This window comes from Candoia aspera, chromosome 1 (assembly GCF_035149785.1).
Source record: "Candoia aspera isolate rCanAsp1 chromosome 1, rCanAsp1.hap2, whole genome shotgun sequence".
Classification (NCBI taxonomy): domain Eukaryota; kingdom Metazoa; phylum Chordata; class Lepidosauria; order Squamata; family Boidae; genus Candoia; species Candoia aspera.
In genome coordinates this window covers 279,096,209-279,218,104 of record NC_086153.1, presented here as the reverse complement: position 1 = coordinate 279,218,104, position 121,896 = coordinate 279,096,209, and the positions used below count along the sequence as shown (strand labels likewise).

At 39.6% G+C, this 121,896-nt stretch overlaps 2 protein-coding genes across 2 annotated transcripts; both read right to left on the bottom strand.

Annotated features, from left to right (window-relative positions):
• Window positions 1–1,314: 1,314 nt before the first annotated feature.
• Window positions 1,315–52,826, bottom strand: LOC134507582 (cytosolic phospholipase A2 epsilon-like). The gene is made up of 20 exons (XM_063318357.1): window positions 52,800–52,826; window positions 48,157–48,229; window positions 31,672–31,808; window positions 29,304–29,435; window positions 27,867–27,907; window positions 26,406–26,448; window positions 24,846–24,909; window positions 22,413–22,567; window positions 21,304–21,381; window positions 20,401–20,438; window positions 16,080–16,239; window positions 15,232–15,368; window positions 12,861–13,083; window positions 9,944–10,058; window positions 8,690–8,827; window positions 7,482–7,589; window positions 5,991–6,182; window positions 5,360–5,526; window positions 2,975–3,161; window positions 1,315–1,538 (listed from the first exon to the last, which is right to left on the bottom strand). The coding sequence occupies exons 1-20, from the start codon at window positions 52,824–52,826 to the stop codon at window positions 1,315–1,317; spliced, it is 2,439 nt and encodes an 812-aa protein (XP_063174427.1).
• Window positions 52,827–58,482: 5,656 nt separating this feature from the next.
• On the bottom strand, window positions 58,483–117,390 carry LOC134507572 (cytosolic phospholipase A2 epsilon-like). The gene is made up of 21 exons (XM_063318345.1): window positions 117,364–117,390; window positions 116,978–117,013; window positions 110,179–110,251; window positions 105,508–105,644; window positions 102,472–102,603; window positions 101,483–101,523; window positions 91,894–91,936; window positions 87,276–87,339; window positions 86,449–86,615; window positions 85,690–85,779; window positions 84,069–84,106; window positions 80,861–80,996; window positions 79,497–79,633; window positions 78,388–78,610; window positions 77,679–77,793; window positions 77,265–77,402; window positions 75,415–75,522; window positions 73,710–73,898; window positions 64,325–64,494; window positions 63,371–63,557; window positions 58,483–58,697 (listed from the first exon to the last, which is right to left on the bottom strand). The coding sequence occupies exons 1-21, from the start codon at window positions 117,388–117,390 to the stop codon at window positions 58,483–58,485; spliced, it is 2,466 nt and encodes an 821-aa protein (XP_063174415.1).
• Between the last annotated feature and the right edge of the window lie 4,506 nt (window positions 117,391–121,896).

Here is a 121,896-nt window from a genome sequence, read left to right as displayed (position 1 = left end):
GGGACACCCTTGGTAAAAGTGGAGGGGTCATTCCTGCCTTTGGGCAGTTGGCAGTCAAAGTGCTGAGATTTGCCTAGAAGTGGTTTCTGGGTGGATTTCAAGGACAATGTGGAACACATTTCAATAGTCACAATGTGATACAATTTTTTAAAAAATACTTTTTTTGTGTGCCTTCAAGTCAGTTTTTGACTCCTGGTGATTTCCTGGGCTAGTCCTTGCAGTTTTCTTGGCAAGGTTTTTCGGAACTGGTTTGCTCCCTATGGCTGAGAAAGAGTGACTGGCCCAAGGTCACCCAGCTGGTTTTATGGTTAAGCAGGTCTAGAACTCATGGTCTCCCGGTTTCTAGCCTGATGCCTTAACCACTACACCAAACTAGCTCTTGATATAACTTTACTGTTGTTTATTCATGACTTTGGCTTTGGTGTATTTCCTACTTCCATATGAATATTGATTAGATAATAATATTTCCTGATACTATATACAAAGCACCATATAGAAAGCAAGTTCTTAAAATAGAAGCTTAATGAGTAAAAGATCCTAATATGCACAGAAATAATAGCTACAGCTTTTTGAACTAGAATTAAGAGCATAGAATTCAAATTTGTGCCTTCAAGTCAGTTTTGAATCCTGGTGACTGTCCCCTACAGTTTTCTTGGCAGTATTTTTCAGAAGCAGCTTGCCATTGCCTTCTTCCTAGGGCTGAGAGAAGTGACTGACCCAAGAGCACCCATTTGGCCTTATGGCTAAGGCAGGACTACTACTCACAGTCTGCAGGTGCTTTAACTACTACACTAAACTGGTTCTCTTAAGAGCATAGGTCTGAAACCAAAACAAATCTATAAGGCACAACTGCATTATGTAATTATGATTTCTATTATGCATTTGCAACTTCGTGTACCATTAATTTTATAGTTCCCCATATCAGTTTACCTTAGCAATATTTAAATCAATGTTCAATAACTTTTTAATAATTAATTCAACAAACATATTTTGAATCACTATAGCTTGGACAAAATACAATATTGCATTTTATATTTATTTAAATGGGATTGTGTGGAATAAAGAACCACGTGCAATACAATTATATTTGTAAATAACAGACATTTTTTTAAATATCCAGAGATCAGAATAAACGGAAGACACTGAAGTGGATACATAAGACATAAGATCTAAACACATAACTATATTAAATAGCAAATTAATACAATAGTACAACTCAAATAACTTGAATTATTTTACATTAGCTGTCCTTTTTAAATCAGAGCTTGGAGTTCTTATGTGTATGTTTCCTTTTACGAGACAATGAAGGCAATTTTATGAAGATGACTGAGATAATTGAACCTGTTTCTTCCGTTCAACCACCTTGTGCAAAACACCCAAGATAGTGTTTGCATTATTCTGGACATTATAGTTAGTCAGATTTAACAGCTTGTTAAAATCTTCCTCCTGCAGTGACACCTGTCTTGTAGAATACGGAGAAAAGACACTTGAGACATCAACATTGCCCTGTGGCATTTGAGCTGCACTACGTTCTATGCCTGCAGAAGGAAAAAAAAAGAAGATATTAAGTCCTCCAACTGATTATATATAAAAATATGACATAAGACTGAAGGCTTATCTTGCAATGCGCTCCTGTATTGACCAACCTAATGCCAATTGGAAACCCATGGGAAGGACATAACAACAATCCTGCCCTTACATTCCTGTTCCCTAAGAAGGATCAAGTATTAATGGGACTTTCTAGCCCCATTGTCCATATATTGATCTAATCACTTTTTAAAGTTATTCAGTTTAGTAGTCATCACTAGAGTCTGGTTCATACATCACTCTAAGTCACTGTTTGCTTAATAATGTTTGTACTGCAAGCCAGGATTTATAGTCCACAATTACCTAGGTTCATACAATATATTAAGCAAAAACCAAAGAAAGCAGACTATGGTTTAGTGTAATGTATGAACCCAGTCTTACAGTATGTACTGATAGAGACAGCAGAAAAAACTGGACACAAAGTGGACTGAGGATGAAGAATGCCAGTGCCCTAATTGTTCTAATTACTGCTTTGAATAGCCCTTTGAATTAGAATGTATAACTAAACAGAGACAGTTGATAAGAAAGCCCTTACAAATACACAATTTGCCCTTTTGTTAAAACAGAAGACATAAAAAAAGAAGGTTTTAGACTCCCTGTGCCCAAGCTTTAAATCTACAGGCAGGGAGGAAGATAAAGGGTGAGTTATGGAATTTGGGAGTAAGTGTATTTGAGATTAGGGCTTCTTTGACCAGAAAGTAGTGACCCCAGCTCATTTGCATTTTAAAATTTACACCCCTAGGTGGAGATTTTTGGAAAACACACTACATGCTGGGGGATTATTATGGGTTAGTATGTTATATGAGTAGCTTCTGCACAGATGCTAGAGAAGTAACTAATTATAAGCTTCAATGACTAGATGGCATTTGTGATAACAGCTTTAAAGGTGTTATCTTGCTTGGCTCGAGGCTTTTTCCCTGCCTTAAAGGGGAAGCCCCCCTTTCCTTGTAGATCTACAAATAAACGGGTTTTGTTGTTGAATTCCCTGATCCTGTGTGATAATTGGGCTACATCATGCCGGATTTAACAATACCGCCCCCCCCCCATTTTGGGGACAACAGTACTGAGACAGGTTAACTGTGTGCTGTCCTTTCATATGTTCTGAATCTTCTACCATTCTGCTTAATTAGATGAGCCAGGTTCTAGTACTTCCAAACATTAAAAAAGATCTATTTGCTTTCTCCACACAATACATGGTTTTATATAATATTTTTTCTCATTTTCCTTTTTTCCTGACTAAAAAACTCAACTGCAATAACTTCTCCTGACAGGAGCTCTTTCAGTCCTTTGATCAATGAGTTTCTCCTGGATCAGGCAGCATCTAAACATGTGTAAGACAAATATCTACCAGAAATGTATTTACTTCTGTTTTGTACTATTAACTCACCAGGTGCAATATATCTTTGGAAGGTGTCATTCACTAGTGGGAAATAAAGCAGGATGGGTGCTTCAGGATTGTTTGCCTCTTCAAATACATAGCATTCTTTTAAACTTTTCTTTTCTTCATCATTTAGCAGAATCTTGGGGAATGGGATTCCTTGCGCTGAGAAATATGTGAAGGCCTGTTCCAGAGGCTAGAAAGCACAATAACAGCCAATGTTTGCAAGGGCAAAAAGGAATCCAACCAGGACTTTTTAATACAGATTATTAATTTGAAATCATAATGTAATAAGCATCAAAGTGGAACAGTAAATCTCAGAATGGAAACAGTCTTGAAAAGCCTTACTTCCTTTCTTTATGCTGGCTAATATTAGTTAGTAATAATTAGTTATTATCAGCTCTGAAGTTAAAGTCGGCCAGATTCTGATATTCAGCAACATTAGGAATATTTACCAAGCTTGCAAGGGAACGCTAATACTTTAGAAAACAGAAACCTAATTTCAAATGGTCTAGGTGGAAATAGGCTGAAAATACAACAGAATCAAAGTTAATAGCAATTTAATCTGGGAAAGAAAAACACAGGCTTGCAAGTACAGGATGCGGAATATCTGGCTTGAAAAAAAAAGGTGCGAAACAGATTTCAATTGATTGCAACCTGTTTCTGGTATTGTGTGTGGTTCACAGCATCACAATTTCAGAACAATTTAGAAAAACTGATCAAGAAGCAAAGACTGGCAGCAAGGATGATTTTGGAGGACTGAAAACTAAAGGTTATAAGAAACTGAGGGAACAGGATATGTTCAGCCTTGAGAAAAGATGAATGCGGCAATATGATAACACTTTTCAAATATCTGATAGTGTCACACCAAAGGACACCTGTTCTCTATTAGGGATGCTGTCAGCAAAGCAGCATGCCCTGCAGGGATATTCCTGTACTATGCCTTTCTTTTATGTGCCTGAATTGGAATACTGCTGTGGGGCAGGGCTTGTGTAGTAATAACACTACATGTGCTCAGACTCCCCAGAACCACATCAGGTTAGACTCCCCAGAACCACATCAGGTTTTTTGCTTGTTAGCAAAAAACAGGCCATTCAGCTTAGCCAGCTTGTTTTCTGCTAGTAATTGCCAATTAGTGGGTAAGTGGACTAGTCACAACCTGTGCAACTGGATTTTTTTTCTTTTGCCAGCAAGAAATAATTAAAGCACCATTTAAAAAAAAAAAAGGTTGCTCCCCTTTGCCTAGATTTTTTTCTAAATGTTATAGGAATCGAGTTATGTCCATTAACTTCACTGGCTACACTGTGGACATCCCCACTATTGTCCTAGAATGCACAAGATGGAATGATGGTCTTAAGTTACAGCAAGGTAGTTTCCAGAAGGTTGTTCAGAAAACATCTTAATGGTAAGATCCTGGGATGTCCACACAATATGGTAACAAAAAGATGGAGTTCCTATTTGTTCATCACAGGTCCCTGATACCTTCAGTTGTGTCTCTCAATGGGGTGGCACTGCCCCTGAAGGAGCAGGTTGGTGACTTGGGAGTCTTCCTTGACTCAAAGCTACTGCTGGATGGGCAGTAGTGGTCATGGCCAGGAGGCCTTTGCCCAGCGTACCAGTGCAGCCTTATCTGGTATAGGAGGATCTTACAATGGTGACTTGTGACCTCTACATGGATCTGCCTTGAAGACAGAGAAGTTTCAATGAATCCAGAATGCAGTGGCCTGGCTCTTGACAGGTACTTGCCAACATGAGCACATTACACCCATGTCCCAGGCCCTGCACTGGTTTCCTATTAGTTTCTATGTACAATTCAAAGTACTGATTTTGACTTCCATGACTATGTCCTCCACCCAATGCGGTGCTCCCCAGGAAATCTATTATTAGCTCCCCATTCCTGGGAGATTAAGGGGATTAAGGCCTGAAAATGTTTTTTGTATCAGTGCTGATGCTATGGAGCTTCCTGCCACCCCACATCCAATCAGCTCCTATGTTGTTATGCTTTGGGAAAGTATTCAGAACAGAATTGCTTAAAGGGGCCTTTGGGTTACAGATGTCACCTTCTATTTTTATTGCTTTTTAATTGGTTCTTCTTTATTTTATCCATGCTTCAATTACCACTTGTTATGGAAAATTACTTATATCATGGACATGATATTGTTTTATTGTTAAGACCGTAACTGATATTGTTTTATTGTTAAGACTGTAACCGATTGAGAGTTTCTCAAGTGCAATAGGTAAAAAATTGAGTAAATATTGGCTTTTAGGTATGATATTGGGTAACTGGATTGTGTTTAGAAGTATGATGTTATAGATTAGCCAATAAAATTATTTTTATACAATACGAAGAATTATTATTTTATTACAAATGACATCAGTATCATCTCTTCTAACCTTGGTTTGTGATCCTCCAGTATAATTGAAATGCAGAATGACATCCACTTTTCTCTCTGGTCTGAGAAGTGGAGGGCAACTAGTATCAAAGAAGAAGGCTGTATCTACAAGTTCCAGATGTTCTGTAGGATCTTTCAGTTGATTAGGGGATTCATCAAGCACTGTATCTATAACATACATTTCAAAAGTAAAATCAATCCCCATGGGCCATCACCAGACATTTTTTAAGGTGAAGACAAATGCTCACAGACTTCCTTCTTGTCAATGCCCATCCCAACATGGATCTATCTGCTAAATACACAGTTCATTCTCATCAGGATCCATGGCCAAATTCTTTTAATCTCCTGACCCAATATAGAGAACAGCTCCTAGGCTATAGATGAGTAGATGGAAAGAGTCTTTCTCATATTGCGGGGAGCAAGTTGACCATAATTCCCATGCATTCCATTCTAAGGACCAATCTATCTTCTAAACCATACAACAGGTACTGTAGAGTAGAGAGTCCCAGATTCAGTTATCTAGTGATCTTATATAATAATAGTAACACATTTTTAAATGAGAAAAATGCAATCAACTAGACAATTGTAGATTTTTAACAATACATAAAAGCAACTGAATGCTGTTGCAATACCTTTCCATTTAGTAAATTGTTGATGCTGCACATATTCATCATGCATTTGGAGCCCTTTTAAAAAATTGTGATACTTGGACACTGCTGGACGATCTGTTAAAATATCCCGTAGTGCATTAGAAAGACCTCCTGCAGGAGTGAACATGCGAGTTGGCATCTCATGGGGTCTCTCCGGTAAATCAGGCACTTCGTCTAAATACAAACAAAAGAAGTAAACTTCATTTAAATAATGAATAGGAGTCTTGTATTAGAATGGTGCAGTTCAGATCATACTCAAAGATGAGCAACTGAGTGGTGGCATGAATGGGTTTGTCCTTCTCTCACACATCTATACGCTGCTTTAGAAAACATCAAGTATGAGTTTAAATTTCAGTAGGCCTACAGATAAAAGCCTAGGTGGCACAATGAATTCCTGAATTTCGGTATTTATGACACAATGGCTTAAAAACCAGATTCTCTCCAGATGGTTTGCTTTACAGTTTCTGGAATCCCTTATCATTGGCAATGTTTGCTGGAACTGATAAATATAAATTTTACATTTATATGTGCTCTTGAAATTTTTCACCCATGCATGAATATTTACTGAGCAGATACTCTTCAGGACTATGAAGGCTTGAGGAGGCTTCATAAAAGAACTGAGTAGCTTTGTGAACCAGACTGAAGCCATGATGTTGAACTTGTGAGGCATAAAAAAGCAAATGGTATCTTTATATTGCAAAGATAATGATGAGTAACATTTAGAGTTTAGCTGGAGCTAGCTGCTCTGCTCTAGCTTTAGCTAAACTAGCTGGAGAAGGCGAACCTCAAGGAACAAGGTGTAGAAAAGGTATTCTTATATAAGATATAAAAACGGCTTTGCCCGTTGGAGCACCAACAAACCGTTAGCCAAAATTAAGCTTTGCCCTCTTAACTGGTAGTATATGAGCATTTTTCTTTCAGAGAAAGAAATTACTTTTAAAAAACTGTTTAAATAATCAGATTAGTGTATAATTCCAAGATAATTCAACATATGTTGCAGGTGAAAAGAAGGGAAGATATATTACACAAATAAAGTAATATGGATATAAAATTAGGGGTAAAAAAATTAAAAGCAGGTAACACAGCAAGAAGGAAGCAAATTAAAAAAAATGTTCATAGCAATCTAAGACCTGCTTGACCATTGAAGATTTACAAAGGGGTCACCTCCTTCTTCCACAATATTATTTTAGTTTGCATAAAATAAATGTATTTTTTGCTGGGATTTAGTAGTAGTCCTGATAGTATATTATATGTAACACAAGTAATGCATTATAATTAGTGAGATCAAACTATATTTCTTCCCTCTTATGTGGTCTGAATACCTACTCCTGGGTATAAAGTTGTCTAAACTATGGGACCCAATTGTCTTTCAGTTTCTATAGGCAGGACAGTTAAATGCAATAGATGAAAAAAGTGTCAGCCAATTACATTCTGGTATCCAGGTTGTAATTTGGAACAGGTTTCATAGCTTACCAATCTCTGTGATAGTATCTTGGGTCCACCTGTTCCAGAAATCTTCTGAATTGTCTGCCGTGTGCCAGGCATCTAATAGATTCTTGGAAAATACACTACTCCACATTCCTTTGAAAGGAAGAGACCAATGAGTTGAAGTGTTTTCCTTTTGAAACTTTATTTTGTTGTTGGGACAGGAACATAAACAGTGTTCTGTACATGAACAGTTCTGTACATAGAACAGGTAGTTTTGGGAAGTCCATGTCTGCACTGAAACATGCATGTTTTATATTAGGTCTGGGCATAGATCCAGAACATGCATGATTTGGTCAGAAGGTGTTTTGGGATGGATAAAGGGAGGAAAAGGTAAGGCCACTGATTGTGATGGCAGCTTAGAGGAGCTGGGGAAAGGGAAGTACTGGAAAGACCATGGAAAAGAGTGAGTAGCCCAGTTGGGTATGCCAACTTGAATTGCGGATGTGTGACAGCAGCTCTCACATGCCTCTTCCAACCTCCTTTCCCTACCTCAGCTGCCACCCCTAAAGTCAAACACTACATATCCAACCTGCCTTCCTCTCCCCTCCTGGATACTGTAGATTGTGCTTGTATTCAATTGAGACAGCAGCATGTGTTAGCAGCTAAGGGGAATAGGAACAGGAAGGAACTATGGAGATTGGCAAACAGGTCAGCCAACAAACCATGCATAGATGGCTACCCGCACCAAAAGACTTCTATGAAATTTTGTTCTCTGCATCACAGCATGACATAGGAGCCTCTCAAAAATACAGAGACAGAACTGAATCTGTATTCTAACCACAGCTATCTTCAAAGTATTTATATTTTATATTTTCCAGTTGCTTCTCTTAGAACAGCTAATGACAAATAATGAAGTGCTACCCTACTATTTTAATTTCACTGAAAATATCTTCACATTCTGGTGACAGACAGACAGACAGAGATAGATAGAGCCAATTTCTTCTTCCATTTTACATAATGCTGTATGATGGTAGAGCTTTGGGTTCTCTGAACAACGCTCCACAGTCAGGAGGCCCAAGCTACTCCAAGAAAATACTAGGTGTATTCAGCTGAGAATCTGGCTGCAAAGTGAGTCCAGTTCTAGTGAAAACCCCATAGTAATCTAATACTCACTGCAGTGTGAGTAGATATACCATTGGTATCTTCAACAAGGGAAAATCCCTCCCTTTCCACTTGAGGTAGAAAAAGGTCACCTTGCATAAAACAGATCCTTGATTCTGGGAGTTTCTTCATCATGTGCCCCATGAAAAACTCGCTTCCAAAATGTTCAGCAGGAACAAAGGCTCCATATTTCGGAAATCCTACTTCATAAGGTGTGAATTCTACCCACTCTGTAAGGAAGGTCACCAACAACACATTTAGTATCATACCTTCACTATGCAGAAAAGGAGATGCTTTCTTAGGCGAAACTGCTAAAAGAAATTATGTTCAAGGAATTATATGTCTTTTCAGTGTTGACTGGCCTGATCTCAATAATGCATGAAAATCAACAATGATCTGGCATTTCAATAATTTCCAAATCCATTGTTAGTTCTTACACCTGAAGTAAATGAAGGAAGGCAGCTTTAAGTATGCATATAAACATGTCAGAGGGTGCATTACAATATTTATTTAGCATTATCTACATTACAAAGTGTTAAAAAACAGTTATACACTATTTAGAAAAGATAAACCTACATTTTGTGCTTTTTGCCCATCTTTTTGCCCAGATATGCTTTTTATCATCTCTGGCATATGTAACAGGGATGGATATATACATACACAAACATACACAAATATGCATATACAAACCTAGTCTCTAAACCTTGATATATATAGTATTTCCAGACTGAGATTTTGAGAAGTTGTCAAAGAGAGAATAAAAACCTAAGAATCGAGCTCCTTTAGATCTCCAAGAAAATCTTTGTTGTTCTGGATCTGAGAAATTGTTTGTAGCAGGCAGCTCATACCAACAAAGTACTAACAGAATCCAAAAGTTTTCTTTCGCAATGCTACCATATAGGGGAAGTGTGACACGAAGAGGCTAACAAGGCCCCAAAATAAGCTAGTGACCTTGCACTTTAGCTGGGATTGGATCCCTCTTTTATATAAATACTGATTATCATAGTATGAATGGCTTCTTTTTAAGATTGACATTGAGGTGCTGTATGAATAAGGATAAAAAGTCCTCAACTTGTGGTGACTTTGTGGATATATCCATGGGGTGTTTGGGCACAATACTGAAGTGAGCTGCCGTTGCCTTCCTCCTGCATGTTTTTTTTCAACTTCCCAATCTAGCCTATAGTCCTAGGCTTTCCTCATGCACTCCCATCCGAAGATTGACCAGGTCCAACCCTACTTAGCTTTTCTGGAGATTGACTAAGGGTTACTACCTGTTTTGACCATATAGGTTGCAACTGTTGTAGGTTAAAATGTTTGTATATGAAAGCCATCAATAAAGGACGCACCTCTAAAATCTTTTGTGGTGATGTTGTCTTTCACGTTGAGTGCCAGGTAGATTGGCAGGGGGTTCTGACCTTTGTTCACTGCCCGTCGTTGCTCTGAGAGTTTATGATTATTATTCTGTATTTTTGTGAGAAAAATAATAATATACATGCATTATAGTTCTGATGAATTTAAGGGAAATAGAAATTGCAGCTGATTTGTTCCCCTAGGCCTCACATCCATATTCAACAAAGCAGCTGAGGATCACATTACAGTTTAAACACCAGGCATATTATTTTTCACAAAACATAGTAAAATGAATATGAAGGAAGGATAAAGACAATGGAATATTGGGGAGGGGGGAGTGAGATGGCAAATAACTGTGTGTCTGTGTTGGGTTAACTTCCAAAGTGTAGCAACATGGGCAAAGAAGATTAATCCCCTTTCCCTGAACACCTTATCCAGATTGGAGCCTCATGGGGCTGAATATAATCACAATCAGCAGTAGTAACCATAGCGGTGGTGATTATATTTCAGGTGTCTAGGAGGGAGGGGAGAGGTCAATTCAGTGGCTACAGCCGCCTGATTGAGGCACATAAGTAAAAGGTGTACAGTCCTGGCTGCAATCTTGACATTGAGGATCAGCCCCTGGATCCTCTAGTAGTAGGGGTAATTCAGGTTTACCATCTCTCTCATAATGTGCTGGACTACCATGCTGTGTGATCCCAGGAGCAGGGCCAGATTTAGACATGGTGAGGCCTTAAGCTATGGGATGCGGTAGAGGCTCTACTTGACAAGTGCTAACAGAGAATGAGGCTCTGTCATAATGAACTTGGCAAGAATGCCACCAAGATGCATAATAAGCCTGTGATGGGGTAGGGAAAGGCCTTCTTTGAACAGAAGGTATGAATGCATGCAGAAACAAAGTGTATCTTAATTACTTAATGAGCCATGCATGAGGGGCATAATTTATGGAGACTTTCATAGATGAAATGGGGGTCTGACTAACAAAAGCAAAATGATGCCACTGTGGCATCATTCAACAAGCCCTGTCCCTTTTGTCCATGCATTACAGTGCCATAGACATGTACAAAACCACATGTCTGTAGTTAAATGTCTGGACACTTCTATCATACTGATTTGGATGAAAGCAGGAAGATCTTGTGAGTGCTGTCCTTAATGCATATCCTAGTAACTAATTCTGCATGGGCTGGCTTTGAAAAGTATCTGAACATTTCAGATGGTTCCAAACAACAGGCCAAGTGGTAAAAGAGAGGCTGGTGGGATGGAGCTAATCAACAGATTTTATTATTTATCAATTCAAAATACTGGTTCTTTGAAAAGTATGGAACCTACAGGTATGGATCCAAGTAAAGGTATGACAGATATGGCAGTTTAACAAGAAGGCCCACCTGCTTTCTCTACTTTTCCTGGATGATGAAGACCAGACATTTACAAACACCTTGGGATCTTTGGTGAACAGATGCATGAAATTTATGGTGTTTTGTTCTCTTGCTCTGATCTCGTGAGGAGCAAGTATAATCTAACTAGGGGTGTTCAAAGATAAAGACCCCTTCAAGGTGAGCTTGACTTGCGGTCACTAAAATAAAAGGGTTGGCCCTGTTGTCTTTGCCAATATTTTTCAATTTCTCAGACTAATTTATAGCGCTGAGATTTGCAGATCTCTTGTCAAATTGCTAATCACAGCCAGCTCTACTTAGCTTCTGAGATCAGCTAAAGTTGGCTAGGTGCTGCCCCCTGCCAGGATAAAGCAAAGTAAGTAACTTTATTTTACATTATTTTGATGTGTTTATTTCTACAGAAGTTATTCATTAGGCAATATATTATTTACTACATAAATAAATACCAGAGGTGGTGACGGGGGAGTTCTGTTAATCATTATACATTGAGGACATAGTAGATAAGCACAACAAGAATTGTGCAGGAAGTTTTTACAAATCTAATTCAGGGGATTAATTCAGGGGATTAATTCAGGGATTAAGCAGGGATTAGCACCAGACAAACAATCAAGCAGAAAACAATACCCTAATCAAGGGACTACCAAGGAAAAAAACCACACCCTCACAAACACTGTATATTTAATTTTTGTTTGTATCGTGTTTGCAATTTGGTTTTAACTGATTTTATGATTGTTCACTGACCAGAGTCACTTGTTCGAGATGGGCGGCCATATAAATTGAATAAACAAACAAACACTGGGAGAGCAAGCTACCATATATAAACAGGGAGCAAACCCCACACTCACCAGCACTGATGATGTTACCTAGTTGGGTAATGAAACATTTGCAAGCAAACAACCAAGCTCAGGGAGCACCAAGGACTCCACAGTTCAATCCTGAGCTACATATTCTCTTCTATTGAAATCTAATTCATTTCAGTAGTCTACTATGGGTAATTGTTTTGATTTAGAAAGTTGTTTCAGTTCAGAGATTCATCATGTTGCCTTTGAATTTAATTTCCAAATCAAAGCTTTGCAGAGTTCTGCTAGACACAATGTTTTGGACTATTTCATTTTGTAATACGGTATTTAGAATTCATAAATTGCCCCTTTAATAGATACCCACGAAAGAGATATTTTCAAAATGTATCAGAAATGTCATCATTTTTTTTTTCATTCCCTCCCTCCCCCACCCCGACTTTTTCCCCCTGACTGCTTCTGATTTTCATTTGACTGTAGTTTCCTCCATGCTTCCTTACTCATCTTACAACAAAGACTTCTAGGAATAGCCCAATTATCTTTTTATAGCAGAGAACAAAGCTGAAAGGAGCAGCTATTGTTTTATCTATAGTATAAATCTTGCTGAACTAAATGAGAAAGCATGTTCATTAGAGGACACCATTCATCTCCCAGAAGCTGAAAAGCAGCAGAGGAACAACATAAAGGGAGAGGCAGAAAAAACCCTTTTGCATATAGATTACCCCTTCATGTAGCATGGCTTCAATCATGAGTCCCCAAAGATCTATAAAAGAAGTCTTATATCCTGCGATGGTTCGCTGACACAGCTCCTTATGGTAGGTCTTCAGACTTTCCAAGGAAAAGGCTTTCATCTTAGATTTGGCTGCTTGCTTCCGAGCTTGCATAATGATTTCCCCAAGATCTTTATTTGACCAGTTACTGTCTTCATACAAATCTGTCATGGTCCTGAAAAGACAAATAAATACAGTAGAAGTTTCATGTTTTGTATTTACTGTATTAAAGCTCGGTCTTCTCCAGCCTAAGGCCAGAGGCGGATAATTCCTGATGTATTGGGCTTGGCAATTCAACCATTATTAATTGTTTAGGTATGTTCACATACCTAAATGATTAAATAATGCAGACATAGTTTTTCCTATATGATTTTATTGCTGAAAATTCTCCAGGTTTATGATCTAGGGTGATAGCCCTGCCCTTCAATTTACTTCTGGAAAGGGGACATACAATATTTCATAACATAATAAAATGTTTACATAAATAGATTAAAAAACAGCAAAATTAATATATGCAGACACAAATAAATAAATATAATTGATCCTACCAAGATTAAAACAAAATTTTGTCTGCCTGAAATATCCTTCTAAGCAGTTTCACCAGATGGCCCCTGGTCCTAGAATTTTGAAAGGAGAAAAACTTTCTCCTTGCCATGCATGATTTTAAATATATTGCAGTCATGCCCTCCCTCAGTCATTCTTTCAAGCTACAGAGTCCCAAACATTCTGGCCATTTTTTATATGGAAGTTGTTTAGACCCACTAATCATTTAGGTTTCCCTGGCCTGCCCTTGTCCCACTGTGGTATACATTTTTTCACATGTGGCCACAACTGTGCATCACATTACAGATGCAGATGTACCAGTTTTTTAAAGGGCATTACAGTGTTGGCATTTTTATTTTCAATCCCTTTTCTAATAACTCCTAGCATGGAGATTGCCTTTTTCACAGCTACAACACACTGAGTCTTTATTTTATATTATGTCTGCAAGCTATTTTTTCTTGATTAGTTATACGGTAGATATCTCATACCCCACAATGTGTATGTGAAGTTAGGTTTGTTTTTTGTTTAGTCCAGAGTATTTTATACTTACCTGAATTGTATTTGGCCAATGAACCAGCTTAAAGGGGGTTTTTGTCTTTATTTATGGTTTTACCTTCCAGAATAGGTTAGTATTATTCACAAATGTGGATAGTTCAGTGCATAAACCAAAATAGTTTAAGAGAACATTATATACTAGTGGTTTCAACACAGATTCTTATGGGACTTTACTTCTTAGTTCCATCTATTGAGAAAATTCCTATACTTTGCTTTCTATTCTAACTAATTAACTGCCCATAAAAGGAAGAGCTGGTTATTCCACAGCTACAGTTTCCTTAACAGCCTTTGACTGTCAAAGACTTTTTTGAAAATCAAAGTATACAATGTTATCAGAGTCATCTCTGTCCATGTGCCCATACTCTCAAACAGTAGTGAAGCAAGATTTACCTTAAAAAAATTACCTTTACAGAATCCATGCTGCTTTTCTTTTAGCATGGCTTGTTCCTCTATATGCCTAGCTATTATTTATTTTTCTTTGATTATTGTGTCTATCAATTTGCCTGAAACAAATGTTATACTCATTGGTCTGTAATTTTCCAGATCCCTTTTTAAAAATAAACTACCTTCCAGTCCTCTGGCATTGAGTGGATTTGAGTAAGAAGTTACATATTCTGCTAGGTTGTCAGTAATTTCACATCTGAGTTCTTTGGGAACTCAGAGAGATGCCACCAGGATCTAGTAAATTGTTACAGTGTAGTCTCTTGAGATGTCCTAAATATCTTCTCTTTTTATCTGTTTGCTTTAGTTGTATACTTAATAGAATGCTATATATTTTACCTTCAGCTCCTGGAAGAAAGGTGGAATATAAATCTAAGTGATGAGAATGAAAGACTTATTAAGATTCCCTAGGGTCTACGCAAATGAAACAGTAAGGTAAAGGTAAAGGTTCCCATTTAGTCGTGTCTGACACTAGGGGGCGGTGCTCATCTCCGTTTCATGACCAAAGAGCCAGCATTGTCTGAAGACACTTCCATGGTCATGTGGCCGGCATGACAGTCTCGGAACACTGTTACCTTCCTGCCGAAATGGTACCTATTTATCTACTCACATTTGCATGCTTTTGAACTGCTAGGTTGGCAAGAGCTGGGGTGAGTGCGGGAGCTCATTCCGTCACATGACACTAGGGTCTCAAACTGCCAAACCTGCAACCTTCCTGTTGACAAGCCTGGAATCTTAACCACTGAGCCATCACAGATCCCCCCCAAAAAACACAGCCCCTTACCATGTGGTTCCAGATGACCCAGTTATATATGAAATACAGTCCAAAAGCTTCATTCTCTGGAGGCCCCAAAGGGTGCCGTAAAGAGCCGTTAATGCTCTTATACCAGTCCCTGTTGTTGTCACAGCAACCACTGGGACCTGTTCCATGAAAGAAAAGAACAGATCTCATGACCACGTTCTGAGGATAAAATAAAGTCCCCAAAGAATTCTGTCAAAACCTTTCAAATTAACATATTTGATGTGTCATGCGTTTTCATTGCTCAGCCTGTACTTCATCAGTTGCAGATATTGGATTGAGATATATATGGGGAAACAATTAGATGGATTAACATCAAAAAGACATCTTGCTTAAATTTAACAGGCAAAACTGTATGCAAACAGTTTTAAACAGGGGATATTAAAGGAAGACTCATGAGTTCAAAAATGCCTTATATACACAGCCAAATGCTATACACACTAAGGGAATAACACTGAAGTATAAAGATATGTGTCCATATTTCCCTTCTCACTGGTGAAGTGTAAACTTCCCAAGAACACAGCAATAAGGCTATTGTGATAATCCAAGGCATTTTGTAATGGGTATTCTTTCATGAAACCAGTGGTATTCAGCTGTGTAAATAAAATGATGTCCATACAAATTTCCATTGTTTCATAACGCTATTAAAGTTACTGCACTAGGCAGAGAACAGTTAATGGAAATTAATTTTTAATTAAGATTGAAGGAATCAACTAATTGTAAGCTGCCTTTCATGTCATGCAGGGACAGGGCCAGTTTCATAGCAAGCAATTTAATACATACTGTAGATTTTGGAGGGAATGGGGGTGATACTTGCATTGGGCTCCACTTACTTCATGGTCATTCAGGCCTTGCCCCAAAGGAAGAATACTTTTCAGAGCAGCAGCAACGACTTTCTTTCGTTTCTGCAGGAAATTCATTTCATCTGAGCACAGACCATATCCTAGGCGCACATCAAGAACTTTTGGCCTTTGAAACAACAGTCCCTGGGTCCTAAGGTACACAGGAAATCCATTTAAAATGTTGCTGTACCTTATTGGCTTAAATCTAGCAAAGACACATTTATTAATCTGTACAAGGATTAATCATACGCAACTCATTATATCAACCTATCAAGAGCCTTGGAATGAAAAAATAGCTCTATTATGAAACACGACAACCTGTTACCAAATAGAAACATCAGTGCCACTTTTGCAACAACCTGGGCAGACAATTAACCAGACATATACAAATGAACAGGGTGATTACCAGAAGCCAGCATGGATTTGTTAAAAATGGGTCATGCCAAACAAATCTTATTGTTTTCTTTGACAATGTGACTAGATTAGCAGATCAAGGGACCACTACAACCGCAATGTGGTTCTAATGTACTTCGATTTCACTAAGGCATTTGATAAAGTAGACCACAGCCTCTTTCTTGATAAACTGGAACAGTGTGGGATGGATTGTAGTCCTTAATCAGTCTATGTCCATATGGAGGGAGGTATGTAGTGGGGTACCTCAGGGTTCTGTCCTGGGACAAGTACTCTTCAACCTCTTCATATATGACTTAAATGAGGAAATAGAAGGGATGCTCATAACATTTGTAGATGATATAAAGCTGGGGGGATTGCTACAGGCTCAAGATTCAAAATAATCTCAATAGACCTGAACATTGGGCCCTATCCAACAAAATATTATTCAGTGGTGAGAAATGTAAGCTTCTGCACTTAGGAAAAAGCAGATGCGTAGGTACATGATAGACAGTACTTGCGAGAAGGATCTGGGGGTCTTGGTTGACCACAGACTGAGCCAGCAATGTGCCACAATTGCCAAAAGAGCCAATGCAGTTTTGAGCTGCATCAAGAGAAGTATAGTGTCAAGGTTATGGAAAGTGATAGTACCACTTTATGCTGCACTGGTCAGACCACCCGTGGAATACTATGTCCAGTTCTGGTAGCCACAATACAGAAAAGATGCTATGGAACTAGAAAGAGTCCTGAGAAGAGCAACAAGCATGATAACTTTAATTGTGTACACCACCCAGAGTCACAAGCAAGTGAGATAGGCAGCCATATATAGTAAATTAAATTAAATTAAATTAAATTAAATTAAATTAAATTAAATTAAATTAAATTAAATTAAATTAAATTAAATTAAATTAAATTAAATTAAATTATTAAATGGTTTGAAAGCTAAATCCTACAAAGAATGGTTGAAGGTATGTTTAGCCTAAAGAAGAGAAGTCTAAGGGGAAACTTGTTACCAGTCTTCCAATACATGGTGGGATGTCACCAGGAAGATGTGGATTTATTCTCCAGAGCGCCTAAGGGTAAGACAAGAACCAATGACTGGAAGCCTTACAGGAGAGATGGGTGGCTGGAAGCTTTACAGTAAGAGATCCAAACTTGAAATAAGGAGGAATTTCCTGGTTATGACTGCTATTAAGTAATGGAACAACCTATCTCCTGAAGTTGTGGGTGCTCCATCACTGGAGGTTTTCAAGAAAAGATTGGACAGCAATTTGTCCAGGATGGTATGAGGATTCCTGTGCTAGGCAAGGGGTGGACTAGAAGACCTCCAAGATATCCCCAACCCTATGATTCTATGATTCAATCAAGTTTTGTAACACTGGTTGGATGTATCTATTTTTTTTTCTTTGTTCCAATGCATCATGGCTCTTTGAAATCTTTGCCCCAGATCCTGCCAAAATGTAGGCATTAGTTATCTCCAAATATATAATTTGAAAGGGTATGGGGATAGCAGGTCCCCTCAAATACTTGCAGCTATCCTTTCTTCCTTAGTTTTCCACCACAGAATATTTGCATTTAATGCAATATTTGCATTTGCATTGCATTTGCATTGAATATTTCCATTTAAATTAACTCTTGCTATCTTAAATATGGTCTGTGCCCATTCTTTGGCACCCGTAGACTCATTCTACTGGAACAGTCCCTCGCTGTTGCTGTTTGGTTGCCTTGCTCCTACTCATTGCTTTGCTTGAAATATTAGCACATTAGCATCTTCTAGATTGGAAATGCCGATTGTATAATGGAGTGCAATGTTGCTCCTCCCCCTCCACCATCCTAAAACATTGTCACTAGGACCATAAATCACAGAACAATACAGAGCCAGAGTTTCCTACAAGTGAGGAAAACCTGTTTTGCAACAATGAATATTGCTCTGGAGCAGAAGTGCTTCACTGCCTCATGTTTGCAAGGCAGCCTGCATTGTTCCTAGATGGGACACCTTGCTTGCCCTACCTCTTGGGCATCAGGACCTCCTGACAGAAAAAAAACCCATATTTTTTGATTCAAGACACAAAATGAAAGTCTACTACTGTGCTCCCAAGATGAACCAAACCAGAAATGTATTCCTTTGATCTTATTTTATTATTATTATTTTTATAGGCAGGAGAAGGAGCTCAGTCTTGAAGATTTAGTCTGAAGTGAGAGGCAAGACATGGCAGTCAGTTTGTGGCCATAACCAATTGCTTGTCAGCTCTCTTAGCCAAAAAGTAAATGTGCTGACTGGCAGTCTCAACAAATAACCTTATTCCATTTCCACAGTGTTCCAATGTTGAAAGGATCTAGAAGGGTCAATACAGTGGGGAACAACTAAAATAAGAAGGGTTGGGGAACAGGAAAACTGATTGCTCATTTTTCTTGAGTCAGGGAACCATGGTATATAGTATTATTAATTATTAAGTATAATTAATTAATGATAATAGTATTATTATCAGAATTATATCCTGCATTTTCTCCAGTAGCTCAAGGCAGCATACACAGCAACACCTTCTCCAATTTCTCCCAGAGCTACAACTCTGTGGGCTACTTTGATCTGAGAAAGAGTGACTGGCCTTAAGTCACCCAATGAGCTTCCATGGAGAGCTCCAGTCCTCCCAGTCCTGGGGTAACACCTTAACCACTTAACAAGAATCCCTTTCTTTTCTTGTGGGAACAGCCTCCATTTCACTCTGGTATCTTCTCTGCATTTCTAGGAGCAGAATTATTCCTTCTTTTCTTAACCTGTTTGACTGCCTCTCTGTCTAGACAGATCCTTTTCCTCAAGGCTGAGTGCATTAAGAGAAAAATGTGGTGACAGAGAATTATTTCAAACATACAGTAACAAATTGCTTCTACTCAACCTTCTGTGGCACAGTGTATCTACAAGCATCGTTGATAGAGTGCTCATCTCAGGCTGATACTATATTCAAATACATCAGAAGCTAAAGTGAGTGCTCCAATTAACTTTTTCTAACAGACCAAGGGAAAACCCGCAAATGGGAGAGCGTGGATTTTGTTCGTCATGTCTGCAGAATGCCTAGGATTTTACAAATGTGCATGTGCAATTCTAGAGAGTATGAGAAATAAGGTATTAATGATGTGAACAGTAGGATGAAATACTTGACTACTATGCAATCTCACTATTCAGAAGGAATTTTTTTTTTCCCCAATGGGATTTGCTTCCAGGTAATTGTATATACAATTCTGCCCTTATTCTGGAAAGGTTGCTTCATAATATGAAGATGAAGTATTAGTCTATGATAATTAGGAACAGGTGTACTAGCAATATTCAGAACTGAAATACGAATTTATCTGCATAACAAGTTCAGACAGGAAATCAGCTACATGTTACACTATACTCTAACTGCATCACGCCAGTAGAAAGAAAACAAACTTACTTGCAAATATCTTTGATGGTACAATTACAGAAAAAGTACAATTTTACAGATGCCTGCTGAGAAGAAATACCCAGTGTATTCCCAGGGAACTCTTTATAAGACTGCAACTCTGATTTTTTTTTTTTAGGAAATTAAGAAATCTGAATTCACAGATACTTTTTATTGTTGTATTGGAATAAAGGGGTTGTCCACAGAGGTGTTAAAAAGTCAGTATGGCAGCCAGGACCATGCAGTCAAAGCCCTGCCCCTTTTCTAATGTGTCACATGATGCATTTAAAAAAAGGGATGAGGTTTATTTGTATGGTCATGGCTTCATGACTTTCTTGACTCCTGCTGTTCACTCTTCTGGGCAATCATGTTGTCAACTGGTCACATTTACCCTTCATATTAAAATCATATTAGGTTGATACTACATAAAAGCAAGAAATATTAGGACCAAAAGAATTAGTATGTGTGACATTGTAGCTCAGGGTTAATAAATGTCTCCTTACCAATCCTTTGCCTTTACGCTCAAATCAAATATTTTGTCCTAAAAAAAAAATCAGGAATAAAGCAGGTGGTTAAATGCTAGAGGATATTTATGTTTTCATTTCTTTCCATTTCAGAACACATTTTACTTCCTCAATAATCGATACCTTTGTGGCTCAGTAAGAGTTTCAGTGTGCAAAGGATTAAGAATGAGCAATTGGCATCATCCTAAAGCATTGCAAAATGGGAGCTTTCTCTCAGCATTGGATAGATTAACTCTCACATCTGTTTCACCAGATCTAAGTTTTAAAATAAAGAATTAAAGAACCAATCACATTTGCCAGATATAAATTGATGTAGACGATAGAAAAGCCATCTAGCAAGACCTTGGGTAGTCATAGTTTCATAACTATACGGTAGGTCTTTATTTGTTTCTTTTTAAAGATTTCCTTTATTTAAATTAAGGAGATGAAACAGACAGAAACCAGGGATTTATTTCAGGACTGTCTAGTGATCAAAAAGATCTCTTGAACCTAATTGTAAGGCAATAAGTAATGCTGAGCTGAAACAATAATTTATGGAGTAAAGTTCGTAATATCTGAAACTCTTTAATCAATGACATCCCCCCTCCCCTTTGGTGCTGCATAATGCTACAAATCCTAGCATACTCCAGGCTATAGCTAAATGTTAGATCGAACAACAGGAATGACAAGGAAGAATAAAATAATTTTTTTTCTTATATGGATGACAGTACAAGTTAGAAGCCACAATAATATCATGTGCATTATGATATAATCACAGGTGTGAAGTCACTGGCCCTCTTTTCCCACCCACCCCCCTTAATACCCATGACTTCATATTACCCCTTTGAGCTGAAAATATCTTTGCATATTTTTGTTCTAAAAAAGGCAACAGCTGATTCTCACCGGAGCTATCGTCACTTTCTCATTTATCGGAAGTGAGTTCAGGGGAACAGTTACTGATTCATTCCTTTCTCTGGAAACCTGCATACAAAATAAGTAAGTAAATCTCACTAGGAGAAAGTCTGACAAAACAATTTACTGGGGCTAGAATAGATGTGGTAGATCATGAAGGAATATTGGATGCCCAGGAAGTGGGATGATCACAGGTCATCTGACCACTAATTCTCTTTGAGCTGTTTAAGCAGGGACCTCAGCTACTCTGGCCTTGTTCTGACTCTCAGAGGCACTCTAGACTGACCACCCCAGCTCTGATCCCTGAAGGCTGCTCTTTGATGGCTGTCCATTGCTCAGCCCAAGTGTTTGTTCCCTCTCCCATCAATCCAATATATAACAAATGCAGAGCGGTAGGCGGCAGCATTGCAACCGAAACTCTCCCCATGACCTGGGTTCAATCCGAGTGGAAGCTGGATTCTCTCTGGGTAGCCGGCTCAGGTCGATTCAGCCTTCCACCCTTCCAGGTCGGTAAAATGAGCACCCAGCTTGCTGGGGAAGGTGACGACTGGGGAAGGCAATGGCAAACCACCCCGCTCTATAGTCTGCCAAGAAAATGTTGCGAAAGCGGCATCCCCCCAAAGGGTCAGACATGACTTGGTGCTTGCACAGGGGACCTTTCACCTTTCACAAGGCATTTCCACCCAACCCCCAAAGTCACATTTGCTCTGTCCTACAAGCATTCTCATCACGGATGCCAAGAAATTGACCAATGTGCCCTCCCTCCAATGAGGCTGTATAAAAATTGATGCTCCAACTACTACCCAACTCCCACCTCACTGATGCCATGTCAAGTTTGTTATATGGGGTGGAGCAACAATAAGCGCTGTGTGTTAAAGAGACCAACCTGTCCCCTAAATCCAGCAGGCAGCATTGGGGAACAGTAGCAAGGCACATGAGTTTATTTACAAATTTTCCCCTACAGCAGCAGTTAAGCCAGAAGCTAATTGGCTCAGCTGCTGGAGACCTCCTCTAGACCAACACTGCCATGGAGATGCAACGATGCAGTACCATTCTTAGATAGACACTGGCTATGTGCACAGAGACATGCAACTTACTGCACAGAACTGCCTTCTTGGAAGTTCAATGTCAAGGTCTGATTGGATGTATTTGATATAGTGAAATTTAGCAGGAGAAGCAGGACAAAGCCAGTTACGTAAAGTGAGATTTTGAGCTTCTTCATGGGATCCACCCACTGAAAGAGTAAATTTTCTTTCTAAATAAAAGGCAAAACAAGATTGAGATTAATTGATTAATAATCCTATGAACATATGCACAAATATTGGAAACACCATTTAGATTCTTAGATTAATGAAAATGTTATTGATCCAACTAGGCTGCCTATCATGAAAGAAAGAAGGGGAAGACATTTTTGTAAATTCCCCCTTTCATCTCCAGCCCTTTTTGCCACATTCCATACGATTTTGAAGAGCATTCAACTCTTTTCAGGAAGTGCAGAAATTAACAAGAACCAGGGAAATTCACCCCTCCCCACTTCTTTCTATGAGTAGAACTTCATTCCCTCATCACTAGATTCAACCCATAAATCAGACTCAGATTCTCCTTCTATGTGGATTCCAGCGTCACATCTTAGGAGTCCCTTTAGAATATGAAGGATATCAAACCATGAAAAATGGTTTTGAAAGGGTTTCCCTTCAAAAGAAACCTAACAGCATGCAGCAAACCAAATCTAGGAACTGAAAAAAGTGATGAATCATCAATGAATTAGTAACCATCTACACAATTAGCCACTGTCTTAAATAGAGTAAGATGACATTTATGGAAGCTGACCATTCCTTTAGAGTCCCCCCAGCCACCCAGGTGTTGAAGAATATTGCTCTGGTATTGAGGTGACAATCAATTGCCAAGAGTAAGGAGATGCCATGTGATCCTTTACCTCAGGCATCTAATTTTCATAGGCCATCCCAGATTCCCCCATTTTGTTTCCATGCCAGATTAGAATATGCAAGGAAGCTGTAACCCTGAAAAGGTAAGATGGGTATTACCCCTGTGTTGGGTAACAGAGTTCAACAGAGTTCAACAGAGCTCTGAGGTGCAACAAGAATTTTTTTTCCCCCTCAAAACATGAATTATTCAGAATGTTTGTTATATCAGGATACAATGAAATAACAGTGCACATTGTAATTACTTGGCAGTACTCATCAAAAGGGGTATTAAATTTCACTGGATGTTACATCCTTTACTGCATTTTCATGAGGGAGGGTGTGATGAAAAGGAGACAGAAATACAGATAGATCAGAACTTTTTCTATAGATTTCACAAAACCTGCACAACCATATGCAAGACCCCACCATGGGGAGTTATAGCTGACCCAGTTTTGCTAAATACTGGACACTATAAATACAAACACAAAAGTGTCTGTGAAGCTTGGGATAGGCCACTTAATAGGCTTGAAGTTATCTCGTATGTCTCTGATGGATTTCATGGGTGAGCTATGAATCTCACTTTAGATTTCTAAATCTCACCTGTACCATAAATTCAGTAGATGTCCTTAGGAGGGCCCTCTCTGTCTACTAATAGGAATAACAATACTGGCTTTCATTTCAAAGTTGTAGTGACAATTTCACTATTTAAATGGACATGATCTATAGTATTTGCAACTGTTATATAAATGCAGTATACATTTTTTTAAATGTCATTGTTTTTTAAAATCCAAATAAACCAATTTTAATAAAGCTGTCCCATTGTAGCAATGGATAAAAATTCATTGATGCATGTACTGGTACCTATTTGTGTTATAGGATTTTTGAAGGTGTATGAAGGATTGTAGTGGGAAAAATAATTGCCCTTTTTCTGATCCCACTGGATGTTCCATCAGCAAAAAAAAATAATTCTAGATTTAATCTCATCAGATGTCTTACAGAGGCCTGTAAAAAAATAACATTTCAAATTAAATTGGAAAGGGGGAGTCTAAAATAAATTGCAGAAATGATTAATTTCTGCATTAACTATGTGTTCAGATCTACAGTTACCCAAAATGCTTTGAATAATAGGGCCAAAATTGAGTTTGTCAGCACTTTATAATAAAAATCAGAATCCCTCTTTCCTAGGGTTTGTGTATGCTTTTCCCCCACTCAGTCCAAATTAATTTTGAATTTTGCTTAGAGAAGATGTACTATTGTCAAGATGACAGTTTTCTGGAATGTCCACTTCACACAATTAACATTTATGTATTTATGTATTTATTTATTTACCATGTTTATATGGCTGCCCATCTCACAAAAAATGACTCTAGGTTGCATACAACAAAGTTATAAAACAGTGAACATATAAAAAACAGTCATGATTTAAAAAAATTAAAAATCACAAGGCATAAGAGAGAATAGATATTAACAGCAATAAATAATTTTTGAATATTCCATGAGTTCATAGCAGTTCAGTACTGATTGGGAAGGGGAACAGCTTGCAGAGAGGAAGACAAAATACCAATACATTCTTCATACATAATCTAAAAATCAAAAGTTGTAATTTACCTGGTAAATCCCTTCTCGTTCTTCCCCCATTCACTTGAACGTCCAAACAGGCAACTTCACGAGACTGTATTGGATTTTTTTAAAAAAATGCAATAATAAAAAATGTGATATTGGGCAAAGTTATGTTTTCATGCTTCCATCCTATGATTCTATTATGCAGAATAGCGTGAGATTTAAATGGTGCACAAAACATCAGGCCCTAAACACTGGATTTATTTTCTGTGCTAACAATATGCACAAATGAAGCATATGAAGGAATAATCAAGCATGGTGCTCTTAATTTATGGAAATGTTTTCCCTTTCTACTCTGTAGTCAACTCCCATTTGTGTTTCCAAACTGCAGGATATTTATTATTTATTTATTTATTATTCAGTCTTGGCTTTTCTAAGTTGAGAATTTAAATTTACAAGTATTTGAGTAAATCCTCCCCCATTAGTAAGTAGCCCTGAGTAGGCATGAAATGCTAGTAGAGCCACCATTGTTTCTCCTTACCCCAGGCCAAGAAACTTTGGGAACAAGTACTACAACATCTAAAAGTATCTCCAGCTCATTTGCTTGTTTTCTGTCTCCCAAGGCACCTGCACATCTTGCTGACAATGGAGATGCCTGGATTTTATACTTTCAGAAATGGGGGGAGGGGGGAGAGGTCAACTTGTAGTTTGCTTTTCAATTATCTATTTTAATCCACTCAATTACTGAATTTCTTTCATCATTCTAGGGCAATTTGAATCATTTCAGTATTCAAGAGAGCCTAATTTATATGCCCAGCATGTATCTTCACATTCCAGTCGGACTGTAACTAAATGCTTGATTCATCTTATATTTTGTTTGGTTTTTTGTTTTTTTTTACTCTCATGTGCCTACTTTGCTCCCCACCCCTTTCTTTTTACTGTTTACCATTTTGCTTGATAAATTTGGAGAAGTACAAATTTACCTACTAGTTCTAGTTCAGCTAATCACACTATATTAATACAGATTTTAGGGGGGGGGGTTCGTAGTGACACAGTTATCTTTATATTGTTGCCATTGTTGTTATTTGCATCTTTCCTCCTAAACACAAGATCTTATAGCCAGCAGTAATGGCAACACATTGCTCAAGTTTCCAGCTAGGGATTGTTGATTGAGCAATGGAAAGAAATGCTCATCTGGTACAATTTCCTGTCCTATTTAAGTCTTAGAACAGATTTATAAGTATAATAATTTATTATTATAATGTATAAGTGCATGCAATAAGCTGAGTGGCAAAGCTTGAGCTGAGTGTAATTTCTTGATATCTGTCTCCATAACAATATCAAAAAAGAGTGCAGTACAAATATTTGCTGCTTTGTAGCATGCAGATTGGGGAAGATCTGGTGGTATATAGAAGCTTGCACTGAAACTGTCTCTTCTAGCCCAGGTTTCTTCCAGGACAAGTGTTTCAGGAAATTGTCCAAGTGAACAAGTTCAAACTAATCACACAGAAGAATGTTAGGACTGGCTGAAGCTCAGCATCCTCACTTCAACAACCTTCCCTCCACCAATTGTTCAATTCAAGACTTAGAGTAGAATAGTAAAATTACCACTAAGACTCCATTGGTAAAAATTCTTTCTGGAACATCAGGGCTGAAAAGGGAAAAAAAAATACTATTTCAGTCACTGTTTTAACAAGCAGGGACAACATTCCATCTACCGTGTTTGTAATCTTCCATGCATCAATTCCATAGCTTGGCTGGTCCAACTAGATATTCATGGACTTAGTGAGATGGAATCTGGTCTCACTGTCCCCATCCATGAGTATCTGGGCTTAGCTCAAAAGCCCTTTAACTGGTATTCTTTACAAAGAAAAAGGAAACAAGATGGGAGGGCAAAACTCAGCTCAGAGAGAAACCCAAAGCATCATCTGTAAGAGGGAGGAGAGCATGAAAAGAAGAATCATCCTCTGGGGCACAGCTGGGTGATAATACTTAAGAAATGCCAGCCTAGCAACCAGCAGGCAATCTTGCCAACTGCACGAAGACTCCAATTACAATCAGGGTCTGAAGCAATAAAATGTACAGACACATATTAGGAGGTGACATTTCCTAGCCAGGTATATAAAATCTGAGGAGAGACTTTGCCAGGGGCAGATAAATACCTCTGAGGCCATCCCCGTATGACTTTGCTCTTACTTTAACTCTTACAGACTTATTTTCAATTTGGTTGATAATAACTCTGAGGTAATTGGGGGATAATTGGCACCCAATTGTGGAGGCCAATGTGCCAGTGGATCCCTGTCTTTGTGACTCCTTGCCCCACTTGCCCTTTTGTTCTAAAACTGTGATAATTCAACTGACTCCATAAGCTTTCCCAGAAAATAAAAATGGCGACCAACTGAAATTCACTTCTTTGCTTGCCAGTTTGTCTAGAAAAAGGACAAAATTAAGGAAGGAACATCCTGCCCTAAAAGTGGTATATTCCCCCAAAGATAAGACAATTGATTCAGCCCTCTAATTTATTTCTCATATGATAGCTCCAAGGTACAGCCTTCTCCATTCACTTCAATGGAGGCAGAGGTTTCCTGTTTAAAGGTGGTACATAGACCTATCTTTCCAGTGAAGTGAATGGGAAGGCCGATTGTACAAAAATTCCATGTGTGTCACAGACAATGGCTCAGGAAGATCACACACACAAAAATAGCATATATCATGCTAGACTCCTTCTCCTAAGTATGTGCACGAATTTTTTATGAAAGATCAGGACTCTGAAATGCAATACATAATCCAGAAACAATTCTGTAATGTATTTTGTTTGTGTCTATGTGATGTACTATAAATAAACAACATTCAAATGTGCTTTAGTAAGTACATTTTAGTGAGTAGTTGGTTTGGTAACTATTTAGCTACCATGCCACTGATGAAAATGGCAGTCTGCTATTATTGCCAGATGAATTAAATCTAGATACATATTGACAGCAGTATCTAGTAGGTGCTAAGTGTGGTCTAAAGAAGCTGTCTCTGTTGGCAATTCTCTTTTATGGTTCATCTAACAATACTTGCTCTTACCTGCTCTCCATTGTGAATTCAACGTCTAGTTCCTCCTTGCCCTGAAAATATAAAATATATAAGATGTTTCACAATTTCACACATTTTCACACATTCCTTTAGGAATAAGCCCTTTTCATGATTAAATGCTTCAATAATGTTCCCTTAGCTGAAACACACAATGAAACCAGGTCTCTTCCCCCCCAGTCCTACTATCTCCAACACCCACAAGTTAAATGTGGATGATCAAGCCAGGGAAACCAATGTAACTGTAGAAGATAATACATTGTCTCTTATGTATAATATTTACTGCATATTTTTACAGATAGAGTGATCTATATACCTAGAAGTAGAAAAGTAAAAGCAAAAGAAATATTTCTTGTAAATCTTTTCATTTGTCAGATGCCAAACCATAGGCATCTCGTAGAAGCCACAGTGATATTACAGACATCATAACAACATCAAATATATTATGCAAATTATGTAATTTGCACATTATTTGTATCATTTGCACAATGATATTGTGGCACGCATGTTATTACTTATCTCATCTGTGTGTCTATGCTATTGATAAAGGATTTGCTGCCCAAAATAGAAAAATGGAAATAAATGTGGCAAATTTTTTTAGTTTATTCATTATTAATCAGTCTTAATTTAAAGGACATTTGTGTGGCTATCACTTTGGAGTGGCTTTGGTGTCCATGTGCCTGATTATCTAAAGCAGTGTTTCTCAATCTTGGCAACTTTAAGATGTGTGGACTTCAACTCCCAGAATTCCCCAGCCAGCACTGGCCAGGGAATTCTGGGAGTTGAAGTCCACACATCTTAAAGTTGCCAAGGTTGAGAAACACTGGTCTAAAGCTTCTCAACTCAGTATCCAAATATTTAAAGAAGAATGCACATGTCTCACATTAGGGTTGGGTGGAGAAAAATCTCCTGCATTTTTCTTATACCAGTCCTAATTTAGATTGATGAAAAAGCATTTGGTTTAGATGTCTTTTTAATGGACTAGGGGTAAATATGATGTTATTGCATTTATTTGAACGTCCTGTTTTTCATTGTTCAATCATCTATCCAATGGCCTGTAGCCACCTTAGCTTTCCTTACCTCCATTAAATCCAAGGAACGTACATCATGAGGGAGCCCCATGTGGCCTTTTTCGGTAATGATATTACTGAATTTACTGCCTTTGAAAAATCAAGAATCTTTCCTATGTTGACAAATTCAAAGTTTTTTTTTCAGCCCACAAATTAGGTAAAAAAATCCCAAAAAACTATTTGTGACTAGTTGTAGCTCATGAGTTACATATTTGATATGAAAAATACCACCTTACACAAACCAAATATCCCACTTATAACATAGCTCCACATTAGTGGAATGAAAATTTTACTGAAAACCAAGAGAAATGTGTTTTTTCCATCAAGTGGAAGAAGCAGGCTTGTTAAGGCTAGCAGTCACCTTTGGATTCAGCTGAAAGCACAGGGGAACAGTTTCTCCAAGTTGGATTTTAGATACATCAAAGAAAACAGTGAGGAGATGGTCATCTTCTGTAAGTTTGTCTTCATCATAGACTTTAAGTTCCAAAATGTTCTAGAGAAAGCAACAATAAAAAGAACTTCAGAATTCTATCCATGACTCAGGCTAGTATCCTGCCTCAGCCTACTTTTTTTCCCCCCTTGCTGTGTCATTTGTTCCTTAGAGTGAACATTTCCCTGCCAAAATAATGGAGCAATTATATGTGGGTGATTTGTTTGTTTTTACTTATAATTGCAGGTCCTGACTATACAACCATTTATTGATATTGTATCCAGGGAGCAATAATAGATTTCCACTGAGCAGGATTTGCTTGCCAATAAAACAACTGAAGGAGCAAGGTGTGAATTATTATCGGAAGTCATGTGAAACTTAGCCCAGTAGTCCCAGATCTTATTGCACACACTCCAGTATTATCCTGGAAAAGTTCTGTTTAAGGTAAAGGTAAAGGTTTCCCTTGACATTAAGTCCAGTCATGTCCGACTCTAGGGGGCGGTGCTCATCTCCGTTTCAAAGCCGAAGAGCCGGCGTTTGTCCGTAGACACTTCTGTGGTCATGTGGCCAGCATGACTACACGGAACACCATTACCTGCCCGCCGAAGCGGTACCTATTAATCTACTCACATTTGCATGTTTTCGAACTGCTAGGTTGGCAGGAGCTGGGACTAGCAACGGGAGCTCACCCCGTCACGCGGATTCGAACCGCCAACCTTCTGATCGGCAAGCTCAGCAGCTCAGCGGTTTAACCCGCAGCGCCACCGCGTCTGTTTAATTAACATGAAATTAAATATGGAAATCCCTACTCATATTATTGATTTGTAGAGCTTTCCAGGAAATCATTCATTCATTGCTGCCCAACTCCCAGTGACTCTGGGCAGTTTATCCATACAGGAAACAAACATTTCTCACAAGTAAGAAATGGGCAGAAGTTAGGCCTACACTACTTTCAGCCTTTGCATGACAAAGCATTTCTTCTATCTCTATAAAGACCTCATCCGTATTAATTGGGTCTTAATAGATTGAGGAACTTTTAAGTCCTACTAATTTGAGTTGGAATTAAGTGTAACTAAGGCTGCATTTTTTCCTCTCCCTGAGAATAAGCTCCACTGAACCCATTCTTTGTGATCCAAGATACAGAATGAACTAAAGAGAGTGGCAGTACAATCCCATAATATCTGCAAATTCAGTGGGACTCATTTCCATATAGATGGGTGTAGAATTGTAAAGTATTTATTCAGAAATTGGTAGCATACCATTTGTAGGCAAATTGGGAAATAATCATCTCCTTGTAAATAACAGGACTTTGCAAAACATTTCAAAAGTGTACTACATAAAGCCCCCCTTCTTGAAGCATTTAAGCTGCACAGGCTTGGATTGTAAGGACTGGGGCTTTGATCATGTGATTATGGCTGTCATATTGATTTTTTCTTGGTTACATTTCCCTTTTAGAACACAGCTGTTTTGCAGATTTTCTCCAGTTGTTTTGGTCTCCATAGATTTGCACAAAGAACCCTCCCATTGGGGCTATGAATGAAGTAAAGCTGTTGTGCGCGAGCATGCAAGTGGAAGCAACAGAGAAAAGCTTGCAAGTAGATGCACCATACACTTAGGGTATTTCCAAATGCTGTTTCAAATGCTTGAAAGGTAAGTGGAAGAGGCCTCGGTTGTGTGTGCCATTGTTGTTTGATGTGAGGCAACAAGAGAGGCAAAATGGCAAGTTTCCACTGTTGCATTATCTCTTGCCTGAGGTCTAACTCTTGGTAATTCATCTCTTGCTGAATGGATTGATTCACTGTGAAGACTTTTTGTTTCTTTGTTCTAATTTTATGTTTATTTGAAGTGACAGCTGAAAAGCAAGAACTTGAAATTTTGGGGGATACTGTATTGTTCTAAAAGTACGCAACTAGGCATGAATTTTACAAAACTAGTCCTCAGACAATTCTGGGACGTAGCTCTTATTTCATAGTTTTAGTTTCTTTACATTATTTTTTTTATATTGGTTTCAGAAGGGATCCCCCCACAAAAAAGCAACATCTGAGAATTTCCCCATAGAAATTGGGCCTTCAAGGGCACTTCTGGGGAGGAGGGAGATGTAATCAAAAAAATCAGTATGACAGCCATGATCACATGGTCAAAGCCCCAGCCCTTTCTTATGTGTGTCTGAGATTTAACACCTGTAAAAAAGGGGCAGTCACAGCTGCCATCTTGACTTTTCCCCCCCAAGACAAGGACACCCCTGTCATACATGGTGCCTTCTCAATGTGTTGAAACACAACTGCAAGAATTACTTTACCTTTACTTTATTCTGAATTCTAAAGTGAAAAGTTTCATTCCACACAGGATCCTTGGAATCTTTGATTGTGTGTGTCTTCATCCTTTTCACTGAAGCGGTAGGCAGCCATAAAGTCACATAGCAGTCAGACTGGGTTACTGTTCCAAAAGACACAGGCCTTTACTAATAATGTAGCAATGTGTCATGATTACATAGTGGTCTACGTGAAACTCTATCAGCTTCTTGTTCTTTATAGTCATTTAGTCATATCAATTTGACCTGATCCTGGGTCTTAATAGAGGATAATGGGTTGGAATCAGAAGAAATAGGAGAGACATGGTTAGCCCAAGATATATGGATTTAAAATACATTATTAGCAGACTGCAGAACAATAATTATGAGCTTGCTTGTGGTAATGAATTAGACTAGTATAGATGATATAGATAGACAGACAGACAGACAGACAGAAGGTGTCGCTGACATTTTCATGGTAGACTCGTGATCCAAAATGTATAAGAACACAATTCTGGATTGCCAAATTTCTCTGTTCACATAAGTACAAGAACGTGCATGAGTATTTTTATTTTATTTTATTTTATTTTAGTGCCATGCCCATTCCTGAAGGCTCTGGATGGCTAACAATCAGAAACATCACAGAGTAACCCCCCTCAAAAGTAATAAATAAACCCACGCATAAAATAAATCAAATATAGTATCAAAATTATACAAAAAGAAAAGAAAGAACTGTAAAGTAATATGCATATACCAAATTCAGCTCTTCAGTCACAATACACCCTCCTCCTTTATGGAATAACAAGATCTTAACTGCTGTCCTGAAACCCAGAAAGAAAATGCAGACCAGATCTCCACAGGGAAGGAATTCAGAGTATGGGAGTGGCGATCAAAAATGCCCACTTCTGCAGCTCCATCAGATGGCCTTCTCATGTAGATAGGATCTGGAAAGAATTGACCCTATTCAATCTGATCAGATGGGGAGATGCATGTGGGAGAAGGCAGTCCCTCAGAAAACCCAGTCCAGAGCTATGCAGAGCCTCAAAGGTGATGTCCAGCACCTTGAATTACACCTAGAAACCAACAGGCAACCAGTGCAGCTTCCAAATGGTCAGCCCCACAAGGTAGGCCAGACCCAAAAATCAACTCCAGAGGACGGTTAGAACTACAGATAGTCCTCTACTTCCAACCATTCATTTAACAACCATTCAAAGTTACACTGGTGCTGAAAAGAAATGACTTATGACCAGTCCTCACCCTTAAAACTGTCTCAGCCTCCCCATGGTTGGGTGCTTGGCAACTGGCATGTATTTACAACAGTTGCAGCATCCCAGGGTCATGTGATCTCCATTTACAGCATTCCCAGCTGGCTCCCAACAAGCAAAATCAATGGGGAACCATGTGATTCACCTAACAACCGCATGATTCACTTAAAAACCATGGTGATTCACTTAACGGCCACAGCAAAAAAGGTTATAAAATAAGGTACAACTCACTTAATGACCATATCACTTAGTGATGGAAGTTCCAGTCCCAACTGTAGTCGTAAGTCAAGGACTACCTTATACTTTATTGGTAAAGTATAATAACAGAATCTTGCAAGTCGAATTATGCTCTTCCTCCCTTCTTTTTATACTCTAATGAGTCAGGGTGGGGTCAACCTGACTCTTAATACTATCTCTCTTCCCAGGTCTTAAGGAATGCTTTTATCCTTTTTGCTTACATAACAGTTTCTAAATAATTATTCCAAAGCCACCTCTCTGGCTTTTTACACAAGCAGTGGGGTCACCCAAATATATTGGGATCCATCCATCACTGCCTGGACAGCTGAGTTTTGTACCAGCTACAGCTTCTGAATACTTTCCAAGGGAAGTCCCATGTAAAGCATAATCTAAGCAGGAGGTCACTATGACATGAGTGACTGTAAGCAGGGCCTTCCTGTTCAGGGATGGCCACATTTGGCACACAAGTTGTAACTGTACAAAAGCCCTCCTGGCCACAGTTGACACCTGCTGAGTGAGTAGTAGCTGTGAGTTCAGGAGAACCCCAGATTGTGAACCACCTCGGAACAGGGGAGTACAACTCCATTCAAAATCAAAGAGGATATTTCCCTGGAATCATTTGGTGATTCCCAAAATAATTCCTTCTTGGAGGGATTCAGTTTGAGTTTGTCCCTCCCACCCAGATCCTGACAACATCTAGCTACTGGGTCAGCACTTACTGTTTGGACTGGGGGTGAGATGTATAGATGGGTATCATCAGCATACTGATGATACCGGACCCCATGCTGACAGATTACCTCCCCCAGCAGTTTCAAGTAGATATTAAAAAGAAGTTGTGAGAATAGGGAGCACTGAGGCACTCCACAAAGTTAGGCAAATCTCACCTCCTACCTATTGTCCTCTGCGGTTTCAGAGTCTTCCCTAAAAAGGGAAGGTTAGAGACAGGTCTAAAATTATCCAAGATAGCTGAATTGAGCAATAGCTTCTTGAACAGAGATACATCACAGCCACTTTCAGAGGTTCTGGGAACTCTCCCTCACTATAAGAACATTGTTGCTCAAATCCAATCTCTTGCTACCTCATGAGAGGCCTTAAACAACATGAGAGGCAGGGCTCTGACTAAGAGGTGACAGAGTGCCCTACAAAGAGCTCTCTCTACCTCTCCAGTACTCACAGGCTCAAAATTATCCGAAATCATTTCACAGGATGAAACCCCAGTTATTGCCATTGGCACTGTCTAGCTAGAGCCCAACTACATTTGAATCTGACTGATTTTATCTGCCAAATGTTACAGGAATTCTTTACAGTGGCCCTTCAGATGTTTTAATGGTGGTCTTTTCCAAAAAGGGAATGAGTTACCTTAAAAAGGGCTGCTGGGCAGCTTTCTGCAGATTCTGCTGAACCAGCTCAAACATGAGCTGTTACCAATGTCTTGTCAGACTCAAGATGGGTCTTGCTCCAGTAATGCTCTAGGTGTCTCCTCTGCTGCTTCATCTCCCTGAGCTCCTCAGTAAACCGAGGAGCTACAGTGGATTTGCAAGAGGAGAGAGGCCGTTCTGGCACAATCCAGTAGTTGCCCCTTTATTCCAGTGTGGATGACCAGGGACTCCACCAAACTGCCCACCCGATCTTCAGGAAACTTGCCGAGTTTCCTTTGAAAATCATTAGGTAATTGTGGAAGACCAATCTAATAGGTTTTTCCCCACTCCATAGCAAAACTGCATAGCAATCAAGAGAGTGATCTGTCCTTGAAAAGGGCTAACCTTGATCCCCCTCCTCCAGGTTCAGATCACATTGTGTCTGCCCCCAAGGGGAGAAAAAAAAGTATGGTGTGTGACCTGTTATGTGCATCAGACTGTCTGTAAGTTGAATCATGTCCATGATTGTCATGGGAGCCATGAACATCTGGGCTGCTCCAGATCCCTCATCAGAGAAGTCCCAGTTTGGGGAACTCCACTGCCATACCTGCAATTTGGTTGAGTAGCCCTGGTAGGGATGCCACTGTCCAGGAGGGGGAGTAGTACAACTTTGGGCCTAACCACACAAAGTCTCAATCTGCTTATCTGTTGAGTAGCACCTTTCATAATTGGGCCAACTTTTTACTTTGGCCAATTTACAGGTACTATTGTGAATACGCTGGCTGGATTTGACTTTGTAATCAAGCAAACACTTGCATCTATCCTCATGTCTAATCTCTCCTTAAATTAATCAGAGGAGGAGACACATAAATTAGAAGAGTTGTCCCTATACCTAGCTCTTATTTCTGGAACAACAACAACAACAACAACAGAAGGATTCTTGAGCTAAGATGTCAAAGACTTGTCAAAGCTTATAACTAAAAGCACAAGTAAATGTGAACACAGAGACCAGATGCCTAAGCAATCTCCTGTTTATTTTCAAACAAGATTGGCTGAGTACAATCTTCCTGTATAGAACAAAGAAAAATAGATGTTCTGTTAAGGATAGGGACTCAACTACACTCTTCAATATTAGACATGAGAAGCTTAATGTTCATAAAGATGGAGAGCATATAACAAGTAGAAATCTAACTGATGTACACACTGTGGAGATGCAAAACGTACCCTAGTCTTCTCACCATTACATGACATATACAAAAGAAAGAGGTATTTCCCAGGATGTCAGGCAGGGGGTGGTTCACATCACCTATAGAAAGATGTTATTTCATGCACACAAACTGCCATCACTGCCTTCAGAACACTCTTGGGTAATAGAATGCACAAGGCTGAGTGGGTTATAGTTTATGGCATCACTTTATTAAGACTACTAAACAAGGTGCTAATTATCACTCCTACTGGCAAGGCTAGGGCTTAATTGTGCTGTATAACCAGAAACATAAAAGCAAAAACATCCAGGTGAAATAATACTTTTGTCATGTGACACTTTTCAACAGCAATACACTTGTTCCAAACAGTCTGATATTTTCATAGTGGGACATTTTTTAAAAATGGAAAAATCAAAATGCTGATGATAAAACTCATAGTAATTTGAATTAGCATAGGATTCTTAGTACATCATGGAGTTCAACATGCTGACATGCTGATTAACAGACTCCTTTGCTTTCACCCATTTTATATTATCCTAACAGGGAAATTATATTTGCTCCAATTTTCCTGAAAAGCCATATTCTTAATGCTAAAAACATTCTAACACCATTTGCATCACCATAAAAACAAAAAAACAAAAACCCAGCCTGGCATTCTAGAATTTTTTGAATTCAGAGCATCCATGAATAAAAGTGCCAATTTTTACCTACCACCATACTCCAGAAGAGTCATATGGAGAGTTATCACTAAGTTATTTCATAAAATGAGAAATCTCTTTGCATGTCCAATCTTTCCATCCATCATCCCTTCATGAATGTGACTAAGCAGTGAACCTGCTTAGAGATAGAAAATCTAGAGAGAAATCTAGACGCAATGGATGTGCAAGCAACAAGCTCTGTTCTCTACTTGAAGGGCTGATGCACAGAAAAAGAAAAAAATTAGAGGGCAGAAGGAGAACTCAAATCACAGAACAGTACATTTTACCTCCCTGAGCTTGTGAAGATGTTATATAATTCTAATAAATAATAAAAAATGCTGAATATCCAGAATGTTTGAATGGGTCATCAACTTATGGACATATCAGCCTAAACAGTAGAAATGAAATTCCATGTAAAATCCATGAATCAGCCACAGAATCCATGACAACATATGATGGATGTTCTGTCTACAAATCAAATATGGATGGTTTCAGAAGTGAGGTGGGTACAGCAGATTGATAGGGAGGAAAAACATGTCAAAAGGTTAAAGAAATGATTGGGGAAAGGGTCCTCTGGTCTGATATTTACAGCATACCTAAAGAAAATAAGATGCATCATATTTTCAAAAAGGCCTATAGGTTAAAATCTAGATTTAAAAGGCAGGTGCCAAAGCAAACTGGTTTTGCCATATGCTGCAAAGAAAGGTGGGAGGAATGAAAAATCAAATAATCTTCTAAGCTGGCATGTGAGAAAATTCTTTCCCAGTTTTCAAACATGTTAATGATCAATCCTGTTGAGATCATGCAAGCACAACCTGTTTATCCATCTGCCTCCATAGCTCACTTTAGTGCAGCAGCATCTCTGTTTCCTAATTATGTGTCATTCCTTAATCAATTATTTGTTTCCTTGCCACCCAGGCTTAAAGTTGGGGTGGTGAACTGAAGTATGTAGGTCAAGAATTGGAAAAAGCATATCCTATCAATCTCTACTATTAGAATTCAGTTACTATCAAGGAAGTATAACTGTTGCAATAGTAAAAATGCAGGGATCTCCCAAATGTCTTGAGCCAGTAGGCACAAAAGGAATTTTAAGAGTATGTCCTAGGAACAAAATCATTTTCACAAAATAAATGCAGCAGCATCCCCATTCTACTGATGAAGTTTAAAGAAACTTTCCCAAAGAACCAAAGTGTATGTCCATAGAAAACTGAGGGAGAAAGGGAAAGATAAAGATACTTTCCAAAGAAAATTAATAATTAGGGAAGTTAATAAAAGAAGCATTCATGTGCCTATTGATGCCCATAGGAGCCGCGATGGAGCCCCGGGATTAAAATATCAAACTTCTGTATTTATATTTTTTTGTTGTTTATTCGTTTAGTCGCTTCCGACTCTTTGTGACTTCATGGACCAGAGCTTCCTGTGGGTCGTCAACACCCCCAGCTCCCCCAGGGATGAGTCCGTCACCTCTAGAATATCATCCATCCACCTTGCCCTTGGTTGGCCCCTCTTCATTTTGCCTTCCACCCTCCCTAGCATCAGCATCTTCTCCAGGGTGTCCTGTCTTCTCATTATGTGGCCAAAGTATTTCCGTTTTGCCTTTAATATCATCCCCTCAAGTGAGCAGTCTGGCTTTATTTCCTGGAGTCTGGACTGGTTTGATCTTGTTGCAGTGCAAGGCACTCTCAGAATTTTCCTCCAACACCACAGTTCCAAAGCATCTATCTTCCTTCTCTCAGCCTTCCTTATGGTCCAGCTCTCGCAGCCATATGTTACTACAGGGAACACCATTGCTTTAACTATGCGGACCTTTGTTGACAGTGTGATGTCTCTGCTCTTAACTGTTTTATCAAGATTTGTCATTGCTCTCCTCCAAAGGATTAAGCGTCTTCTGATTTCCTGACTGCAGTCAGCATCAGCAGTAATCTTTGCACCTAGAAATACGAAGTCTTCACTGCCTCTATGTTTTCTCCCTCTATTTGCCAGTTCTCAATCAAGCTGGTTGCCATAATCTTGGTTTTTTTGAGGTTTAGCTGCAAGCCAGCTTTGCACTTTCTTCTTTCACCTTCATCATAAGGCTCCTCAGTTCCTCTTCGCTTTCAGCCATCAAAGTGGTATCATCTGCATATCTGAGATTGTTAATGTTTCTTCCAGTGATTTTAACTCCAGCCTTGGGTTCCTTAAGCCCAGCACGTCGCATGATGTGTTCTGCATACAAGTTGAATAGGTAGGGTGAGAGTATACAACCCTGCCGTACTCCTTTTCCAATCTTAAACCAGTCCATTGTTCCGTGGTCTGTTCTTACTGTTGCTACTTGGTCGTTATACAGATTCCTCAGGAGGCAGACAAGATGACTTCGTATCCCCATACCGCTAAGAACTTGCCACAATTTGTTACGGTCCACACAGTCAAAGGCTTTAGAATAGTCAATAAAACAGAAATAGATGTTTTTCTGAAACTCCCTGGCTTTTTCCATTATCCAGCGGATATTGGCAATTTGGTCCCTGGTTCCTCTGCCTTTTCTAAACCCAGCTTGTACATCTGGCAATTCTCGCTCCATGAATTGCTGAAGTCTACCTTGCAGGATCTTGAGCATTACCTTCCTGGCATGTGAAATAAGTGCCACTGTTCAATAGTTTGAACATTCTTTAGTGTTTCCCTTTTTTGGTATGGGGATATAAATTGATTTTTTTCCAATCTGATGGCCATTCTTGTGTTTTCCAAATTTGCTGGCATATAGCATGCATTACCTTGACAGCATCATCTCACAAGATTTTGAACAGTTCAGCTGGGATGCCGTCGTCTCCTGCTGCTGCCTTGTTGTTAGCAATGCTTCTTAAGGCCCATTCAACCTCACTCTTCAGGATGTCTGGCTCTAGCTCACTGACCACACCGTCAAAGCTATCCACAATATTGTTATCCTTCCTATACAGGTCTTCTGTATATTCTTGCCACCTTTTCTTGATCTCTTCTTCTTCTGTTAGGTCCTTGCCATCTTTGTTTTTGATCATACCCATTTTTGCCTGGAATTTACCTCCGATGTTTCTAATTTTCTGGAAGAGGTCTCTTGTCCTTCCTATTCTATTGTCTTCTTCCACTTCTGCGCATTGCTTGTTTAAAAATAATTCCTTGTCTCTTCTGGCTAACCTCTGGAATTTGCATTTAATTGGGCATATCTCCCCCTATTGCTGTTGCCTTTTGCTTTCCTTGTTTCTTGGGCTACTTCTAGTGTCTCAGCAGACAGCCATTTTGCCTTCTTGATTTTCTCTTTCTTTGGGATGTATTTTGTTGCCGCCTCTTGAACAATATTGTGAACTTCTGTCCACAGTTCTTCTGGGACCCTGTCTACTTAGTCCAGTCCCTTAAATCTATTCTTCACCTCCACTGTATATATCTTTTCTAATAAAAAGCCAACAGAATACCAAGGCCAGCTATTTCAGAATTAACTGTAGATGTAATATAATTGTTTTTGAAAGGAGTTTAATTATATGAAGCACATAAAACTAGGACTTAGGTAAAACCTGCCCTGAGCAAAGCATCTGGGGAAGGCAGACTTTTTTTTCTAATGCCTAAAAAGGGCTATAATCAATTCAATTCAATACATTTATTGTTGTGGCCAGGCATGACAATGTTACAGTGTTGCCTTCAGAAGTAGATGATTTCTGTCATTAAATCCAAAGTGTACAGTCTTCAAGCTTGTGTGTGGTTTTTTTGGAATCATGAGTTTTGCCATCTGAGTGACAGATGTTGTTGCAGTTGTTAAACAATTGGGAAACAGAACTCCTCCATGAACTTGAGTTCTGTTAGCAGATCCTCATGGATTACCTGCCAACCACTGCATTAAGCCTACTTGGGTGAACTTCATTTTCATATCCAGACCAGAGAAATGCACTTGCTGTGTAATCAGAGTGCTCCCCCACCAAATTTCTGAAGCCAGGTTCTTTCCTTGTCCAGTTAAATCTTGTAAAACTCATCACTCCTTTTCTTTCAACCCTACCATTATTCCCATCACAACAGAAAGATGCAACTGTTATCTGTTATGTGTTTGTGAAAAGGAAGGAAACCTATTTTTCATTCGCTGTTTATTCATCAGAAGGAAAGGTAGGGACAAGTAGGTAGGGTATAGGGAGGAATATTTTCCTCCTGCATTGTGAAGCAGGAAATGGCCAGAAGCTTATTACAGAGGTAAGTAAAAGATGGAACCAATAAATATTGTGCCTTCTAATTACCACAGGAAATCAAGGGTAGTATTTCCAAAGTAAAACCAGAGGGTGCCATTTCTAAGGTAACCAAAGAAACTGTAAGTGTTTGTATAAAGATAGCTTTGACTGACTTTGTGATTGATCAAAGATGTCCTGTGGGTTATCAGCCTAAGAAGCAAAATACTGATTGTGTCCTTCAAATACTTTTATTGCTAAAGGTCACAGTTGATGATTGAATGGCATCCTGGGGTCCATATTCCAAAATGTGGAAAGTGTCGGAGACCAGCATAAAAAAAGTGGTCAGACCAGGATAAAATCTATAATTAAATGTAATCAGTTCATACGATTATTCCTGAGATAAGAATTATAATTCAATGACAATCTGGGAATAACCGCAGGGGGCAAGTCTTTAGGAGCTTAGGCATCATCACTTGCACACTGGACAGTTTTCTGATAATCCTGGAAAATGGTAAGGACTTTCAATTAAGCTCTGTAATGAAATGCAGTCTCATTCATTCATTCATTCATTCACTTTATACCCTGCCTTTCTTCTAGGAGCTCAAGGTGGCTGATGTGAGCTTTCCCTTCATATTATCCCCACAAGAATACTGTGAGAAAGGTTGAGCTTCGAAAGAGTTAATGGCCCATCCATTGGTCATAGTAGTGTCCCCCAATGAGCCTGCATGGCCTCCCTGATCCTAGTCCAACACCTTAACCATGGCACAACATAACATAGAGCTGGCCATCAATTGGCAGCCTACAATTCTTTTCTTCATACCTTGAAGGATGTCATTCACCAGAACCTTTACACACTTCTTTTTTTATTATTTTGCATAGTGTGCTCTGCTAATTAATTATGTAACAATAAAAAAAATTAGTATGGGCAAGCAATATTGGTTTTCAGAATATTATTGATTTCCTGTTAGGTAACAAATAAATCAAGACTAACAATAAATCCATCAAATATAATCATTTAACCATTTGTTCCTCTTGTCTTTTGACAAATGATAGTGTTTTGCTATTGGCATTCTTCTTTTCCCACCAATTAGTGCCGTGCAAATCTATTTATCTATTAAACAAATTTATATAGCCACCCAACTCTCACACAGTGACTCTGGACATCTTACAGAGTTAAAACCAAGAAAACAAGGGGGAAAAAACCAATAAATCTCCCCAAATAGGTTTGTGATTAGAAGATTTTGTCTCCCATATTCAGCCTACGCCATCACCATTTATAGCTCTATGATTTGTTGGGGACTACATGGTATATTGAGGTTTTAATGAAAAAAAAATAGTTCTCTTATAGATATAATCATGTTATCTTTGATATAAAGATAGAAAAAGCCTCTCTATGTGAAATAATAAAGAAACGTATATATATCCAGGCATTCTTGCAACTAAGGAAATCTCATCTCTAACACTCTAACAATAATTTCTTGTTAACTATGAAAAGTCAGATCAGAACACATTTCTTCAGCTCCTTGTATCCAGGTCCTGTGAGGCCAGGAACCTGTGCAGGCCTGAATCATCTATTGCAAACTGTTCAGTCAGCATGATAGCTTGGATCTGTATGATTTGCACAAATACTGCAAATTTTAAAAGGGCTACAGAAGCATAACTTGTATCACAGTGATACAACTGGTGATATTGTAAGAGCCTCCCGAATGGATCCATCACAAGAGAAATGTCCTGATTTTTAAAATGGAACATATATTTTAAATTACAAAGGCAATTTCAACACTTTCAGTGGGGGATGCTGCTTTGGCTGGCCAAACCAGTTCACAAATAATTCCTATTGTCTAGAGCTTGCTTTATGTTCTTTTCACCTTGCACATTTCCATGTTGAATGTGCTGCATTTTTTTAAAGGAGAGGCACCTCCTTCCTATTTACAGCTATAATCTTCAATGTGATTAGCCATTCCATTTTTTATGAAGCGCAGAGGTGTTACTGGTGATCACATGCTTGTTGCATTATACAAGCAACAACTTGCTATTGATTGTAATCAGCAGTCATTTACTTCAACAGATTCTACTGAAATCACATTGCTTTAAAGTTAATCATTTGCAAAGAATAGCAGAAGTATCCTGAAGCAAGAGGGTGACTGTCTGGTGTTGTTGAGTAGAATATATTATCAAGTAGAATCTCATTGAAAAGACTAGCTGGAAAAGGTCCAGGTAGGGCTGGGGCAAACTGTCGCAGACTGGAGTGTCTTGCTTAGGGTTCCAGCCAGCCAATCATCCGTCATTTTCCAAGACATCCAAAAGAGCCACTATCTATCCATGGCCTTTGCAATGTGTTTGAAGGAGAAGGCCTAAGCAAAATGTCTCTTCTCAAAGCACCGGGGCAGCTGTGCCCTCTGAAAAGCTTGGGACGACTGATTAGAGGAGTCAATGAGACTTCCAGCAAAATGGCAGCATGTGCATATCCATGCAGACAAGCCACAGGAAGCCAACAAAAAAAACCTGACAGGCCTTCCAAACTTGTAACTTCCTCAAAACTTTGAGGAGGGATACTTCATTTATGCTTTGCAAAGTGGCTTTTGGGATGATTTGTACAGCCCCAGCATGTCCAGGCCTCTTTTGAAGCAGCTATCTGTCAGGGTTAAGGCAAAGAAACTATGCTGAGCCAGGAAAGAAGCTCTGGTCTTTATCGTTTCTACCATACAAACAGAATCTTGCCAAACTGACCAAAACTAGCAGGCTCTTAGGGAAAAACTCCAGAAACTCTAAGGCGGGTCCTGCCTGAACTTCTTGGCCAGGTGCCCAAGGTCTTCGACACCGTGAGTGCATTTTTCCCCCTGGAAGGCGCCCCCTCCTTCCTCACCTGCGACCTCCATAATACTATCAAAGGTCGGATAGCTCTTTGAAGATGTCCACTATTTATCCAAGAAGGCAAGTAGTGTTCCCATGACACCCTATGTCATGGGAACTATGGTTTTTTTTCCTTTTCTTGTCCCTTACCTATGATTAATTGAGCCAATTAGTCAGTCCGAGTTTCTAGATTCACATGACACACTGAACCACAGATAAATCACACAGTCTGGGTTAACATAAGGTGCTAGGTAAAATATGGAGAGACAGATTAGAGTTTAGTAAGTCAAGCAAAAGAACCTCAAAGCGCTCTAAAAAGACAAAGCAGAGGGCTTCAAGTTGCTCATCCACACAGTTCACATTTATATGGGTTACCCTGTCAACCTATCCCTCAATTAATATTTAAATTATAATTGTGGGTAAGTTTGCATCTATATAAAATAGCCTAATTCTTATTTATAAATGAGTTTATAAATTTGCATCTATATAAATCAGCAGGCATAAATGTTAAAGACACCCATGACCTCCTTTTGGCAGGAGAAGGGAAACCAGGCCTCTGGTATTCTGACCAGGCCTCTCTTTTTTCCCCATCAATCAGGCAGCATTTTGTGTTACTGAACAGGCGAATCTGCCAGGAAGTGGGGGGGCATTGTGTATGTAAAAGGGGGCAGGGCCTTGAGCTCATGGTCACAACTGTAAGGTATAGAGAAATACAATTTGTAAATAAGGAAGATCTATACATATATATAGCCATATAAGGCAATAACATATAGATCTTGGTTGGGGGAGATTTTAAGGTGTAAATACTAATATTAGTTAATAGCAAAGTTCAAGCTAGTAAGTAACACAATGTTAAATAATTAAACTAACACGAAGACAGAAGGAGATAGTGGGGAAAACTCATCAAATGATAAGAACTAACACAGGTAAAGATTTAAATGTGTAAAAGCCTTGGAGTGCTTGGAGTGTGAGGTGGAAACTGGCAGGCTTACAAATAAGGTAACAACTTAGAACGCTTTCAAAAGGAACAAAGGGAAGAAATGGGCCTAATTAAAAGCTTAGCCTTCAGATGTCTTGTAGCCTAACACTGACCAACAGAGGAGACATATGCCAGATGTGTGATAAGAACAACATCAAAAAACCTTGGAATGTTTAAAATGTTTCAAAATGAGGCTTTTACAAGCGTAAGCAAAATAAGATAGAGGGGTCCAGGGGATGAGGCGGTCGGAAGATTGTACGTCTGAGAGTACCCAGCCAATGGGGAAACAGGCCAGAAAAGGGGGGGGGGCTGGACAGGGAAAGGTATAAGAAAGTGTGTATTTGTAATTTTGGGTGTGGCAACTCTCCTTTCGATCAGACTCTGCGTAGCCTGGTCGAGGTGCCCACCGCGCTTTGCAAACCGCTCAAATAAAGTAGGTGCCTTTTCAGAGATCTCTGGTCCGGGTTTTCATTATTTTTATATCTAACACAGCTGCCATCTTAATTTTTTTGACACACACACTCCTCGTGGATACCCCATGACTAAATGTTCCTATTTGGAGGGGGGTGATTTCCCCCCCCCTCCCTTTTTATGGCTTTTTGCTAACTAGTTTTTTTTTTTTTAATCTCTCTAAACCTTGGGATTCTCCCAACCCTTTCATGCTAGCTTAGCTACCAAAAGATCAAAATTTAGTGACTTTTTGTTACTCTAAGGTAAGGATGAAGGAGATATTTATTCTAGCAGGATGTGTATATATTTCAGCTTGGCTATCTTAAACAGGAAAACCCCAAACAAAATGCCCATTTTGTCAAATTCGTATGTTTGGGGTTTTCCTGTTTGAAAGAGCCGAGTTTAAATATGTATACACAAATTAGCTAGTGTACCATCCTAGAGATAGCAGATTCAAACATTCAGGCAAGCATGATGCTTCTTCAGGTGCCAATAACACCACAAAATATATTTGGGTGAAGCCAGTGCTGCTTTTAAGGCAAACCACATCAAACTCTGCTTCCACATGGAATGCTTACATAGCAGGAAGAAGATTATACTTAGTTATTGAAGCTTAGACTTTCATATATGGTAGGTGGGTGGTTCTGTCAATTTGATTTTCACTGAATTTCATATCCGACTGACCATTTGTTCTCATTAGTGCCTGTTTACAAACTCAGCGGAAAAAGTTTGCATAAAAATACATTTCCTTCCATGCTCCAAAGTATGCATTGTTTAGGGACGTTTTTTTAATAGCATGTTCATTCTTATGAGCAACTTTCCCACAAGAAAATGTATTTCAGCATGCACCCGAGGTCAGAATGTTGACTGCCTTCCTGTTGCATTTTGCCAAGCTTTTGGGAAGCAGATAGGATACAGAGGCTACTGTCACTGACATTTTGTGTTGGCTTTAGTTTTTGATTTAATGGAAATCATGATGTATTGGTATTTTCACTGGTAGACTCACAGTTATGTTCCAAACATATACTGTAGAAATTTTTATACCCCATCCTTACTTGTCTATTCAACAGTAAATCTGTTTGTTTGTTTGTTTGTTTAATTAAGGACAAATTATCTTGTGTACAGAAATACCATTGGTGCATCATTAGAAGATAATCACTTTATCACATGACATGGCTGACCCAGTGAGCCTCCTGCCTGCTCATCATCACATGTGTCTCGGTCAAACATTTCTGAGAGCTTCCTGGCTACCACAAGGTTGGCTGTGAGATCATCACTTCCTGCATTCATGCAAACACCTTTTCTTTTCCTTTCTTAGGAGGTTGGGGGGATTTTGAAGAAAAAAAAATGTTTGCAGTGGTCTGATTGGAATAGGTGTCACCATAGTCAGAGTTGGGAGAGTTCGCACCCCTCTCCTTTTCTGCCTCTGTCCCATGCTTCTTCCCAATGTTCCAGGGAATGAAAAGTAAACTAGGGAGACACAGAACTTCTAGGACAAGTTCTAGAGCTACTATGGAGTAGCTCTAGCAATTCATCTCTGTCCTAGCAGCCACCTGTTAATTCTCTTATCCCTGTCCAGACTACATGAGGAATTTCATTTAGACATAAATAATCCTGAGGTTTTTCAGGGCTCAAATTTTTTGGTGTTCATAAAACATGCTAATCATTCTTTGACCAACTTAAGTGCAATGGGCCATTATAATCTAATATTAGGAGTTAATAGATACTAGATTCTGTCAGCATGACCAGCGTGACCTATCCTTAGATTACGCTAAGGATAAGTGGGGGGGAAGCTATTAAATGCTATTTGCAGCATAGAAGGGCATTTATGGCATGTGTTGCTTTAGAATTCCACATAGCAGCATTTGTGCTTAGTTGGTTCTGCCCATGAAATTCTCATCTCATGAAGAATCAGTAGCATGGTACCCACAGATAGTTGTTGTATTTGTACATGGCACCTGTACCTCCCCAATATATTTAAAACAAAATAAGGATTTTTAAGGTATGCTTCTTTCTTTACTAAATGATTTAGTAAAATAATCAGTGCATTAAAAATACACTGAAAAATTTAAAAACAACATGAATATGTTTTGCAATGTGGTTTCAGATGAGATAAGTATAATCATTTCTTCTTAAGACTGCAGATACAAACCAATGAAGAACATCAACAATGTTTGATACATATTTAAAATCAAAGAATCCTCTTCAATATTCTCAACTCAACAATGAGCTCTCTTGGAAGTCTTAAAAATACAGAAAGAGGACATGGATAGGAACTTGAGCCAGCTTGGGACTCTTATTGCATAATGTTTTCTTCTAATCTACTCTGTGTACATATTAGTACTTTAGCTGGCAATGTTGTTTAGTTACTACTTTTGCTTAAAAAATTTTTAGGAAATTGGAAAAACGTATTGAACCACCTCTCATTATGAATCCTAAGGTGGATTTACTGTCCATTTTCTCCAAATCTTATAAAACAGTGAGGCAAAGAAACTACTTTGACTTTTACAGTTAGATGAAAAGTGAAATTTTTCATATTGATGGAAAAATGTTACCCATGATAGGCATCTGCAGAAGGGTTGGTGGACAAATAACATGTGTCATGATGTCATCACACAATGTAACTTACATCCTTGCTTCAGACATTGTAAAACAATCTGTGGAATGATGACATGAAATGGATGTTGTCATGTTAACATTATTGTGGCTTCCTGTGGATGTCTGTGGACACAATAGCAAATCCTAAAGAATCCTTCAGGTAAGGTTTGTTTGACTCATCCTCCAGAAGATGCTTGGCTCTTAGATCACATGAATGGTGCCTATGATGTTCTAGTAGTTTTACGGTTTACTGTTTCTATTATTTATTACATTAAATGTATTTAATGCATTTGTTTTTACTTTGTTGTATCCCTCCTAGAATCCATTAGGATTGGAATGTACTATCAATATGGTAAAAATAAAGAAATCATGAATAAATATTTGCTATCCATTTTTACTTACACTGACCAAATACTTTTTTTAATAGATTGCCTCAATGGGTGAAATGTCATGAACTTACATCATCTCATGAAATGTCATACTAACTCCATCATTTTTCAGCATTTGCATGCAAAACCTCCACGTGAGATTTCCAAAAGTGGGCACTTGGCCTAAAGATTTCAGTGGCAGTGGGCACATTTAGCATTCAAAAAGGTTGCTCATCCATGTTATACTCTGATTCAGCCTTCCTGTGATTATTTTGTCCCTTGTGATTCTAAGCATCTTATACCAAAAGGAAAGTTGAGGAACTCACATAGATCTGCCTTCCGGAGATTCTTGATTTTTATGATCTTTACCGTGAGGAGACTACAGGGAGCTGGTTCCGTCTACAGAATGAAAGCAAATAGAAAATATTTATCAATTTATCAATATCAATTAATATTTAGTTTGCAGGAGAGTTTATATCTGGCTGGCTGCTATTCTGTATATCATCGGACAAAAAGGCAAAAACAAAAATACATTCCCACACCTCCAAGACAGTCAGTATTCTGCTTCTCCAGACAAAGTCTGTTGCTCTGGAATACAAGACTACATAGCATGCTGAAAGCCAGACAGGACAAGCCCATTTTGTAATGTTGCCTGAGCTTTAGTGATCAATTATCTTTTTTTGGCCTGTCAGCACATCTGGAATTTGGAAATATATTATGGCATATAATAAAATTTGAAAAGTCAATTAAGAGTTTTCTGTCATGGAGTACTTGCCTATTTGTGAAATGGCTACCACAGTGGCCATAAAATAATTACCAGAAGCCAGACTGGGGAGGATTTCCCTTACCTCATACGCTTTTGATCATCTTTGTCTTTTTTTCCAGAGAGGTGAATACCTTTCCAATCAAAGCACTGCATTTCAGCCACCACCATTTTCCTTTTCTAAGCATACTTATGGAAGTATGGAGGCAGTCTTGGAAAAACAGATGTAGCTGACAGCTCCCCATTTAATCTTCTCTTTAATTAAAAGAATCTGAAAATCAGGTGAAACCTGCCAGGGAGGAGCCTGTGTGCATTCTGGGTCCTCAGGTACCAGGTAGTCTTGTGCCTATACTGGCAAATTCATTCACTTGTGTGCACAGCTGTACAAGGCTTTGCCAGGACTTGATCTTTTCTTGACTTATATTTTACAATAAAAGTGAACTGATTCCATCTTTTGCTTAAGATCCAATCTGCAACTGATAACTGACTGCACACTGGAACATATAACAACATGATGCATATCTATTTCTACAGAATTATAATTTCCAGTTCAACTGGATATGCAAAAAAAAAAAAAACCTCCTGGGATTGCTTTTTTAAGTAGAAAAGCAGGATAGGAAGGCAGGAAGAGTTACCACTATTGAATTACCCTTTTATTTCTACCTAAAGTGGCAGATATAATCCCTTCAAATATACTCTGAATTTTCACAAACCAAAAACATGCAAACAAAAAGCATGCAATACCAAACAAAAAATGAAAAATCCTCAAACAAGCAAAAACTGACTCCACTGTTACTTCCAAGAAGCAAAAATCTGGATGGAACCCAAGGCTTAAAAGATGTAGAATTCATGTATTTCTTTCTTTGCAATGTTGCCATTCTGAGATCCTGTCCGGGATGAAGCAATGAATCTGCAACTGCAATGAATTGCAAGTGTTTCAAGAAATATTTGTTTGGAGATGTGAGAACTTCCATTCTCACTCTGAGCACTTTGAATTTCTTCAAGAAGAAGTGCTGACTGTTGAATTTTGCTTTGATTAACAACACTCCTATATTATGCAGTTATATTTCACTATGTATTAGATGAGAGAGAGAGAGAGGGGGGGGGAGATTGTGGATAGAATTACACCAAATCTTGTGGCCCTAAAAGTTCTCAACTATTCAAAACTGCATAGGTAGATGGCACTTAGATTAGTCAATCAGGAACTCAGGCAGTTCTATGTGCAGTTTGCAATTGGCCTGGTAGTTAAATTTTTCCCCAGTAATATAATGAGGTTGTGGTTTCCACTGCCCCTAAAAGCTGCAGGCTGTGCTAGGAGCTTATGGAAGACATTCTCCCCAAAACCTTGCTTCTGCCTTCCAGCATCAACCACCTCTCTCGGTCTCATGGTAAGGCCAATCCCACTTCCTGTTATCTAACCCACTGAGCAGCCTATCCTTGCCTAGGAATGACTGTACCAATACTGTAATGCTTCCCATGTACCTTCATATAGCCTATAGACACCCAACTTCTTCTTGATCGCCACTTTACCAAAGCTCCAAATATTCCATGAAATACTTCCACTGTGATTACAGGTAGTCCTCACTTAACAACTACAATTGGGACCAAAATTTGGTTGCTAAGTGAAGCGGTCATTAAGCAAATCCAACCTGATTTTACAACCTTTTTCACAGCAATCATTAGGTGAATCACCGCAGGCATTAAGTGAACCACGTGATCGTTAAGCAAATCATGCAGTTCCCCATTGATTTTGCTTGCCAAAAGCTGGCTGGGAAGGTCAAAAATGGCAATTATGTGACCACAGGACATCATGATGGTCATAAATGCGAACTGGTTGCCAAGCACCCAAATAGTGATCACATGAGTGTGGGGACGCTGTGATGGTCATACGAGTGAGAACTGGTTGTAAGAAGTATTTTTAGCACTGTTGTAAGTCTGAACCATCATTAAATGAATGGTTTTTAAATGAGGACTACCTGTACCTAGAATTTGGAGGCACCAGTAAACTTGGAAATCTCTGTCCCCAATGCCATCTGCAGATCTCTTAATTTGCTGATAACGTGAGGGTGAGCCTGGAGAGGTTGAACTTTCATATAACTAAACACCTTGATTTGGTTTAACCACACACTTGAACACACTTTCCAACTTTGCCATCTGCCAAGGAGCTAAAATTTAGGATATAGAAAGATAAGGGTGATATATCTGGGTCACCAATGTGGACCCAAGCAGTGTTTTTGCTATTCATGGTCTGATAACATATCTAAAAGGGTCTTGAAGGACAGTCAAGTATGTCCCAACCTGCCTCATGATTAAATCAGCTTACCAAGACCATTTTGCTGCATGGCTTCTCACTTCCTTATTTAATTTTGGTCAGCCACCAAGCCAAGGACATCTTCAAACAGAGGGTCTGAGATATCAGTGCTCCAACTCATATAGAGACACTTGCCAGCATGAAAACCTGAAAATGGCTAGCCAAGAATAAAAATATATTCCAGATAGAAAAGTAACTGCCAAGATGATGATTTTATTTGAATATTTTATTGAACATCTTGGTATGTTGTATCTATGTTATTTATTTTATTATTTTATTTTATTATGTTGATGGTATGTAATGATTTGATATGGTCATCTGACTAATCAATAAACTAAACTATACTAAGCTATTTGTAAGGCAAAGGTAAAGGTTTCCCTTGACATTAAGTCCAGTCATGTGCGACTCTAGGGGGCGGTGCTCATTTCCGTTTCAAAGCCGAAGAGCCAGCGTTTGTCCGTAGACACTTCTACAGACATGTGGCCAGCATGACTACACGGAACGCTGTTACCTGCCCGCCGAAGCGGTACCTATTAATCTACTCACATTGGCATGTTTTCGAACTGCTAGGTTGGCAGCAGCTGGGACTAGCAACAGGAGCTCACCCCGTCATGCGGATTTGAACCGCCGACCTTCCGATCAGCAAGCTCAGCAGCTCATCGGTTTAACCCGCAGCGCCACCGCATCCCTTTTAAGCTATTCGTAGTCATTCATTATTTTCCTATGGTCCAGGTTGACCTGAATCATTTCCAAGCAGCATGAAACAATAGGCACTTGCAAAGTGCCTCTTCCATGCCTTATCATTTTGGACTGAAAGATTCTCTCTGTTCTGCCAATATTCTAAACTTAACAGAGATATTTATGGATAAACCTGGAAGTTCTCAGAAAATTACATTTTATGCATACTATGCACTTGGAAAATTATAAGATTAGGGAATGACATATTCTAGACTTTTATGTTATGACCATGGAAAGAGAGCTTTGTATGAATATGGGAGACAGGGAGAAGAATAAACCAAATAAATTAGGGTAAATACCTATGAAGCTTCAGTCCCAACTCATTACTTGTAATTATGTTGTTTTATAATGCTGAAAATAATCAGTTTCACACACCAGGAAAAAAGTAATTATGTAACTTACATTTTTAAAAAAATGATTATCAAAAGCTTGTTGAAAATTTCAATCTTGTGTGCCTCCCTTTGTTGGTGAATTTTGACAGATATTCCATTTTTAAAAAAGAGGGCTATAAATGCCAAAACATATTTGGAAAACTTCTCTGTGTAACTGCTGACAGGTCCATACAAAACTCCTATTCTGATATTCTCCTGTACAGTGCAAAAGATTCACCCATCCACCCACCCCCCTGTGAAGTTATGGTTGCACTCTGAGAAGTAAGCAAGCTTGAATGTCTGAATCTGTTTCAGTGAACGTGGACTCACTGTGTGGACTAGCTAGTTATCAGCATCAACAGAACACCCCCTCCACCAAACACTGGAGGCATAGGAAGAAGCATACACTGCAGCTGGCCCACAGATGAGAGCCATGTGAATATCTCAGCACTGCTACCTAATCTACATTCTAGTTGACAGATGGAGACAGCACCACTCTCCCAAGGATTTCAAAGTTTCCTTTGCTTCCAGTCAGCCAGCTGACTTAGCTGAGTTTTAGCATTCTCAGTTTTATAGTACCACCTTCAGTGCCCAGCTGGACTAAACAAGATGAAGGTATATCAAAATGTCAATCAACTGCTTAAGGATAAATGTTTCATAAAACTGAAGATATCAAAGAATTCTGCACTGAAGTATCACTACTGTATGAAAATATAGTCTTAGTTAAAACTCCTCAATAGCAAGTGAGATAACTTGTAATTCAATTGGCTTTCCTGAGCAACTTACCTGTTGTTTGCTTGGAAATAACCCCATTGTGTCCCTTGTTTGACAGATCCCACAACAGGTTCCCAGCAGGCAGTGATGGATAAAGCAAATGTGTGCTCTTTAAGTTCAGGAGTCGATGAACAAGTATTTTACAATCTGGCTCGCAGCTCCACCCCACTTAAGTGTCATAAAAGTGAAGCAATCATTTTCATCAAACTATTATGCTAAGAGCAGAGAACCAGTGTACCAGACATCTACTTGCAGCTTCACTGATGCTGGTCAGAAAAGTACAATATAAATACAATTGATGACAACTACAGTGAAGATCATGATGGCATTAATAACATTAATGAAGGAAGCTGCAACCTATCCTTTAATGTTGAGTTAGTTATAAAAATGGGCTAAAATAAATTTTTAAACAGAAGCTTCTTTATTTGAATGGACGCCTAACTATATAAAACAATCAAGCAAACATGGTAATTAAAAAAGAGCAGAAATTACTCAAAATAATTCAGAGAAGGCAAAACCAAGACAAGACCCACCCCAACTCACTTCAGGAGATGGTGGAAGCTGATGGCCTGCTAGACGAGGAGAGCCAATTTGCTCTTCATGAGGTCAGTTAGTTCAAGGAATGGGTGGACATCCCTACTTTTCATTCTTATGTCAACTCACCCTTACAATGTACATTACTTTACTTCATTACAATTTCTGGTAGGTGTTTGTGGTATTGGGTAAAGACCAGGTCTGGTAACACATAGTGAGGCTTCCTGTGCATTAGTAAATACGAGGACTCTTAAGGAGTCAAAACAGGGTCAGGATTGCAACAGCCTGATCAAGGGGTCTCTACCATCCCATTGTGTGTGCCAGCTTATATTACTTGACTGCTGGCATCAAGTCAAGGCTAAGAATTTGCTATACCTGGTAGAATTCTCCAGCATGCATATGTTTGCCAGCACGAAAGTTGGTCACAGTATGGGTTGTACATCTAGACCGCAAGTTGCATCAAATCTTGTGTCAAGTTATAACCTAAGAAATCATGACAAATACTGATGGATGGTGATCACTATACTGTGTCTCCTGTATTCAAGGATCCTAACTTCTCTTTCCTCTTCCCTGCTAAATTTGGCATGGCTATTAATTAAGTGACTTAGAAATTTTAGAACTCAGTTACATGTTACTTGTGCTTCAGGTATGCTGCCCCAAAATCATTATTAGCTCAGAGGTACCCACAGGATCCAACTCTTTCCTCAAAAGCATGAAAGCAGCATCACACCATCACAGTGCAAGCACCATTCCTTTCATATGTGCACTCAAGGTCATGATGCACTACAAAAGGGATGGAACTTGTGTCACAATAGGACAAAGCTGCTTTCTTCATTTGCCCTCCCTTGACTCCTCTGCACAGTTTTCAAGAACTCAGGAAACAGGAATCTAAAAACTGGCTTATTTTTTACACCATAGAGATGGCATAGCTGGTGTTTCACCCTCTCTTCTGTCTTGAGTTCCTTCCCACTTTATTTCATTCAAGAATAATGCAGATAAGGTTCAAATGCACAGAAGAGACAGGACCACACAGGAAGGACATACAACTATCAGAGGCTACATCAAACAGACATTTGTGTAATCTCATATAGTCTGGCCTCTCTCACTTCATACATCCAAAATCAGGTGGAATGGAGCTACAAGGAAAAGAGAGTGATGATTTTCCTTAATCTAAGATTGGAATTCTAGACAGGGGATCCAGGCAAAGAACTGTAATGATGTGCATTCTTACCCATGCAAATTGTGGAAACTAAACAAAGGTGTGACAGGCTTGTTTCCTTGTAGCTAAAAGAAGTTTAGAACTTCAGTTAAGCAATAGAGAAGAATACAGCTGGAGGATAAAAGTAGCCTTCTGAAAACTAGAGAAGGCTACAGCAAAGTTTGGGTTGTATCTAGCCTGGAAAACTTTATCCTTTTTTTTTCCCATGGGCTGGAAATAGAGGATTACTTCTTCAGAGAGCTGAAGGTAGAATAACAGAAGAAAAACTCCTTCCCTTGTTTCTTACCTTCGTAAGCTTTGAAAGTTTGGGGATGTTTGAAAAACCTGCCAAACTAGTTGGACCAAAAATAACAGTGGGATGAAAATACCCTTGCGGATAGTGTCATTATATACACTAGTCACTAATCAGATACACTACAGTTAGCTGTATCTGATTAGAGTCACTAGTCTCATGTGTTGTTTTTGGAAAGACATTGTTGTCTCGCTTCCTGAATAATATGTCCTTTTAGCTTTGCAAGATAAGGTGCCAGGAGACACATTTTAAACCCACAAGTTCTTAATAAAATAAAAAACAAGGCACAAGACATACATCAGGTTAGTCATTATGACAGAAGGGTGACCTTCAGTCCAGTGGCTGGCTATCTTGACTTCCTACCCTATGGCTCCATCCTAGAGACAGGTTACCAGATTGCTGGAGATCTTGGCTTCAAGGTGCTGGTGGTTAATGCCAGGTTTGTTTGTAACAAGACCACCTTTATCCATGACTTGCTGGTGGATGGGGCAGCATTACCAAAAGCTGGCTGGGCAATGGCAATGATGTTGCTTTGTCTGAAATCTGCCCAACTGCATATCAGATCCTTCAGCAGGCTCAACACTAAGGCCAAGAGGTGGTAAGAGGTAGTAACAAGTCATCTTATCTGCGGTCAATGACTCTGCTCCTGATATACTGGGATGTGAATGCCTATATGTTACATTGGGTTGTAGAGACAAACTTGAGAGCCTGGTGGTGTACCAGCCACCCTGCTGCCTGGCAGATCTCTTCCTGGACTGCTGGAGTTTGTCTCTGGGCTGGTGGTAGAGACCCTCCCCTTCTGCTGAAGGACATCAACCTCTATGCCTTAGGGGCACAGCAACATCCAGGCTTGATAGGTGAAGGTCATATGTTATACCTTGTCTTTTTTTTTTTTGGAGCTGATGTTGTATGATTTGGAGGGAAAAGATATTTCCACTACCCTTTTGCTGTGGTCAAATCACATCCTAGAGTCACCTGTGACCTCGGGGGGGTGGGGGTGGAATAGCAGGACTGATTCAGATGATTGGCCTCAGGCACTAAATGGATCCTATTGGTTTCCAGTGGATGCTTGGGAAGTTTCCAGCTCTCTGGCAAGTGATTCAGTCCCTGATGAATCAATGGCAATATCCAAGGTAAACATTGGACTCAACTGCTCCCAAGCATCCTCCTTCTGGAGGCCAGTCCCAGTTGGTGCCTCTCAGAAATGAAGTCCCAGAAATGATGCTTGGAACATCAGTGAAGAAAGACAAAAAGCAAATTCTGACTGAGTACAAGTACATACTCATGTTCAAGCATATACCATGGCTGTAAGGGAGGTGAAGCAGGCTCACTTCTCCCTTATTGCTTCAGCAGGCAATCATACAACATCTTTTAGACATTAAATGTTGTTTAATGTTTTGTATTTAGGATATGTACTGTGTAAAAATAGAGAAATTCCCACACACAAAGGGGTGGAGTGGAAGTCTTATAAATCCCCATACACAGGGGCATGACATAATGTAACATCTGTATCTCTCTGAGAGCTTAAGGGAAGATGGACTGTATATACCATTCTGATAGCTTCCATGTTAGGGAGACATCATTACAGACATCTTGTCATGAGTACTGAAGGTGAACAGGAGGGGGCCACTATCCAGGGGCAAAAATGCATGCGTAGTTTAGAGACTTTGAGCTGTCATTCAAAGAGACACAGAACAGACCCGCCTTGACTTTTGGGGGTTTATCTGTCTGGGTTTTCCCACGCTTCTTCAGTTTGGTAGGATTTTCTGTCTACTATAGCAGTAATAAAGCACTAGAGACGTCTTCCTCGTCTCGGCGTGGTTCTTGCTTAGTTAGGACACATCTCTTGCTTGGCTGCAGTGATCAGGTACTTCCTACAAAGTCACTTGGACTCACCAAAGTCTTGACTCCTCATGGGGAGAGTCGTTAGTGGCATCTAGGGTGCCATCTTTCCATATTATCTTTTGGCTTGTGAACTCTGAGGAAGTGGATAGGGTGCTGTCTAGATTATCTATTGCCACATATAGTTTGGACCCCTACCTATTCTTGCTTGTGAGGTATAGGTAGAGAAGTGATTACCTGGATCTGTGAGATTGTTAATGCTCTCTGATGAACAGGTGCTGCCAACAGCCTTGAAGGAGGCTGTGGTGCACTCCCTTCTGTAGATGCCATCTTGGAATCTAGCAATTCTAGATGATTATTGGTCAGCCTCCAACCTTCCCTTTTTGGGGAAGGTTGTTGAGACATTGGTGAGAGATAAGCTACACAGCACCCCAAAAGAAGTGGATTAACTGACTCTTTTCAGTCAGGTTTCAGGCCCAGGTATCAAACGGAGATGGTTTCGGTTGCTCTCATGGATGACCTTTGTCAGGACCTGGACAGAATGCTGCACTCTCCTGGTCCTTTTACACCTCTTGGTGGTTTTTGATACCATGGAAAGTGGGTATGTTACTGGATCACCTACGGGAGTTGGGGATATGAGGCACTGTCTTACAGTGCTTCTGCTATTCTTCAGTGGAAGTTTCCAGTCCATTGTGGTGTGAGATGAGAGCTTATCTCTGGACAGGCAAATGTTGTCTGTGAAAGAGCAAGCTTACGATTTGGGGGTCCTTCTGCACCCATGTATCCTGTCTGAGCAGCATGTGTAAGCTTTGGCTTTAGCTGATGTGCCCATTTTGGCTTTACTCAGCTTTGGCTGGTGCACAGCCTAAGTGCTACTCAGATAGACTATTGCAATAAGCTTTACACAGGGCTGCCTTTAAAGACTACCTGGAAATTACAACTGGTCCAGAACACAGTGGCCCATGTGTTAACAGGCTCCAGATTCTGGGAGCGTGTAACACCAATACTACAGTCCTTGCACTGGTTACTAACTCAGTTCTGAGTAAAGGGCTGATTTTAACATATAAAGCCCTTTATGGCCTGGCACCTGGGCATCTGCAGGACCTGAACCAACCTGATCTACTAGACCTTTGAGGGAGAAACCCTTTGTGGTCCCACACTTCTGGCAGGTGAGGGAAACTGAAGCTAGAAGGTGCTCTTCTCAGTGGCAGCCCCAGTGCTGTAAAATGGTCTTCCTGTGGTGATCAGGCTAGACTCATCCTTGTTGCACTCAGAAGGTTGTTAAAAAACTGAGGTTTTCCAGGGAGCATTCCAGCGATGCTTATCCACCATACCATCTTTTACTTGTTATTGTTATGCTATATGTGGTTGTTAATTTTGTGATTTTTTAATGATTTGGTTTATTTTTGTTTTAATTATGGATGTTTGAATCCTTTTGCATATCTTGTAAAAGTTCTGAATGTTGTGAGACTGCAACAGAATATAAATTCAATTAAATAAATATTGAAGCAGTCCAGAGTAACCTCTGCTAACTGCAAATACAAAAGGGAAGGAAAACAACATTGATCATAAACAGAAAGGAAGTGCCAGATCTATGCAACTAAAAAAGCAGCATGACCTTCAACCGCAGCTCAGTAATTAAATCAGAAGGCCATTTTTTAAATTGCAGTTTATTTATAAGTCTACCAGTTACGTCCATTAACATCATTATATTATATTAGACAGTATATTTACTCATAAGTTAATAGGGCTTAATATCCTGGAACTGCATTTAGCACCACAGCTTAAATTTGTATTACTGGTCCGTATTACTTCTGGTTCTTCTGGTGCTTTTTTCTCTCCACTGCAACATGCAAGGCTTCAATGATCTTGTTTTCATTGTTGAGGATGTTGTATTCTGTTAGTTTCACCAGTTTGTCAAAATTGTCCTCTGAGAAGCTCACCTCTCTTGTACCAAATGGGGAAAGTAAGCCGGAGACATCCACATTGCCATCTTCCATATTAGTAGATAAACGTTCCACGCCTGTAAAAAAAGCAACACTTTCATCAATAAACCATCTATTTAAGACAAACTTTCTCAGTCTGGTACAGATTATTGGATTTCAATTCTATTCCTACTCAGGGAAGACTGATCTAGGACATGATAGCAAAGATGCAGTCAAGCCAGTCACTTGAATCTGGTACAATTAGTACCATTGGCCTTCTTTAAATACTACCTATTATTTAGATCTCTGGTGTAAATATAACACTTGTTGTTTATTCGTTTAGTCGCTTCCGACTCTTCGTGACTTCATGGACCAGCCCACGCCAGAGTTTCCTGTCGGTCGTCAACACCCCCAGCTCCCTCAGGGACGGGTCCGTCACCTCTAGAATATCATCCATCCATCTTGCCCTTGGTCGGCCCCTCTTCCTTTTGCCTTCCACTCTCCCTAGCATCAGCATCTTCTCCAGGCTGTCCTGTCTTCTCATTATGTGGCCAAAGTATTTCAGTTTTGCCTTTAATATCATTCCCTCAAGTGAGCAGTCTGGCTTTATTTCCTGGAGGATGGACTGGTTGGATCTTCTTGCAGTCCAAGGCACTCTCAGAATTTTCCTCCAACACCACAGTTCAAAAGCATCAATCTTCCTTCGCTCAGCCTTCCTTATGGTCCAGCTCTCGCAGCGGTATGTTACTACAGGGAACACCATTGTTTTAACTATGCGGGCCTTTGTTGTCAGTGTGATGTCTCTGCTCTTAACTATTTTATCGAGATTTGTCATTGCTCTTCTCCCAAGGATTAAGCGTCTTCTGATTTCCTGACTGCAGTCAGCATCTGCAGTAATCTTTGCACCTAGGAATACAAAGTCTTTCACTGCTTCTACATTTTCTCCCTCTATTTGCCAGTTATCAATCAAGCTGGTTGCCATAATCTTGGTTTTTTTGAGGTTTAGCTGCAAACCAGCTTTTGCACTTTCTTCTTTCACCTTCATCATAAGGCTCCTCAGTTCCTCTTCACTTTCAGCCATCAAAGTGGTATCATCTGCATATCTGAGATTGTTAATGTTTCTTCCAGAGATTTTAACTCCAGCCTTGGATTCCTCAAGCCCAGCTTGTCGCATGATGTGTTCTGCATACAAGTTGAATAGGTAGGGTGAGAGTATACAGCCCTGCCGTACTCCTTTCCCAATCTTAAACCAGTCCGTTGTTCCGTGGTCTGTTCTTACTGTTGCTACTTGGTCGTTATACAGATTCTTCAGGAGGCATACAAGATGACTTGGTATCCCCATACCACTAAGAACTTGCCACAATTTGTTATGGTCCACACAGTCAAAGGCTTTAGAATAGTCAATAAAACAGAAATAGATGTTTTTCTGAAACTCCCTGGCTTTTTCCATTATCCAGCGGATATTGGCAATTTGGTCTCTAGTTCCTCTGCCTTTTCTAAACCCAGCTTGTACATCTGGCAATTCTCGCTCCATGAACTGCTGAAGTCTACCTTGCAGGATCTTGAGCATTACCTTACTGGCATGTGAAATGAGTGCCACTGTTCGATAGTTTGAACATTCTTTAGTGTTTCCCTTTTTTGGTATGGGGATATAAGTTGATTTTTTCCAATCTGATGGCCATTCTTGTGTTTTCCAAATTTGCTGGCATATAGCATGCATTACCTTGACAGCATCATCTTGCAAGATTTTGAACAGTTCAGCTGGGATGCCGTCATCTCCTGCTGCCTTGTTATTAGCAATGCTTCTTAAGGCCCACTCAACCTCACTCTTCAGGATGTCTGGCTCTAGCTCACTGACCACACCGTCAAAGCTATCCCCGATATTGTTATCCTTCCTATACAGGTCTTCTGTATATTCTTGCCACCTTTTCTTGATCTCTTCTGCTTCTGTTAGGTCCTTGCCATCTTTGTTTTTGATCATACCCATTTTGGCCTGGAATTTACCTCCAATGTTTCTAATTTTCTGGAAGAGGTCTCTTGTCCTTCCTATTCTATTGTCTTCTTCCACTTCCGTGCATTGCTTGTTTAAAAATAATTCCTTGTCTCTTCTGGCTAACCTCTGGAATTTTGCATTTAATTGGGCATATCTCCCCCTGTGACTGTTGCCTTTTGCTTGCCTTCTTTCTTGGGCTACTTCTAGTGTCTCAGCAGACAGCCATTTTGCCTTCTTGGTTTTCTCTTTCTTTGGGATGTATTTTGTTGCCGCCTCCTGAACAATGCTGCCAACTTCTGTCCAGAGTTCTTCCGGGACCCTATCTACTAAGTCCAGTCCCTTAAATCTATTCTTCACCTCCACTGCATATTCCTTAGGAATATTAGTGAGCTCATATCTAGCTGATCTGTGGGTCTTCCCTAATCTCTTTAGTCTGATCCTAAATTGTGCAAGAAGAAGTTCGTGATCTGAACTACAGTCATCTCCAGGCCTTGTTTTTACTGACTGTACAGATGTCCGCCACCTTTGGCTGCAAAGGATAAATATAACACTGGTGTCTTATAAATTAGTTTTCTGTAAGATTACACAAAACTTTATGAAATCACATCTAAACTCATCCAGAATGACCATAGATAGCACCTAGCCCCTGTTGTTAAGCATGTAACAGACACATAACCAGTAACACTAAATTCTCAGAGTCACATTAGTCAGATTTATCAAAAGTAAAGGGGTTCAGTTACAGAATCTTGGAAACAAGGTATCTTTCTTTGAACACTCTTATTATCAGGAAATACATTAAGACAGGCCTCTTTTGATCATCTTTCTAACTGCCTCTTGATGCTGGGGAGATATTGCTACCCATATGACTAATAAGGAAGGAGCTGTTCTGGCCTTGCAATATTTTGCACATCCCCGTTCCTGTTCCCAGAGAATTCCATTACACCTGGATATCTGAAGGACTACAGGTAAAACTAACCCCTTCAGTACATTCAACCAGAATGGGGATGCTGAAGGTATCTCCCCAAGTACAGTCAAAGAAAGGAGGCCAGCATTTTTCTCAGGATAGGCTCCTATCCTATAGAATATCTTTTTATCTCCAAAAATCTGAATGGTATCCTCCCTCACAATTTTTGGAGAGATTTGAAAATAGAACGCTTTTGCAGAGCTTTTAATGAAAGAGGAAGAAGGAAGTCAGTGTGAGATGCCAGGTTTAGTGGTCAGAGGGGCGCTTTAATATTTATATTTTATGGTTTCAGGTGCAATTTCTTAAACTCATGAAATCAGCACGATGGAATAAACAAACAAAAAAACAAAAAAACATGGTGGTGCCTTTAGGACCACCAATACCCACTCTGGATAATTGTAATGTGCATGGAGCTGCCTTTAAAGTTATCTGGAGATTTCACTTAATTTTAGATAAAAAACAGAAATGCGACCTCTCCCTCCCTCCAAAGAACTCAAATCCAAAAAAACCTGAAAATGCCAGCCCTGCCCAGCAACATGGAGCAGCCCACTTCTTGTTGCAACCCACTCCACTGCGGCCGTTACTGCTCTCCCAGAATTACTCTGAAAAATGGAGTTCCCATCCCATGAATAATGATTCAACTATGTTTTAAAGTTTCAAACAGGGTAGGTCTGAATTTTCTGAATGACTGGCTGCAAGTATAGAAGCCTTCACAGACCCTGCAATCAGACCATAAAGCTCTACATTCTGTCTCATCGCATGAGAAATACTAGATTGACAGAGACCAGGGACAGGACTTTTTCAGCAATGACCCAACACTGGAAATATAAAAAAAAAACTTTGTAAACTTAGAGTAAGAGTTCAGTGTAAATTTATACATATATCTGTTGCAGAGAAAGTCAGAAGTCATTCTTTTTCTGTATTTTTTTTTCTTGTACCTTTGACTTGTTCTTTCTCTTTTTTCCATTCTGTTTTTTTTACTTTCTACCTTAATTTTTATCTTTTTATCTTCACAATCTAATAAAGTTTAATAAAAAAGAAATATAAAAAAATAAAAAGCTTAAGGTATATTTGCTTCAGTCTACAGTAGCAAACATAGTCACATTGGATAGACTGTTGGATAGACTTTAATGGTATAATCTCAGTGGAATTTGACACCTCGAAATGACAGAAGTAAAGAAGTGTTTATGAAGAGAAAATATCCAACTGAACAGTACCAAAATTTGAGATAATAATCTTCAAGCATCCAAAACTTCTGAAACTAATGTGGCCTGATAATGCAAAATACTTTGCTTTACCAATACGAAATTTTGTACCTCCTTCATTTTCAAGTGTTTCTCTTTTTTTATTACATAATCAATAAAGAATTAGGAAGAAAAAGTGGGAAATGAAAAAGATTGGCTCAGTTTGCAAATTAAGTTTAGGATGATATGGTAATCCAATTACTATCATTTACCAAACACAAGTTTATGATTTAGCATGATGAGTGTGCTTGTTCAACAAAACCATAGATAAAACAAAGCGTGGTTTAGCATGATATGTAAAGGCATTATGTACCTTTACATAATGGTACATTGTGTACCATTATGTACCATTATTAATTGGAGGGGTGGCTGCATAATGAAGCCAACAAACAATTATTTTTATTATCTGCTTAAATTCAGGTTACACATGGTCAATTCATTTTTCAGATATAGCGATCACAGTATGAGTAATAAATTAAAGGAATGCTTAAGTGCCTGGATAGGACTGGATTATCTTGGGAAGTAGCATTATTTCAATGCTGGGAAGCAAAATGTTCTTTCAGAACTTACCAGGTGCTTCAAATGCTCTGAAGGTCTCATTGGTCAGGGGGAAAAAAAGCACTAAGGGAGCAGCTGCATTTTCTTTGTCTTCAAAAACATAGCACTCCTTCAGGTTGTTCCTATCTTCCTCACTGATCTCTGTCTTAGGGAATGGGACTCCCAGCTCAGAGACATATTTTGAAAACTGGTCCAGATTCTATGTGAATAAATTATCAAAAAGTAAGTATTAGTCACGTACCAAGCAAAACTAACTGTGTACCAACACATATAAGTAGAGTAAAACAGAATGGTGCTATATACTGTCTAGTATTGCTGTACTATAATTTTTATAGGGACGTATAGAATTCTCTATACATCCCTATTTCACCTCATCTGTAGCAGTATCCAGGACAAGCAGACCATTATTACAAAAAGCTTCTATTTTCGGATTCAAATATTAGTATTATCAGCCTTATCAAAACTGGGTCTTAGTTTTGTGTTGTAGTGGCTAAACATCTCATCATATACTGCATCCCTGAGTATTCTGTTTTCATATGAGTTTATGTTTTAAAGTGGATTGTTGATCATAATAAAGTATAAACAACAAATACCACACGTGAACTCAGCACCTAAAATCTACATAAATATTTAGAAACTTGGAAACAATGACACCCACACAACCATGTTCAAGAGAAATTCCAACTCTTAAAATTTCTACAGAAAAAATCCCTGTCCTGATCCAGAATTAACTTACTCTGGGCTAGCCATATTCTTCACAAAAAAATAATCTTTGCCAAAATAAGCAAGAGTCCATAGCAGGTAAACACCTGACTTTTTAAAAACTTACATAACTTATCCAAATTTGTGGGTACAAAAGAGGCAAATATATCTCCTGTGAAATTAGGGTACTCTTAAAATATCGTGGAGTTCAGCATTGACTCCAATGCAAAAGATTAAAGGTAGGGTTAGGTTGATGTCTCTTACCAAAGTCTGTGCTCCCCCACTATAATTTAAATGTAGTATAACATCCACTTTTCTCTCTGGTCTTAAAAGGGGTGGGTAGCTGGTATTGATGAAAAACCCAGTATCCACCACAGACAAAGGTTGGTCTGCTGTTTCCATCAATAGGTTAGGTCGAGAATCCAACACAGAGTCTGAAAAGCAAAGATTTCCAGTCAACATTCTCTAGTAGGAGTTCACAACTTCTCCTGGCTGCACGTGACCTTCCAGGAATGCTCAAAAAACATTTTAAAAATAATAGGAGTGGTAAGACAGCTGCATTTTATTTTACACTCACACTTTAAAATTCATTATAGTAAGTGCAGTTATTTTCCAGCCATGTTTTAAATGAAGTTCTCCTCTTGTTGTATTTAACATTACGGGGTAGTAAAAACTTCTGAAGATCTCCAGAGGATGCACCCCACATTTTAGAAGCTTATGGGGGGAGGTACCTTCTACCACCAGAGTGTGCTCCTGGGCCTCCAAGTTGTCTACCTTTGTTCTAGAACAATAAGTCCCTATATGAAATAGAGGTATTCTCCCTCCTGTCTTCCAAATTTCACATTTACTGGCTTCCTTTTGCAGTTCCCAAGTCCTGTAATTTTAAAGAATCATATTGTCATGTCCCCTGTTGCAATGCAATCATGCATCACAATGGGGAGCATGCCTTTCCGGAAAAGGGGAGGAAGGAGGAAGGAATAATACTAATCCTTTAAACAGTCAGATGCAAAACCAAATAAAGGACAAAGGAGACATACCTTTGCCCTGACCAGAGAAGCCATCATCATATCTCCCGGACATCTCCGCCTTACCCCGGGGGACACGCCTGCGCCGGACACGGGAAGAAGACAGAGGCGATCAGCGCTAATCCTTCTGATCGCCCATCAAGGCTCTGGAATCGCACCCTGATTGCCCATCAAGACTCCGGATCCGGACTGTGGGACAATGGGGGGTGGAGAAGGGCCAGGTCTGCACCGCGGGTATTTACGGGCTACCCCGCACGCCATGTGCTCATTCCCGTCTTTCTTTGTGTATGCATTCTATTCCCAATAAACCGGAAATCCTTAGCCTGGCTAGTGAGTCCGTGTCTTATTGGAATAAGGGCAACCATCACATAAAGACGGGAATCGGAAAAAAAAAAAAATTCCGCTAGCACCATTCCAGATTTCATCTGTGAGGGATCCCAGCTGGCGATGGAAAGACTCAGCCCCCGAAGAGGTGACTACCAGAGAACCGGCGACGGGTCACCCAACTCCACGGCACGAGCGATCAGCAAGAACCCCACTCCCAGACGGCACAAAGTCCAGGAGGATTCGGGATCAAGCTCAGAGGAGGAGGAGACCAGGAGGAGCCGGACACTCGAAGCCACCAGAGAGTCACAGGGCGAGTGGGTCACCCTGGACGAGACGGCGGAATCCCTGCCCGGGATGCTCGGGGCGTCTAAGAAGCCGCGGGACCGGCTGTCCCCAACGATCGCAGGAGCTGAGGGAAGGAGCCGGAGCAGACGGACCGAGGAAGGCTCCCAGGCAGCTGAGTGGCTAAGCATAGTGGAATCGAGGCTGGAGTCGATCGAACAGCTGCTCCTGAGATTGTCAGTCGAGTGGGAATCCTGAGGAAGGGGTGAGCTGGAACCAGGTACCAGAGGCTCATCACCCCCCCCTCCCATCCCTGAGACGCGACAGCCAGGGCGGGGATGGAGATGGCAGGAGGCTGAAGCAGCGCCGGGCAGAGTTCACCTCACAGAACCCGCCAGGAGAGCATCTTCCCCCCCTCCCCCCCTGGAGACGCGACCGCTGGGAAGAGGCTGGAGCCGGCACGAGACGGAAGCAATGCCGCCCGGAATCCGGTTGAGGGAATCCCCACACCGAGACCGGAGAACCCCAGCAGCCCGAGGTACGCCCAGACGCCCAGATGTGGCTTGGAGCCCACCGAGAATGGGAGTGAAAGACCTCGGGGTCAAATTTGACGGGGACCCAGCAAAATTATCATTCTTCCTGACGAACACAAAAAATTACATGGAAGAATTTGGGCCATATTTCCACTCGGAAAAGGGCAAAATTAATGCCATTGCGAACAAACTCAAAGGGAGGGCGGCTGACTGGTATGTCCAGCTATGCCAGGCAGATGCCCCAGAGCTCGACTACTGTGACAAGTTCCTCTGGGCGCTAGATCTGCACTTCAGAGATCCCTTAGAGAAGGAGAGAGCGAAAAGATCCCTAAGGGGAATCAGCCAAGGGCAACGATCTGTGGCAGATTATGCCATGGAATTTCAAGCACTGGCTGGAAAGGTGGAGGACTGGTCACAGTCTACCCTAATTGAATGATTCAAAGAGGGCCTGAACTTGAACATTCTGAGGTGGGCACTCTGCAGAGATGACCCAAACACTCTAATCGAGTGGATACTGCTGGCTGGTAAGGCGGAAAATGCCCAGGAAAACTTCCTACAAGCCAAGAGGATGGCGCAACAAGCAGTGACGGCAAAGGGACCCCAAACCACTGCAGGACCAGTGAGACCAGCACCCCAACCCTGGAGAGAGGAGAGGGAATGACGGTTCGCCAAGGGGCAGTGCCTTCGATGCGGGAAAGAGGACCACAAAGTGGCAGCATGCCCCAAAACAAAGGGAGTTGACAGGCCAGGAAAAATGCCGGGCAAACCACCCGCAGCACCCAAAAAGATGCCAGCGGCCAGTGGAGAGATCGGAGCAAAAGATCTACCTTACTCCATTGAAGAGGAGGAAAGCGACAAGGAAGAACCGGTGGGAAACGCCAGCCACCTGCCCTGAGAAGCGCCAGAGGGCAGGTGGAGGAGGAGAATGGGCGCAGTGACACCTGGGTGAGTGCCAACTGTCCCACCCTGTACGTAAAAGTTAAACTAAAGTCCAAGGAGAAGCCAATGGAAGTTTGGGCCCTAATAGACTCGGGCTGTTCCAGGTGCCTAATGCACCCGGACATGGTTGCCACTTTAAATCTCCCATGCTTTCCACTTCAGCACCACATAGTTTTTACTCAATTGGACGGTTCGGCAGCGGGAGGGGGCCCAGTCACCCAATTCACCGGAGAAGTGGCGCTGCAGTTAGGCAGCCACCGGGAGAGACTGAAATTTGTCGTGGCACCGGTGGGCCACCCTTTAGTCATCTTGGGCATTCCGTGGCTGGTACAGAGGAACCCCTACATAAATTGGGAAACCAGGACGATCACGTTTACAGACGGCTTCTACCAAGCACCCACATGGGAATGAATTCCCCATGCTGCAGTGGGGAGGGCAGCGTCTACAACCACACACCTGGCTGCAGCGGCCCTGGAAGGCTTACCAGACAGGTACGCTGAGTTTGCAGATGTGTTCGGGGAAAAAGAAGCGGACAAACTCCCACCCCACAGAAAGACTGACTGTGCGATAGAACTGGTCCCCAACACACCTTTGCCAAAGCCCAGAATCTACGCAATGACACAGAAAGAACTGGCAGCATTGTGGGAGTTTGTGGACAAGAATTTAGCACGAGGCTTCATCAAGCCCGCAAACTCGCCAGTTGGAGCCCCAGTCTTGTTCAGGGAGAAAAAGGATGGGACATTAAGACTCTGTACAGACTACCGCGGTTTAAATGCGGCTTCCATATCCAACAAATATCCTTTACCCCTAATCAAAGACATATTAGCACATCTGGCAAAGGGCAAAATATTTTCCAAACTGGACTTGCGAGAAGCCTATTTCCGCATACGCATACGGGAGGGGGACGAGTGGAAGACGGCTTTCAATTGCCCACTGGGATCATTCCAATACAAAGTGTTACTGTTTGGTTTGGCAGGGGCACCAGGGGTATTTATGCAATTGATTAACGAGGTCTTGCACGACCACTTGTTCAAGGGGGTACTCGTCTATTTAGACGATGTGTTGATATACTCTGAAACTGAAGAGGAGCATGAACACTTGATTGAGCAGGTGCTCAGGAAACTCCGCAAAGCAGAGTTATTCACCAAGCTCTCTAAGTGCGAGTTTCACAAATCTCAGATAGATTATCTGGGTTACAGAATCTCTAAGAGGGGCATCGAAATGGACCCTGGAAAAGTCCAGGCCATCCTGCCATGGGAGCGCCCACACACTAGGAGGCAACTACAGAGTTTCCTCGGATTTACGAATTTTTACAGGGGGTTCATCAAGGGACTAGCAGAAATTGTTTTGCCCCTAACTAATTTACTCCGCGGGACACGGTGGCACTGCGGGTTAAACCACTGAGCTGCTGATCGGAAGGTCGGCGGTTCGAAACCGCGCGGCGGGGTGAGCTCCCGTTGCTTGTCCCAGCTCCTGCTCACCTAGCAGTTCGAAAACATGCAAATGTGAGTAGATCAATAGGTACCGCTTCGGCGGGAAGGTAACGGCGTTCCGAGTCGTCATGCTGGCCACATGACCCGGAAGTGTCTATGACAACGCCGGCTCCAAGGCTTAGAAACGGAGATGAGCACCGCCCCCTAGAGTCGGACACGACTGGACTTTACGTCAAGGGAAACCTTTACCTTTACCTTAATTTACTCCGCACAAAGGGTTTGGGCGACACACGCAAGGCACGAAACCCGGGAGCACTCCTTAACTGGACTCCTGACTGCCAAAGGGCTTTTGATCACCTCAAAAGCCTGTTCACAGCCGAACCGGTTCTACAACACCCCGACCCCACCAAGCCCTTCGTAGTCCAGGTGGATGCCTCCGATTTCTCGATCGGGGCACTCCTGCTTCAGCGGGATTTAAATGATCAGCTGAAGCCTTGCGCGTACCTCTCCCGCAAGTTCTCAGAAACAGAACGGAGATGGCATGTATGGGAGAAGGAGGCTTTTGCCGTCAAAGCTGCCTTAGAGGCATGGCGACACCTCCTGGAAGGGGCCACTTGCCCCTTTGAGGTCTGGATGGACCACAAAAACCTGGAAGCACTCAGCACCCCGAAACACCTCAGCCCCAAGCAGGTTCGCTGGGCGCAGTTTTTCAGCCATTTTGATTTTAAGCTGAAGTTCATTCCGGGAAGGAAGAACTTCTTAGTGGACGCTCTCTCTAGGCGGCCCCAGGATGCCAGTCAGGCATCAGACATTGTAGGTACTGTGTGGACCGACACACAGCTGGGTTGCCAAGCTGTCATGCGCAGCCAAACTGAAACGCAGCTCACCCTGGCACAACCGCCCGCAAGGGGAGGGAGACGCATGTCAGTTTCATCGCAATTGCAGCAGCAGTTCGTACAAGCCTTAAAAACGGATACATGGTTGCAAGCAAATAAACACAATGTTTGTTTTGCAAACGATTTGGCTTGGAAACAAAATAGCTTGTACGTGCCAGAGCAATTGTGAGCAGAGGTTCTGAGCCATTCTCACAATGACAAAATGGCAGGGCACTTTGGTTTTGTGAAAACGCTGCATCTGGTGAGGCGACAATTCTGGTGGCCTACACTTAGGAGGGATGTAAAAGAATATGTCACTGCTTGCCCTACATGTGCTATGGCCAAGCGAAAAGTAGGGAAGCCCCAGGGACTATTGCAGCCAGTGGCAAGCCCCTCCCGCCCTTGGGAGGAAATCTCAATGGACTTTATCGCAGACTTGCCACCCAGCCAGAGAAAAACGGTCATCTGGGTGGTTAAAGACTACTTCTCTAAACAGGCACATTTTATCCCATGCGCCTCCATTCCCTCCGCTCAACAGCTGGCACACCTCTTTTTAAACCACATTTACAAATTACACGGTACCCCCTCCCGCTTGGTCACAGATAGGGGTACACAATTTACTTCTCAATTTTGGAGAGCATTTTTGAAGTTAATTGGCACCAAGCAGGCATTGTCCACTGCTTGGCACCCCCACACGGATGGCTCTACGGAGATCCTCAACTCCACCCTGGAGCAATTTCTGCGCTCATTCATTAGCTACCAGCAAGATGATTGGGTAGACTTACTCCCCTTTGCTGAGGTGGCATATAACAATGCAGTGCACCAAAGCACGGGGCACACCCCCTTCCGGGTAGTCTACGGTCGAGACTTCGTCCCGATCCCAGAGTTGCCACAACCAGAGGCCCCGCCTTGTTCCCCAGATGACTGGGTGGCTCAGCTAGCTAACGTTTGGCCAATCATTCAGCTGGCACTATCCGAAGCCCAAGAAACATACAAGAGGTATGCAGACAACCACAGGGCTGTGCAGCCAGACTTCAAAGTGGGAGATAAGGTCTACCTCTCCACTAAATTCATTAAGTCCCCGCAGCCCTCAAAAAAATTAGCCCCCAAGTTCATTGGACCGTTTCCAATAGTGGAAATAATCAACCTGGTAACTTTCAAGTTAGAATTGCCACACAACTTGAAACGCATACACCCGGTGTTCCATTGTGCATTACTGAAGCCGGTTACCTCATCAAGGTGGCATAACGACCCCCCCCCACCTCCTCCCATCATGATCGATGGACAACAGCATTTTGAAGTAAAGGAGGTTCTAGATTCCCGAAGGCTATGGGGCACCCTCCAGTACCTGGTCCACTGGAGACATTTCCCCCACCCGGAGTGGGTGCAGGCTCAGGATGTCTCAGCGCAGCGGCTTGTCAAACGCTTCCATGAAGCGTATCCTGCCAAACTGGTGCCTTGAAGTTTTTTTGGGAGAGGCAGTGTCCTGACTCCCAGGAAACACTCTGAGACAGGGAACTGTTCTCTAATGTTTTATTGCTAATACATAACAGTAATCCTAACAAACTGAACAAGCGTGGGAAAAACCCAGCCATATAAACCCCGCAGGTTAAGGCGGTCCCAATCTGTGCCTCTTGGAATGGCTCACCAATTCCTCAGTGCTACGCATGCGCTTAACAGTCTGGAAAGGAGCCCCCTGCTCGCCATCCTTACTCATGACAGGCAGTATGTCATGTCCCCCATTGCAATGCAATCATGCATCACAACGGGGAACATGCCTTTCCGGAAAAGGGGAGGAAGGAGGAAGGAATAATACTAATCCTTTAAACAGTCAGATGCAAAACCAAATAAAGGACAAAGGAGACATACCTTTGCCCTGACCAGAGAAGTCATCATCATATCTCCCAGACATCTCTGCCTTACCCCGGGGGACACGCCTGCGCCGGACACGGGAAGAAGACAGAGGCGATCAGCGCTAATCCTCCTGATCGCCCATCAAGACTCCGGATCCGGACTGTGGGACAATGGGGGGTGGAGAAGGGCCAGGTCTGCACCGCGGGTATTTACAGGCTACCCCGCACGCCATGTGCTCATTCCCATCTTTCTTTGTGTATGCATTCTATTCCCAATAAACCGGAAATCCTTAGCCTGGCTAGTGAGTCCGTGTCTTATTGGAATAAGGGCAACCATCACACATATTGATTAAAGAGTAGCACCTTCCTTTAATGTTTCCCATTAATGTTACCTGACTTAGATAAAAGATAGGATAAAAAATACTGGCAAATAAATAATGTTTGGAAGAAGAGCACAATGCATACATCAGTTATTCTGTCCATCTGTTTATTAACAGCATGATAGCATGTTGTTATTAAAACAAATGGAGCTTGAGGAAACTAGGCACCTCAAGGAATTACGCTTGGATCAGCCAAGTGAGTTATAGTCTTCTATACGCCTTACAGCACCTTTGGAGTAGAGAACGGGATCCATTATAGCAGGGTTCCTCAACCTTGGCAACTCTAAGCTGTCCGGACTTCAACTCCCAGAATTCCCTAGCCAGCAAAGCTCCGCACAGCTTAGAGTTGCCAAGGTTGAGGAACCCTGTATTATAGTATTGGCCACTGTTTGATCAAGAAGCACAGTGTCTATGGGTTGACTATGCTTAGAATAAATTCTAGGAGGCAAGGATCTGTCTTTTCTCTCTATGCCAGCCAACTATAGAATTATTTGCAGGAAAAAGTTTCAAATGGCTTTTCCAAGGCATTTTGCTGCCTGATGTGAAGTACAAGATAGTACCCCCTGTTCCACACTACATCTAGAAGCCAGCTGAAATGACATTTTATTTCAGTGCTCACAACGAAGCAGGGTTTTCTACTGCAATTGGCCAGGAAGGAAACCTAATTCAATTTACAGGTAGGATCTCTGATCTTCCAGGACTGGATTTAGGTAGGATTGCCAGATCTGGGATGCAAAAATCTAGATGGCCACTAGATGGCAACAAAGAGATAAATGGAAACATTAAACTCATTGCTGCATATAATAGTCATCTGGATTTTTTAAACCCAGAAATCTAGCCTTAGATTTAGGTTCTGAAGCCATGACCTGGCCAGAAAATTGCCCCTTGACTAAGTCAAATACAATCCAGCAAACATCTATTACAATATGATATACTGAGGAGCACTGTGTTTATCTCCCAGCACAGTGGAACATGTATATAAGAATACAGGAAATGGTCTAACAGTGAATCAGATAATTGATCCATCTTTTCATAGTGTGGACATTAATGGACACAGGCTCTCCAAGATTTTAAGCAAGGGTTTGCAGTCCTGCCTAAAAATGATTTATGTACTTCTGTATCCCAAAAGTTATTGTATATTAACTTAAAGCCCTTCCTTGGAGGACTACTGGATATTTTTTACTGATACTGGTTTATTTAATAAATTATGCTTTCATTTCATCTTAAATTAAATGTAGTATTTAAATTCCAATTATTCACTTTCCAAGTGAAAGAGTTAGGGTTAGCTAGCAGATACACTTTCAGTCCTGAAAAGTTTGAAAAGAGTTTTGTAGAAAATAAACATGTAGATATTGTTCTCAGATGCCATTGATGGCATAAGCATATCTTGAAGAGAAATCTAAAGCACCGGGTTGTTGTTTTTTTAACCAAACCTCAGGGTTTGATTTTAAAAAGTAAAGATGGCACCTACTACAGTGCAATGGAAGTTCCACCTGTTTCTTATGTGTGTCACACAGGGAACTGATTGCACCATCGTGGCAACCATCTTGACATTTTCAATCATACCCTGCAGATATTCCTGTAAAACACAAAAGGTGGCAACAAACAACCTGTGCAATTAATACTATGGCATCTAAACAGAAGCAGCAAAAGATGCAAAGTATCCCCAAGTTATTGGGCTTTGACACCCATACATGCCTCAACTTCTTTTTCATCTAAAATGAAAGATATATTCTGCCATTCCCCTTCCCAAATGTCTTTGGTGGAGCGAGTGGCGAGGTACAGACTGAAGCAATCCTTCCAATAGGCCTAATGAAGTGAACCAGGACTTCAGTGAATTCCTAGATCCTTTAACACTAAGCTATATTATCCATTATCCTTAGTGGAAAGAAGGAACATCATTCTCAGGTTGGAACTGGCTAGCCACATTCTAGTCAGGTGTGATAACCAAGAGCACTTTATAAAGCTTACATAAACCAGAAATGTAAGTTTATTACTGTGCCTTTCCATGCAGAAAAATGGTCGTTCTTCAAGTATTCGTCATGAAACTGGAAGCCCCTCAGGAAATTGGGATATTCTGCTATTGTTGGGCGTCCCGTTAAGACATCTCGGAGAGTATAGGAAAGCTGGCTTTGGCAAGTGAGTAGGCGAGAGTCCAGCTCGTGTGGTTTTGAAGGCAGAAGAGAATCATCTGTAGAAGACAGAAAGAACTGTTCATGCCTTTTGCATGTGAGCACCAACAGGATCACAGCTTATGGAAGGTCCAATAGCTCATGGCAAAATTTTGTGAAAAAGAAGGGTTCTAAATGTTCACATGCAAATATTTGTATATTTATTTGCAGAACCTAATGGCAACAAAAAATGGAGACTGATGAACTTTCATGTGAGAAAGATGTGTGGGTGGTTGCGGAGACTATTGTTATTGCAGCTTTCCAAAGTGACCAGCTGTGTTGTGGTTTAGTTGCTGAATTCCTGGTGGTTTGACTGTGGCATCCTTAGAAAACAGAGCCTCCAAAATAGCATTATTAGATGACATGGCATTGCTAGCAGGCAAGCAATATGGCATGGGGCCAGGTTACCTGAGGGACCGCCTCTTCCCCATTACATCAACCCATCCCACCCGATCGTGCAGAGAGGGCATGCTGCGGACCCCGTCTGTAAGAGGATTCCATCTGGCGGGGTCCAGGAAGTGGGCCTTCTCTGCAGTAGCTCCCGCCCTGTGGAACATGCTGCCCCCGGAGGTGAGATTGGCCCCATCGCTCCTGGCCTTTTGGCGGAGTCTGAAGACCTGGTTCTGCCACCTCGCTTGGGGTGGAGAGGGGAATAGATCTACATGGGGATGGTTGCTATAGACCACTCCTCCCACACTTGGACTGTTTTAGATTCTTTCGCCACCTGGATTCTTTATTTTTACCTTTATTTATATTATTTATTATTGTATTTTTATACTGTATATTGTATGGTTGTTGTTTTTAATCAATTGTTGTATACCGCCCAGAGTCCCACGATGGGAGGAGATGGGCGGGGACAAATTAGATAAATAAATAAATAAATAAATAAATAAATAAATAGGAAAAGAAGGAGCTGCCCTATAAACTAGTCTTCAGCAGATCCAACTAAAAAATGCATGCTCAAGGAGACAAGGTGAGAAACGCTGGTTCAAAAGCTTGGCAAATCATGGATCATCACTGATTGATGAAGGACATACATCTAAACTGTAATTGCTTGGGAATAAAACCCAAGATATCTTTGGATAACAACCACTGCTGCAAAGATGTATAGTAGTGCCTTTGAGACAGTTTCCTTCTATAGACTGTCCTCCAAGGGTGTTGGGACTTAACTTCTAGAATTCCCAGCCTGCATGGAAGGCATCTGATTGAGAAAAGCTGATTTAAACAACATATTTTAAACAAGCAATTGTCTCATGTATTCTGACCATACCCAGATATGAAAACAAAAGAAAATTTAAAAACATCATTATGGGTTAGGCATGAAAATGACTCAATATTTCACACTGGATATGTGAGAGTAATATGGAGAACTTTGCCAGCATTTTCAAACTTGTCTCAAATAAAATCAATAATTTCATACAGAAACATATCCTGTCTCTTCTTACTGGGATGAATTAATTTTAACAAAGGTAGGAGAACAATAACAAATTTGCAAACCAGGAAAGACAAGAAGGGGAAAAAAAGAAATCACCTTACCAATGTCTTCTAATCTGTCTCTTGTCCACCTATACCAGAATTCTTCTGAGCTGTTGGCTAAATTCCAGAAATAGATTAAATCCAAAGAAAATATACTGCTCCACATACCTATAAAATAAATTTAAATAATTGGTTTAATAAATGTAAATAAATTGTCGTAATTGGTGGTGTCAAAATGATTTTTTTTTCTTTTCCACTGCATTTGAAACTTCAGCTTTTACCCCTCATTCTGAGTTTTCCAGATATTTCCACTCAAGAATCGTTAGGCGAATGCAAATACATTTTTACATAACCGTAAAGACTTACTTTACAAATCGATCAACTAGATAGGAAAAACAAAGTCAGTTTCCAATCACCCATTTACTTCTTTTGGCCCTTTGTTATTGTTCAGCCTCAGTCATAATTTGTATCTCTCATTTCCCCTTTTCATACCGGTAAGGGGGGAAAAAAGACCAATTAGCTTTTCTGTGTTGAAAAAAACAACCAGTAACAGCAACACAATGGGACAGGAAGGGAAAGTGCTGAAGAGAAAAAAATAACTTATTTGGATGACAGGGAACAATTGTGCTTCCTTTTCAGAAAGAAAATTGAAAGAACCCAGGCTTAAGGAGAATAATTCATGCCTGCTACTCTCCTCTTCTTTAATCATGTTTGTGGGGAGGAGACGGGAACCTGTGCACATCCACCCATCCAGATATTGCCAAATTACAATTTCCCAACATCCCTCACAATTCTGACAGACCAATATTTGTTTCTAGCATTTTGTGAACATCATCCAGGTTTACTTAAAGTTGGAAAGTGGCAAAAGACTTCATAATCAGTAACATATCAACATTTGCTTCAAAGTGTTGGTTCCATAATTTAACAAGAGGGTCAGCTACTTCATGTGCAGCGCTGACATCTCTCTTGTCAGATACCTATTGGTGGTGTTTTTTGCATTTGTTCATATTCTCTGTTGCCAGATTTATTCCATCTGGCTGTGTAATAGTTTCATATATGAAAGCCTTGATCCATTCACCAAGCAAAACATTATTCTTTCAACTCTATTAACTTTGGATTTTACCAACACTGTCAACTTTCTATATCAAGGGTGGTAATCCTTGTAGCTGCTTCAAATACTCACTGAAAACTACTAAAAACATCAGCCAGAAAACAATATATCCATCCAATGCCTCAAGAATCACATCTCTGGGAAAGGACAAAGCACTCAGCCTGTATACAGAAGCATTTTTCTATAACAATGTTTGATTACAAAACCTAGATATTGTTGAGTCCTGAATGAAGAGTTTCTAAGAATGGGCATGCACTTACGCACACAACAGTATTCAAGCACATGCGCCAATATAATAAACTGGGGAAAAAACTTTCAAAAGAGCAGACAACTGTAGTTTTATTCTGAAGGCACTCGAAGAGAGATAAGCTGATTCCAGATCAACTAAAAGGAGTTCAGTCATCACTAAGTCCTGTATTGTGTTATATCTGCTGAAATATCATAATCTCTATAGCTATGAAAAGTACAGGATTTTTTTTTCTTATATCTCAGGCACATTTACTATTCATCTTATTGATAGTTCAGATTTTGAGTGCTTGGAACAGTCAGCTGTTCATCAAAAGAAAACAATTTGTCCCCCATCAAAAGTGAAATCACATTAAATATTTTGTATGAAATTTGTAGAAAGCAGACTAGAGATAATAAAATAAAACTGGGTGAAACCCATAAGATTTTTAAAAATGTAATGATGAAGCCATGACACTTTTTGAAGGAAAAAGAAAAGTAATATAGGCAATTTACAACAGGAATTGTTGGCCAGCTTCCTTTCATTTAAACTACAGTTTTCTTATTTATTTACCTAGAATGAAGCAGATCCGAGTTTCTGGGAACTTCTTCATCAATCGTCCCATGAAAAATTCATTCCCAAAATCTTCTGAATGGATGTATGCACCTTGTTTTATACTTCCAACCTCATAAGGAGTGAATTCTAGCCATTCTGGAAGCACAACAAGGGGGTTAATATATCCTAGAGATTCTAAATTACAAAATTAATCAAGGCATATAGGCTATTCTTTCTTTTTTGCTTGCTTGCTTGGCTGGGAATGGGAATTTCTTCCTACTCTAGGAACTTGGAGCCTTCAAAAACTCACTCTTCTGTTCCCTTCTAAGGTGAAAAAAAATGCTCATCTATTTACATGTACTAAACAATTAAAATGTTAATTCAAAATAATATCGCTAAATGTATGTCAGAGTTCGTTTAATACAGCATTACCTTTAAAATCTTGAGCACTGTAGTTGTCTTTTAGGCTGACTGACAGGTAAATGGGCAAAGGATTCTGACCCTCACTCACAGCCATGCACTGATCAGAAAGCGTGTGATTGTCTTTCTTCAAAAGAGAGAGAAAAAAACATGTATGTTGACCAGCATGTGTCCATAAATGTACAAGTTTTGTTAGAGAACTTACTTTGAATTTTGACATTGCAATTATATATAGAGACCTCCTGTTTGCCCAGACAGTAGGCAGGATGGGGCGGGGTAGTGATAGAGTTACCTGTCTACAGAAACTTATGTGAGCAACGTATCTACGAGAACCCTCATGTAAGAACACTGGAAGGACCTTGCTATGCCAGATCTAAAGACCATCTAATAAAACATCCTAGTTCCCACAACGGGCAAACATTTCCAGGTTGCCCAAAAGCAGAACATGCATGGTAGGTCAACTACCTTCTCTCACTGCTCATGCATGCAACTTTCAATCCTGAAGATAAGTATACATGGCTAATAGCCGCTGAGAGATGAATCTTCTTTGAATTTGTGTCATCCCCTTTGAAAACCCTCTCAGCTTGTGACATGGTTTGACTATCTTCCATAAACAACTGCACAGTATATGAAAAAGTACTTTCCTATTAGCCTACTTCTTTTTCAAATCATACATCTATTCCATATATCTCTCCTTTTAATTAATATGAAGGCTTATTACCTCATCATATAACATGGACTCAATGACAAGGCCCCAAAGGTCTATGAAGGAAGTCCTGTATCCTTCTTTGGTTCTTTGGCTCAGCTCATTATAATAATAATTCAGCTTATCAATGGAAAAACAGTTCAATTTAGATTTGATCACTTGTCTTCGGGCTTTGTTAATGGCTTCTTCCAGGTATTTCTGTGACCAATCAGGATCTTCATATAATTTACACATGGTCCTGAGTTTTTTATTAAAAAAAATAATAATAATAAAATGTAAGAGTAGCATGCAACTAATAGCATAGGAACCTTACTTTCAGAGAGAATGACACTCTTGTTACATTTAAATATACTTTGGGCTATACTAATACTCCCCTGATTTTCTTCCCCCAAGAGGGATTTCTGAGGAATGGGCAGTTATCCAGGGCTTCCCACAAATGCTACATGACATTGTCCCATGAGTGTCATAGTACTTTTCATTTAAGGTAATAAAACTGAACGATTAAAAAAAAATTCCAACATTTATTTCAGCATTTTGGTTTTTCCACAGACTCCCTATTTACTGGGCCACTGAATTTAATGGGGAAAAAACAGGGAGGGGAAAACCAACATTAACATAGGATGCTGTGAGAAGGTGGTGGTTGTGTCTCTGTTGAATATTCTCTAGTTTTACACTGAGTATAGTTTAGCACATCTATCTCAGCCATAAATTGTTGTTCACCATAATTGTAATTAGTCAAAAAAAAAGCTTAATTTCAATGAAATGTTTATGAAGTTGTAAGCTTCTATTATTATTTCATTTGATAAACAGGTTAAAATTTAATTATATTTAATTTAAAATGATCTTAAATTTAAAGTGGTATATTTATTTTAAAATGATTATAAATTAAAAATGGCATATTTATTTCTTGCTCAAACCTATCCCAATGAAATCATTAGTTTTATTCATGGGAAAGGTGGGGGCCATATAAATTCATTTGTCATTTCAGGGGGTGTGGTATGCAGAGTTTAAGAATCCTTGTCATACGTATTGTTCTGAACCTTTTCTGCAACACTATAATGCCACATACACAATATACTGGACAGGTCAGGAAAGGCAGTAAATGAAAAGAAAATCCTCCTTACCATGTGGTGCCAGATAAACCCGCAATGTATGTAATACAGTCTAACAGATTCAGTTTCTGCAAACCCAAAAGGCTTCCATACAATGCTGTAAAGGATCTGGTTCCACCACCAGTTGTCATTATTGCAATTACTGGTACCTATTTAGCACCAAAGGGAAGAGTGAGATAGGAGGTCAGCGGCTAGACATTGCTCCAAGAGAAAAATCTTAAGGTGGAGAAGGCTGAGCAGATGTACCATAGACAAGTTCCAACTGCAGGCACTGACAGAGATTAACAAAGTAAAGGCAAATGCTCTTGCATTTTTTCAACCAGTTCTCATTCAATCTGAATGAGACTGAAATTTTCCTTTAGAAATTATTTGAAGAAATAAATGCTTATGGGTTGGAAAATGTTTGTAATGGAGTGTGGTGTTCTTCCTACTTATTTAGTTATGAGGTTGCATAGGGCATATGCGAATGCCCTGTCCTTCATTGCATGATCATCTCTCCAGCAGTCTGTAGCTTTCTTGGCAGCCTTGGCAGCTTCCCTTGCTTCCCACATTTCAGTTACGACCAAAGGCAAGACATCAAGAAAGAATCTGAGCTATGAAGCTTTTTCAGTAGTACTACAGTTACTCCTCACTTAACGACCACAATTGGGACCAGCAACTCTGTCACTAAGTGTGACTTGTGATTTTACTGCTGGCTTCTCCATTGACTTTGCTTGTCGGAAGCCAGCTGTGAAGCGCACAAATGGTGAGCACATGACTGCAGGACACTGCAACAGTTATAAACGCCCACCAGTTGTGAAGCGCCCAAATCTCAATCACATGACTGTGGAGACTCTGCGACGGTCATAAGTGTGAGGACCAATCATAAAGTTACTTTTTCAGCACCTTTGTAACTTTGAACAGTTGCTAAACAGGGCAATCATTAAGTGAGGAGTATTTGTCCAACAAAAGAGGTGCCCGGCCCTTGAGAAACTGTTGGCAATATTCTCCTTTCCCTGGAGACATTCAGAGAAATTGTCCACCCAATTTCTAGTCACCTAATTTTGAAAGCTCATTTGTACCCAGCTGTAAAAATAAGATGATATTCAAATTATGCTTTTAGCAGCCAAGATGACCAGCTCATTTTCTTCCAATTGTTCTTCCATTGTCCAAACAAGATATTCCTGTATCATCTGTGCTGGTACCTCTCCTTTATTCTTGACTCCTCTCTACAGACTCATCAATGTTTGGTACTGCTGTGCCTACAGAAGGGTGTTTTTGCTATTAGTGGCAATTTGTCCCAGAATATAATATATTAGTCCATAAATGGAGTTAACAGTCTACTCTAAACTTACTGGGGATGGAAAAAAAAGTGAACATGTCCCTGCTTGACCTACCTCATCATCCTTCAGTTCTTTCTGTAGCTGAAGAATCTTCTTCAGGGCAGCAGCAACATATTTCTTTCTCTTCCTTAGGAAGTCTTGTTCTTCTGCACCCAAACCATACCCTAAGCGTACATCTAGGTCTTTTGGCCTGCAATATAATAATTTAAATTTTGCAATCAATCCTCTATTAACATATCAGCTAACTAAATAGTATTTAGATTACCATCGCCAATGTTTATTTCCAGAAGTATAACCATGATAGACTGTTGCACAAAAATAATAATGGATTTCGTGACAACTTAAGTATTAATGTTTTATTAATTACATAACCTTTTGTTATCACAGTCACTATCATATGCTTGAAGTTTATCCTAACAGATGAATATTACATATACAGTATACCCAATGTTGGGGGTGTGGTGGGAAACAGCAAAAAAGAGAAGAGGATGAGCTGGCAGGTAGATAAGCCAATCACAATTTTTTATCTTTATCTTTAATCAGGCATTTTAAGAATTCCTAACTAGAATGCACAAAGAACTCAAATCTGCTTCAGATGTTATTATATTACTATAGCCTCTATAGTCTCTCATTGAGTACGGATGGTGAGCAGGAGGAGGCCCCTATCCAGGGGGGAAAATGCATGCGTAGTTTAGAGACTTTGAGCTGTCCTTCAAAGAAACCCAGGACAGACGCACCTTGAGTTTGGGGGTTTATCTGTCTGGGTTTTCTCACGCTTCTTCAGTTTAGTAGGATTTTCTGTCTACAACAGCAGTTAAATAAAACACTAGAGACTTTCTCCTCGTCTCAGCGTGGTCTTTGCTTAAACCAGGACACTCATTTTACTGATATTTTCAAAGACAACAGATTGGGATAGAAAATAAATGATTTAGGATTTCCAGGTCTCATGAAATGGCTGAGTGTAACAACAGCAGGGTGTTCAAATGTTTATCACCAGTCAGTTTAATAAAAGTTTTAGAAGAGGATCTGCAACTCCCAGTAATGTTCCAAAAATATGTAGTAAAGGAGTCAATTCTGCAGACTTCTTCACAAGAATTAATGAAAAAGGCCACTTCCTGGAAGGTATAGAAGAATTTAGCTCTGGCTTTGAGAAGGAGATGGACAGATAAAACAATTACTCAGCCCTCAGAAAGTGGAAAATGTGAGAGACTCAGAACAGCCCTGCCTTATCATTGTCTTAAAAAGGGACAGTTGAAGGTTTTGGTCAGATTCTGTTAATACTACCCACAACAATAAAGTAGCATTCCTGGAATCTCTGGAGTGTCTGTTTCTTGACCTGCCCGACCTTCAAGGGCTAAAAGAAACTGAGCATTGTCTGCCCAATGTCCAAGGGATACCGAGCAACCAAACAGGAGTTTGCTAGTGAGGTTACAGGATAAAGAGACAAAAAAGAAAGGGAAATGACCAGGGAAGTTTTGTGAGAAGAAGTGCTCAGGTATGGGGGGGAGGGGAGTTCATCTCCTTAATAGCTGCTGATTACAAAGACTGTACCCTGAGAGATGCTGATTGTCCACCATGGATGCTTCAGTGACTATTTCTTGCTAAGAAAGAAGAGGCTATAGGAAAAATATAAGGCACCCAGTTTTCAGGAAGTGAGCTCACTGAATGAACAGAGAATGCAAACAGGAGTTTGTCAGTTGGATCTGATGGATGGAGTTCAAGGGCACGTCTCTAACCAATATTCTCCTTAAGTAAAAGGCTTGGTATTTAGTTAAAGTGAGAACATGAAAAAAGAAGAAGAAATAAAGCCTTAGACTGGTGGTGCTTTAAGAAACAGCAGTGATATTTAATTAATAAGTGTCTGTAGTGATGTTTGTGCTCCTGATTGAAAACAAGTGCTTTAGAAAAAGAACTGAAGAAGCAAGCGGTTGTGTTTCAACATATACAGTATGAGAGGATGAAGATTTATTCAATAAAACGAAAAAGATTTCTTCAAGAAAAGGCTACAATTGAGTTTATAGAGGAAGTAATTCTACCTAAGGAAGAACAATCAAAGTGACAAAATAAGAATGACAGCCAGAGGCAAGAAATGTACAAGATATTCTGCACTGCTAGAATTCCAAACTTGCTTTCAGACCCTCAAGAGGAAACAGTTTTTGAATTTTTAGAGATTGTATGGAATGGGAACCAAGCTGATGGATCCATGAAGGACCGAAGAGACCTGGGCCCTGAAAAAACAGAACAAAACAAATCGTCTTCGTAGCTGGTGACTCACCACAATAAAGAACTGCAACAAATATGTGGTGCCTGGACCTGCTGGATTGTGAAGTGTACTGTCTGCAAAAAACATTGATCTAGAGACCTTTTTGTTTCTCAGCTATGGTGTGAATTATCTACATGATGGGACTGCTACAACCCTGTGGAGTTGGAGAAGAAAAATCAAACCTCAGGAGTAAGGACCTCAGATAATGGCTTGTGTTTTGCAAAAGAAGTCTGAAGTGTTACTATAATAGGCCTATCAAACTGTACAATTTAAAAAAAAAGACAGGAAGAACATGGTTCATGAATTTCATGGCTTTCATTGTCTGTAATTTAAAGCTCAGAGGGAGAAAAGGAAATGGAGAAAGTGAGTCTGAATTGTTAGTACAGGAAGGCAAATGTGAATCACGGGTATAATGGAGACCTGGTGAGTTGATTGGAATATAGCACTTGAAGGAAGAAATATGTTCAAAAGGAATGGAAGGTATAGAAATGGAGGAGATGTTCCACTCTTCTACACCCAGTATTTTCCTTCATTGATCTAGAGCCAAATATAGAATTTTTAGAAAATATGAAATTTTTAAGAACGCTATTTTTTTAAAGTAGAACTTTACAATAATATGTAATGGTTGGGGGCCCATTTCTTAGCATTGTTTTGATAGGTACCATTTTTTGACATTTATCTTATGGCTCTTTATATACCTGAATTAATCAAATAAGTAGTCCCAGACAATTGGGCTTTTCAAAGGGCTGGAATACTTTGATCTTTGTGGTTTAATTATAAAATTAACAGGATGTCGTCTTGTTAGGTTAAGTCACTAAGATCAAAGGATTGCAGTGCTTTCTAAGGATACTGTAAACATAGCTTATTCATTTTAATAGGGTTTAAGTATTCAGTCTCATTAAAAAGAATTTTCCTTGAATCAAGTTCAGAGAATTTTGTTTTAAAATAAAATTCTACAAGATGTTGCTCCTTTATGATCTTAGAAAGCTGATATTTTACCAGTCTTTTGCCTCCACATGCAGATCAAAAGATTCATTCTGAAAATCAAGAGAATGAGTACATGATTAGGCATATCACTCACTGATCTATGCCTTCTACCTTAGAGAAGGATAAACAAGCAACCATGTTTCTGTTATTAAATCAACTTTAGTTTCAGGTCTAAGATACAGTTGAAATTATATCCAATGTTAACAACAGAATAACAGATTTTCCATTTTTAAGTATCCACAAAACTGGTCAGAGAAGAAAAGGTCAGTGTTTGATTTTGTTTTGCAGGACTTTTTTGGAACAATTATTAGGAACCCAGAAATCCACCTTAGACTAGGGTCAGATCATGCTACAATCCTAGGCATAGGATTTTGGCAGCTCAAGACCATAGTGGTTGGGGCAGCCTATAGATGCTGTAAATACATAGATACATAGATACATACATACATACATACATAGATACATACAGACATACTCACTCAATAAGGCTTATTTCAAAATAAGTGTCTGTGTGTGTGTGTGTGTGTGTTGTTTATTTTATAATACTTATAACCTGCCAGTGTGATATAGTGGTTAAGGCACTGGACTAGGAGCAGGGGCACCCCAGTTCTAGTCCTTCCTTAGGCATGGAAGGCAGCTGGGTGACTTTGGGCTAATTGCTCTCTCTCTCTGATCTAGACTGGGAAGTCAAAAGACATCTATCTGCCAATCCACACTAAACCGACATGGCCACATGTCACATTTCATAGCTTTCAATGAAGAGGCCTTTTTCCTGCAATAGATTGATTTAGGCTTATCATCATCATCATTACCTCCACACATAAACACACATAAATTATGACTCTTAAATTATAAAACCAATATGAAGCCACCACCCGCACATACATACATAGCCAAGGCTAGGAATGGCAAGCAGTCCCTTTGTAACAAAGTAGGCTCAAATGCCAACCTGACTCAGACCTTCATGACTCTGGGAAAGGCTGGTAGGTTTAGGGCCACCCGCAGCTCAGCAGGGAGCTTGTTCCAAAGTGGGTGCAGCATAAGGTCTCATGAGGAACCCGGAGCATGCCCACCCTATGCGACCTAGTGAGACAAGCAGCAATAACTGCAGACAGGCAGCCCCACAAGTAACCCAGTCCAGTGCCTTCCAGGGTTTATACCTGGAATTGCACCCACAAGCCTACTATGAGCCAGCGCACCTCACGGAGTACAGCTATATCCATTATTACCAGTGCTGCTACATTCTGGACCAGTTGCAGCTTCTGGATGGTCTTCAAGGGCAGCCCCATGTACAGCCTGTTGCAACTGGGAAGTAACTAAGGCACAAGTGACTGTAAGCAGGGCTTACAATTGCCTTACAAGACAAAATTATGCAAAGCTATGGCTATGGCTGCCCCCTACTCCTCAGGCAGCAGTCAGGAGTCCAGGACGACCCCTAAAATGTACACAGGTTCTGAGCATTGAGTATATGTGTGTGCATGTCTATACATACATACACACATATGCGCACACACCCTTTTCCATTTATCTCTAAATCTCTCTCTGTCTCTCTCTCTGAGCTGTGGTATTTCATAATTCCCTGATAGTAGTTTAAACTCATACAGCGTTGTTTCCTTTAAGCAAAAGAGCTCACCTCTCCTAGCATTATTTTCTCTTGTAGGGGAAGTTCAGTCAAAGGCAAAATCACAGTAGAAGTACATCCTGTGTTTCCTTTACATAAGCACTTAAAAGAAGAAAAGTTTGTGAGCACTTAGTACATAAATGTTACAAACACAGATTAACATCAATCTTTATTATAAAGATTAAATGAAATTTCTGAAGGGTGCAAACCAGCATTCACTTCTGCAGCCAGAATTCTCCCTCCCTCTGCTCTCTCCAGCAGCTTAATTCACTTTCTCTCAATCCACTCTAGAGGATGCTCCAGTTCTCAGGAACAGACTTTACAATATTTGGCAAATTGAAGGGGAGACTGGTTTGCTCCCTGCCCAGACAGAAAGGGCTAATTGGATACAAACTTAAACATGAAACATGGTGCTAAAATTTAAGACTGTATCTTGAAATCCTTGTCCTTGAGACAAATTGGGAAAGAACTGACCTAGGAAAAAGTTGAAAAAGTCAGTCCTTTTTTCTCAATCTAACAAATCAAAGTCAGCAAGTGGATTTAGGACCATGTTTCTCAACCTCAACAACTTTAAGATGTGTGGACTTCAACTTCCAGAATTCCCCACTCAGCATGCTGCCTGTGGAATTCTGGGAGTTGAAGTCCATACATCTTAAAGTTGTGGAGGTTGAGAAACACTGATTTAGGATAACAGAATTGGTCAAAACATTTCCCTCTCCATTTATTTCATCCATATAACCACTGATGTAGTACTACCGGTGATAACAATACCTTTGACCAAAACTTTTTTGTAGGCAATGTGATCTTCAGATTTGACTGATGATTCTTGATACAGTGAAACTGAACAATGTTACTATGACTCTGGCTGGAATCAGGAGCCAGTGAAATCTTCTGTGTTTCCTCAGAAGAACCCTTGACTGTAAGGGTTAAATCACCTTCTATACAGATAGAATGAAAAACAAAGGCATATTAACAATATTCACTATCACTTGTCTAGGCTTCAGTTAATAAATTTGGGGTAGAAAAATTACTGCTGATCTGAATTTCTGGGGCAAATTCATTTCTTTTAACAATAAAAGAAATGGGAGTGATAGGGAGGGGCGCATCTCTTGGCAAATCAAGCCAGGGAAACAAAAATAGTATTCTTCTTAGTTCAAGAGCAGTTTCTTTAAAATTTCAGCCCCTGGTGAGGGTTTACCTTCACAAATGGCAGAGCAGCTTGGATACATGATCTTTCTATAAGAAACTGGTCCACTGTGCTTGCAGTGACAGAGATCCAAATCAGCATGCTGGCAAGCCACCCTATTTTCTCCCAATGCCTCAGAAATGACATTTTGTCAGTATTAGTGTCATTTCAGAGGTATCACAGGTAGTAAGAAATGGTGATTCCTTCAGAGTGGCTTTAGGAGTGACTGTATTCAGGTAAGGACAACGAGCTATAAAATAAATTCACACACTGTCACATTCTGTGTGCTTCTGAATGTATCCATTAAAAGCTGAAACAATTAAAGGATCATAGAAAAGATAGCGTTTTAGTAACTCCTAGTTCTGTCCCAAAGCAACACAGGTAAAACCAATTAATAATGCAATGACCTCACTTGTGAATTGTTGCTTCAGTTTCTCAATATCCACTCTAACTTCCAGACATGAAACTTCACGTGACTGTAAGAACAATGGATATCAGTTATACAAAGATTCATTGATCAAGAATGCTATTTTGTGATTCCAAACTAGTACAAGCATCTTTCCTCAACCTACTAAATTTACCCTTGCTGTGTTTCCAACTTTCCAGCTATTTTGCCTTTTAATCCCATAATATACATATACTTTCCCCCAAAATTTCTATTGACTCTTGCTCCTTCAGTTTCCTGACCCTTTTCTTCTATTTCTCTCAGCTAATTGGAACTGGAGATTCATGACTAAATAGATCAGTTCACCATTGATCACATATATGGGGCTAATTATGGAGATACTTCAAAAATGTGTTGCCACCATCAGGAACATCAAGTAGTTGCATACATGACACTTCTACAGAGATCTGTAGATAGACCCTCCCCCAGGCTGTAAAAATCTGGGCAACCACTAGCTAGCAGCAAAGAATTAGAGGTTTTTATGTCTCTTTGTTACCATCTAGTGGTCATCCAGATTTTTCAGCCTAGATATGGTATGCCTATGCTCCTTAGAGGTCAGACTAAATGCGATCCCTGGGGAAGGTAATGGCAACCCACCCCAGTATTCTTGCCGTGAAAACTAAATGGATCAGTACAACCAGAGATATGTCGGTATACCATCGGAAGGTGAGACCCCCAGGTCGGAAGATGGTCAAAATGCTACTGGGGAGGAACAGAGGATGAGCTCAACTAGCCCCAGACGTGATGACGCAGCTAGCTCAAAGCCGAAAGGACGGCTAGCGGCCGACGGTGCTGGTGGTGAACGGCGAATCCGATGTTCTAAGGATCAACACACCATTGGAACCTGGAATGTAAGATCTATGAGCCAGGGCAAATTGGATGTGGTTATTGGTGAGATGTCAAGATTAAAGATAGACATTCTGGGCGTCAGTGAACTGAAATGGACTGGAATGGGCCACTTCACATCAAATGACCACCAGATCTACTACTGTGGACAAGAGGACCACAGAAGAAATGGAGTAGCCTTCATAATTAATAGTAAAGTGGCTAAAGCAGTGCTTGGATACAACCCAAAAAACGACAGAATGATCTCAATTCGAATTCAGGGCAAGCCATCTAACATCACAGTGATCCAAATATACGCCCCAACCACAAATGCTGAAGAAGCTGAAGTAGAGCAGTTCTATGAGGATCTGCAGCACCTACTGGACAACACGCCTAAAAGAGATGTTATTTTCATCACAGGAGACTGGAATGCTAAGGTGGGCAGTCAAATGACACCTCGAATTACAGGTAAGTATGGCCTGGGAGAACAAAATGAAGCAGGACATAGGCTGATAGAATTTTGCCAAGACAATTCACTCTGCATAACAAACACTCTCTTCCAACAACCTAAGAGACGGCTTTATACATGGACTTCACCAGATGGACAACACCGAAATCAGATTGATTACATCCTTTGCAGCCAAAGGTGGCGGACATCTGTACAGTCGGTAAAAACAAGGCCTGGAGCTGACTGTAGTTCAGATCACGAACTTCTTCTTGCACAATTTAGGATCAGACTAAAGAGATTAGGGAAGACCCACAGATCAGCTAGATATGAGCTCACTAATATTCCTAAGGAATATGCAGTGGAGGTGAAGAATAGATTTAAGGGACTGGACTTAGTAGATAGGGTCCCGGAAGAACTATGGACAGAAGTTGGCAGCATTGTTCAGGAGGCGGCAACAAAATACATCCCAAAGAAAGAGAAAACCAAGAAGGCAAAATGGCTGCTGAGACACTAGAAGTAGCCCAAGAAAGAAGGAAAGCAAAAGGCAACAGTGATAGGGGGAGATATGCCCAATTAAATGCAAAATTCCAGAGGTTAGCCAGAAGAGATAAGGAATTATTTTTAAACAAGCAATGCGCGGAAGTGGAAGAAGACAATAGAATAGGAAGGACAAGAGACCTCTTCCAGAAAATTAGAAACATTGGAGGTAAATTCCAGGCCAAAATGGGTATGATCAAAAACAAAGATGGCAAGGACCTAACAGAAGAAGAAGAAGAGATCAAGAAAAGGTGGCAAGAATATACAGAAGACCTGTATAGGAAGGATAACAATATCGGGGATAGCTTTGATGGTGTGGTCAGTGAGCTAGAGCCAGACATCCTGAAGAGTGAGGTTGAATGGGCCTTAAGAAGCATTGCTAATAACAAGGCAACAGGAGACGACGGCATCCCAGCTGAACTGTTCAAAATCTTGCAAGATGATGCTGTCAAGGTAATGCATGCTATATGCCAGCAAATTTGGAAAACACAAGAATGGCCATCAGACTGGAAAAAATCAACTTATATCCCCATACCAAAAAAGGGAAACACTAAAGAATGTTCAAACTATCGAACAGTGGCACTCATTTCACATGCCAGTAAGGTAATGCTCAAGATCCTGCAAGGTAGACTTCAGCAGTTCATGGAGCGAGAATTGCCAGATGTACAAGCTGGGTTTAGAAAAGGCAGAGGAACTAGGGACCAAATTGCCAATATCCGCTGGATAATGGAAAAAGCCAGGGAGTTTCAGAAAAACATCTATTTCTGTTTTATTGACTATTCTAAAGCCTTTGACTGTGTGGACCATAACAAATTGTGGCAAGTTCTTAGTGGTATGGGGATACCAAGTCATCTTGTATGCCTCCTGAAGAATCTGTATAACGACCAAGTAGCAACAGTAAGAACAGACCACGGAACAACAGACTGGTTTAAGATTGGGAAAGGAGTACGGCAGGGCTGTATCCTCTCACCCTACCTATTCAACTTGTACGCAGAACACATCATGCGACAAGCTGGCCTTGAGGAATCCAAGGCTGGAGTTAAAATCTCTGGAAGAAACATTAACAATCTCAGATATGCAGATGATACCACTTTGATGGCTGAAAGCGAAGAGGAACTGAGGAGCCTTATGATGAAGGTGAAAGAAGAAAGTGCAAAAGCTGGTTTGCAGCTAAACCTCAAAAAAACCAAGATTATGGCAACCAACTTGATTGATAACTGGCAAATAGAGGGAGAAAATGTAGAAGCAGTGAAAGACTTTGTATTCCTAGGTGTGAAGATTACTGCAGATGCTGACTGCAGTCAGGAAATCAGAAGACGCTTAATCCTTGGAAGAAGAGCAATGAAAAATCTCGATAAAATAGTTAAGAGCAGAGACATCACACTGACAACAAAGGTCCGCATAGTTAAAGCAATGGTGTTCCCCGTAGTAACATATGGCTGCGAGAGCTGGACCATAAGGAAGGCTGAGAGAAGGAAGATAGATGCTTTTGATCTGTGGTGTTGGAGGGAAATTCTGAGAGTGCCTTGGACTGCAAGAAGATCAAACCAGTCCATACTCCAGGAAATAAAGCCAGACTGCTCACTTGAGGGAATGATATTAAAGGCCAAACTGAAATACTTTGGCCACATAATGAGAAGACAGGACAGCCTGGAGAAGATGCTGATGCTAGGGAGAGTGGAGGGCAAAAGGAAGAGGGGCCGACCAAGGGCAAGGTGGATAGATGATATTCTAGAGGTGACGGAATCGTCCCTGAGGGAGCTGGGGGTGTTGACGACCGACAGGAAGCTCTGGCGTGGGCTGGTCCATGAAGTCACGAAGAGTCGGAAGCGACTAAACGAATAAACAACAACAACAATGCTCCTTAGAACCCAGGTTACTTGTAAATCAGTTGGCAACTTTGCATGTTCCCAAGCATTATGAGAATGAAAGCTATCTCATGACATGAATGGGCACATAGTTCCTGAGATTTAATACTATTCAATAATATATCTTGGACATAGTATTCTGTTTTATACCAGGTCAGATTACTTATTATTCTATTCTTGTATTGTCTATTCTGATTGGCAGTGGCTGTCTCCAAGATCTCTCATCTCCATACCACTTGCTACCTTAAGTGGAGGTACTATGGATTGGACATGAGATCATGATTGGATTAGGCATGATGCAGGGCTTTTGTTTTTCATACCAATATTGTTGCTATAATTAACGGTACACAAGACGTTTTGAATTCAGACTGTTTCACACTCAAAACAGAGTATTACTACAGTTCCAGAAATGTTCTGGGCTTGCAGCTGTGCTGTTTCAAACTCAAAACAGTTCTGGAATGGTTGGAACAATCCATTTTAAACTAAAAATGTTTTTGCACATCTTCTGCATACCCTTAGTTATAATGTTCATTTGCTTTGTTTTCTTTGTTACCACAAATAAAGAGTACAGGCACCAGTCATTCCAGATATTTTTATACCTTGCTGTCCCATTAAAGGATCATAATATGGGCTCCAGATCTCAGATTGGCATGCCAGCTGCACCCCCAGATGGCACTGTCCCATATCCAGGATATTGGTAAAAGATCTACTACACTTTTCTTTGCCCCAGCCCATGTGGTAAGCTGGAGAATCAGCTAAGGATGGGTTGCCTGATGACTAGGTCCTTCTTGTTGCATTGGTTAAACAATCCTGATTACATGTGGTTTTGGCTTCCATCTTGCTCTCTAATGGGTGCTGTGGATTCAATCATTTTTAGAAAATATCTTTGAAAATAAACCATGATTACCACTAATATTCCATTTGTAATGATGTTTTCAGGACGATCTGGGCTACAAAACAAAATGAAAGAATATAATATTATAATCTGTTTTTTTTTTTTTCCTATGGCACGTGTAGATACAAATTCCTTTATACACAGATTTTGTATCATGGCGTACTTAATCATCATTTGCAATCCCTTTTTACAAATGAGAAACTGAAATGGAAAGATAGGGAACAAGACTATATGTTAGATTCTACTGATCTGGATGTGTTTGAGGGTTAAAGTGCCTGTGAACCATCACTTACAGCATACTGACACAACTAACCATTATTTGAGGCCACACAGCTTCTAAAACTCTGAATGTTAAACTGCAAGTGTTGCAGGTGGCTCTTCTAGAGTGATCCCACAATCCTCAATACCCAAGTACTTACTAAGGAGTACTCTTTAGGGCAGTGTTTCTCAACCTTGGCAACTTCAAGCTGTGTGGACCTCAACTCCCAGAATTCTCCAGCCAGCATGGCTGGCTGGGGAATTCTGGGAGTTGAGGTCCACACAGCTTGAAGTTGTCAAGTCTGAGAAACACTGCTTTAGGGAATTGCCTTGATTACTTACTACAGTAGAAAGGCAGAGTATAAGTCAAACAAATTAAAAACTGCTACTGTAAATTTGTATGCAGAGTGTGGCTTGAATTCCACAATGTTTTTCCAAATATAGAAAACTGATTTCATACAAACCTCTGTGGTGGAATGGGAAGACATTATTTTCCTTTATTGCCTTTCTCTCTTACAACCCTTAGTGATACCTCTTATTCTGTTCTAAAGGATTTTCTAACAACTTGGAGCAGATTTGAAAAATTACCTCCCTCCTCATTCTGCTAAGAGAATACTATGGGATGCTACCTGTTGGGAAACATCATCACTAAATATCAGCAGAAGAGTGCCTCTTCCCAAGAATTTCTACCAAAGCTTTGAGGGCATCATCAGAGTTCAGGGCTTCATTAGACAGAATTCACCTGATGTAATACTAGATTTTCTACTCAAGAATGGGCCTTTTCAATAGCAGTCCCATGCCAATTGACGACCAACAGGAAGCTCTGGCATGGGCTGGTCCATGAAGTCACGAAGAGTCGGAAGCGACTAAACGAATAAACAACAACACCCATGCCAATAACTCCAACTTCTTCTTCTTCCTCTTCTTTTTAGAGCCAGCAAGCATATTTTTATTCCCCTTTTATCCTCTCATGGGTTCCATTATTTTATTTTATTTCTGTGATATTTTGAGATTGCCTTGTGATACATATTTTAGTCTCTGCAGAAATTTAGAAAGGGGGATTAAAATATAATTGTACTTCTAACTGCTTAGAAGAATATCGGAAGCTACTATTTTGTATCTTGTTTCTTTTCTATTTTTCTTTAACTGTTTTCTTTTCTTGCACTTTTTGCTTTCTCTTTGCTTTTTTCCTTTTTCTCTTCTCTTTACTTTATATTAGTTTGTATAAGTTCTTAGCTTCTTTTTTAAAAGTTTTAATAAAAAATTATATTAAAAATATATTTTAGTCTCTGAAGCTGTTTTTTTAGTGTTTTATTTTGCTTGTTTATTTTATATGAAATTTATTTGTATTTTATTTCATGTTCTACATTTACTAGCTGTTGATTAACCAACACATTTTTTTAAAAAAATCATAAATTGTATGTGTGTGTGTGTGTGTGTGTGTGTGTGTATGTATATATATATATATATATATATATATATATTATATTCAGGTACATCAAAAAGGATTTTTTTTAAAAAACTGTTCACATAAAAGCAAGAAATATCCAAAAACAAACTATTTAGGTAGATCAATGTAAATTCATTCTGATGTGTTTGGTGGTTAAGTCACTGTGAACCACCACTCACCATATAAATTGAGGAATGGACCTAGAATGAGATTTATGTCAGCAAAATAAACACAAATAACACCTGAAACAAGTCATCCAATGTGTTGTGTATCCAAACTGTATCATGAAGATGGAGTTGCATATTCACTTCTGTTCTGTATTAGGGTGAGAGAACTTCCAAATTGTCCTCATAGAACTGCATATGGGGATTTAGCAAAAAAGACAATGGTAGCTACCAGCCAATATCTGCTGGTAGTTATTGGCTGGTAGCTAAGAGCAATATTGCCACTATTGTTCTTTAAAAATATATCTGACTTTTCATTCCTGAGCTTAAGGTGGCATACATAGCAGTCCTCTTCCTATTTTCCCCACAGAATTATCCCTCCGAGGTAGGTTGGACTGGGAGAGAGTGACTGGTCCCAAATTATCCAGAAAGCTTCATTACATTAAAAAAAAAAAAAGACCTTACTGCCATTACTAATAGTAAAGCCCCCTGACCTCTTAAGAAATTGCATCCCCAAGAACCACTTACGAATAGGGATTGAGAAGAGGTGTTTTTTAACCATTCTTGCTGAATGTCTTTTACAGAAAGCTTACGGTTTCCAGCTTTCAGAGGCCCTGATCATTTTTGCATAACAGGTATTAAAAGAAGCGTAATCAAAACAATTTCATTTTTATTTATTTGATTTATACCTTGCTATTTTACTTGTGTGAGTAATCAAGGTGGCTTACAAAAGTGCAATCAAAAATAGCATTAGCTATCGAAAATTGGCTTCACATTCAGATGTCCTTGGAAATATATACAGAGTGAGTTTTATGTTTTTATTTTCAAAACAAGTTCATCCTTTGCTGCTTGAGATTCCCAGAGACTGAAGAGACATAAGCATCCAGCAAAATGCTTAATAGATTTGCATTATTTCATTTGAATCCTATGAACTTGCCCTCATCCTTTGACAAGTTTTTAGCTTACAATACAAGATGGTCTAAAGCCTCTCTTACAATTCCTCCTCTTCTTATTAAAACACGTTTCCATGGAGTCCTCAGTGCTTAGGAATCTAATACTATATCATCACCCATTTCTGCCCAACCATTCTCTTCAACTCCCTATCAACAAAATGTTGGGAAGCAAGAAAGAGAAGTTCTAAACTATCCTGCTCCTTGCTTCTACTTGTAGTAAGGTTTTGTCTGCATTGGGGAACCTTCAAAAGCTGTACAGGGTCTAGTGCTTCAATCTGTTTCATATGTAGAACAGGCTACTTGTACAAACTGATCTGCAACAAAAGATCTTCAAATTGTTCAACTTCCTCCCTGCCTGGAATATTGGCATTGGTGCCCATCTTTTCTTTAACCTGCCACCTATTATTTCACAGTCCTATGTAATAGTGGTCCCATGAAACCACTAAAGGCTTTTTTGAAATGTTTTCATTTATTTCAAACTCTGGGTTATTTTCAAAAATATTGTTTTCCTAGAAAGCAAATGATATAATCAGCAGTATTTCCTTACTGGCATTCAAAGAACCATAGAGGGTTTCAAGAGTCCACCAATGGCTCTGACTTTGATTAGGTCTACTTTTCATCATTAACGGCTACAAGATAGGTCAGCTTTTGATTCATAGAAGGGACCTAAGAGGTCATCAAGTTCAACCCGCTGCACTGCAGGATTCACTACGTCACCCCCAAAAGATGAGATTTTTGTTCATCTTCTTTACGACTCTTTGTTTTCCAATGTACATCATTCTGCCAGAAATGTGCATCAGTAACTGCTTTTTCAAGTTCTCGTAAGCTTGTGTCTGCATCATTATCACTAGTATCTAACCACCTTGTCTTCTGTCAGCCTCTTTTTCAACTGTCCTCAAATTTTCCAAGCAGTGACTCTTGCCTTTGTATTATATCCCTGGGAGTTGAAGCTTAATGGTTAGAATTGCCAGTGAGCAATCTGGTTTTCCTTCAAATAGTATTGAGTGATTTGTTCTTCCTGTGGTCCAAGGTATTCTCAATAATTTTCCCCAGCGACCAATGCAAAGGCATCAACCGTTCTTTGTTCAGGCTTTCTGATGGTCAGCTTTCATAGGGGTAGCTTACAAGTGGGAAAACCACAGCCTTGACAATATGTACCTTCGGTGGCAGTATGAGGTGTGATGTGTCTCTGCATGTTAATATTACACAGTGTGTAATGTCTCTCTGTCCATTAATATTTTATCTAGATTTGTCATAGTTTTTCTCCCAAGAGCAGACATCTCTTTATTTCATGGCTACAGTCACTATACCTATGAATTTTTGAGCTTAGGAAGATAATGTCTATTACTGCTACAAATTTTTCTCTGCCTATTTGCATTCGGTAGGCATTGCCTGTTAACATAACCTTACTTTGTTTTAAATTTGGATCAATGCAATGCTCAATGGGCTATTTCCTATTTCAGTTTCTTCCAATTCCTCATATATTTTGTGCTATAGCATACATTTTTTTCTTCTCAGTATTTTGTTGCCATATGGAATAGACAATACTTTTTAAAATATACTACCTTATTATAGTTTCTTCATTATCAAGATTAAATTATCAACATTTAAAGGCCTGTTTAAATGTATGTGTTTTAGGGCTTTTAAAAGGTAGGCTCAGTGTGATGACCCAGAGTCACTCAGTGAATTTTCATTGTAGAGGCAGGAGTTGAATTTGACTTAATTATGATACCACACTTGCATTTCTAAGAATAATCCCAAGTGTTCTGAAGTAAACAACTACACTATGAAAATGAAGAGTACAAATAATGCACCTGGCACTCATCCTCAGATTAGGAACAGTGCAAATAATTGCATGAAAAGTTGGGACAATAGTGTAATTAGTAGAATAAATGATATGAGTAAAAAAATTGTAAGTGCTAAATCAAAATTAAAAAAGATCAAGCCCATTTATTTAATAAAAACAAAACAATGTACAATATATATTTTATGTTCTTTATCATTAGCTTTTAATATATATTAATTCCTCTACACATTTGATTTACAATTTTCTTTAGCGCTCTTCTTTACTGCAATTTTCAGGTTGGTGTTTAGGAATACAGCTTCAAATCTGTGGGAAAGCAAGAATGAAATGTAATTATATCATTATTCACACTATACACAGAACAAGCACATCTAGAGTATCTTGGATTTGTTCAATGTAATATCCAGTTCCTAGGAGCCCATGTCCCTGAGCAGGCCCACAATATTTCCTCTTTCATCTGCAAAGCAGAAGATGGTAATTGCAGACCTAGTAGGAACTATAACATAACGTTATGGCAAAAAGTGTTACTAAATGAGGTGGGCAGGGCACCTTCCTATTTAGATACGCCTTAAATATTATTTTGACATTCAAGCAATATAATGTACCATTGTGTTTTCCAGGATCCAAAAGAAGGCCTTTAATCTTAGCTCCTTCAGTCTCTTAGAAGCCAGGAGGCTTAGGAATATCGATACTGCGAAGCCATCTTATCCAGCGAGAACCTGACGCAAGAATGCCATCATCAAGGGGCTCACGTTTTCTAACACCCCTAGTAACAGGCCTATTACGTGGTCTTTGAATCCTATGAAAACAGAAAGACATCAAGTATTGGTATTCACAAAATTCAACGTATGTATATGTGAAAACAAAAACACACTAGAGAACCATCTAAATAAAAATGTAACTTACCTTCTCATTGCCTGCAAGGGCTGATCTACACATGGGGCCTCTTGACTCATCTGAGGATGGCTATCCTGAGAATTCTTGCTCCATGTGGTTAGAACCAATCCATTGGGTTGAATGATTTTGTCAAATTCATATTTACCAAGTTCAAAATATGAATTTCCCAGCTTGTAACGCTCAGCTTACAAACTGCAACATTATGATCTTAACTCAGAAAGCTTCCAGATACATACAGGATAATAAGAAGTATTCATTGGAGATGTGAAATACCCTGGAAAGCCAAACACCAAAGAGTTCTTCATGCAACTGTGTTTCTTATGTGCTTTGTGATTGGTAATTTCCTGAAATCCCTACTGATTTCTTAAGGTTTCCCTCAAGACAAATGTGATTCCTAGTGATTATGTAGACATATTCATGTTGTTTTCTTGGCAATAATGTGGAAGTGGTTTTCCACTGGGATCTTTCTTCTGGGATGCTTTTTCCACTTCCAAATGTGGCTGGTCTTCAACCCTGGGGTTTCCTGGTGGTTTCTCATCCAAATATTAATCAAGTCCAACCTAACTTAGCTTTTTCAGGATGAGCCAAATCAGTTATATGCTCTGACTTCTTACTCTCGCATTGTTCCAGGTATATGATGGAATTGCTTCCATCGTCATTGCCATGAGATAAGATTTGGCTGAAAGAAAGTGGCATGATTTGGAGGCCTCTGCTATGGAAATGGGGAGGAGCTTTAGGAGTAGCATGTACTGTAAGGATAGGATGTGATACTTGGCCAATAACACTCTTAATGATGTGGTCAAGAGTACAACAATTTTCAAATTTGGAACTGGTCTCAGAGAAACAAGAACTATTTTCTGATTTCCTACTTATTTTTAGCTGTGAAAAATAATTTAATCTGCTGAATCCAAACTGAGTTGAGGTGAATTCAGCCATCACTTAGCTGGTTCATAGAGCATGCCAGTAATTAATAGCAAAGATGTTGTCCACTGATAGAAAGGACTGAAACTGCAATATTGTACCTGAGGAGAGTGACAGGGCTGAGACACTTGGTAGAACAACCCAACCACCATTCTTACAAATAATGATTTCATCAAAGGAACCTTGTTCTGCAATATACATACCAGAAAACATTTAAATGATTTACCAGGTTTTATGTTTCTCACAGGAACTTATTCGAGTCGTCTAATGAAGCATGCATAATCCATGATAATACACATATACATAAAACATGACTGTATTCACACCCAAGCACTGTGCCCCTCCAAGATTGCTGCCTTGCCCCTGTGACCCCACAACACTTTGGGGCTTAAGAAGCTGAGCTGATGCACTCCTGCCTTGCTCTTGCAGGAGAAAATTTGAGGGGTCCAACTTTGGACCCTAACTCATAAATACAGAACTTTTTTTAATAAACAGTATTGTAAACTCAGTTAAAAAGCAATCAGGTGCTTGGATTACTCATCAGTACCAAAGGTAAGAAAGCGCTAACAAGATAAGCAGGAGTGTTAAACAGGAATACAAGCCTAGCCACAAAGGATTAATAATTAGAACTAGGAACTCAAGGTTTTTAGATACTGGCTAAGCTAAAATAACAACTTAAGACACTAAATTATAGGCCCCTTTATTCAGTCCAAAGGATCCACTGTATAGGAAAGGTATGATCTCATTCTCTCCATTCTTCATTATGCATTCCAATATACATACGAATTAACTCAGTAATTAAAGTTACTCTTACCACAAGATGTGACTCTAGCTACCACCTTGGCTGGCTTCAAAAAAGGGTTGGACAGTCATGGAAGTCATGAGGATCAATGACTCTTAACCTTGATGGCAATGTGGCTGCCTCTGAAGGCCATCTGCAGGAAGACTAGTAGGCATCCTTGTGCAGTTGGTTGGCTACCCATAAGAACACACTACTGCATTAGATGGGCCAGGAGTCTGATCCAGCAGGGCACTGCTTATGTTCCAAAGTTCTTATCTTCTTTTCAATCACATAAACTGCTATGTCTTATCATATAACTAATGGGTATCTGGAATTGTTATGTAACCAATCAAATAAAAGTATGTTTTGCGTAAGTCTATAAAGAAGGCTTATAACTCCATTCCTCTTTAGGCCTCTTCTTCTGCCTCCATTACCAAACCTGTCAATATACCAATTTGTGCTTCAGTATAATTGTGTCCTGGTCTCTGGTTCAAACGCATCCCCAGAAAAAATTCTCCTTGACTCTGCTTCCTGAGATTTTCCCCATCCTTCCTGTAGCAATGTCATGGTGCCATGTCACTATCCCTCCCTACTTCCCAATCACTCCAAGAAAAGGCTTTACCACTCTTCCCAGATAGCTTCATAGATTTGACATGGCATTTGGTGGTGCTTTTTTCCTTACCATAAAAAGCAAATATAGTTTACTGCTTATGGTACATTTTCTTTGTTCTGGGCCATCCTAGGCATATCTTAGGCCTTTGAATTCTTTATGTGATTTTGATGGAAATAAAACAAATGTTTGGGAAGTAGGTGAAAAGGACTAAACAGGAAGCCTTCCGCACAATGCATCTAATTTATTTGCATGCAGATGATGTTGTACAGATGGGCTGAGAACCCAAACAATTTGCAGCAAATGTTAGATTGTATGATGCAGTGAGGAGTACGGGGCTGAAAATGAATGGGTCATACACAAAGATGGTTGTATTGAACACAAAAAATGAAGTAAACAATTGCAAGTTATACATCAATGGTGAAACACTAGAGCAAGTATATGAAAATGTGTTCCTTGTTATAATATTTACTAAAGATGGGAAAATAGAGGAATTTAAAGGCGTTAAAATGCCGGTTGAAAGATAGTGGGAAACATGTGGTCTGTGTGAGAGAGTTGTGGTTGGATGGAGCTGTTGAGATCTTCAAAAAGAGAGAGTTGAGAAGTTGAAAGAACAAAAAAGCAATGTATGAATCTGTGTCTGGTCATAGTGGAACCAAAGATTGTTTGCAAAGGATAGAAAAGTATGGAGAAGTATAGTGAATGGCAGTAGTATAAGCTAGCTTTAGCTATATTTCCTTTTTTTTTATCTCATGTCTTAATTTCTTAATTCCATTGGCTCACTATTTTTAACTCCTTTTTTATGATCTGCATAACACTGCTTACCCCAAAAGGAAACAATATGATGGGCACATACATATGTGACTGGATACAAGCTACTTTTTGCAAAATTCATTCTTGTTTTCAGAACAGCACAATATTCATATACTTCTTTGGTCATCCATATTTATTGCTGAAAAACTCATTGCTTCACCCAAATGTTGATGGATCGTCGATCTTCCTCATTTTTGTCTGGCCCCAGTCTGTCATCTCTCCCCTGTTCCCTCCCCCAGCAATCAAACCAATAGTACCCCTTTGTTCATTGGTTGAACAATGCATACAAAGTCTTTTTCACTTTTTGTGACTGAAGATCTGGAAGTCCAGAATTTTGCACAACACAATGAAGGTATGGGTGTCATACGGGAGCTGCACACAATTGCCGTAATTAACTATGCACTGCATTTCTGAAAGTTTATTTGGACACAGCCTTTGAAACCATGTAACTTATTTTCACTCCAGGCATCAGCTGTCTTTTGTTCTCTACTCCTTACTCTCTTGTTACCCATACAATTCAATACCTATAATCTCTGCACACTGATTTGGCACAAGCAACTGACTTGGGGTTTCCTTGATCATAATTTTCACGTTACACAACTTCTGTTCTACTCTGATTTCTAACTAAATTTCTAGAATCAGTTTCCTTTGCTTTTTCCCTTGATCGATTCTGTTGTCTCTCTGCCTGAGAAATCTGTTTATGTACTTCCTGATTAAAGCACCACTGAGTCCGAAGGCTATTCCCGTGTGTAGCACGGTCTCAGCAGCTAGCTGCTATAGCATGCCTTTTGGGTGACTGGCAAGGTAATTCACTACACTCCAGAAATCCCTGTATCCTTTATACAGAATGATGAACCCATACATAGCAATTATGTTTCCAGTAATTATAGTTTCTGTATAGCCCTCTATAGCTCTAAGGGTTGTATTACAGCTTTAAGCATTGTACTCACATGTTTTGCAACTTGAATTCAACATCCAGCTCTTCTTCTGTCTACAAAAAGTAGGATAAACAATGTTTCTCAGTGCAAAACAATTTGTCCTTTTCCAAATAATATTTAGCTTATTGCCACATTTCCCTAATCCTCTCACCTCCCAAGTATATAAAGATGGCCAATATGGTGCCAAGGAGTTGTATTTCTTCCCTTTTTCCCTTCATTATCACTAGGTAAGCATTTTAAGTCTTTAAAATTGTAATTTTCTATTTTGATATTTTTGCCACTACCATTTGGATGTAATAAGACTTTTCCTAAAAGCCAAAATATAATGTGCTTGTTTATGGTTTAAAGTGTTGTGCATGAATCATAATGTGGTTTGTATGGGTTATGATGTTGTGTGAATTGAAGAAATTGTGGCTTACTGATTTAATCATGCTTAGCAAACTATGGCTTATTGCATTGTCTGAAAATATTTCAGTTTCTACTTCAACCCAATTGTGTTTAAATTTAAAATAAACTTTTAAAAGGGTGCACAAGGAACAACTTAGCTAATATTTTCAACAAAATCTGCAGTTATATTTGTTCTTATAACACAAACAATGAATAGAAATAAACTTTTCTGAATTTCTATACAACACTGATGTAATGTTTAATCCATTTGTTCATTATGATTCCTACATGTGTGCTCAAGGAGTTGTTTATAGATTCATGTAATCTAAATATAGATATAGAAGGGATCTTAACAGAGTAAAGTTCAGTTATACAGTAGTGAAACCAAAGATGTAATTGTTTCATTATATATGAACCCCATGAGGGTGCCAAGGTTAAGATTTTCCTGTCTGGATTTTGTATTTTGTATTTTGTATGTGTTTATATTGAACTGTTTTAGTGATTGCTATTTTTATTATTTGTAAGCTGCCCAGAGTCGTTGTATGCAAGATGGGCAGCAAAGAAATTTAATAAATAAATAAACAAATATTTCTTAGCATAATTTCACCACTTACTTCAGGATTTAATGTAAAGCTCACACGAGCAGTTTGTCCTGTGCGGAGCTTTCCAACGTCAAAGACAACTGTGTAAAGATGATCATCTTTGGTAAACGTATCTTCATCACAAAGCTTCAAGTGCAGAGTGTTCTAATGATAATAGATTTTCATTAATACAATATTAAATAATTAATATTCAATTATTATTAAATAATTAAATAATAAACTGTTATTTGTTGAAGCCTATGGAATGAGTTTTAGGAAACCCAAGAAAGAGCGATGCAGATTAAAATCTGCATTATTCCGCTGGCTGAGGTACACAAACAAAACATATAAAATAACTTTGAAGAAAATCTATTACTCATCCTTAAAATAAATCTGTAGATGGACAACATGTGCCTCTGCAGATGCTGGGTTGCAGCTTCCATATTCCTTTACCATTGTCCATGCTGACAAAAGTTGATGAGAATTGAAGTTCAACAACATCTGGCATCCCATCCCTAAGTAGCACTGATCCTAATTGCAGTCAGTAAAATTTTGTCTAGCTTTCTGATACATTCTCCAAGACTTGCATGACAAAACCCTTTGTTCTGGCACCTTGATACTAAATTCATTTAGCATTTGTGTTAAAAAAAAAATAATCACGGTGCAATTATAAAAAACAAAAGGCAGCAACACTAGAATTTGATTAAACATAATCCTAAAGCTGAAGACACTAAATATTTTTTTCTAATTTAGCCTAAGTGGTCTACACAAAGAACAGTGTAGGGCTGTAAGGACCTTACTCTGGCTATGAACTTACCACCCTAAGAAAATTTACCTTTAATCTTTGCTGGCCTCTTTGAAGGGTAGATGATTATGATGGTTATGTTTTTTATTATTGTTATTTGCCAGGCATTTGGAAATGGTGCATTTATATTGCTTTATTCAGTTGTATTGTCTGGATTTAATTTTATAAATCGTTTTATGAATAATGTAACTGAAACAGAGCTAGAAATATGAAGGGCAAGGTCTCCTTTAAGTCAGGCTCAACTCAAGGGACTTCATGAACAAAGCAGAACTGATTTTCCTCTGACTTCTTTGGGATGATTGTTCGACTTTCCACTCCAGCATACCACTCTAGTATTCCCTGGAGGCCTGCTATTCAAATGCTAACCAGCCTGCCCTTTTCTTCCAGGTGAAATCGCCTGCTGAGACCTAGAAATGATCATCATGAGCAAATAAGAATTGCCGTGACTTAGCTGAGCATTCCAGAAATGTTTCGCACCATGTCTTAGTAATCAGTCATCCAGGTTAACTGCATACAAATAAATCTGTACTCCATACCAGTCTCTCTCTGTCAAGTGCAGGTCCAATTATTAGTTGTGTTTATTCCATATATATATGGAATAAACTTTTTTTTAGTTTTAAACAAAGGTAAAAACTAATACAAACTAATATAGAGTAGGGAAGAAAAGCAAAAAAGAAAAAAATTGAAGACAGCTAAAAGTATAGGGAAGAAAAAGAAAAATAGTAAAGAAAGAAAAAAGATACAAAGAAGTAGCTTCCGATTCTTTTTTACAGGAGTTATAAGTACAATTATAAATTTACATCTTTCTCTGAAGTTACATCATGACTGTCTTCTTTCTATAATCTACCCTGTCTAATCATCTAAACCATAAATCATAAGTTCTTTTTTCTGTTTTACACAAAAAGTCCCTAAGGGGTTTCCAGTCAGCAATAAACGTAGATATTGTCTTTAATCAAAGAAGTCAATTTGGTCATCTCAGCAAATTCCATCATCTCCAACCATTCCTGCATTGTAGGTATTGCCAAATCTTTTCATCTTTGTGCATACAATAATCTCACTGCAGTTATCATATATAAAAACAAAGTTCCATGACTTTTTTCCAGCTGTTTGTCCATCAGTCCCAAGAGGAATCTTCCGGTTTCAATTGTATATTAATCTTTAAAATCTTCTGAATTCTATGTATTTGAATCCAAAATTTTCTAGCTTTTTTACACATCCACCAAGCATGATCAGATGAACCTTGCAGTTCATATTTCCAATACAAAGTTTAAGTTCCTTTATTCATTCTAGACCAGCCTTTCTCAACCTTTTGACCCCGGAGGAGCCCTTGAAACCTTTTTCAGGCCTCAGGGAACCCCTGCACATTCAGGCTCAAATATAGGCCATAAGTTACAAAATTATTATCTTTTTTCATGTGTAGGCCTGTATATATACATAGACAGTGTTCCTAAACTAAAAATAAAGAATAAAACTTACCTCTTTAATGTGAAGTTGCCTGAATTTGAAATAATTTTTTAAATAAATCATGATCTCCCAGGAAACCCCTAATGACCTCTTAAGGACCCCTTTGGTTGAGAAACCCTGTTCTAGACAATTTCTCTGGTGTCATATACCAATGGTACATCATTTTATAAAATTACATATACCAATGGTACATCGTTTTATAAAGATTATAACGTAAATTTCAATCCTTTCAGCCACATATTTCCCATTGTTCAATCTGTATATTATAACCAAAATTTTAGTTCACTTTATCATACATTCTTTCAGTTGTTCTTCTGTTTCAAATCTGAATGAAAGTTTATATATTTTAGCAATTACATGTTTATCATTTATACACAATTCTATTTCAAAATCAGTCTTACAATGTTCAATACCATAAACTCTTTTGTCCACTTTAAATCTGATAGCTGTAGATAAGAAAACTATTGGCAACTATATCCCTCTGCCACATTAGTTGTGTTTATGCCAAAAGACCCCAAACAGATTGACTATCAGAAGGAGTCTGGTAGCACCTTTTCTGACTAACAAATATTATTTGTTAAATAATTTTAGCAATTAAAATTATTAACTTGTAATAAATTGTTTATTACTAGTTGTGTTTATTCAAAGAGATCCTCAAACATACTACATATCAGAAGCTCCCAATGGATGGATGGATGGATGGATGGATGGATGGATGGATGGATATCTTGTTTTTTAATGTATGGGTTAAATATGACTGGGTTTTTCATATTTATGGCAAGAAGAATACATAATCTTACTTTTATGCGGCTGTCGATCCTAAAGGTGAAAGTTTGATTCCACTCTGGATTTTTTGAATTGGGCACAGTTTGTGTCTGAACTACTTCACTTGAAGCAGTTGGTAGCGAAAGAGACACATAGCAATCAGATTCAGAAACTGTAGAATAAGAAGAAAAATTGTAACCAGCAATCCTTTAGCACTGAAACAATTAGAACATTGATTGTATTATATACATAAGAGCCAGTCATAAACAGTGCAGAAAACATCAGTGGAAGAAAAAATGTTGCTTCCCTGAGTCCAAGTTTTCTTCAGATTTAGATGATGTGTGAGAATAGAATGTCTGTAGGGTGGCAGAAGACTCATTAAATTCTTATTGATTCAGCTGCAGCAGATCTAGTTTCCATATCACAGTCATTACAACAAAGGACAATGGTGAGACCAAAACTTCTGGCTGCTTCAAGGATCAAACCAGCCCATCAGGCATGACCACTAGCGGCCCCAGCACTAATTTAGTTTGCAGTACCACACCCGGAAGGCTGGTTACTCTGGCTCAGCAAATTTCAGTCTCCTTGTCTGCATCAGCAGCTAAGTTAAAACAAATGAGTGGTGCACTTTTCAACAAAGAATAGCATATGTTTTGGAGAAGTTACTGAAGCCAAGGTGAAGTAGTTCACAATAGTCAAGCCGCCCCACACATTGCCACAAAAATGTCCCTTTGCATACGCATCATGGTGGCGCATTAGAATTAATTTCTAATGCAGACTCTATTGGCTATATTCTATTTAGCAATGACAGGGTCTCTTTTGAACCAGCTTTTTTACCCTGTAAGGGGTTTTCCTCTCCCCACCTCCCTCCTCACACAGCTATCTTAGCAAATAGCCTAAGCTCAACCAAGACTTTCAACCAATGATGCAAGAGTGACAATTAAATTTTACTTCAACATCATTTGCCATACTTGAGAACAGTGTGATAACCAGGGATGTGCAGTACATCTTTCCAAACTGTTTCAAGCTCGTAAGTTTGCAGAGTGTCCTGATGAGTAAGAAATTGCAATCCTGCATGTGAAACAGGGCTGTTTCAAGCACTCTGAAGTGTCTCGAGAGACCGTACTTCCAGATCAGATTTTCCATTTCAAACTGCAGTTTTGAGCTCAAAATATGACATTTTGCAAAGTTTTGAGCTTGGTACAATTCAAAATGAAACACTTACACACTCTTTAGGATAACTTAGGGAGTTCATAGCAGCATATATGGCACCCACATTTCTGCCCTCCAATTCCTCCCTCTTCCCAATATCTGCTACTTGAGGTAGTTAGAGAGTTCTCTCACTCTGCCCGATGCTACAACCATAAGCATGCTGATGTACAACATATGAAAACATGCTTTCACATGGGAAAGAAGGACTGTGGAAGGGAGAAGATGAAATCCTAGTTCAGGCATCGTTATATATACAGATCAATAATGACAGCTCAATCACCAAACCGATAATCTAATTCATCAGGGCAGAATATGCAACCCATTCCTATTGTTTGATTTGCTTCACTTCTGTTTTCATTGTGTGGTTCCCTTCTGCCCATCCACTCGTTTTTTATGTAAGAACCATCTTAGGAATTGTTATTGAAGAACAGTATAGAAATTATGATAGCAATACCATAATGGCTGTAATAAATCATCATTAATTTCTCAGTGCCCAGCAATGGATTAAATTACACAATTGTTCAATAATACCCATTTGTGATATTTTAGGAAGTCAGTGGTTGTCAGGATATGTCTTCTTACTATTTGGGACCTTCCAAAAAAGTCTATTTTAAGGGAAAGTCATTAAGTGATAGAATTTTGTCCTTCCCCTTGAATTTGGTTTTGTGAATTGGTCTCCTTTCTCATAAAAAGTCAATACATTTGTGCCGTTGCTTTTGTCTCTTACCTATTATTCCTGCTTTCCCAATACATCAGTGTCCTTTTCTCATGAAACAACTAACCCAGTGATCTTTTCCTTCAGTCAATTCATTCACTTTCTCATGCTGGTAACAAACTAAGGGATGTTTGGTTTGGTTGGTTGTATTTTAGTCCTCTTTGTTGTCATTTCCTCTCCTCCCCACTTAGTTTTTGAATTTTCCTCCCTTTGGGGAAAAAATCCCCCATTAGCATGGCTGGAACCAGCACCATAATGGGCAGGGTCTGGGGAGTTACCATGCATTTCCTCTCCCTTTTCACCTTCCACTAGGCATATGGGGGAATGAAAACAAAATGGCCACAAATAGAGAATTCCAGAGAGACCCCCATATTAGCATAACAGGCTTCTCTTCCCTCCCTTCTTGAAGCATGTGGTATAAACAGGACCATAGGTTTCCTCATAAGTATATTGTTTTTTCATCATTTGTAAGCCTCTTAGGAGTTTGAGCTTAACACAAGCAAAACTGCACAAAGTTGGCTTTCTGCATATTCAGATGATTAACAGTGCAACTACTGAAGTGGGAACAGCAACAATAATACCGTAACCTTTGTATCTCATCCCATACCAGGAATATCTGGGCCAGAAATCAAAATGTCTCACTTAATTTCTGTCAAACTTCATAAAATAACCCATGTTTACCCGTTATGTATATGAAATGTGAATATAAGCAGCTAAATAATCTTTTCTATCCTGGTACTATTTGGAGGGACGCGGTGGCGCTGCGGGTTAAACCGCTGAGCTGTCGATCGGAAGGTCGGCGGTTCGAAACCGCGTGGCGGGGTGAGCTCCCGTTGCTCGTCCCAGCTCCTGCACACCAAGCAGTTCGAAAACATGCAAATGTGAGTAGATTAATTGGTACCGCTTTGGCGGGAAGGTAACGGCGTTCCGTGAGTCATGCTGGCCACATGACCCGGAAGTGTCCTATGGACAACGCCGGCTCTTTGGCTTTGAAACGGAGATGAGCACCGCCCCCTAGAGTCGGACACGACTGGACTTTACGTCAAGGGAAACCTTTACCTTTACCTTTACTATTTGGAGGATTATTGTCTATGAATTTTCTGTGCTCCCCCTAAAAGGGGTTGGCCATCACTGTAACTTGAGGAAATGAATTCCATAACTTAGCTGTATTATTTCTCTTGCTCTGCTTTGAATCTTCCACTACTTAGCTTATGCATTGACTTGAGGGTCCACTATTCTTGCCCTTTAATTCCCTAAATATCTACACATAACTCTTCTTACTAGGAAAATTGCTGCAGCTGCTAAATTATTGGCATTTCAGTTTTCTGCATTTACTTGTCTTGACACGACTCACTAGATGCAATCCTAAAACACAGAGTATAGGGCAGCCTTCCTCAACCAGCTGCCCTTTAAATCTGTGTATTTATAAATCTGAATAATTTGCATGTGAGGATGTTTGTTCTTCATGAGCTAAGTAGCAAGCATCTGCTGACTCTTCTGTCAGCTCAGTTTCTTCAAGCCCACAACAGTAACAAACATTTGCAGAGAAAATTCTATTTTCATTCAACTTCCATTTTCAGTTTGTTTAAAATAAGTAGCCAGTTCTTTTAGCTTGCACCAAATAACTAACTCTGCTTGTGACTGGTATACCTTTATTTTATTTGGCACTCTATTTCATTTTAAAATGGGGTTGTTATATTATAGAGCAGGCATCCAAGTTGATTCATTTATTTATATGGCCACCCATCTTGTTAGAGTGACTTCTGAGCAGGTAACACTCCATAAAAACTCAAAAGACAAAATAAACAACAATTCAGTACAAAGCAACTTAACATGAGATAGTGGCCCAAAGGTGAATGGAGGCTCCACTTTCAAGATAGGGGTAAAGATTGGCTGTCCAAGATGGATCAGTCCTGAAATACCTATTCATTTATTCTACAGAGCAGTGTTTCTCAACCTTGGCAACTTTAAGATGTGTGGACTTCGACTCCCAGAATTCCCCAGCCAGCCATGCTGCCTGGGGAATTCTGGGAGTCGAAGTCCACACATCTTAAAGTTGCCAAGGTTGAGAAACACACTGCAACAGAGTGCCCAGCCCCAATTGTCCTGTCACCAGGGCCAGCTTTTGAAGCAGAAATGGATCTGCACATATGTTTCCAGTGCTTGCGTTTTCCTAAACACTTAGCAAACTTTCCTCAGTATATACTTTCTGAGTACAACTATCCATGTGATTCCCACCCCCCACCACATTCTGCCTAACCTATGTGGTTTTCATGTAGCTTTCCCCAATACATGCACTAAATTGTATAAACCGCTTATAAATTATGGACTCTATTTGGAAATCAATCAATCAAGGATTTTATGAGAAAAGCATAAATTTAACACCACAGAAAAAGCAAGGTTGCAACTTCTGGCCATTTAATGTGAGTGATTCCTAGGCCAAATGATAGTAGCACTAGGTAGGTGATGGTTTTAGAGAGATAAAGAGCGGGGATTTGCTCCATCCTCCAACCATCTTGCATCCTTCAGCAAATTAGCTGCGAATGAACACAGCCTTCAACAGAAAAAAAAAGTTAGTCATTACAACTACACACATGTTATACTCCACATTAAGTATAACAATATTGCGGCTATAAGGAAATTATACTATGTGTCGTATCTTCTGCTTTCCTCCATACAGTTTAGGCACCCTTCTCAATCTAAGTTATGTGCACGGTGTGCTGACAAGGAATTGTCTATCTAGTGGCATGGGAGTTCCACTAACAACAGAGATACTCACGCATGTCTGCCTTCTGTATATTTCTGGCTCTCATTATTCTAACTGTGAGGAGTCTGAACGGAGTTTCTTCCTTCTGTTAATGAAACAACACATAAACATCAGCATTTGTGTGATTATTTTGGAGATATGGACAAATACAAATGGGACAGAGAAGAAATAGTATGTAGGGCTTCAGATTTAAAGGGAGAAAGGTCCTCCTGAATGCATAGCAGCAGTCATGTAGTGCCTCTTAATTAGGCCTTAAGCTAAATGCATCCTTTCTGAAGGTCACACTGCAATATGTGGGGCAGTTCCCAGGAACAAACACAGCTGCTTTAAGGAGTTGCTGCATGAGCAAGAAAAGCATCTGTACATGCTCCAAAGAATCTTTTTTTCCTTCAACTCTGAAGCCCTGAACAGCCCAAATGGTGAGTTAGAAAGGGGTAAAAGTTAATTGTTTCTGAATTCTCTAAACCAGTGTTTCTCAACCTCAGGGCTGGCTGGGGAATTCTGGGAACTGAAGTCCACACATCTTAAAGTTCCTGAGGTTGGGAAACACTGCTCTAAACTAACAGGGGGTGACGCACTGAGTGGCCTCTCCAGATAAGGTAAGACCTTATGAAATCGATGTCAGAGCTCTTCCAAACCAACAGACCATTCATTTCCAAGCTAGGGGAAAACATACCTGAGATTGATCCAGGCTGCTTGGACTGTTTTATTATCTACTCAGGTATGTGGATGGCACAAGCACAGGCAGGTTTCATTTGTCAGGCAGCAGTTCGCAGGGAACCACCAGCCAATCAGCACTTGGCCTTTCTGGCCAACAGTTCCAAGCAGGTCAGTAGCAGAGCGCCCGGTCCTGCCGCCCGCGCAAGTCTGAATCATTATCCCTTTCCCCACTTCACTGCAATAACAGAGACGCAGTTGCTAGCATTACCCTACTTTCTATTTCAGTCTCCTAGTGCGGCTGGTAGCAGCAAGGCTTCAGCACAGTAGCACCCTGCTAAGAGATGGGGCAGGGGGTGTGAGCCAAGAATCCCTCCAGGCCACCTTTTCAAGCATGCACATAACACATTTTCCTGTCCGTGAACACAACAGACTGGCCGGGTTATATTTCAAAACCGCTTGCAATTGAATGTCCCTGACTATAATACTGTATTGTTTGATAAGGGGGCTCATCTTGCTGGGTTACTAGGACTGCATTTAGTATGTCCGGAGAATCACCTAATGAACTTTCACTATTGTATGTTACTTTTTCCATTGGTAACATAGCGATCTATTCCTAACCACAGTGACAGGAAGGTGTTGAAATATTTATTTAGTTAGTTAGTTATTAGCAAGATTTATAAGGCCACCCAACTCAAACAGTGTGACTCTGGGCAGCGTACAGCATAAAAAAAGCAAATAATAAGCCATACAATATATATAAAAATAAAATAAAATGGTGACCAAGCAACATAACAGAACAACCAAAATGGGCTCTCACTCAACTGGCCCCTAACGCCTGGGGGGAAAAGCCAAGTCTTAATAGTTTTCCTAAAGGTGAGCAGAGCAGATGTGATGTCATGATACAAGCTCTATCTCTCCTTATACTTGTTTCATGACATCACACACAAGTACATAAGGGGCAGTATTTGCATTGTGACATCACAATACATATTTTGTAACTTGCTTCCCACAGCCTCCATGCATATGCCTGTGCTTCGTAAAGCTGTATTTGCTTGAGAAAGACAGTTTTGGGATTTCTGTCCAATACCAAAAAACAAACAAAAACCACTAGCAAACCTGCAATTTGAATGTTCAACCAAAAGACCCAGACATGGTGGAGTTGGACTGGAGGGAGACATATGATTATTATTAGATACTCTTGGAGCTGGCACATAATAGAAGCCATCAGAGAGTGGTCCTCACATGCAAAAGAAGACAGTGTGCATGCTACCACACATACGTAACATGACTAAATACAGAGTGGGTATCCACAAGGTATTCACACTGGCAGAGTGCCAACCATCTCTTTAGCTGTGCATAGTTATGATCAGCAAATAGCTTCATCAGCTACGAACACTGTACGCAAGGGGGCATCTTTTCTGCTGCATTTCCAGTGGTCTTGTTCTGAATGAAGATGTATACAGAATGCCTCATCCTCTAAAAATCAGGTCAATAATTGCTCATTCTTGATTGTTATACTTGGGAGGGAGATGGGCGGTGAAAAAATAAATAAATAAATAAATAAATAAATATTATTGAGCTGAGAGCCCAACATTAGAAGTAATATAATAACTCTGCCAGCAGCAAACCAACAGCAGCAACTATTAGGACAAAAATGGCAAAATTCCCAGAACAAATGCTAATCCCTAATGGCCACAAAACAGCTGCAGTTGTGCTGACCTCCTTGGGACTGAAGCACGCTTCGCAATCTGTACAGATTGAATTGCTTCAGGAGTTCACCTTCCTGTGGGTTAGATGTTAATTTATGAACTTGCTGTACAGTGCCAAGGCTGGTGAAGTACCCTGGCCCTGTGAAATCAGTGTGGTAGTGATTACAGCAAAACACATCCTGGATATTAGGAAACCAAGGCTGGGCCAGGATCCGATGAGACTTCTCATCAAATGATTCCATGCTGACCTCACAAGGCGAAATTAGCATTCCATAACCAAGTTGTGGGGAAAGCCACATAAGTGAAAATTACCGTGTGACTCAGCTTCCATGTCAAGTTCTATTACATTGCCTATGAATGGACACCACTAATCTGGTATGTCCCAGGAGGAAGAGGGACTGTCAGTGCCTGTTTGAACAACCAAGTATGCAGCTGAGTGTATTCCTCCCACAAAGAGACAGAAGGAATCAGAGTGTGGGAAGATCAAACATAAGAAAGGATATCTAGCTTCTCTGAAGTAGGACACCCTCAACTGCTCCTATAAACTTCAGCTAGGCTTTACTGATTAATGGTTTATTTAATTCTGGATTCAGTGGCAATTGCTTCAGTGGGATTTCATTATTCAAATGTTACATTCTTTTCTTAAAAAATGAGAAAAATAGTAATTATAGTTTCCTGTTTTCCCATTCAACTACTCTCAAAATGACTTGGCACACACATTACCCTAACACATGGTTTGCTTAACAGCACTTTGTTGATTAAACCACAATTGGATGAGTCCTCCTATCATGTTAAGCCAGAAACCATGGTTTGTTTATTTATTTATTTATTTATTTTCCAAATTTTATCACCGCCCATCTCCCCAAAAAAGAGGGACCCTCTTTTTCTTATGGTTTATAAGTCATAATGGCTGGGTTCACACAAAACACTAAAACAAACCTGAATAAACTATGCTATGGCTTGGTGTGTATGAACCCAGTCAGTAAGAGAAAATATCTTTCAAGAAATTTAGAGAAGCTACTCAAAGAACATATCAAAGATATTCACAGTCCCACAGTCCAGATCAACAAGTAACAAAACAGATTAGACTAACATATAGTTTATTTTGTTTAAAACATTAGCGCATACCACCCCCAATATTTTAACAGCATTTTGTCCACCCTGATGTTACAGTTGCTTTATATCATGTACAAAATTTATTACAAATCCAGTTTGAAAGAACAAGGCCATTTCCTGTCTCAGGCATCCTCATCGCATCATCCAGCCTTTGTTGAAGTAATATAAAGTCTGTCTTCACTAATATAATTTTGCCACACAAGGTTAGATGATCCTAGAAGATGCTATACATTGCCAGTGGGATAAATGAGCTCCCAAAGAAATAAAAAATACAAGATTTAAAATAAGAATGATGACTTTTTGGCAATTCCAAAGCATTTTTAGCTACAAGTTACTGGCTATGATGTAGCCAAAGTTAAGTCGAAGATTAAGAAATGTAAACATTCTTTTAATTTACATCAGTGATACTTAGTGCTGAAGGAGGAGGATTATCTCACACTTAGTTTAAGGAAACACACTATCTCCTTTTGAGAATTAAAATAATTGATATAAAATTTGGAAATTAAAACAGTTATTATCAAAATTATTATAGCCAACCAACTTCATCCTCTGTAAAACAACAGACTGAAAAAGGGCATTCAGGTACTATTAATTCAGTTTTAAACTCTGGCATAAGAAAGAAAACAGCATAGCATATACCACAGCCTGATGTTTAGAAAGGAATGGATTTAATTATACAACCAGATAGATAGATATGAAGCAAATTGAAGACACTGAATCAGCACATCTAAAGTTCATCAGCCTTTCTAATCTGGTGTTCCCTGAATGGTTCTGTCTACAGCTGCCATCATCTCAAGCTAGGATGGCTATTATAAACAAATTAACCGAAAGACAAATGAGCATAATCAGTGACATTACATCATCACCTAGGGATGTCCGCAGGATGTGATGAAAAAGTCAAGTTGGTGGCCACAATTATGGGATAGTGTATCACGTGTGCTATCTTGACTTTTTTACCATGCCCTGTGGATGCCCTTATCTTCTCCTCTTGCTGAATGGAAATCATGCCTCTGTCTCATCAAATAACAAATAAAAAAATAAGGTACCAAGTCATATGGAAAGGCAGCCTGGAAAATGATTTAAAGGGGAAACTGCATTATCATCTAATTAGACTACAAATTTATGAAAGTCATGGAAAAATTCATTATCCTGAAAAAACTATTCCCCCAAAATAATCTTCACATTCTTCTCAAGTGAAAGATACAGAAAAGGGTTTGCTCTGTTGGACAGTACCAAGGCAGTAGAGCTTAACAAGGAGATAAATTTATCAGTGTACAATATATGATCCAGAACTTGATTGGAAGCAGAAAACAAAGTTGTATTGCTCTCTTTATTTCTATGAGCTTTGGGCACAAACATTTAGTATGGCGTCTTATAGCAGCACCCAGGGTGAAAGGGTGACAGTACAAAGCCTGTCTTCATTATCGACACATGGAAAATGCAACGGATGGGAGATGCTATAAGTCTGTATCAATTATGTGTGTGGAAATGACTTTTCTCTGCTTTTACTGTAAATAGGTATGTGACAGAGCAACATTCAACAAATATAACTTTTCCTACCATGTTATAGGGAGTGCCTATTCAAATATAAAAGTGCGTGATGCAATCCTATGTGCATCTAATCAGAAAAATGTTTAATTCAAAGGGACATGTTCACTGCCAGATATGTTTAGGATCACTTCCTTAAATATCATATTGGGTATTTCAGCCTGGATATCATAGCCAGGGACTGTAAGACACGATCTCTACAAAACTCCGGCTCAGCTGCTTTGCAATAACCTCTAAGAAAGGAGATGATTTCAGCAAAAGCAAATGGGGGAACTGTTGAAACAGTTGCTTAACTCAATATATGATCACAGAGCAGACACTCTCAGTTGGCACCTACAAAAACTCCAACATAGGGGCAAACTCAGAAAATAACTCAGTAGGTCCTCAGTAGGCACGTTCCAAGGACATGAAATGCTGACTTTCAAGGGAAACATGCAGAAAAGGCAGAATGAGATGGAGTAGCTGGACTCTAACAGAAGTACTGAATACCGCAACTTGATTGTGCTAGCTTCTCTTCACTCCATTCTGGTGGCTCTTTAACCACAATGCATCACTCTGCTATGGTTTAATGGTGCAGGTGAGCACAATAGTGTTAACCGGCATGTGCAACTATGGGTACTTGTGGATTTCAATGTGTTACGTACTACAGATTCCTAGGAATGGTAGACGCTGAAGATTTACAGTACACATAAAGCAAAGTGACGCTACCAACTGAAGTTAAAGGTCCATATGGGAGGAGGAGGAGGAATTATAGAGCACATATTCATGTTAATGAACCAACACAGCATGCTAAAGGAACTTGCCCATATTCTTTCAATTATTTAATGGTTTTATTACTATCTTTGGCCCAGCAGTCTGTCCTTTTTATATAAAACAATTCAAATGTTTTATCAACATAATAAAGCTTATATATAAGCTTGACTGCAAATATATTTCCACAGGTGGATCAAGTGTTCAAAAACAGTTTGGCAACATCTGTACAGTTCTACACCACATTCTGCACCCTGTGCATCAGGCCCAGTACCTCAAAATGGAGAGGGGGACTAGAAAATGTGCATAAATATAATGAAGCACACATTGTGCCTATAAGATGCAAATACTCATATTTCCATGAAATAAGCTAAGAGTAAGAGAATGAGGAGAAAACGTATATAAAGAGGGAGGAAATCACCAAAGAAGAATGAATAAAAGAAGAATGAAATTTTAAAAAAGTAAGGACCTTGGAAGGCACATACATAATAATTTATAAATCAGCCCAATTCGGGACAGGGAGTCATGGTCTGAAAGGCTTAAGGGACCCTATTCACATCTTTAGTCTCCTGAACCCCTAAAAGAAAAATGGGACTGAAAATTTCAGCTCTACCTACTCTGGAGGATCTGAGGGCTTCAAATGTTTGATAGAGGTTGCAAACTTATCGTACTGTTGCTATGGTTTTGTTACTACTGCTGGTTATTCCCCCTGAATTTCATAGCTCTGCATCATTCTGCAGACTTTCTGCCAATCTGTTCTTCCTGATCTGAAGATCCCAGAGAGGAGCTTCCTCTCAACTCCTAGCCTTGGGCTTTAACTGATGTTTGCAAAGAAGGTGTCAGTTGTTCAGTGAAAAACAAGTCAAATCCACAGACCCTATTAGCCATTATATAAACAGAAAAATCCATCCTGACCATTTTTCCAAGTAATTCACCTTTTTTTCCAAAGCATTTTTTCTCTAAAATTAAATAATAACTAAAAAATATGTGAACATTTTCAGCTCAGCACCTGTCCATTTGGTACATACCGTCCTTTCACGCTCTTCTCGATTGTTGGCTAATGCCTAAAGAAAAACCAAAATACACTAATATAAAATACTTATTTGATACTTTTATAAGTAGCTACTTGCATACATATACCACAATTTTCCCATTTGTATTGTTTGTTTGTTTGATTGATTTAGGGATTTCTATCTAGTTTTTTTTCAGTGGGAATGAAGCATAAATATACTGTATGATCTCTCTAAAACAGGAGAGACAAAAGGCAAGTCTTCCATGAGCACCATCTGTGGACTTCTCAAAAAGCATTCTAACACATTCTATCTACAGTACATTTAAAACTCACCACAGTGAGCTTCTAAACTGGCTTTTCACAAGTTCAAAGTATGTTATTTTGCGCAGGAGATTTTCTTACCTCAGATGAACTTGAATTTGCTCCCATGGTAGTATCAGTTGCATATAATTCACTCCAGGGGCTTGGAATGGGATATGGTGTTAGAATCCACAACTGACAATGCCTCCAGCCGGAAGGAGACAAGAAGATGTTTTGAAACATGATTCGTGACCACACCCCTCTCTAAATTCCAGAAGCATAAATAGTTCCCTCCCTCTCTTCCTCAGCCTATTGAAGTAATCATCTTGGTTAATTGGGGGTGAAGACCTTTACACTCCTATGGACTTAGATCATTAGATTGCTGCCACATAGACACGAAGCAAGGCAGAGGGTCCAGTCAGTAATTGTATTTGTGTGCTGAGTCCTCCACAGGTTTGGCCCACTCTGCAGTTTGCAGAGGCAGGAGGTCAGACAATCTGAAACAGAGAACATAGACCTGATAAGATTAAATACTTCAGGGTGGAGGACCTGATTGGGATAATCCAATGCAAGGTTAGCAGATCTGCAATCCAGTATAGGAATTTCTACTGTACATCCTTCCATATGGAAGTATGATACTTACATGGATTTTAATTCATTACAATTTCTATCTCTCTGTTCTTCTAAGGAACTCAGTGTACGTAGAACCTTGCTTCATTTTTATTCTCACAACACCTTGTGGGGTAGGTTAGAGTGAAGGAAAATGACTGGCCCAAAGTCATCCTTTGATGTCCATGATTGAGTGGGAACTTGAACCTAGGTTTCCCCAATCTCGGTAGCCAACTTGTCTGTCCTGGGATTCTCAGCATGTAAAGGAACAGGGAGCACTAAGAATACAAACAAATTATGTTCTCCAATTTATTTATTTATTATTCCAGTTTATATTGTTGCCCATCTCAGATTCATTACTCTGGGCGGCCATATAAATAATTTAGTGCCCTCCAGATGTGTTCAGACACGGTTCCTGGACTTCCCAGCCAGCAGCAATACTATGAAATTTGCCTCTAACTTTTTCAGTGAGATTCCAGAGAACAATTAGGGCTGGCATTTGAGAAACCGGCACAATGCAGTTGAGATTCAGCAGTACTAAGGCGCTATTAATTTCAACTGACATGTTGTATGTACTCATAAAATCTGTGGGACTTTGCTTAGATCTGCTCAGGGATGTTATCTAGTCAGTTTGTTTCAACTAGTAAATTTGTTAGTTCTTCCTGGGCTTCTTCCTGAGGGGCAAGTGCTGGCTAGCCCATCCATTCCAGGTAGCATGTAGCATGAGCATTGTACCTCAGGGGCAATGACTTGCAGTGGGAGGTACAATGACTTACTCCAGTGCAGCTTGGAGTAATGGCACTTTTACAGGTAAGTCCTTGCTTAGTGACCACAATTGGGACCAGCAACTCCATTGCTAAATGCCACAGTCGCTAAGTGGAAAATCACGTGACCACAATGGGCTTATGACTTCACTTCCCATTTGGTCATTAAGCAAAACATCACATGACTGCGGCTTATGATTTTACTTCCACATTCTCCATTAACTCTGCTTGTTGCCAGCCCGTTGCGAAGCACGCAAATGGCGATCACTTGACCACAGAACACTGCAATGGTAAAAAATGTGAGGATTGGTCACCAAGCTGTTTTTTTACACTGTCATAACTTCAAATGGTTGCTCAACTGTTGAGGCAGTCAGTAAGCGAGGACTACCTGTATTAGGCTGCAAAACAGCTTTCAATATCCTTAGACCATTATTGGGAATGGGAAGGGTTTAAGCAGTTTAAGTACCGTTTTGTGCTTTGGGGTGAGTGGAAGAGAAATAATAGGAATAGACTGAATGGTTAATGAGGCCAATGTGTGCACATTTATGCAAAGGATTTGGTTCTACTTGAAAGAAGAGGAGGGTAGGGAAGAGGAGAAGCTGGAACCAGTTGTTGCCTAAGTTAAAAAACACCCTTGGATGTTCCCCACACTCCTGAAATGTTGGGCCTGCAACAGATGTAGGATAATCTGTCCTTCCAGGGGCATCTGTGGAGGGTGATCAAAAGTCGAGATAGCAGTTGTGACCATGCAACTGAAGCTCCACCCTTTTGCAGATGTGTATATCTACAAACAGTAGGGCTTCAATTGAATGGTCACAACTGCCATCTTGACTTTTTGACCATCTCCTGTGGACATCCCTGTGTCTTTCCCAAGGATGAACTGTATTCTACCAACTGCACACCCATGAGATTGTTTGCAGTGACTCACCTTATAAGTCATATGTCAGATGCACACTGTTAATGCAATATTGCTAGCCTTTGGTAAGGCCGTTTTGACAAAATGCATTGCTATGTAAGCTATTAACCACCAGTAGGGAAAGAGGATAATAACATCTTGGGATGACAAATCAAGTTTCTGATACCAGTGAAGGACTCCTCCTCTTCATGTCCTCTCAGCTGGGCTGCACAGTTGGAGTACAAGCACATCCAGTCCATCCACCAGGCTGCCTACTTCCCCCACACATTATCTGACCCACCAACCACAGCCACCCACTACTCCCCTGAGACTCTCCTATGTGTAAGAATGGAGTCACAGTCATGTAGTGCCTCCAATTCCCAACTCACAGTCTAGGAGGATATCTTGGCAAACTATACCAAAAGTGGCTATCAGAACAAGCAAGATTAGCAGAGCTGTGCTCCTTCTCTCTCTTTCTCTTCCTCTCTCCTTCCCCAGTCTCTGTCTCTGTCTCCCCCATGAACTTTATCAATCCCTGGGAATTATCATGGCTGGTTCTGGCCTAGATTCTGACTGAAAAGGATTGGGACCTTTGGCAACTTTCAAGAACATTCAAATATAAACTTAACTCAGAGGGGCTCCCCCATGGGATTTGATTATGTGTATATGCACTCATATTTGTGGGTATATCCGACTAATACTTGGATCTGTATGTATACTGATACACACATATACTTGAATGGGGCAGCAACAAGAAATCTCAGGGTTACTAGCTAGATAGCAAAGTTAATAGAAAAAAAGAAAAACCTTCCCAGAAGAGCACAATAATTGTGGCAAACCATTCCCATACCCCTGCAAAGAAAATTACATGGACTTGTCTCTGAATTCAGCATGTATTCAGCTTGATTCAAAGGGATTAACTTTGTGTATGCCTGATGTCTGTATTATTTTCTCAATGGAACTTTGCCTTGTACACCTGCATTAGACATAATTTCATGGGGCATCCCGCAGAAGTGACCAGAATAAATGTACCTTTTAGTCTCTGTGTGGACAGATCCATCATCAGCCCAAACTTGACCTGAAATTCCACTTCAATGAAGGAAGTTTAATTTCTAAATCCATAATAGTGTATGAGGAGGGCTACTTATCAGGGCTGCAAAAATCCAGAACTCCACTAGAGGGCAAGAAAACATTTTCAATATTTCTTTGCTGCCCTCTAATGGTCATTTGGATTTCTGCAGTGGAAATTTAATATGCTGAGCTCTAATATGAGGTTCACAACCTTTCCAAATTGATATTGTGTGGTTGGTTGGTTATGTGCCAAGTTGTTGTCAACTCTTAGCTACCACATAAATTTTCTCCATAATGATCTGTCCCGAACCTGGTCTTTCAAGTATTTAATTACCAATTTGATGATATTTTGAAACAAGCAGAAAATGGAATGAGCTTAATATTACCATCATAAAGCATTTTTTAAAAAATTCTGGAATATAATACTTCACTCAGAATTTATTACATTAATATCCTGCTTTTCTTTTCTCCAGTACAAGGAGAACAATATTCTCCATGCAGCTTATACATTGGATTAAATTCCATGAAAATGCTTTGTTCTTTTTACCATGCTCACTATAACACACAAGAAAAGATTCTCACTGAATGCAAGGAGGGTTATTCCAGCTAATTAGACTGTGATGTAATTTGATTATTCTGTATTTTCCACATGCTTTAACTTTCTGTGTCATATTTAAGCTCTGCTTCTGTCTATTTATACATTTGTTATCCAGCATAATTTTAGACTTTTAGATCCCAGTTTCTGCAACAAGTACAATTACTTTAAAACCAGTTGAAGCAGTTAAACATCTTTCTTATCCAAGAAAATAAATACTTGTGTATTTAAATAAACTGCTTGAGGCACTTTCAGCAACCTTGCTTTATTTCTAATACCTGCCAAATGAACTGTTGTTCACAAAGTCTCAAATAAAAGACATACATTTACTTGGTGCCATGGAACTTACTTCCAGATTCTCAGGGGTTTGGGGGGGGGGGCACTACTAACTTTTATAACCAACTATATTATGCCAAGAGTTAGAATTCTTAGTATCCAATTTTGTTATATTAAAAAGTTGTTCTAATGTTTAAACTCAAGCCTGTCTGCTTGTGGTTCATAGCAGCAGAAGTTTCTACATAATAGCCACTGAAATTAATTGATAATAACTTGATTCCCAGAAACATTTTTTAAAAAAAATTAAGAATGGTACTTTAATTATTGCTTGCTTGCTGGCAAGAAACAGGTGAGGCACGCAGGGGGCTGCAGCCAGTCTGCTCTCAGACAATAATTGGCTATTACCAACAAAAATCCAGCCATCT

Excerpts from the sequence above, each read along its gene's own strand:
- LOC134507582 (XM_063318357.1), bottom strand. The coding sequence starts at position 52,826 with ATGGGGTTATTTCCAAGCAAACAACAG. Across the intron at positions 27,908-29,303 it reads GCTTTCAGCTGAATCCAAAG|GGCAAGGAGGAACTAGACGT; the intron begins GTGACTGCTAGC and ends TTATATTTTCAG. Across the intron at positions 8,828-9,943 it reads CACCACAAAAGATTTTAGAG|AGTGGGTAGAATTCACACCT; the intron begins GTGCGTCCTTTA and ends CCTTCCTTACAG.
- LOC134507572 (XM_063318345.1), bottom strand. The coding sequence starts at position 117,390 with ATGGGAGCAAATTCAAGTTCATCTGAG. Across the intron at positions 80,997-84,068 it reads CATGTGGAGGCAAAAGACTG|GCCAAAAGACCTAGATGTAC; the intron begins GTAAAATATCAG and ends ATTATATTGCAG. Across the intron at positions 64,495-73,709 it reads CCATTTTTCTGCATGGAAAG|ACTCTGTGTTGGATTCTCGA; the intron begins GCACAGTAATAA and ends TTTGCTTTTCAG.